Raw genomic sequence first — 144,179 nt, 5'->3', positions numbered from 1 at the left:
TAAAATCCTCATGTGGGTAAAGTATACCTAAAGTAAAAACCTTTTTCCACTTTGGATAGTAGGGAATGGTTACAGCCCGTCAGGTTTTTTTTTTTTTGCGATATGTGCCCCATCATTCCTGTTTTGGTGACAACTTTTTTGCAATGTTCTTTTGCATTCCTGTCAGTCCAGGCTGGTCACCAGGATAAACAGAGAGAGCTGGAAGGGATACAGTGAGAAACAGAATTATTTGAACACCCTGCAATTTTCCAAGTTCTCCCACTTAGGAATCATGGAGGGGTCTGAAGTTCACATTGTAGGTGCACTCCCACTCTGAGAGACAGAATAAAAAAAAAAATTCAGGAAATCACATTGTTTTGATTTTTAAAGAATTTATTTGTCTTGCACTGCTGAACATAAGTATTTGAACACATAAGAAACAGCAAGCATTCTGGCTCTCAAAGACCTGTTACTGTGCCTTTACAAAGTCCACTTCTACTCCACTTATTAATCTCACTTAGTAGCACCTGTCTGAGCTCTTTAAAGACACCTGTCCACCCCACAGTCAGTCAGATGCCAACTACTACCATGGGCAAGACTGAAGAGCTGTCAAAAGACACCAGAGACAAAATTGTGGACCTCCACAAGGCTGGAAAGGGCTATGGGGCAATTGGTGAAAATAGATCAACTGTTGGAGCAATTGTTAGAAAACGGAAGAGGCTAAAGACGACTGTCAGTCTCCCTCGGACTGGGGCTCCATGCAAGATCTCACCTAGTGGGGTATCACTGATGATAAGAAAGGTGAGGAATCAGCCCAGAACTACAAGGAGCTGGTCAATGACATGAAGAGAGCTGGGACCACAGTTTCAAAGGTCACTGTTGGTAGAACACTACGCCGTCATGGTTTCAAATCATGCATTGCACAGAAGGTTCCCCTGCTCAAGTCATCACATGTCCAGGCCCGTCTGAAGTTTGCCAATGACCGTCTGGATGCTCCAGAGGAGGCATGGGAGAAAGTCATGTGGTCAGATGAGACCACTGAAGATGGGTCGTGGCTGGGTCTTCCAACATGACAACGACCCGAAGCACACAGCCAGGATAACCAAGGAGTGGCTCCGTAAGAAGCATATCAAGGTTCTAGAGTGGCCTAGCCAGTCTCCAGACCTAAATCCAATAGAACATCTTTGGAGGGAGCTGAAACTCCGTGTTGCTCAGCGACAGCCCCAAAACCTGACAGATCTAGAGGAGATCTGTGTGGAGGAGTGGGCCAAAATCCCTGCTGCAGTGTATGCAAACCCGGTCAAGAACTACAGGAAACGTTTGACCTCTGTAATTGCAAACAAAGGCTTCTGTACCAAATATGAACACTGATTTTCTCAGGTGTTCAAATACTTATGTTCAGCAGTGCAAGACAAATTCTTTAAAAATCATACAATGTGATTTCCTGAATTTTTTTTTTAAATTCTGTCTCTCAGAGTGGGAATGCACCTACAATGTGAATTTCAGACCCCTCCATGATTTCTAAGTGGGAGAACTTGCAAAATCGCAGGGTGTTCAAATACTTCTGTTCCTCACTGTATATACAGTTGTGTTCAAAATAATAGCAGTGTGTTGAAAAAAGTGGATAAAGCTCAAAATCCTTCTAATAGCTTTTATTTCCATACACACAAATGCATTGGGAACACTACACATTCTATTCCAAATCAAAACATGAAGAAAAATATATCAAATTTGTGTTGTTCCTCTACAAAAAATTAAGAAAAGTGAATGTTAGACTGTTCAAAAAAATAGCAGTGTTTGTATTCTTCTTTACAAACTCAAACATTCACTGTATAAACTAAAAAATGTTTGAAGATTTTGCTTTCCTTTGAATCACTTAATGAATATTTAGTTGTATAAGCACTGTTTCTGAGAACTGCTGTACATCTGTGTTGCATGAAGTCAACCAACGTCTGGCACCTGTGAACAGGTATTCCAGCCCAGGATGATTGGACTACATTCCACAGTTCTTCTCTATTTCTTGGTTTTGCCTCAGAAACTGCATTTTTGATGTCACCCCACAAGTTTTCTATTGGATTAAGATCCGGGGATTGGGCTGGCCACTCCATAACGTCAATCTTGTTGGTCTGGAACCAAGATGTTGCACGTTTACTGGTGTGTTTGGGGTCGTCTTGTTGGAACACCCATTTCAAGGGCATTTCCTCTTCAGCATAAGGCAGCATGACCTCTTCAAGTATTCTGATGTATTCAAACTGATCCATGATCCCTGGTATGCAATAAATAGGCCCAACACCGTAGTATGAGAAACATCCCCATATCACGATGCTTGCGCAACCATGCTTCACTGTCTTCACAGTGTACTGTGGCTTGAATTCAGTGTTTGGGGGTCGTCTGACAAACTGTCTCCGGCCACTAGACCCAAAAAGAACAATCTTACTTTCATCAGTCCACACAATGTTGCACCATTTCTCTTTAGGCCAGTTAATGTGCTCTTTGGCAAATTGTAACCTCTTCAGCACATGTCTTTTTTTCAACAGTGGGACTTTGCGGGGGCTTCTTGCAGATAGCTTGGCTTCACATAGGCGTCTTCTAATTGTAACAGTACTCACAGGTAACTTTAGACCTTCTTTTATCTTCCTGGAGCTGATTGTTGGCTGAGTCCTTGCCATTTTGGCTATTCTTCTATCCATTTGAATGGTAGTTTTTCGCTTTCTTCCACATCTTTCAGGTTTTGGTTGCCATTTTAAAGCATTTGCGATCATTTTATCTGAGCAGCCTATCATTTTCTGCACTTCTTTATATGTTTTCACCTCTCCAATCAACTTTTTAATCAACGTACGCTGTTCTTCTGAACAATGTCTGGAACGACCCATTTTCCTCAGAATTTCAGAGAGAAATGCACTGTAACCAGCATGTACAATATTTGCTGCCTTCCTTCCTTAAATAAGGGCAATAATTGCCACCTGTTTTTCAAAGAATGAATGACCTCACTAATAGAACTCCACACTGCTATTATTTTGAACATGCCCCTTTCAATGAGTGATTCAATTACACAGAATCAGCAGCATGCATGTCATGACTGTTGGATTTCTATTACTCTACTACACCTGCTAGTAAATTATTTGCCATGTAGAGATAACATTTCTACCAAAAACAGTGATTGATCAGGTTAGTGATGTCTGACTGCTATTATTTTGAACACAACTGTACATCAATAAAAACTTGATAGAGGCTCTAACCCCTTAACACTTTATCCATAGCCACAAACAAGTTTTGAATTTAGATACACTATCATAGTGACAGAGGGTTATAAGTGGCTAGAGAGAAATGCAAATCCTTTGGCGGATACATTTGTTTACATATTTGTGTATTTAGTTTGTCTGGAGTTCACCTTTAGGATGGCTTCACACTGCCCGATGTGGTCCCACTACGTTGTGGGCAGGTTAGCTTCGCTTTCCCATAGACTTCTATGATGTCCTGTGTTTTTGGTGTGGGTTCATAAACTGCATCAAAGATGCAGCGTGCAGGCGTTTTGAAGTGCTTTCTGACTCTGCATTAAAACCGCAAGACCTTAAAGAAAGCTTTGGGAAAGCGTAGCTAAAGTGCATGAAAACCACAGGTTAGCTGCACTTTAGCAAAAACTCAGCAGGGCACTGTGATGTCACCCTTAAAAGAGTTGTGTGCATCTGCAGTTTTTTTTTTTGACATGGAAAGGATTGCCCCCTGAAAAGTTTCAGCCTTTGAGCCGCCATTGTTTTCATATACAGTACGAGGAGGCAAAACACATCTCCATGTACACGGGACACTTCTGAATGATGGAATCTGACTGCTGGAAAACGTAGGTTAAAAAACGTCTGTTTAGCCGTGTTTGCATACTGCGTTTATGCGCATTTGCGTTTAGAAGCATTTTTTAAAGATAACCTCAGGAGACCTTCCAAAATGCCCAGAATGCACTGAAAAACTGAAAAAATTAACTATTTCAGACATTTTGAGAGAAATAGAGCAGAAGCAGAGAGAGCAGTATTTGTTGAGATTAGCTGGGGTTTTTTTTTTGTGTGGTGTTTGGATGTGTCCCAGCTCATTTCTGTGCAGAAATTATTGCAGCAGTGTCTAACATATTTTCTTTCATGTGAAACCTCAAAGTATAGTATACCAGGTCCATTAAAGTTAGATAAACAAAATTTCCACACGCAAACGCTTATAAACGCAGTTAGCCACGTTTACAAGCATTTGAAACGCTGGTAAAATCTACTCCTGAACGCAAGTTTGGTGCGTTAAAAAAAACAACTGTAAACTCAACCGCCTGTAAACGAAGATGTGTACATGGACACATAGGAAAACATTAGGAAGAGTTCAGGGGCTGCTGAAAAAAATGCAGAAAAGCTCCTAAACGTGAGTTTATCAGCTGCAGTGTACATGGAACCTAAATGTCCATATAATACGCATCAAATCTCAAATGCGTTGGAGGGGGCCCACACACTGGAGAAGTGCCTTTCATCAAGACGCTGCCCCTTGTGCTCAAAGAAGATACGAATATGCACTCCTCTAAGGGGGAAGGGTGCAGTGCCAACAAATGTACGCATGCGCACCCTCGCATCTGTATGCAGAACCACCAAGGCCAGTGTGAATGAAGCTTCAGTTTTTCTTTTGAGGGAGAGAGCCCAGCTTATGATCTCTTACACAGGCCTCCACCATTCAGAGAACACCCCTAGGCATTCATGCATGTATGAACAGTTTTCTAAATGCAGTTATTAGTAACCATGATAAAAGCTTACAATGTTCAGATAAAAATATTCTATTCTGTACAATACGTTTACAATACAGCACACACATCTACAGTTTCTGCCCTGATTTCTTTTTCTGGCACCGTAAATCCATCTCCTTGTCCAACAGTCTCTATAAGCGTTGGCTCCTTGTCACACATGGGACAAAGTTTGTTACGTACTGATGAAGCTCTCATCCATAAAATAAGATTCCACCGTTCTCCTGAAGTAATCGGGAGGGCTCCATGAATCTGCTGCCCCCTGTGCAAAATTCCCTGACCAAGAAGATGCTCAACTTCTGTATATCTTCTTTCATTAACTGGAACCTGAATGGAAGACAAATGATTTTCACTGTAGTCAAGCTAGGGATTTAGCATTCAGAATTGGTAACCTAATATTGAAAGGAAGAATTGTATTATCTATGAATCAAACATCTTTTAGTAAAGTCGATCTCTATCTGCCTCTAATTAGCAGTACAAAAAACTTCTTTATCCGTTTACCAGGGTCATTAGATTGAAAACTGATATTTAATTATAAGCAGCCAACTATAATGTTTTATTCTTTTGTTCCCCTGCTGGGGATTTTCCCTCCTATCTTTTCCTGCTCTGAAATTAGCTTCAGCTGAAATACAGTAAAACTGGCCACACGTGTTACAATATAATGAAACAATTTAGAATGAATTGTACATAAATCTGGTGGAAGAATAAGTGTTCAAGCTAACATAAGACCAAAGTATTCCCCACATTTGGATGATGTATGCAGCTAGCACTGGGAAATTTAGTGTTAGACCTAAGCAGATTGGTAAGATTGACATACATTTTATGATTTGAATACAATATTGTTTATATACACATTAAAGCTGAACTCCGTGTATGATTTTTATTGCAAACTAACATTGGTCCAGCCAGGCACAAGGTGAGTATGCATATCTCACATCTAACGGGCTGCTAGGGAAGCCGATGATCACTTTAGTAGTCTGCACTACTATAGTGATTGGACGACTTGGGAACTTGGGAAGATCTCCACCTCATCCAATCAGAGAATGCCTTGCATTAATTGAAAAAAAAAGCAAGGTTTTCTATGAATGGTGGCAGTGCAGAGTGAGCAACCCTCTATGGTCAGTGTGCAGAGGGGAAGCCACTCAACACAGGACTCGAAAGTTTGCAGCTATTGTGCCAACCTACTACAGTAATTGTCAGCTTACCTAGTAGTCGCTCAGTTATTAGATATGTGATGGATATGGTAAAATGCCTATTTGGTTTCCTGTTGAATATATATATATTTTGAAATGTTTTGTATGAATATATATATATATATTGTGTGTATATCTTTTGCCTGCTGGGCTTTGTGGTACTTCAAAAAATCCTTGCTCAAGAAATGTCTGCTCAGCAACCCCTCCCATCGAGTGAACTTGAGAACAAAGGAATATTACTTTCTAGAGATAAGACCTCGGCCAAGATCACGCCTATATTCTGAGGAAGATTGTTTTCATGTGTAAATGACCAATCAAAGACTAATATAATGCTAATGCTATTCTCACGTGACTTTTGCATCATCTCGCATATATAAACTCACGTTTTCATTCCAATAAATTAGAAGTTTTCACAGACCGAACGTGTGTCAGTGTGAGTTTCTTTATGTGCGCGCACATTCCAGAGCCAGCAAGATTAATTAGGACAGGAGCAGATAATCACCGGACACTTAGTCCTCACTAAATCAGATATGCATACTTACATTGGTCCAAACTGGATTAATAAAAACCATACCTGGAGTTCAGCTGTATCAACTATGTAGTGTACTCTGTAGTGCAAGTCTAACTTATTAGAGAACGCCCTGTGGGTGGGGCGAAACGCGTTGCCGCACTTCCGGTCTGCCGTCATCTTGGTCTACGCCACTTCCGGTATTTGGAACGCACGCCGACTTTTGCGGTTCAAGCGGCCATTTTAGAGGTGGAAAGCTGGTCATCTTCTACAGTGATTCTTAAAGCGTGAGATCCCTATATTTACAATTTGGAAACTTGTTCCTTTGAAGCCTTTGAGGCTATTAAACAAGGCCTGTTATTTTATTGAAACATGTGAGTGTCCTTATTCTATGGATTTATATGGTATTGAGTGGCAGTATTACACTATGTAGCCTTTCTTTCCTTGCACACTATTGAGGATTCCATGGAGAAGTAGAGTGGAGCCGATTGCTGTATCTAAGCAGGGTGATGAAGGCGATTTGAGTTCCTCCTGAGGGGCTATAGGATCCCTTATATCCTATGAGGCCTATTACTCACCTCCATCTGGTGAGTGCGGTCAATATTATTTTTCATGTGGTGATTAGGTGGAAGCACATTTTGGAACATTGTCTTGAAAATCCTTTTGGGAAAATAAGGACTTACGTTTGAAATATTATATATATATATATATATTTTTTTTTTTTTTTTTTTTTTTTTTTTTTTGCACGGACATTTATTTATTTGTGATTATTTTTACTTATTTAATTTTTGCGCTGTTTTTTGTGTTATTCATAGTGTACTGAAGGTGATTGTATCCATAGCCAGAAAAATACTATGAAGAATGTTAGGTGGTATATACAGTCAGGTCCATAAATATTGGGACATCGACACAATTCTAACATTTTTGGCTCTATACACCACCACAATAGATTTAGAATGAAACCAACAAGATATGCTTTAACTGCAGACTGTCAGCTTTAATTTGAGGGTATTTACATCCAAATCAGGTGAACGGCATAGGAATTACAACAGTTCGCATATGTGCCTCCCACTTCTTAAGGGACCAAAAGTAATGGGACAATTGGCTTCTCAGCTGTTTCATGGCCAGGTGTGTGTTATTCCCTCATTATCCCAATTACAATGAGCAGATAAAAGGTCCAGAGATCATTTCAAGTGGGCTATTTGCATTTGAAATCTGTTGCTGTCAACTCTCAAGATGAGATCCAAAGAGCTGTCACTATCAGTGAAGCAAGCCTTCATTAGGCTGAAAAAACAAAACAAACCCATCAGAGAGATAGCAAAAACATTAGGCGTGGCCAAAACAACTGTTTGGAACATTCTTAAAAAGAAGGAACGCACCAGTAAGCTCAGCAACACCAAAAGACCCGAAAGACCACGGAAAACAACTGTGGTGGATGACCGAAGAATTCTTTTACCTGGTGAAGAAAACACCCTTCACAACAGTTGGCCAGATCAAGAACACTCTCCGGGAGGTAGGTGTATGTGTGAAAGTCAACAATCAAGAGAAGACTTCACCAGAGTGAATACAGAGGGTTCACCACAAGATGTAAACCATTGGTGAGCCTCAAAAACAGGAAGGCCAGATTAGAGTTTGCCAAACAACATCTAAAAAAGCCTTCACAGTTCTGGAACAACATCCTATGGACAGATGAGACCAAGATCAACTTGTACCAGAGTGATGGGAAGAGAAGAGTATGGAGAAGGAAAGGAACTGCTCATGATCCTAAGCATACCACCTCATCAGTGAAGCATGGTGGTGGTAGTGTCATGGCGTGGGCATGTATGGCTGCCAATGGAACTGGTTCTCTTGTATTTATTGATGATGTGACTGCTGACAAAAGCAGCAGGATGAATTCTGAAGTGTTTCGGGAATATTATCTGCTCATATCCAGCCAAATGCTTCAGAACTCATTGGACGCCGCTTCACAGTGCAGATGGACAATGACCCAAAGCATACTGCAAAAGTAACCAAAGAGTTTTTTAAGGGAAAGAAGTGGAATGTTATGCAATGGCCAAGTCAATCACCTGACCTGAATCCGATTGAGCATGCATTTCACTTGCTGAAGACAAAACTGAAGGGAAAATGCCCCAAGAACAAGCAGGAACTGAAGACAGTTGCAGTAGAGGCCTGGCAGAGCATCACCAGGGATGAAACCCAGCGTCTGGTGATGTCTATGCGTTCCAGACTTCAGGCTGTAATTGACTGCAAAGGATTTGTAACCAAGTATAAAAAAGTGAAAGTTTGATTTATGATTATTATTCTGTCCCATTACTTTTGGTCCCTTAACAAGTGGGAGGCACATATGCAAATTGTTGTAATTCCTACACCGTTCACCTGATTTGGATGTAAATACCCTCAAATTAAGGCTGACAGTCTGCAGTTAAAGCACATCTTGTTCGTTTCATTTTAAATCCATTGTGGTGGTGTATAGAGCCAAAAATGTTAGAATTGTGTCGATGTCCCAATATTTATGGACCTGACTGTATGGAAAATGTCCACAATTCTACAGGTAGGCAATGGAGGGGACTTTGTAAATTAGCTTGGATTAGTTTGTTCAATACTGGGTATACAATACCAGGTACAGCATACCTGATTATAGCTGTTTTCACAGCAGGCTTCAGGCATCTAAAATCAGATGGCAGTAGTAGTGCTGCAAAGATGTGACATAATTGATGAGTGTCATCCTAATGGAGAAGAACCAGTGCCAGTGCTGCTGTTTGCATAAGTCATCATACAGGCAGTGTAACACAACATGGCCCTGAGGGAAGGGAAGGGAAGACACATGGATTGATTTACTAAAACTGAAGCATGCTAAATCTGATTCAGCTCTGCATAGAAACCAATCAGCTTCCAGGTTTTATTGTCAAAGGTTAATTGAACAAGCTGAGGTTAAAGGCTGATTGGTTTCTATGCACAGCTGCACCAGATTTTGCACTTTCCACTTTTAGTAAATCAACACCACAGTGACCAAGAAAATGTCACTCACAGTGACATGTAAAGTCTATCTCTGCAACCACCCTGGTTGCACAGGCAGTCAGCTTTACCATACCTGAAGGATTAGGGCTGTACACTTTCTGAACTGTTCTGTATTAAAATTAGGAGCTGCAAAGGTAGTTGAGCTGAAGTTTTACCTCTCTCATTTCAGAAAAATAAAGGTTTCCATCAGTGAACTCTTTCCCCAGGGAAACATTCAGAGTAACTTCAGAGTTGTCATAGTGGCAGCTGAGATCCAAGTCTTTATCCAGAGAGTACTGTACTACAAAGGCTTTGTGGCTGTCCAGGCAGCTGCCTCCCCAGTCTGGATATAAGACAGAAACCAAAGGTCGGAGGTATTTCTCACGCAAGGGAGTGATGAACGAATCATCTAAGCCAAGTTCATTCAGAAGGACCTATGGGCAGAGAAAAAAAAACAATTAAATCCACTGCACATACAGTTTTAGGCCTTGTGCACAGACATATGAAAAAGCCAGAAGTTGTTGAAAAAAATGCCTTTAATGCTGCATTTTTATGCGTGTATATGTGTATATTGCATTTAGATCCATGAGTGTAAAAATATTATTATAGCTCTCTAGCAAAACAACTTTCTCCTTGCTGCATTGTCAAACAGCCATGCGCCGAGGGGGGGAAGCCCCCTGTCTGATATAACAACTACTGTTACAGGGCACCTGGAAAGATGGGACAAAGAACTACATGTACTTTGTTCCTTCCGAAACGGAATACTGTAAAAATAAAAAAAGTGATACTTCTTATTTAAAGTGTTAAGTGAACTTTGTTGTTGTTTGATCATTATTCCAACTACATATACAGATTTTTTTATTTCTCATTTAAATCATGCCCACTGAAGAATAATTGTTGTATGGATTTCTAATTAAAGGGATAACACCTTCTGTTTGAAAAAGGCATTGATGTACTTAAAGTGTTACTAAACCCAGGATCCTGCATTCACTCTATTTGGTCTCCCACAGTACACAGAACATGGAAATGCAATTATTTTAGTAAATGTAAACTGCTAAATAACTTTTCTCAGCAGCAGTTAGAGCAGTGCTGTGACTTTTATCAGTGTCCAGCAGAGCACTGGTTAAAGCATGGAGGAGTTTTCATTCTCCTCTCACTGTCCTATGAGGCTGCAGGACCCCTGACCCTCTGTCTGGACAGTGCTGATTGGCCCTGTGCTGATCACATGTACCCTCCCAAGAAAAAGAAAAAAACTCTCTAGCAATACACACTAAACTGAGCATGTGCGGCTTGCCCCCAAGAATCTGTTCTATCGGGAGATGAAATGGGGCCTGTGGAAGAAGGGGAGGATCAGAGAAGACAGGATCAAACATCCTTTTTTACACAATGCAGAGGATTAGCCCCTTAGGTTCCACTGTGAGTATAACAAGCATGCTGTACTGCATATACAGACTGATTTTACTGGACAATTTTAGATGCGGTTCAGGACAGCTTTAGATGAAGTTCAGTACAGCTTTAGATGCAGTTTAGGACAGGTTTAGATGCAGTTCAAGACAGCTTTAGATGCAGTTTAGGACAGGTTTAGATGCAGTTCAAGACAGCTTTAGAAACCTGTCCTGAACCTGATCTAACTTATTTTCGTCTAGGCTCCATCCACACTAGGGCATTTCAAATCTGCGATTCTACCTGTGATTTGAAAACGCGTTGTGAAAATGTGAAATCGAGCATTCACGTGTTCATTTGCCATTCATTTCAATGGGACCTGAAAACGGGGGGCATTTTTGCCATGATCGCAGCACATTTTTTTCCATGCGACAAACGTGCGATCATCATTAAAATGAATGGCACCTGAACACGCAAATGCGCGTTTTCATATTTTCACAGTGCATTTTCAAAACGCCCTAGTGTGAATGGAGCCTTAGTTTTTGTTTGTTGACAAAAGTTGGAATTGATTTTTAGCATAGTTTTCCTTACTGAAAACATATCACTGACAAAAATTAAGACGAAAATATTTTTGTTGGTGAAGTTAACACTGTTAGTACAGCACGTATATTATTTACGAGGGACACTACTCTTGAGGTCACGAGATTTCTGACCCCTATATGAAAGGCAGCTCAATGATGAGAGGTGGCAGGTGCTTGACAGGGCAGCACTCGCTCAATAGACTTCATAAATGATTCATCATGAAATATAAAACTAGAAGTACCCCATAATTATTCATAGTGTTTGGGCGTCCTTTTGCTAGTGGTGATCTTTCAAAATGTTCAAGCTCTTCCACAAAGTCCTTACAAAACTGTGGATCAAATACAGGAAGTCGATATATCCTTTTACCTATGAAAAATACAACAGTTTAATGTGGTAGGAAACATGTTTTCATTACAGAGCTTAAAGTGAAACACTGCAAGGTATTTACAAAACTTAAAGCGGTATTAACCTCTTGCCGTCCGCCTGCTGTTGATAAATAGCACCCACCTTTTCTAGCTGTGCGCGCTCCCTGGGAGCGCGCAGCACCGCGATCTGGTGCCCGCTGTGTCCTCCGGACACAGTGAAACACCGATCGTCGGACGGGACCTCTATACGAGGTCCCGATCATGTGATCACTGATTGGCGAATCAGTGATCACATGCAAAGTAGTAAGCAAGATGTCACTTGTGACATCATTGCTTACTACGTGTGAAATCTGTGAATGATCACAGAGGTCACATGGTACAAGGCTATTCACAACAGCCTTGTACCATGTGACAATCTGTGACCAATCACAGCTCACTCAGTACTTCTCAATAACTGCAAGCATGCAGACAGAGAGAAAGAGAAATGATTGCTTTTACATCCTATATGGGTGTAAAAGCAATCAGTGTAAAAAAAAAATAAATAAATCTTCATCACCCCCCACAAGTACTGCTAGGGTGACAGTATGTAAAAAAAAATAAATAAATAATAATATAAAAAAATAAAATAAAAATGTAAAAAAAAAATGTTTAAAAAGTATAATTTTTGGTTATAAACTAATTTGGATTTTTTTTTTTTTTTTACTAAAAAAATAACGGAATAAATTTTGGCCAAGATTTATGATGAAATATTATTTATTTGCAAAATTTTATTAAAAAAACACTTTCTTTCAAACTTTTTGAACATTTTCATTTACATAGTAAAAAAAATAAAAATCCCAGCGGTGAATAAATACCACCAAAATAAAGCTTTATCTGTCTCAAAAAAATGGTAAAAAATTCATATGGGTACAGTATTGCATGATCGCGCTATTGTCATTCAAAGTGAGATAGCGCTGAAAGCTGAAAATTGCCCTGGACAGGAAGGGGGTAAAAGTGTCCGGACAGGAAGTGGTTAAACCCAAAACTAAAAATGTAATATATTGCCGCTTACCAATCCATATATGTGGTGGCTGCATTCGTTTTCCTTTTTTCCCTGGTGATCTGGCAAGTGAAACACCTCCTGTATTAGGATGCCTACACTCTGAATGAAGGAGCAACAGAGACACCTTTGGACAGCAGCACTGTCAGTTTTGCGGGAGGGTAATGTTAGAGGCACTATCAGATTTAGATACACTAACAAATTCAAGATAAACTTCCACTGACACTTTTTAGGCCCTGTTCACACTGGTTTTCTGCACTAGAAAGTACCTTTCCAGTGCAACAAAAACACATGAAAAATACTCCCTTTTAAATCCTATGTAACTGTTCATTGCACTGCAGGTGTGCTGCATTTTAAAAAGTCCTGCATGCTGCATCTTTAGTGCCCTGTTTCAAAAGAGCACCAAAAACACACCTTCCATTGTAAGTCAATGGGAACGCCTCAAAAACACACCATGGTGCATTTTTTGAGTCACACGTCCAAGTTTTTCACAGGTGCATGCTGGGAGTCAGGAAACTAGAAAAAAACACCAAGAACACATTAAAAAAGCATACCATGTTTTTAAGCACACCACTATGAACACAGCCTTAGCCAATTACAGCAACAGTTTTATTCCTTTTGGGATAAAGGTTTTACATACTGTAAATAAGAGGAGTCTCAACCCACCAACTGCTACATCTGCAGGACAGCTTGTTCTGTTGAAAAACAACAGACTTACAAGTGAAAATAAAGGGGAAAAAGCCAACAAAAGAAAACTAATGCAGCCTGTTTACTACAGATCATCTCTTACTTCTGTTCTGCAGATACAGAGGTCATTCCAAGGCAGATAACATTTTTAAAATTAGCTCCAAATAAGACATTCTACCTTTACTTAAAAAAAAATAATCCCAGTATTGTAATGAGCAACAATGCTCCATGGCATTCCTTTTAGACATGCAGTATCTAGAATAATGTTACTAAACCCAGGACCCTGTATTCACTATGTCTGGTCTTCCACAGTACACACAACATGGAAATGTTAGTATTTTAGTAACTATAAACTGCAAAATAACTTTTCTCAACAGCAGTATACAGCAGTCTTGTGACTTCTATCAGTGTCCAGCAGAGCACTGGTTAAAACTTGTAGGAGGAGTTTTCATTCTCCTCTCACTGTCCTATGAGGCTGCATAACCTCTGGACAGTGCTGATTGGCCCTGTGTTGATCACATGTATCCTTCTAAGAAAAAGAAAAAACTCTCTAGCAATACACACTAAACTGAGCATGTGCGGCTTGCCCGCAAAGATCTGTTCTATCAGGAGGTGAAATGGGGACAGTGGAAGAAGGGGAGTATCAGAAAAGACAGGATCAAACATCCTTTTTTACACAATGCAGAGGATTAACCCCTTAGGTTCCACTGAGTATAGCAAGCATGCTTTACTGCATATACAGACTGATTTTACTGTTGTGGGTTTAGTAACACTTTAAAATAGAAGTCAACTGACTTGAGGTGAGACTGAAACATGAATGTTACCATCTTTAAAATATATGTATAGCCTTTTTTTATAGTTTTGGGCAGGGTTAATTAAAGTAGTGTTAACCATGCACCCTCCCAAATTAAAAAAAAAACTCTCTAGCAATACACACTAAACTGAGCATGTGCAGAGTGACTATCTGCACTATCAGCAGATGGATTGGGGTAGAAGAAGGGGAGGATCAGAAAAGATAGGATCAAAGATCCTTTTCAACACAATGCAGAGGATTATTTCCTTAGGTTCCACAGTGAGTATAACAAGCATGCTTTACTGCATATACAGACTGATTTTACTGTTGTGAGTTTAGTAATACTGAACTGTGAAATGCACAGTGCAATAGACTTAGGGACATTGCCAGTGATATTTTAATTCATGAATCGGTGTGTATAACTTGGCCTTATGTAGGCCACACACCGGTCGAATTCCAAAAATATTTTCTTTCGAAGATCTTTTCTAAGAATTTTTGTTCTAATTTCGCACCATTAGTGGGTCACAGAAATGGACGATTTGCGTGTGACCATCGAATTTGAGTGATTGGGCATGTTGGAAATTTTCTGAAAAACAAACAAATTTCGAATCAATGATGGGAGAATCATGCCAGAAATGTAATTGAAAAATAAAGGAGCGTGAGCGGTCTCACTCCTCCGGTTATCTTGGAGTTTCCTCATTTTTGAGGTTCTAGCTGACTGAGATTCCTATTGCCTTACGAGTCACTTATAGATCACTTATTCGTGGCTTTATTAGCCTAAGTTATTTGCTTAGTATTTTCTTGTCTTCAGTAAGTCGAGTTGTTCCCGTGGACTATTGTGTCCCCCTCCGAGCTGGCTAGTGGTCTAGATTGGTGTCCTGGCTGCTACCCAGCCTCTTTGTGGGTATATCACCCACAGTTGATTATTACCTTAGATAAATACCCTGCAGAGAATTCTAATTCTTCCGCATCAGCTAAATCCTTTACCCGTAAGTACCCATGACCTGGTAGATCTATGGCGTGAATTCCACCCCCGGGGGAAAGACTATACTTACTACTCTCACCCTCACCATTCTCATTCTAGAATTGACCATGCTTTTGTATTGCGCAAACATCTCCCTTTGGTCCGCTCCGTCTCTATCCTCACGGTTCCATGGTCTGATCATGACCCCATTTTGGTGGTTTGTCGATCTCTCCTCTGTAAGCCAGCCTACTCCTCTTGGATTATGAATGACTCTCTACTTTCGCTAAAGGAGATTCAGGCGGAACTACTGCGCAAATCCCAAGAATATTTTCAGCTAAACTCGGGTTCTGCCTCTTCTTCGGTGACGTTGTGGGAAGCTTACAAGGCTGTTCTTAGGGACCATATTATTCAGATAGCTTTGCGGCGGAAGAGGGATAAACAACATAAACAGTGTCAGCTGGAATCAAAGCTAGCTTCTGCGTCGGCTCAATTTAAGCAGGTACCTACCCCATCGAACCGTAGATTGCTAGATCAGGCCCGCCTGGAACTGGATCTCTGACGGATGAGGCTGAGCACTCTTTGCATTGGACGCGACAGAAGTGGTATAGTAAAGCAAATAAACCAGATTCCATGTTAGCATGTAGATTGCGCTCTTTTGCGCAACACCCCAAACCGATTTCTCTACACACTCGTCAGAATGCTCTCACAAGTAATCCTGTACCGATATTGGAGGAGTTACGGCATCGACTAGCCAGACTTTATATGGATCCTACACGGGCTGACCCTCAGTCTATTTCTGACTTTTTATCCCATCTGTCCTTGCCTACTTTGACTCGGGCTCATAAGGACCTGATGGACCATGATATTCAAATATCGGAAGTTCTGGAATGCATTGCAGATCTGAAGATGGGCAAACGCCCAGGTCCAGATGGATACACGGCTTTATATTACAAGAAATTGGCTGATGTGCTTGCCCCTCACCTTACCTCTATGTTCAATGCGGTGAAGGGAGGTTCGAACTTTTCCCCTGACTCTTTGACTGCTGATGTGGTTATGATCCCAAAACCGGATCAAGATCATTCCTCTTGGGCAAATTATAGGCCAATTTCTCTTATTAACATTGACATGAAAATCCTCACCAAGATCTTAGCCACTCGTTTGAATTCTTTCTTTTCTCATCTGATAAAAAAGGACCAGGTGGGTTTTGTCCCCCACAGACAAGCCAGAGATGCCATCAGACGCATTTTACAGTTACAACATTTGGCTCATGTTCGCAAAATTGATATGATGCTCCTATCTCTAGATATCAATAAGGCCTTTGACACTTTGTCCTGGCCTTATCTCATGTCGGTCCTTCACCATTTTGGCTTTGGTCCCTCGTTCTTGCTTTGGATCTCTTCGCTATATATGTCCCCTCAAGCAAAACTCAAATATTATGGTTTTGAGTCCTCAACGTTCCCAATTGGCAGGGGAACTAGACAAGGGTGCCCACTTTCTCCCATACTATTTACCTTGGCTTTGGAACCTTTGGCAGAAGCCATTTGTATGCATCCTGATATTAAGGGAATAGATGTAGCTGGTTCTCAGCATAAGTTATCTCTGTTCGCTGACGATATATTGTTGTCAGTCACGAATCCGGGGGTTACTTTGCCAAACTCACTTGCGGTTTTGGATTCCTTTGCAGTTCTTTCAGGCCTCCATGTAAACCCTGCCAAATCTAAGGCTATGTCAATTACCCTCTCACCATCACTTTTGGCGACTCTGAAACACTTGTTCCCTTTTCAATGGCTCTCGGCCTTGCCGTATTTAGGAATCAAGTTCACCCCAACTTACGAAGGACTTTACCGGGCTAATTTCCCCGCCGTCTTTAATGAATTGACAGAGCTGTTGTCCTCCTGGTCTCACTATCCGCTTTCGTAGTTCGGTAGAATCAATGCGATGCGTATGACTTTTTTTTTTTTTTTTTTAATTTAAATATTTATTAGTTTTTCATATTATTACAAAAAATTCCAAAAGAAGAGATAACAATACATATAAATATCCCATACATTTCTACCTTACCCCTTCTAATAAATCTTTTCTTTCCCTCCCCTCCCTGCCCTTTCCCGCCCCCCTTCCCCCTCCCTCCACTTAGCACGTTCTATACTCTCTCGAGGCCCAATAGTATCTTAATTTATAGTTTTCTATACTTCTCTTTCATTCCTGAGTTTTCCCATTTTTCCCATCTTGTATAGTATATTCCCATCCTATCTTCCTGCATATAGTAAGATCTTTCCATTCTACTTATCTGATTTACTCTGTTGATCCAATCCTCCTCCTTCGGCACCTCTGTTTTTTGCCAGAACTTGGGTATCAACCCCTTTGCAGCGTTTAGATAGTACCATATGCCTGATTCTTTATATTTATTTACTGAGATCCCAGCATTATGTAGAAGACACATCGTTGGGTCCAGCCCTATGTCATTTCCAGTTATTATTTCTATTGAGTTCACTATTGTCTTCCAGAAAGCCTGAATTTTCGGACATTGCCACCATATGTGAAACACCGTGCCCTCCTCCCCGCAACCTCTCCAACACATTTTAGAATTCTCCCTCCTCATCTTGTGCTCAATACTCGGTGTAATATGCCATCGTGTCAAACATTTATAATTAATCTCCACGTCTCTCATACAAACATTCTCGTGTATCAATCTATACATCTTGTTCTGTTGGTCCTCATCCAACACCACCTCCATATCTCTTTCCCATTTCGTTATAAAAATTAACTTTGTGTCTGTGTCTAATTCTGTGAGTATTCTATAAACTTTAGCAATACCGTGTTTCCCATCTCTACGTGTTTCTAACAACCTTTCAAACCTATTCCAATCCTTTTTTAATCTCAGGGGTTTTGGTAGTTTTCCAATAAAACATTTTAACTGATGATATTTCCACTCGTCTATTCCAATAAAACTTTCTCCCTTCTTCTCTTTTAATTCTTTAAATGGTCTCAATTCCCCCTCATCCAATACATCTCTCAGTTGGATATCTTCCCTTTTAAACCATCTACCTGATATCTCATCCTTTCCTGGGGGGAAATAATCGGAATTTACGAGAGGCATTAATATAGAATTGAATTCCCATTTCCTATTTTTGTGTAAATTATCCCATTCCCTTAAGACATTTAAAGTGTAAATACTTGTGCTTTCTTTAATTCTTCTAAAATGTGCTGGGACCCATATCATCTTACTCAGACTAATCCCACTCAATTCGTTTTCAATTTGTACCCAACTCTTCCCCTTGTGGTTGAATGTCCAATCATAAATTCTTGCTAAAATTACTGCTTTATAGTATCTCTTGACATCAGGTAATCCCATTCCCCCTTTCTCTTTAGTTCTACTCAATATTTCGTATGCTATTCTTGGTTTTTTATTCCTCCAAATATATCTTATTAACATTTTTTTCATTATCTTAAAAAAGGCCTCTGGGAGTTTAATTGGGACCATTTGGAATCTATACAGTATTTTAGGTATGATTACCATTTTAACTAGGTTTATACGTCCTATCCATGATGGGTTTCCTCCTTCTAATATTTTTAGTTCTTCCTTGGTCTCATTTAATAAAGAAATATAATTTAATCTATACAGCTGTTTATATGAGATAGCCAGTTTTATTCCTAGGTATTTTAAATCTTTTTCTCTCCATGTAAAGGGGAACTCTTTTTGTAGCTTTTCCTTTTCACTCTTTGGTACGTTAATGTTCAAGATCTCTGTTTTTGTTGGATTAATTTTTAAATTTGATAAATCGCCATATTCCTTCAAGATCTTTATTATATTAGGTAATGTTATTCGAGGGTTGTCTACATAAAACAATAGGTCGTCCGCGAAGGCCGCAACTTTATGTTCTATATTTTCTATCTGGATTCCCTTTACCGCTCCACTGTTTCTTATCGTAGACAGGAGGGGTTCCAATGACAGAACAAACAGCAAGGGGGACAGTGGGCAGCCCTGTCTTGTTCCATTGGACATTCCAATGGATTCCGACCTCTCCCCATTTACCGTGATAATTGCGGTGGGCTCTCTATATAGTTTACCTATCCACTCCCGCATTCTCTCTCCAATCCCCAACACTTCTAAGTTGTCCATCATGAAGGCCCAGTCCACTCTATCGAACGCCTTCTCGGCATCAATCGACAGTAGTACCACCGGGGCCTTCCCTTTTCTACTTTTCTGAATGAGCATCAGAGTTCTCAACCCATTGTCTCTACCCTCTCTCCCTGGGACAAAGCCCACCTGATCTCCGTGAATCCATTCAGGCATTAGATCTTTCAGCCTATTTGCTAGGACCTTTGCGTACAACTTAGTATCGATGTTCAATAGTGAAATTGGTCTATAACTAGAACACTGGGAAGGGTCTTTTCCCTCCTTTTGAATGAGTACAACATGGGCCTGAAGAGATTCTCCTCTACCCTCCATCCCTCCTCCCAGTTCATTCATATACTTCTTCAGCTTAGGTAACAATATTTCACTGTATTTTTTATAGTACTTAACTGTATACCCATCCGGGCCTGGACTTTTTCCACCCCCTGTACTTTTCAATGCTACTTTTATTTCATCCTGGGAAATTACCGCATCCAGGGCATTCAATTGTATTTCACTTAACTTTGGTAATCCTGCATTTTTTAAATATATCATCCTTTTTTCATTAATATCCTTTACATTTTCCTTTAAAGGGCCATGGGGGCTAATATTATACAGTTTTCTATAGTATTCCGTGAATACTTTAATAATCCCTTTGGTTGAATAAACCAATTCTCCTTTAGAATTTTTTATCCTTTCTATATAGTTTCTATTTTTCTTTTTATTCAGAGCTCTCATTAAATATTTTCCTGGTCTGTCGCCCCATCTATATCTTTCATTTAGTACTTTGTTATATACTCTTCTCCTCTCTTCGTCCATCAATCTCTCTAATTCATCTTTTTTATCCATTAACTTCTGTCTTATTTCTCTTGTTATTTTCTTCTTTTGTATCTGCTCTAGATCCAGGATTTCTTTTAGGAGCCCACTAACCCTCTCTCTTCTTTCTCTTTTCTTCCTTGCTCCCATCGCAATCAGGATACCTCTTATATATGCCTTGTGACTTTCCCAAACTGTGGCTGTTGATACTTCCTCTGTCTCATTCTCCTTAAAATATAGCTTGATCTCTTCCCCAATCTTCTGAGCTATGTCCTCATCCAAAAGAAGGGCCTCATTTAACCTCCATCCTAAACCTCCCGTCCACCGTCTTCCCCATCCCATTTTCATTGTGACAGGGGCATGATCCGAGAACGTACTCATCTCTATTTCTATTTTAACCAATAGCTCTATGAGTTGATGATCTATCAAAATATAATCCAACCTCGAATATATCTCATGTGCCTTAGAGAAGAAGGTGTAGTCTCTGTCTCTCATATGCATTATTCTCCAAGTGTCCACCAGCTGGTACTCGTGGATCGCCTTCTTCAAAGCTCTCAGAGACCCACCCCCCTCTCTCCGCACAGGGGAGGTTGCATCCTTTTGGGGATCCATGCAGAGATTTAAGTCTCCTGCTACTATCAAATGCCCTTTTTTAAAGTCCATCAGTTTTTTCAACAGCCCCTTCAAGTAGATCTCCGGCTTTTTGTTGGGGCAATATATATTGGCTAAAGTACACTCGATTCCCTGTAATTTACCTTTCAAAAATAGGAATCTCCCCTCCGGATCAGTTCTTCTATCCTCCAGCTCGAATCTCATGTTCTTTGCCAACCCTATTGCCACCCCTTTTGCTCTTTTAATTGGGGAGTCAGCATAATACCATGTTGGATAATATTTTGATTTTAATTTCACATTTGACTCTATCTCAAAATGTGTTTCCTGTAAAAATACAACTGACGATGCCCTGTGGTGTAGCTCTTTAAACAACTTAAATCTTTTCCCAGGACAGTTCAACCCATTCACATTATATGTTATAACCTGTATTTCTTCCATCCTTCTTAAATCTGTCTATCTTTCTTCTAATAAACCTCTTTCTATTAGGCCCTTCTATCGTGCAACATTTTAACCCCACCTCCCCTCCCCCCTCATCCTCCCACCCGACCCCCATCTCCCACTCCCCCTCCCTCCCCCCCTCTCTTTTTTTTCCCCTACCCGTTTTTAGGCTTATAAACTGCCTACAAATCATTTGTGGATCTATTTCCACCTTTGATTTAAGACTTAGGGCGTAAGCTCCGCCCATGGACGGCTCTCCTCTCCTCCGACCCCCCCAGATCTCTTCTCTCTAACGTCCAGGCTCAAGAAGAATCTTAACTTCCCTCCCTTCACCAGAATGTTCTGAGGGACCTCAACATCCGGAGGGGAGAGATCAGGGGCGAGAGACGGAAGCAGGAGAGAGAGAAAAAAAAAAAAAAAAAAAAAAAACACATAATTTCTACTTAATTCTCCCTCCCTTCCCTCCCCAACCCCAAAATCTCCCTCCCCCTCCCCCCGACCCGCTGCCAGTCCTCTTTCCTCGTAACATCTGTATCTCCTTTATCTTCTTCTTCTTCTTCCCACCCCGCCATCTCAATTCTTTGCAAATCCAGTCTCTCGCAAAAGACCCTTAGTTCCTCCGGAAATCTCAAGTAGGCTGTGACCCCGTTTTTCCAGCCAATCAGAGATGCTGAGATACCCCATCTATACTGCACATTCTGTTTCCTCATTTGCTCCAACAGGGGTCTCAGGGATCTCCTTCTCCATAGGGTCTCTGCTGTTAAGTCTGCATAAATTTGGATAGTCAAATCTCTATACTTAATTAATGATCTTCCTTTGGTCTTCTTCCAAATCTCATCTTTGACCCCAAATTTTTGGAACTGTACAATTATGTCTCTCGGTCTTTCCTTCTCATTAGCCTGTTTGAGCTTTCCTATTCTAAACACTCCGTCTAACTTGATCCCGTCTGTTTCAGGTCTATCTCTTATGGAGTTAAAGATTTTTTTCACTAGTTCATATAGTGTTTCGCCTTTTGCAGTCTCTGGAATTCCTCGTACCCTAAGGTTACACCTTCTTTCTTTATTTTCTTGGGCTTCCATCCTATAGATCAATTTTTTCTGAATGTTTTCCAGTTGGTTTATTTTTTTCCTTAAGTTATCAAAGTTTTGGGCTTGAATTTTAACTTTCTCCTCTGTTTCTTCTATTCTTGAAAGCAGGTGCCCTAGGTCATTGCGAATAGCTGTCATTTCATGTTTTATCATTTTTTCCAGGTTCTGAAACATTTCTATCATCTCCTTCTTGTTTGGTGCTTGTAGTTCCCCATCTGATTTTCTTTTTCCCGAACCGTCCTCTATTTGTTGGCTGCAGCTGCTATTCATGCCCAATGATAACCTCGGACTATTACCTGAACTAATGTCCATTTCCCCTTTTGTGCTTGTGCCCTGGGCCCTTTCTGGCGTAATATTTCCATATGATGTAAATTTCTTTATTGTTCCTGTTTGAGACCCTTTGGGCCCTGCTGCCTTGGGACCCTTATTCTTCATATCCTCTGTGAAATTTCTGTTATTAAAATTTTTTTTTTTTTTTTTTTTCCTTCTATATCTTCAAGATGGGATTGTACCTCTCCTTTATAATTTCTGTACCAGACAAACTTGCAATTTTTTATGTTTTATTTTCCTAGGACACCTGAGCCTCCTCTCTTCTTCTCTTCTAACCCCTGGAAATCCTCCCCTCCCCTTTCACCTCCTGGTCTCCTATGTCACTCTGGGATCCACAACACAGCAACACAATAAGTCTCCAGTAGTTCTCACTCACCCTTCCCTTCTCAAGACGGTAGCTCCATGCTTGTACGGGGGGCCATCGCTACTGCTCAATCCTGGGAGGGGGGATTTCTCAGGGTTTCCGATGATGTGTTATTTTTCTTTCCCTCTTATTTTCCTTTCCTTTTTCCTCTCTTCTTCTTTTCCTCCTTAGGGTTCGTCCCAAGGAGGCAGGATGGGAATCCTGGTATTCCTGGCTCCACCAGGTCCAGGTGCGGACATCCAGATAGGTAGGGGGGTATAGGCAGCAGTGAGCGTCTCCCTATCACATCGGGGAGACAGCCGGCTTCCAATTTCCCACGCCTCTCCTTCCCCCTGTCCGCCTTAGGCCGGCCGGCGTCCCTGCTTCCCAGGGATGCACCGCGGCTGGTCACGTGCCCCGGTCGCGCCTCCTCGTCTCCCGGAAACCAGGCTCAGCGTCCCAGTCTCTCTCCACTACTCTCCGGCTTCAACCGCGCACCGCTGCCCATTGAAGAAAGCCCCCCAGGCCGAGGTATTTCTTTGCCAACTAGGGCTCCATACCGCTGGGGGGAATTAAGACCGAATAGAGGGGGGGTCGGTCAGAGAGGGCTCGTGCGAGAGCTCCTAGCTCGAGCTCTCCGCCGCCGCCATCGTCAGGCTCCACCCACCAGCCCGATGCGTATGACTTATCCTCCCAAATTATTGTATGTGTTTCAAGTTTTACCTGTCCCTGTTCCCTCGCATATATTGCGTATTCATCAGCAAAAACTCTGCAGGGCAGCATAGTGGCTAAATGGCTAGCATGTCTGCCTGGCAGTACTAGGATCATTGGTTCAAATCCAACCACGGCACCACCTGCCTGGAGTTTGCATGTTCTCCGTGTGCCTTTGTGGGTTTCCTCTGGGTACTCCGGGTTCCTCCCACACATCAAAGACATGCTGGTAGGTGAATTGGCTCCTGTCTAAATTGGCCCTAGTGTGTGTGTGTGTATGTATGAATGTAAGATAGGGACCTTAGATTGTACACCCCTTACTGGTTAGGGACTGATGTGAATGTACAATATATATATATGTAAAGTGCTGCATAAATTGATAGCACTATACAAGTACCTGAAATAAATAACATAGAGGTGCTTCTACGGGCTGAAAAAAAAATGCTAAACACCTGAAAAAGTGTCCTTTTTTAAGCCTAGTGTGCATGAGGCCTAATTCAGTTTTAAAGAGTATGTAAACTCAACCTTTCATATTCATGCTAAACACCACCTGCTGTACCATGTACCTGTATGAAAAAGTAACCTGTTCTGTTTGTATTGATTCCTTTGTGTAAAATCCCTGGTGTTCCTGCCAGTCCCTTTGCTTTCCTATTAAAAACTGACCACACTAGGCAGGAGAACATGCCATGGTCAGTTCCCTAGCTGTGCTGGGAACTAAGCCAGCTCTCCTCCAATGATCAAACATGTTCTGGCATATGCCGCTGCAGAGCCTTTCACTGTTGCTGTTTCTCCTCCCCCAGTTTTTATGAAGTTGAGAACAGATGGAAAGTGATCACTTTTTAAAAAAAAGGGGGAAAAGTGTTTATATATTTTTTTTATATATATCATTTCTATTTTAACCACTTGCCCTCCTGAGGATTTACCCCCCTTCCTGACCAGGCCATTTTTTGCGTTACGCAGCTGTATTACTTTAACTGACAATTGCGCAGTCATGCAACACTGCACGCAAATGAAATTTACGTCCTTTTTTTTCCCCATGGATTGAGCTTTCTTATGGTGGTATTTGATTGCCTGTGCGTTTTTTAATTGTTTGCGCTAAAAAAAAAAGACCAACAATTTTGAGTAAAAAAACAGTATTTTTGACTTTTTGCTAATAAACATGTTCAGTAAAAAAATTTTAAAAATCAAATTTCGCCATAAATTAGGCCAAAATGTATTCTGCTACGTGTTTACTAAAAAAAAAATCCTAATACATGTAAATGAATTAGTTTACATGAAAGTTATAGCGTTTACAAATGGCGGTATATATACTGGGCTTTTTTTTTTACTAGTAATGGCGGCGATCAGCGACTTATAGCAGGACTGTGGGACTGTGGCAGGCATTCTGACACTGGGGGGAACTGACTTGGTGTCACTGACATCCCCAGTGATACCAATACAGTGATCAGTGCTAATAAAAAGCACTGACACTATACTAATGGCACTGGCCAGGAAGGGTTAACATGTGGGGCGATCAAAGGGTTAACTGTGTGCGGTTATACTAAGTGTGCTGTGTGTGTGCTTCACTGTAAGCACACTGCTTCGCATGGCTGTGCTATGCACAGCCATGCAAAGCAGTGTGCAGGAGCTGACAGGGGAGAGAACTCTTTTGTTTACAAACCATGTGCTTTCAGGAAATGAATGCTTTGGGGGGTCTTTAATGAACTCTAGCAGCTGTTTCTGAGCTCTTTTATCTAGGATTTACTATCTCCGGATTAATTACTTATCCATGCACTGGAGCTGATACATCTGCCTTAGAGGGATCTCTATATAGAGCCCAGCCGCACTGGATATTTGGCCATCTATTCCTGCAGTGGAAAGGTTACATCTTTTGAAGGGATTTCTATACAGAGCCTAGTTGCCTCTTACTTCTGGTGAGTGCATAGTGGTGGAGGATTGTCACAGATGCACTCTTCACAGGTGTCACTGGTCATGACTGATTTCTACAACACCATTGGACACTGCACTTTGTGGACTTTATTTATGATTTAAGTTAATCTTATATATTTTTTTGTATAATTACTTCCTATATAAGTTCACACAGGAATAATTTTGTGTTCTTCATATGCTTTGGACATAAATGCTGCGCTTTCTGTATATGTTTCTGTTTTTAGTGGACTAGGAGGGTTCACCACTTTGCACTAGCTGCTCATTCACTAGTTCTTTTTCTTTGCACTAACTACATATTTTTGACACTGAGCTGTATATTCCAGGGAATATCCGATTGCCTCTCGGGGGATCAGGAAGGATTTTTTTTCCCTGCAGGAGCAAAATGGATCATGCTTTGCTGGGGTTTTTTTTTGCCTTCCTCTGGATCAACTGTGGGTATAGGATTATAACTTTTCTTTTTTAATGGTAGAACTGGATGGACTTTTGTCTTTTTTCAGTCAGACTAATGCAGGCCATAGATGGGTCGAAAATCGGCCGATTTTTCAGCCGAAAATAAAATCGGCCGATTTTCGGATCGTTAGTGGGCTAAATGTTCGGCCGTTTTTCGGTATTTTGGCAGATTTTTTTATCGGTAAAGTTGGAAAAAAATCGGCCGATTTTCACGGCAATGATGGGCAAATCGGCCGATCTTTTACCGATAAAAAAAATCTGCGCATGAGCAGTGACCTGCAAGAGGAAGACAAAAAGAAGAAGAAAAAAGAAGAAGAGGATGAAGAGGAAGAGAATGAAGAAGAGGATGAAGAAGAAGAGGAAGAAGGAGAAGGGGAAGAGAAGGAGAGGATGAAGAAGAAGAAGAGGATGGAGAAGAAGAGGATGAAGAAGAAGAGGATGAAGAAGAAGAGGAAGAAGAAGAAGACGAGGATGAAGAAGAAGAGGATGAAGAAGAGGATGAAGAAGAAGAAGAAGACGAGGATGAAGAAGAAGAAGAGGATGAAGAAGAAGAATAGGATGAAGAAGAATATGCTGAAGAAGAGGATGAAGAAGAAGAGGAAGATGAAGAAGAGGAAGATGAAGAGGATGAAGAAGAGGAAGATGAAGAGGATGAAGAAGAGGAAGATGAAGAGGATGAAGAAGAAAAAGAGGATGAAGAAGAAGAAGAGGAAGAAGAAGAAGAGGATGAAGAAGAAGAGGAATTCCAGTCCGGCAAAAAGTGTCCCTGCAGAGAGCTCCGCTATTTCTTTGATAGTTCCTTGACATTTATAGCGGTTGCAACAATGTATCTATTTGTTTCCGAATAAAAACATTTGTATCCTAAATGGATACAAATAGATACATTGTTGCAACCGCTATAAATGTCAAGGAACTGTCCAAGAAATAGCGGAGCTCTCTGCAGGGACACTTTTTGCCGGCTGTAGACGGGATGAAAATCGGCCGATTTTTTTTACCGTTGCTGGTAACGTCGGCCGCTTGAACGACCGATTTTTAGTTTTTTTTAAAGAAAAATCGGCCGATTTTCAACCCGTCTATGGCCTGCATAAGTATGTAACTATGTATATGTGCTTATAGTCTGAGGATCATTGTGATCAGGCTTGTAGGGGTTGTTAATTGCAGAAGAGACATTGCATATCTCTTCTGCAATAAAAAACCTGCCTGTTCACAGTGAGTTGCAGTGAGAGTTTAGTTCTGCTTTACGGCAGCAAGGCCAGGAACATGTCTTTCATCTTCACTCTGTTTCTCAGCATTGTGTCTTTCCTAGCACTTTTGCAAACTTCCAGGGGTACAACATCTTCTGCCCATATGCCCGTTGTATCCCTACTACATGAATTCATTTTTTGGAGACTTAGATTAACAATACCTGGAATGGAATCAAGGAGCTTTAACAGACCATCCAGACTAGCATGGGGAGACTGGCAAAAATGGACAGCTTCCAAAAAGTCTGCAGCCAGAAAGGACTCCTTAAAAAAACAAAAGTGAGAAAGAGATAATTAAGCACTGTTCACAAAAGTGCATTTGCTGTTAACAATTTATGAGCCCTTTTTACTATGTCATTTATTGAGATGCAAAGATGTGTCTTCTCTCTCTCCACCCCTGTTCATTATTGGATTTACTGGATATACACTTGAGTGTGTTTATGTGATTTTCAAGCATTTTTTGTGCATTTACTAGGAGGCACAGATGTTTGTTAGACAGGAAATTGCCCATTTTTTTTACACACTCCCATTGCAGTCTGTGGGGGCCAAAAAATGTGCAATCATGCCCAAAAGAAGCTCCTGGACGTTTCTGGGCAATCAGCAACAGCATGAAATAATGTGAAAATCAGGTGTCATGCATTGAAGCACTCCTGGAAACACTACAAATCTCTCAGGTGCGAATGGGAGCCAAATGTATCTTTAGTTACCTGTAAGACATACAACTCTGGATGCATTGGTTTATAATGGAGTGAAATTTCTGATTTTCTTTGCATAGACTCCTCAGCTAATTTCTTTCTTCTTTCCACTTCTTTCTTTACCTGGGGAAATAGTAACACAATCAAGGTGATCTGTCAAAAAGGCAAAACATCTGCCTGAAAAGCCTCAGGGTTTGTTTTTCTTTGACTCCCAGGCTACATACCAGTTCCTGGGCAGTAAACCTGAACCTATTCAGTGATGGATATGACTGCACTAGAACTGCAAATATACAGACAACTTATACTATAATTCAGATATCCGACTTAATACCAGATTGGACTTATGATGGGACGAGTGTAAAAACATTTACAAAGGGGCTAATCTAACAGTGGTTTAATAGAAAATGCAGGCATTCTGTCACTATATATTACTTTATGGCAATTAGAACAGTAATTTTTAAAATCTTTTTTGCTTGAATTATATTTTGAGTCACATTCCTGACAAAAATACAATGGAAATTCCTGCGGTACTAAGAATCATTGCTTTGCAATGTTATTGCCTTTTAAACATTCTCCCAGTACTACAACCTTCAAACTGCTTTTCACTGGCCTGGAGCTCCTCCTGATGGTGAGATTTAATATTGCGGCTCCTCCAGGCAGCAATAACAATGATGCCTAAACACACCCTATCTAGGAAGTCTGACTTAGCCCTCCAAGTGATTGTAAGTGACAGTTGAGGGTCATGCTCTTTCTCACAAAGTGGGTGGGGAAGGGGGATTCCTTCCTTGAGACAAAGGTCCAAAGCTTTGGCAGCATTTCATTTTCCATGGTAGTGACCTAGGCAATGCATAATATGTAATGAGAGAATTCTAGAGCCAGCCATTGCACACTTTTTTATGAAAACACTAGCTGCCTGGCTTTCTTTGTCTTCAATATTTTTTAAGTAACTGACCAGAACAAGCATGCAGTTAATGAAGTCAGAAGAGTCAGAACTCCTGACCGGCACATGTTTTCCAGATCACTGACAAAAGCAATGAAGTCTTTGAATCCACATAGCCAGGCAACTAGCATTTTTAGAGAGTACAGTAATAGCAGTCTGCCCCTCTGAATGCCATAACTCCTAAGGCTCCATGTACACTGCAGCTGATAAATTCATGTTTAGAAGCTTTTCTGCATTTTTTTCAGCAGCCCCTGAACTCACCCTAATGTTTTCCTATGTGTCCATGTACACTATGTCGTTTACAGTCGTTTACAGGTAGTTGAGTTTACAGTCGTTTTTTTAAACGCACCAAACTTCCGTTCAGGAGTGGATTTTATCAGCGAATAAATGCCAATCAAATGCCAAACGCTTGTAAACGTGGATAACCGCGTTTATAAGCATTTGGAACATTTTTTTTAACTCTTCCATTTCCAGATGCTGTCCAGAGACTTTTTTCATCATGAAAAATGCATGCAAAGCGTTTTCCTGGTACTCAAATGGACCTAGTACACCATACTTTGAAGTTTCGCATGAAAGAAAATATGTTAGACACTGCTGCAATAATTTCTGCACAGAAATGAGCTGGGACACATCCAAACACCACACAAAAAAAGACAGCTAATCTCAACAAATACTGCTCTCTGCTTCTGCTCTCTCTATTTCTCTCAAAATGACTGAAATTATTTTTTACTGTTTTTCAGTGCATTCTGGGCATTCTGGAAGGTCTCCTGAGGTTATCTTTAAAAAACGATTCTAAATGCAAACGCTCATAAACGTGGTATGCAAACGCGGCTAAACAGATGTTTTTTAACCTACGTTTTCCAGCAGTCAGTTTCCATCGTTCAGAAGTGTTTTCCATATGTCCCATGTACATGGCGCTTAACTCCTGGTAGGAAAAAGCTGCATATAAAAATGCGGTAAAAGCCGCCTATTGCACATGTACACGCATTTAGCCGTGTCTAATGAACATTAATGCATTCAAATGGCCAGAATATTAATTAATTCTGGCCATTGGAATGCATTAATCCTCAAACACTATCATTTATGCAGGTTTAGATGCTTTCTGCAATTTTTCTACTCTTCGGCTCCTCTCCTGAAAGTGCCTTTGGTGATTTTTCTAAAGACTGTAAACTCTCCTCTTCTAATATGCCTGTATACGCCTAAGTATGCAGGGACACATAGGTTTACATAAAGGTGCTTTTACAGGCTGGAAAAAGTTACCCACAGTTAATCCAGAGGAAGGCAAAAAACCCAGCAAAGCATGATCCACTTTACTCCTGCTGGGAAAAAAAATTCCTTCCTGATCCCCCGAGAGACAATCGGATATTCTCTGGATCAACTTTACCTATAAATGTTAGTATCCAGTTATATTCTGTGTATCCAAGAAAGAATCCAGGACTTTTTTAAAGCAATCCACTGAGTTGGCCAGAACCAACTCTTGAGGGAGTCTATTCCACATTTTCACAGCTCTCACTGTGAAGAAACCTTTCCGTGTTTAGAGATTACATTTCTAGACTGTGAGACATTCTACTTGTTACAATCTCCAGATTGATACATATAAATAAGATCCACCAGATCATTTCTTTTATTTTGTAACTATTGTGTCAGCAAAAGTCCTGGGAGTATTTGGTGTATGTGAGCCACTGCAAAAAGCTTTCCTCAGTGTGCACTGCAATCAGCTTAGTAATGGGCAGTTTTTTTTTTTTTTTTGTGTGTGTATATTTTTTTTTAATTAAGAGGACAGTCACTTTTGGACTACATCTTAGAGCTGCATACTTGAAAAAGCAGTGCAATCTGGTCTCTGTTTGTTATTGCAGTGGTTATCCAATGCTGCAATCTTCCAGTGAAAAGTTAGAGAAAGAAAAAGTGGAAACGCGAGTAAAGTTGTTCTTAGACTACCACAACACCAGTGTGTAAGGCCCCATTCACACCTGAGCATATTGGAATTGCGGGTAGAATTGTGAGATTCTGCCTGCTATCCTATAATTACAACAAAACATGCAACATGCCCGATTCAGTGCCAAAATTCCAAATAAATGGTGCCGCTCCAAAAACGCACCACAAAAACACAGAAAAAAGCAACACGGCAATGTCGATCAGGTGTGATCAGGGCCTATTATACCCCCTTCCTGTTTTTTAGTGCGGTGATAGTTTCACTGACAATTACTTGGTAATGAAACTGTATTCAAATTAGTTTTATATAATTTTTTTGTTTTTAGGATACAGCTTTCTTTTGGTGGATTTGATAACCCCTAACCAATAACCAAATTTTGCAAAGTGTTCTCTGATTGGATGAGGTGGAGAGCGTTACAGCACTGTCCTGCCTCTGCACTGTGTCTAGTCAGGCAGCGCTGCCAACCTCCTGTGCTCACAATCCATTAGGCCAGCCACACAACACAGGACCCAGCAGCAAGTGGAGATCACTGGAGTAGTAGTGAGTATCTACTACAATGATTTCCAACCTCCAGGAGCATTGGCCAGATATGGTATATACAAAGTTACATTGGTCCAAGCTGGACCAATGCCAAAGTAACTATGTAAAATGTACCATGCCTGGAATTCTTCTTTAAAGTAGAAGTATGGGATAGTACAAATAGATAGTATTAAAGTGGAGTTCCAGCTGTTTTTGTGTTTATTAAAAGTCAGCAGATACAAAAACTGTAGCTGCTGACTTTTAATAAACACACACTTACCTGTCCCAGAGTCTAGTGATGTTCTCACCCTTCCCTCCTCCATGGCGCCAGCATCTCAACTGTGGGTACCAGGCTGTGAAAGCTTGTGGCTTCACAGCCTGGTGCCCACTGCGCATGCGGGAGTCACGCTGCGCCTCCTGATTAGTCCAGCGGTCTTCTGGGACCTGTGAAAGTTCCCAGGAGACTGCAGGAGGGAGAAGGGGGTTGAACCTTCTCCCTCAAAACCAGGTACCCGCTCCGCCCTCCCCCACCAAAAGGTGCCAAATATGGCAGTGGAGAGGGGGGGAGGAGGTAAATGAGTGGAGCTTCCACTTTTGAGTGGAACTCCGCTTTAACTACCCTTACCACAGAACAGGTTTTCTTTCTTTCCTATGTTGCTCCATTTTTGCTGTATCCCCATTCCAAGCCCTGGTTAGGGCTGAGTAACGGCCCTCTTCAGATTTGAAAGTTTGGAGTGGGTGGTTACATCCGGAGTGAGCTGCCCCCCTCATCCTCTCCTCCTTTAGCTCTCAGCTGTGACTGCGCTTTCCTCACAGAGACAGAAGCTGGAACGGGCCTGCCTGCCATATGCCTCTGTTTCCATGACTTTACACTGTCAGCAAGAAACAGAGGCACAAACCAGTATGCTGAGGGATTTGCAACTCCGGGAGACTGTACTATACAAGAAAAGAATGAAGAAATGTTCTTCAGCTTCTTCCCTGCTTCACTCTGCAGAGAGAGTGAACTGAGAAAGTTTAGCAGTGAGAGCTCAGCCTGGATAGGAAAGGGAAGGAGAAAGCAGCTGCATGTCAGAACGACCTTGATGGGAGGGGGGAGTAGGGGGAGAGAAGCTGCCTGTGTGTGAAGAACCTCAACAAACTGGATGGGAGGGATGAGGAGGGGGGAGTGTGAGAAGAGCTGAAGCTCTGCTGATGTCTTGGAAGTGTGCAGACTGTCAGGAGCCGATGTCAGTCATAAGAGGGGGGTGGATACTGACTTCAATGTCGGCATGACGCTGCATAAGAGGCTTTAGCCCCTCCCACAGGTTTTTTTTTTATTTCAGAAGAAAGGGTGTACATTTCAGAGGGCAGAAAATCGTTTTTCATAGTAGCAGCTCACCAGGATTAAGATTATACAAAAAAAAAAATGTAACCCATATTTCTCTTTTAACCTAAACTGAAATTATATTGTACTTCCCTCTGAAAGAGCTAGGACCTATTCACACCAGAGGTAATTCCATGCAGATTGCTGTGTTCTAATCTGCATTCATACTGTACGGTAAAAATCTATTCATGTCAATGGGGACTGCTGTTACCAGAGCTCCAGTTTAGAATAGCACTGACCTATGGATTTCTATTCAAGTCACATAAATGGAAAAATCTTATTAACAAATTAAAAAAAAAAACATGTCAAGTCAAGCAAAGTTGCATGCAATACTACCCGTGTTTTAATAACATCTCTAAGATATACATGTAGTATATACATAGGCGATAGATAGATAGATAGATAGATAGATAGATAGATAGATAGATAGATAGATAGAGTTTTTGTTTTGTCATACCGTTTCCAGAACTTGTGCAAGCTTCTCAGGAGTACCACATCCCCGGCTCTGCAATGCCTAAATGACACAGTGGTGTATTAATAGGAATCGCTAACCCACTTTGCCATAATAACATTACTCACTCTTTATACAGAGCATTCTTCAAAAAGAAATACATTTTCACCAACTGTATAAAACTGTTAATTGGATAGCAGACCATAAGTTCATGGTGGGGAGAATCCTGTCATTCCTCCGACTCCCCTGTTCTTCATTCACAGATCGTGTAAATGCAGTGTGTGATCACTACACAGGTTTTTTTCAATGGAGGAAGGAGGTGGCAGGTCCCTATTGAGAACTTCTATTGAGGTCAGACCAAGACCCAAAGCTATTAACTCCCTCAGAAATTGCAGTTCAGCAACAGGAAGAGGACCTGTCATCACTGCACTGAAGATTTCTACACACTTCAGCTGCTTGCATAACATGAGACATACGTCCTTACAGAAGTTAGGTCGCTAAAGCTGTAGGGAAAAAAATTTGTTTTTTAGCTCACTCGGTCTAGAGGAGGTTAAAGGGACTGCACTACTTACCTTAAAGGATAAGTTCGCCTTTCATAACATGTTACTATCTGACTGGCCCCCGCACCCCCCCCCCATGCCCGCTGTGACAGCAAGCAGATATACCGACAGGTCAGGGGGAGACCTGCATGGCACCAGCGATCTGCTGACCGCACGGTGCACGGGTGTCAAACTGATGGCACTCCAGCTGTTGCCAAACTACAAGTCCCATCATGAGGCATTGCAAGGCTGAGAGTTACAAGCATGACTCCCAAAGACAGAGGCATGATGGGATTTGTAATTTCACAACCGCTGGAGGGCCACCAGTTTGACACCCTGCTTTAGAGGCTCCATAAACAAAAATAATAAATGCACATTTTTTTTTACCTGCAAAAAAATGTGCATTTATTATTTTTTGGTAAAATGTGAACTTATCCTTTAACAAAGCTCTGGCCAGCTCTGGCCAGTTCCAGCACTTCTGTCTGTAGGTGGTCCTTCAACATCATCATGTGCAATGCAGGGCTCTTAACCATGCATTGTACAAGGAGGAGGCAGGTGTTTGACCATGGCTTGGAGAGCCTTATGCTCTATAAGAATATTGTACGAACATTTTAGTACGAGGACCGATTCTCCGATAATCGGATTGTTAGTACATAGCTTTCGAGAGCCGATCACAACAATTTGTGCAACAATATCCAAAGAGACAAGCACAAACATTTTTCTCGTACGATACCAGATCGTACAATTTTTGTTTAATCAGTACAGTAGTCCTCCGAAAATACAATACAAATACAATACATGACATCACTTTCAAAATTCTTTTCTTTCATAGCATTTTCCTATCTTTAACAACCTTTTCACTTTCGATGTGAGACTAGGAGACGAAAAAAAATGGGCGATAGTTCGTCCGATATTCTCATCGTGTGTACGGGGCTTTAGAGGGGAGGCTTTGCAGGATCAGTCACACTGCTGGAGGGATATAAGGTAAGTATATCTCCTAATTCCTGTACACCCCCCCACCCCAGACTTAACAATGCTGCAAGGGTATATTTTCAACCCTGGAGTTGGACTTTAATATGTTGCTAAACTCACAACAGTAAAATCAGTCTGTATATGCAGTAAAGCATGCTTGGTATACTCACCGTGGAACCTAAGGGGTTAATCCTCTGCACTGTGTAAAAAGGCTGTTTGATCCTGTCTTCTCTGCCCCTTCTCTTGTTGAAATAGCCACCTGATACAGACTGAACCCGTGGTTACATGCACATGCTCAGTTTGGTGTGTATTGCTAGAGAGGTTTGTTTTTTTTCCTTGGGAGGGTGCATGTGATCACAGGGCCAATCAGCACAGGGCCAATCGGCACTGCCCAGACAGAGGGTCAGAGGTTTCACATCCTCCTACAGCAGAAAGAAAACTCCTACAAGCTTTAACCAGTGCTTTGCTGAAGTCACAAGACTGCTCTAACTGCTGATGAGAAAAGGTATTTAGCAGTTTATATTTAGTAAAATAATTGCATTTCCATGTTGTGTGTACTGTGGGGGACCAGATATAGTGAATGCAGGGTCCGGGGTTTAGTAACACTTTAAAGTAAACTTTTACTAAGGCTGGCCATACACTATACAATCTGATTATACAATCTCTCTGCAATCTTTTTAGTTTGCCCGTAAATCAGAAAGGCCCTTGTACTACATAGTTGATTGGTAGATATAACTGAGAATGAGACTGTACAATCAGAACATATAGTGTTTGACCAGCTTAAGAAAAATATGAGGGTTTCACAGCTGACCTCCTTCCTAGAATGTTATTGTTGTTACACTGACCTTCTGACTCCAGTAATTAAATCCCTGACCTGGGAATAAACGCAGACCAGGAAAATGGGAGTAACCTCACAATTCCTGTATTTGTATACTTGTTCTGGATTATAGTGACCTGAAGTATGGAAGAAAGGGGATCAACATGAAAGCCAGAGACCTAGCATTTACAGAGTGAGACATCTGCAATGTTCTTCCTTTAAGGGCTCATTTACACCATGCCCTGCATAGATCAACACAGGCTCAACATAACGGGGCAGCACAGTGGCTAAATGGTTAGCACATCCGCTTGGCAGTACTAGGGTCGTTGGTTTGAACCCCAACCACTGCACCACCTGCCTGGAATTTGCATTTTCTCCTTTAGCCTGCATGGGTTTCTTCCGAGTACTCCGGTTTCCTCCCACACTCCAAAGACATCTGGTAGGTTAACCACTTAAGGACCACCCTATAGCAGATATATTGCTACAGGGTGGCACCTGTGAGCAGAATCACGTGTATATATATACGTGATTTTGCATTTCCAGGTAGGGGGCGTGTGCGAGTCGCGCACACGGCCGCAGATGTCAAGCACTGGGTCCCGGCCGGTAATTACCCGCTGATGCCCGGTGATTACCGAGCATCTCCGACGGGGAGGAAGATTGTTTTGTTTAAAGGAGGGTCAGCCATGCTCCCTGTAAGGGACAGAGAGGTATTGAATCCACAGATTCCAGGTTCTGACGTATTGTTATTAAGAATGAAGGTGAATTTGTCATTAACCGTGGTCCAATTCAGTTTATTTTTAATGTAATAAAGTGGTATCACCGATTGCTTCTGATATTTAGCAACTGCGATTCTTTCAGCCAAGATAATGTAAAGGATCAATTTGGTCAATTTCTTGGAGATTCCTGAAAGTAATTTTTGAAAAATGGCTATCTCTGGGGACCTACTTGTAGCAATTGTGCACACAGAGATGGACGCGGTCATCCATCTTGCTAAGGATCCTCCATCTTGTATCTCTCTCCCTCCTCCAATCCCCCCTCCCTCTCTATTGAGTGACACGTGGTCCCTGTGCTCTAGGGTTCAGAAGTGCACAGGCAATCAGGCACAGCAGGACAGCTTCATGGTTATAAATCCCAAACTAGCTCGTGCCCAGGTTTCTGTTAGCTTCTCAATCTGAGATATCGTAAAGCCATAAACCATTCCTTCACTGAGCTTCAAAGACATTCCAGCTAGCTGTAAAACAGACTTACATTTAAAAACCCACTTTTACATATAATTTTATATCTGGAGCTGGGAAATAATTACATAAAAACCAAGCATATATTCGGTTAGCTCAGTTTAATGCAAGTCGTCTGATATCTTACACCCCCTAGTTGAAATCTACAGGAGAGTAGAAAACGATATCTCCTTAACCGTCCCAAGCAGGTATGTCATGTTTAATATCTAGACGTTCAGCAGATGATTCTGCATATTAATCTACTAGTGGCTAGGCTGCTACATGCACCGAGGGTAGGTTATTGATCATGATATAAACTGGGAGGGATTTTGGTTCTAGCTTGGGTCTCTGCCTCCAACACCCTCCCCAAATTAGCCGATTGGTTCTCTGCTTCAAGGAGATACCCTGCTGAGTTCCTAGAAAAGGCTGTTATGCTTGGAGCAGAGAGTTAAGTTGAAGTTGATAAATTCTCCTTTTTAACATCGGAACCAACTTTGGGAGAGCGGTACCCTTTTGCTCTGACACTTGAACTCTGCTTAAACCAAGGCTGACGGCAAGTACTCTACCTCTCTAAACTTCTTTCTGTTATCTCTTTGCTGTGTTATTGGTCTCTGTATTTCTATACAGTTGCAAGAAAAAGTGTGCGAACCCTTTGGGATTACGTGGAGTTTTGCATGAATTGGGCATAAAATGTGCTCTGAACGTCATCTAAGTCACAACAATAGGAGAACACAGTCTGCTGAACATAATACTACACAAACATTAGATGTTGCCATTGTTTAATTGCACATAACATGTAAACATTCACAGTGCAGGGAGGAAAAAGTATGTGAACCTTTGGACTTAATAATTTTTTGACACTCCTTTGGCAGCAATAACCTCAACCAAACGTTTCCTGTAGTTACAGATCAGACCTGCACAACGATCTGGAGTCATTTTGGACCACTCCTCTTCACAAAACTGTTTCAGTGTAGCAATATTCTTGGGATGTCTGGTGTGAATCGCTCTCTTACGGTCATGCCACAGCATTTCAATCGGGTTGAGGTCAGGACTCTGACTGGGCCACTCCAGAAGGCGTATTCTGTGCTGTTGCAGCCATTGTTTTGTTGAATTACTTGTATGCTTTGGGTCATTGTCCTGTTACATCACCCATCCTCTGCAGAGCTTCAGTTGGCGGACAGATGGTCGTACGTTTTCCTGCAAAATGTCTTGATAAACTCTGGAATTCATTTTCCCATCAATGACAACAATCCGTCCAGGCCCTGAGGCAGCAAAGCAGCCCCAAACCATGATGCTCCCTCCGCCATGTTTTACAGTGGGGATGAAGTTTTGATGTTGGTGTGCTGTGCCTTTTTTTCTCCCACATAGTGTTGTGTGTTCTTCCCAAACAACTCAATCTTGGTTTCATCTGTCCACAGTATATTTTGCCAGTAGTGCTGTGGAACATCCAGGTGCTCTTTTGCAAACTTCAAACGTGCTGCAATATTCTTTTTGGACAGAAATGGCTTCCTCCGTGGTGTCCTCCCATGTACTCCATTCTTGTTTAATGTTTTCCTTATTGTAGATGTGTCAACAAAAATGTTAGCATGTGCCAGAGATTTCTGTAGGTCTTTAGCTGACACTCTGGGATTCTTCTTTACCTCATGCAGCATTCTGCGCTGTGCTCTTGCAGTCATTTTTACAGGACGACCGCGCCTAGGGAGAGTAGCAACAGTGCTAAACTTTCTCCATTTGTAGACAGTCTGTCTTACCGTGGACACATGAACATCAAGGCTTTTGGAGATACTTTTGTAACCCTTTCCAGCTTCATGCAAATCAATAATTCTTGATCGTAGGTCTTCTGAGAGCTCTTTTCTGCGAGGCATGGTTCACATCAGACAGTGCTTCTTGAAACCAGTAAACCCAAAACAGATGTGTGTTTTTTAAGGGCAGGACAGCTGTCAGAAACACATCCAATATCATCACACTGATTGGAGTCAAGGTTGGCTCACTCCTGGCTCCAATTAGCTCTGGGAGAAGTCATTAAGCTAGGGCCTCACATACTTTTTCCTCCTTGCACTGTGAATGTTTACATGTTATGTGCAATTAAACCATGGCAACATCTAATGTTTGAGTAGTATTATGTTCAGCAGACTGTGTTCTTCTATTGTTGTGACTTAGATGACGTTCAGAGCACATTTTATGCCCAATTCATGCAAAACTCCACATAATCCCAAGGGGTTCACATACTTTTTCTTGCAACTGTATATATATATTGGCTACATCTTTTTCTGTAAATATTGTTATTGCAGCCTTTTGACCTTTTTAGTAATAAATCCTATTATCTGAAAAGCGTTGAACTGTTTCTAAAGCTCTTTTATGCAAACTAAGAATACCTGTCTCTGAAGAGCGCTACTGTGTGTTTTTAAAACCTCTATATATCTCTGCCTGCGGTGACAGTGGTATACAGATGATTATTTAACCATCATAGTGTTATTGCTAATATTGCCGAGTTTCCTTTTTCTCTGTACAAAAAAAAAGGAGGTGGTGGCAGTGTGAAGGGTAAATTGCGTAATTAACCCGACCCAGTAACAATCGCTTTCAGGCTGCAGGTACATCGATTGTGGTCCATTAGCTGGAAAATCTTTGTGCAGGGTTCAGCTGGGCGTGGCATTGTTACGCACGTGACAGCATGGTTTTAGATTGGCTAGTCCTTCGGTCGCGACTTTGGTGAGAAGGGCTGGGGTTTGACGCCGCAATCGTCACACTACTTACCCCTGGTTCACATCTGTGAGGGTGGTGCCACTGCGGATCCCCATGAAAATCCGTGCAGCCGCACCACCCGCACAGAGGAATGCAGACCCGCGGGCGGGTGCCATTAATTCTAATGGCATGTCACTTGCACTGGAAATCGCAACCATACTGGGAACCGAGGTTCCCGTGCGGGCTGCTTTTTCCGAAGAAGTGCAGGGACTTCTTCCCTGCATGTCCCAGGGTAAATGAATGGGCTCTTGTGCCTGTGCAAGATGCAGCCCGCAGGAATGCGGAGATGTGAACCTAGCCTTAGCCTCTGTTTGATCTGCAACTGCCATGGTGCTGCACATGTGATCAGTCATGACACCAGCCATCTGATGGTTTGACAGTTTGATTAACAGCACAAGCAAATGTGACAGTTACATTCCTGGAATAGAACAGTTTTTTTTATTTATTTAAAACCGTTAAATTGTTGGGTTTAGTACTTAAATATTGCTGCTTACACCAGAGTGAGATGAATAACTCTAGGCCAATGATTCATGGGGAACACTAAACTGATGAGCTGTAGGGGATTTTAACCACTTGCCAACTGGCCTATAGTCAAATGACGGCAGGGCGAACACCTCGTCCCTCTGGGAGGGTGTCATAGGACGTTCTTCCCGGATCGTGCTTTGCGCGTGCCCGCAGGGCCGTGCTGTGGCGAGATCTGTCACCGACCCTGTACCTCGGACACGGCCGATAACAGATCTGTGTACTGGCCCTGTTGCCAGTACCATGTGACCAATCACAGCAGGTCACATGACAGTTGTATACAATGGATGGCTTCCTTTCATGCCATCCATTGTATACAAGTGTGTCTAGCTGTAAATGGTCACAGAGGTCACATGCACAGGCTGGGCCAATCACAGCCCATCTGTGTCATGTGACTAGCTGTGGCCAATCACAGCTATTCACAACAAAAAAACCTGAATGAATGGATTTCATTCAGTTAAATGCTTGCTTACTATAAGCACTCAAATTGTGTTAAAAAAATACTAATCACTTCCCCAAAGTAGTACAATGTTACTATGGTAACATTATACTACTTTGGTCATAGTGTAATATGAAAAAAAAAGAGTAAAAAAAAGAGTAAAAAAAAAAAAAGGAATAAACATTTTTTAAAAAAAGAATTAAAAAAAATTATCAATTTTTTTTTTATACTGTCACCAGTCAGTGTCCATGATCACTGCCACACCAGTTAAATGTTGATGCTGTACTGCACTGGTGACAGTATGTAAAAAAAAAAAAAATTGTGAAAATAATTTTTTTAATTTCTTCATTTTCCGAAAAATAAGGACAAAAAAATTACAACTTCAAAAAACTCACCATGCCTCTTATGAAGTACGTTGGACTGTCTTCTTAGGAAAAAGGGGTCATTTGGAGGATGTCTGTACTGTTCTGACATTTTTGGGCCTCAAGAAATTAGATTGGCTGTCAGTACTTTTCAATTTTCAGATATATCCCATAGGTTGTGAACTATATGACTTTCTACAGACTAAATAATAAATACTGATTTTGGTTATTTTCACCAAAGACATGTAGCAGAATACATCTTGGCCTAAATTTCTGAAGAACAATTATTTATTTGCAAACTTTTATAACAGAAACAAAGAAAAACGTGGGTTTTTTTTTTTAATTTTCGGTCTTTTTTTGTTAACTTATCAAAAAATAAAAACCCCAGTGGGGATTAAATACCACCAAAAGAAAGCTCTAGTTGTGTGAACAAAATGATAAAATTTTAATTTGGGTACAATGTTGTATGACCGCGCAATTATCATTCAAAGTGTGAGAGCGCTGAAACCTGAAAATTGGCCTGCGCAGGAAGGGGGTAAAAATGCCTGATATTGAAATGGTTAAAGCACCGCCTATGGAAACTTCCGGGTACTGAGTTTTGTCGCTATTTCACCAGCTCATGGAATTGTACGGTTTGACATGTCGGGTTATCTATTTACTCACCTTTTATATTTTACTAAAACTACTAGTACTAGGTCATATATTGCATTTGTGTGTCCTAAAGTTAACCTGGGGGTATTTTTTGTATTGAAATGTTGTTCTTGATGGACCATTGCGCTGATATTATTGGACTTAAACCATTGCCGCTACCACCACCACCATTTTCCTCTCCAGGGTGTCTGCTTTCAGAAGATAGGGTAAAATCAGTGGCAGCACAGTGGCTAAATGGTTAGCACTTCCGCCTGGCAGTACTATGGTCGTTGGTTCGAATCCCAACCAGAGCACCACCTGCCTAGAGTTTGCATGTTCTCCCTGTGCCTGCGTGGGTTCCCTCCAGGTACTGCAGTTTCCTCTCACACTCCAAAGACATGTTGGTAGGTTAATTGGCTCCTGTCTAAATTGTCCCTAGTATGTGTATGTATGAATGTGAGTTAGGGACCTTAGATTGTACATCCCTTGAGGGTTAGGGACTGATGTGAATGTACAATATATATGTAAAGTGCTGCATAAATTGACGGCACTATATACAGGAGAAACTCGAAAAATTAGAATATCGTGCAAAAGTTCATTTATTTCAGTAATGTAACTTAAAAGGTGAAACTAATATATGAGATAGACTCATTACATGCAAAGCAAGATAGTTCAAGCCGTGATTTGTCATAATTGTGATGATTATGGCTTACAGCTCATGAAAACCCCAAATTTACAATCTCAGAAAATGAGATTACATGCAATCAATAAAACAAGGATTGTACATAGAACAATATCGGACCTCTGAAAAGTATAAGCATGCATATGTACTCAGTACTTGGTTTGGGCCCCTTTTGCAGCATTAACTGCATCAATGTGGCGTGGCATGGAAGCTATCAGCCTGTGGCACTGTTGAGGTGTTATGGAAGACCAGGATGCTTCAATAGCGGCCTTCAGCTCTTCTGCATTGTTCGCTCTCATGTCTCTCATCTTTCTCTTGGCAATGCCCCATAGATTCTCTATAGGGTTCAGGTCAGACGAGTTTGCTGGCCAATCAAGCACAGTAATCACACGGTCATTGAACCAGGTTTTGGTGCTTTTGGCAGTGTGGGCAGGTGCCAAGTCCTGCTGGAAAATGAAGTCAGCATCCCCATAAAGCTTGTCTGCGGAAGGAAGCATGAAGTGCTCCAAAATCTCCTGGTAGACGGCTGCATTGACCCTGGACTTAATGAAGCACAGTGGACCAACACCAGCAGATGACATGGCTCTCCAAATCAACACAGACTGTGGAAACTTCACACTGGACTTCAACCATCTTGCAGTGTGTGCCTCTCCATTCTTCCTCCATACTCTGGTCCTTGGTTTCCAAATGAGATGCAAAAGTTGCTGTCATTAGAAAAGAGGACTTTGTACCACTGAGCAACAGACCAGGTCTGTTTTTCTTTAGCCCAGGTAAGACGCTTCTGACACTGTTTGTTATTCAGGAGCGGCTTGACAAGAGGAATACGACATTTGAAGCCCATGTCCAGGATCCGTCTGTGTGTGTTGGCTCTTGATGCACTGACTCCAGCCTCAGTCCACTCCTTGTGAAAGTCCCCAACACTTTTGAATGGCCTTTTCCTGACAATCCTCTCCAGGCTGCGGTCATCCCTGCTGCTTGTGCACCTATTTCTTCCACACTTTTCCCTTCCACATAACTTTCTATTAATGTGCTTTGATACAGCACTTTGGGATCATCCAACTTCTTTTTCAATTACCTTTTGAGGCTTTCCCTCCTTATGGAGGGTGTCAATGATGGTTTTCTGCACAACTGTCAGGTCAGCAGTCTTTCCCATGATTGTGATTCCTACTGAACCAAACTGAGAGACCATTTAAAGGCTCAGGAACCCTTTGCAGGTGTTATGGCTTAATTAGCTGATTAGAGTGGGACACTTTGAGCCGAGAATATTGCACCTTTTCACAATATTCTCATTTTCTGAGATTGTGGATTTGGGGTTTTCATGAGCTGTAAGCCATAATCATCACAATTATGACAAATCACGGCTTGAACTATCTTGCTTTGCATGTAATGAGTCTCATATACTAGTTTCACCTTTTAAGTTGCATTACTGAAATAAATGAACTTTTGCACAATATTCAAATTTTTGGAGTTTCACCTGTAAGTACCTGAAATAAATAAATAGTAATTGGAGAATACCTTGTGATATTCCTGGGCAAACTGCTCCTCATCTGTGAAGCTGACATGCATTTGGTATTCATGTATGAATATATTGTCAGTGTAGAAGCAGGCACATGAATAGGAGCCTCTGCTAGAGCCGTGTGCCATGGCACAGAGCTGTCACTGCCCGGAACCCGCACAGCTGCCCATCATCACAGCTCCTCCAGGCACACAGCTGTGCTCCCAGCTACTTCTACTTCCGGACACGTGATAGACGCGCCCCCTACCATCCAGGGATCGTCTATCAATACACCAGCTGTCCTGCCGGCAGCAGTGCACTGTGCTGATGTGTTCGCTGTACTGAGGTTAAGAAGTGGGATACGCACCCTTAGCCGGTGTCACAATTAATGAGGTCCCCGGGAAACTGTTCACACTGTGTGGATCAGGGCTGGCTGGGAAGGACTATGGAGCCTGTCAGTTGATCCATTTTCTCTCCTTCCAGGTATTGGTTTCCTGAGGCTGGCAGTATGGAGGATCAGAGGGCACTCTAGCAGGCAGGCGGCCATCCCCAGGTTCTCATGCTGCACCAGGCTGACCATGGAGCCCCTACAGGTGGCAGAGGAGGTGGTGGAGTCCAGTCCCAATAAGCTGGAAGATATTTACAGGCTGCTGGCTGAGGGCTCCTTCCCATCTTCCTTCTGCTCCATCAAGAAGAAAAACCTGAAGAGATATGCCCGCAAGTTTCTCCTAGAAGGTGAGGCGGTAATGTTTCTATGGATACAAAGGGCGCACCTCCCGAGTACATTACCTTAACCACTTGCCCTCCTGAGGATTTACCCCCCTTCCTGACCAGGCCATTTTTTGCGTTGCGGCGCTGCGTTACTTTAACTGTCAGTTGCGCAGTCATGCAATGCTGCACCCAAATTAAATGCACATCCTTTTTTTTACACCGAATTGAGCTTTCTTTTGGTGGTATTTGATCGCCTGTGCGTTTTTTATTTTTTGCGCTATTAAAAAAGAAAAAGACTGACAATTTTGAGAAAAAAAACAATATTTTGCACTTTTTGCTATTAAACATGTCTAGTAAATAAATAAAAAAAATCAGATTTCATCATAAATTTAGACCAAAATATATTCTGCGACATGTCTTTGCTAAAATAAATCTCAATACGTGTAAATGAATTGGTTTACGTGAAAGTTATAGAATCTACAAATGGCAGTATAGCTACTGGGCTTTTTTTTTCTACTAGTAATGGTGGCGATCAGCGACTTATAGCGGGACTGCGGCAGGCATTCTGGCACTGGGGGGAACTGACTTGGTGTCACTGACATCTCCAGTGACACCAATACAAAGAAAATAAAAACAGGACAGGTGGTCTGCAATGACAGTCTAATTCAATACTGTGCCCTACGTCCTTCCCGTCAGAGATGCTTGGTAATCACAGGGTACCAGTGGGTAATCACCAGCCGGGACCCGGTGATTGACAGCCACAGACGCAATTAGCTTTGTGGGTGGGGTTTGCACACGGCTCGTGCGCACCCCCTACCTGGAGATCCAAAATCACGTATATGTACGTGATTTCGCAAATCTGTGCCGCCCTGTAGCAGTATTTCTGCTATAAAGCGGTCGGGAAGCGGTTAAAACACATTTTTATTGATATAAAGATAAGTAATATACTCACAAAGGACGAGTACGTCAACAGCTCATCATAAAAAGAACAGCACTGTCCAGTCCACATTGCATTGCTTCTCAGGAACCTTGGACGTCCAACAGGCTAATGCGTTTGAGAACTTGCCTCTTCCTCAGAGCCAATCAAGTCCTCAAAACGCGTTAGAGTATATTGCTTATCATCTTTATATCAATAAAAATGTGTTTTACGGTAATGCACTAGGCTGGTGCTCCTTCTGTTTGTTTTCTTTGTATCCAGCATTTTTGGACTTCTCCGGTCTTCTGAGGGCAACAAGGCGTGCACCATCCAGGACAGCCAGGATGGAGTTGTAGCCTTTGTCAAGTTCACCCCCAAGCGCAGGAATATTTGTGTTTTGGCATTTTGGTTATATTTCTACGTCTGGGAGTAATGCCACCCAAAGTAGATATACTCCTGATCACCAACATCTCATACAGGCTTTAACATCTTCATTTCATGTGAAAAGTTTGAATTCTGCAGCTTTTGTTGAAGGAATCACTGTCATGAGGTCCTTGTTCAGGCACTTCCTGTTATAGGGTGACAACTGTTTCAGTTCTACAGTTGTGTTGTCATTAGGGATGAGCTCAGACATGTTTGGATCCTAGCCCAAGCCCACCTGAGTTATCCTGCCAGCAAGCTGTCACTGTACAAAGACAATTAGATGGAGCTGGCCCATTTCCCACAGCCAGATGTATACACGCCCCTTCTATAAAGCTAAGCACGCATATTCAATAAACAAAACTTTGACTGGCGGGTGAGCGTGTTGAGGAAGTTTTACAGTAGACAAGGTCAGGTATGGCTGGAGTACATACCTGTGTTATTGGTTTCTCCTATATGAGAAAGTTACTATATTGGGTCCCCAAAAAATTATTTAGACACCACATTTCATTTGCACAAGATAAACTACATAGTAGATACAGAGTTTGAGGAGCTGTTTACTGACGCATTTTGAGGCTCTGAGGAAGAGGCACAGGCATCTAGAGGTCTACAGTCCCCCACCAGACATCCCTCAGGGTGACTGGACCACACTGCATTTCTTGTAACATGCCCTTCATTTGATTTTTATTCCTTTTGTGAGTATTTTACTTTTTATCAATAAATCTCATTTTTAAAGGTAATGCACTAGGCCCGTGAACAATTTTTTTTGTTCATATACTCCAAGCATATACCCCAGACCATCACATGGTCCTCACTGAGCCAGAACACCTAGATAGTGCTCTTTCCACTTTTGAACCCCATCAGCTTAGGCCTGGTGATTTTGGCATGCTAAGTACCCCAGAAGTGCCTTCAGAAGGTTTTTAACAGCCTGGTCCTCTTTCAGTTCATTACATACTTCAGTTGGTGTGGTTATAGCTGTAATTGTTCAGTGCAGGTTATTGATTGAAAGACCGTATAATACTGGCTCCTATAGACACAATGATTTTACAAACCACATCCTATATAGGTGTGAAGATATTTTTAAATTGCATTATAAAGTGGAACTACTAGAAAACTGGTAAATGCCTATAGTAGGAAATGCATACATGTTTAAATTGCAAAAGTATTCCGGACTTGTATTTGTATTCTTGCGATTTGGTCAAACTTTCTTTTTTTTTTTTTTTTTTTTTCCTTTTTGGTTCAGGTGGCTGTTTGTACTATGTTGGTCCAAAAAATGAAGAAAAGAGAGAAGTAGTTGTGGATCCAGAAAAAAGACATAATATCTTCCTAGAAAGCCATCTAACAGAGTCTGGCCATCACTTAGGCCAAAAGAAAACTGTGAACAGGATTCAAAGCCGATATTACTGGCTTGGTGTGGTGAAGGATGTAATAGATTGGGTACGTATGTGTTTTGAATTCGAAGTGGTTATACACAGACAAGCCATTTCATCTGTCAAAAGTTGTTTTTTTTTTAAAGAGTTAAAGTGGAACTAAACCCCTCAATTTAAAGGTTGCCCAAAACCGTTACATTCCTGGCAAGCTGGAAATGCTAACTGTTACAGTTGCTTGTGCTGTCAAACAAACTGTCAAGCCATCCAATTGCTGTCGTGACTGATCACATGTGCAGCACCATGGCAGCTGCAGATCTAACAGAAACTAACATGGCAGCTTCTTTGGCTGTAAAGTGTAGGAGGTTTTGATTTCACTTTAAAAAATTGATAATGAGAATAGTCACATTATCTTTAATGAGTTCATATACATACATATATATGAGTTGTGTGCGTCACCAAGCACCAGTTCTGTCATGTAGTCGGAAGAGCAGTGAGTGACATGCTCCCCATACCCACAAGTAGCAGGCATTTTCTGATATTTATGATGAGGGAGTGAAGGAAAGGAAGGAGAGGATATGTTACTTCTAAAGTAACCCTGTTGCTTTGCCATGCCTAGAGTAAAGTACAGGTTCACTTTAATAATTATATTTCTACAAATGATCAAATTTCTGTCCTCTCTGGGGGAATAAACTCCGCAAATATTCACATGCCTGTAAGTTTTTACATCCCTTGGAAAAAAGGAAGGGGGGGGGATGTAAGTGGGCAGCTCATCCAGAAGATGAGAATGCCAGCAATGATACAGATTTAGTGAACAGAGCAGCCAGATGCATACGATGAATGACAGGCTGGGAAATTAGAATAGTACAGCAGGTGGGTGTATCCACTGAATCGATTTGAATACAAAACATGTTTGTCTGAAGTCTACTTTTGGAAATCCAAGAATTGGAGTGCATTGTTAATTTATATGCATTTCTGTGTTTCCTGGTGCAGATCAAAGTATGTGAAACTTGTCAGAATGCCGAATATCACAAGTATCCCTGTAAAAAAATCAAACCCGTGAAAGTGGATTATCCATGGGAAGTCCTGGGAGTAACATTCCATGGTATGAATTTCTCCTGGCCTCTGAAATTGCATGGAAGCAATTTTTGATTTTTTTTTTTTTTTTTTTTTAATTTACAAAAATTACGACTTCTGTCAATTGAAAAGGCGAAGTCGTTGCTTATACCTTTTTTAAACTGCAAAATGGTTTGTGTAGAAATAATTTGTATGTTTCCGCACTTTCTGTAAGCGCTCATTCACTCATAAACATGTGGCGTTAATGCACCCGCGTTAATGTGTGTTGTGTTAGGGCAGTTCGTTCATTATGAAAAGGCTAACAAAACACCACATTAGGTGAAACATGTGCTTGACCCTTTTTTAACAAAGTAGCCCACCACAACACACGGTATAGGTATTGTTTGTTGGGCTCTGTAGTGAAATGCTTTGGGATACCATATACAATGAAAGGTGTTGGACATAGGTGTGTTGCTAGAGAGAAAACAGGTGGCGCACACACCTAGTGCATTATCCAAGGTTTATTGAAAGGAGTGAAAAATAAAAACATACTCACAGGCTAAGCATGTATCTAAAAAGAATTTGCATAATGACGATGGCCACAACGGCGAGCAAGGTGTTCCAACTGTCAGCGCAGTCAAATGGTTGACGCGTTTTGGGGACAAATCCCTTTCCTCAGAGCTACTGACCAGCCTCTGATGCAGAGTTGTAATGAATGGATGATGGGAGCCTTGCTGGTGATGTATCACCAGATACATGCTTCGTCTGTGAGTGTGTTTTTATTTTTCACTCCTTTCAATAAACCTTGGATAATGCACTAGGTGTGTGCGCCACCTGTTTTCTCTCTATCTAGTAGCTGATCTCCCCATCTGAGGAGGGCTGCACCCCTGAAGCATTTCCTTTAGTTGTCGTTGTCCTGATTCCCTTGGCTTCCCTTTTAGCTGTGCATATCCCCAGGCGCTGGAGAGTACATACGACAGGTGTGTTGCTATATATAGTGCCAGTACATGTTTGAGCCCGTGTTGCCACAGTGCACCCCACAATGCCAAATGGTCCCTTACATATTTACAAAGTGTTTAGCCCTTGACTGCATATCTGTATGTCTTTGCCCAGTACACAAACTGACCACGCAGTTTCCAAAGGCGTATAACGGGAGTTGAGTTTTCCTGATTCTGACCTACTCAACTGAAGGAACACAAGAAGTGAGCACACATGGATTCTGTTTATTTTTTATTTATCTGTCTGCATATTCATCACAGTGTGAGGACCCCTAAATGTTGCGATTTTTCTTTCCACACAAAGAATGTTTTTTAAGAAGCTACTTTTGGGCTTCTGTGGTCAATTAACGATACAAATAATGCCCAGTGTTCTTGGTGATTCAAATGAAATCTACACTTTGTTTTATAGGGAATATGTGGATGATGTAGATATTATGTACATTATACTGCATCTCCTAGATTGTAAGCTCCAAGGAGCAGGGACCTCCTATCCCTCTTGTATTGAATTGTATTGTTGCTGTATTGTCTCCCATTATATTGTAAAGCGCTGAGCAAACTATTGGCGCAAAATAAATCCTGTATAATAATAATACTGCGATATATATTTTTCTCTTTTGCTTTTTATAGGGCCATTTCCTCCAAGCACTCAGGACAGTATTTATATAATAATGGTAACTGACTTTTTTACAAAGTGGACAGAAGCCATGGCAGTGTCTAGAAATGACGCAGCATCTGTAGCCAAACTACTTGCCTCTGTTTATTACAGGTGTGTATGTAAATTTTACAGAATGCTGTAATCCAGTGTTCTTTCCTGCACCTCAAGCAAATGTGCAGGGAAATTAATCACATGAGTTATGCAAATATGTGTCTCTGTATAGAACCAGGACTGGTCATGCTCTTAAAGAAAGTCTGTCATTAGACAAGAATCAGCAGATTTCTGCGTCTTGGCTGACAAGTGTATGCAAACAGCAGTGGCCACTCAGCCTTTACAAAGTAATGGCAGACTGAGAGGAGTCATAGCTGTTCGCATGTAGACGCACAACTAGTGGTTACATGTGGTTAGGGACAGATGTCGAAGCCTGGATGCAATATTCTGCATCCAGAGCCACTCATCTGTCCCTAACAGCATGTAACTGCTGAGTTGCTTTCAGCCTGTCATTACTTTGCACATGCTGAGCGGCTGACACTGTTCTCCTAAACCCGACATTCCAGCAGTAAGAATCCGATGATCCTTGCTTCTGGACTCCACTACATGCAGTTAATCACTTGTATCAAGGAGGCCTTAGAGTGTGTGTAAAGAAAAAATACTATGCACCTTGTATTTGTAATATTTACAACATGTTTTGTGTTGTTTACACCTGTGTTTTTTGTTTTTTTTTTTCAATAGTGTAATAATTCATTATTATATGCCTTCTTTTCAAAACAGATTTGGGGCTTCAAAAACCATTTACTGCAATCAGTCCTGGAACTTCTGTGAGGAGGTATATAAAACAAGAACACAAAAAGAACACACACACACACTTAGGACTTTATTCCTTTTGCTATATTAAACATAGCTTACTTCGCTTGTTAAAGCCCAAGCTTAGTTGATTTTTTTTCTCTTTTAAATCCTCACAAGGGATCTATATTTAGTCAGCAGGAAGTGTCCCTTGCTAGTGCTGGTGGTTGCTGTCTTAGTTTAAATCTTCCATCCTCTGCTTCCTCCCCCCACCCAAACCCCTGCAGCAGTAATGTTTTGGTACTGCAGGGGTTAATACAGCCATTGGACCTGTCATGAGTGCCAAGAGTGACCACTATTTTGACCCCTTCTCTATTAATGGAAGCTGTACTATATCTTCTATCAATAAAAAGCACTCAATGAATGGAGGATGGGCAGATGAATGAAAGCTCCCCTTCCTCCATTCATAGGGTGTTTTTCATTGATGGAAGCTATACTACAGCTTCTAAAAGTGGTGGGCATGGTTTACACTGGAATATTGCAGTTGAAGGGGTGGTGGGGGTGCAGGGGGTGCAGGGGGATGTGGAAGATGTAATCTAAGATAGCAGCCAGCAGCACAAGGGACGCTTCTGTTTGAATGTAAGTACCATTTCTTGTGTTTGTGCTGAAAAGCACCTAGAGAAACAACAAGCACCAAATTTTGGGTTTAAGGTCAGCTGACTGAAATGTGGGGGGTGGGGTGGTCTACTAAGATCTATTCTAGGGAGCCATTTGTGGGTTCAGCCACATTTATTATGAAATTCTGTGTATTAACTTTGTACTGTTGCTTTTTTCCAAAAAAGTTCACAAACTGGTATGATAGAATATTGTTTGCCTAATACTCATGTTTAAATTATGGGAAACCCCTGCATGACTGGTGAAGCTTGATGAAGTCATCTTCTAATTCCAGGTCAGCAGACTACTGTGTGAAAGGTGGAATATACCACAAACTGTGACTGTGACAGATTCCTGTGAACACACCGGATTAGATGACCAATCCTATGATGTTCTGAAATCCTCAATCAGGAGAGCGGTAAATGATCATACAGTGGACTGGGATAAATACTTGGATCCCATTTTATTTCAGTTTCGGACAACTATTAACCCAGTCACAAAATACACACCATTTTTTCTGATGTTTAATAGGAATGCCCGACCCTTTAGTACGGTAAGTATCGTAGACATTAAAATTTTATTAATGATATAATTTTATTCTTTCTGGTTATTGAAATTTAGAGCATTAAATATATGTTGTCCATTGGATTAGCTGGCAAAATAAACTGGCGTTGATCCATTTTAATCATGGTTTAGAAGCCATCTAGAGTTGAGCTAGATCTGATATTATGGTCTAAGTATAATATATGTGTGATATAAAGTAGACTAAAGCATTGTGTATTCATAGAATGACATGGAAGAATCCAATAGACACATAGCAGAGTACCCCATGAATGGAGACCTAGCACAGTACCTTTCTGAGGATCAGGAGCAAAGGGAGAGTGTGCGACAAATGGTGGGTATTGCCTTTACAACAAGGGTGAAGTGTATCCAAAGAAATAGTGTTTTAAAAGGGTACAAGTGGCACAAGAGGCTTTTAAGGTGAAATGTGCCACATTTTTCCTTATGATCTTTACCATACAGTATAGCTATATTGTATTATATTACCTTGGCGATCCAAAATAATACTACAGAATAAAACTGCTATATAAATAGTCCAGGCTTTTAAAGTGTTATTAAAACCAAAAATGTAATATATTGTAGCTTACCAATCATTAGCTGTGGTGGCTGCTGTATTTTTCTTTTTTAGTTCTTTCTCCTCTGTTTTTCACTTGGTGATCTGGCCACTACCACACCTCCTATATTAGAGTTCCCCCACTCTGGGTGAATAGCAAATATAAATACAGTAACAAATAAAGCTGAACTCCAGCTAACACTTTATAATCAGTTTTTTTTCCTTTCGGGACAAAAGAATACACATTTACATAAATAAAAACTAATTTTAAGCAGCACTGTCAGCTTTAACGGTTTGTCTCATCCCTGTAACTGTACGAGAGCTTGTTCTCTTGGAAAACAACAGACTTACGGGCTAGATAACCGCAAGAAAATAGAAGAAAGAAAGTTTCCTTTGTTGCTGCAATATGATAAATGTTTGCTTTTGGGTTTTATACTGCTTTAATAATAGCAGTTAAGAAAGTGGAAAATGTGCTCCAAATTCTAGTTCTTTTACTATAACAAATCCCATTGCTGTCATCTTCATTTCTTATGTAGGTTCTTTCCAACTTATCTGAAACTGAAAAGTCGGTGAGGAAAACTGTTCAGAAGTGCCAGAAAAGCCCTCTGCCTGCAGACTTTCAAAGGGAAGAAGAGGTGTTTGGAGGGGTTACAGAGCAGTCTTTCAAAAAGTTAAAGCAAAACCATGCTGTGTCCTTTAAATTCCAAACTATCTTTGTGCCAGATGTGGCAGTGGTGGAACAAGACAACTGAACTGACATTTCCTTTACAAGAATGAAGCCATTTTATATACTGTCATATTTTCCAACTTGTAAATTCATCCTCTTGTGTACGGCTGACGATGTACAAGTGTTTATTACTTATCTTTTCATGTATGTTTAATTATTCATGTTTTTTTCAAAGAGAGATCAAGCCAATGCTTGTGATAGACTTTGCTTCTGTTTTAGGGAGCACTAGTAAGTCATGTTTATCAGCATGTCCTTAATTAGAACTGTCTGTATTGTACAATCGCAAGCAGATTAGACATTTCTCATAGCCAGATTGTAATGATAGGTTAGAATCTGTCAATGAATATACAGTGGTACCCACAGGCTTATATATTCCTAGCAGAATCTGTAAAATGTTAGCTATTTTTGCTGCACCACAAAACAGTTTAGTTACAATACACCAAATGGCACCTAGAGAAGTAGCAAAACTTCTGGAACAAAAATTTTGGAATAACAAGACTAGAATTAAACTTTCTTCACAACCATGACTGCTATTCTTGGAAAGGATACGGATTCAACAAAGCCTAGGGCGAGAAGCACACCATCTTTACTGTGAAGCATGGAGGTGGATCGTTGTGGTTTTGGGGCATGTGGGCTACAGCAGCACAAGAAATTTAATCAGAATTGATGGTAAAATCAATATAGCATATATAGCTAAAGAAAAAAAACTAGAAAAAAGGGAAGGTTCTGACTTCAAAATCAATGACTCATGGGGGGGAATCTCAAACATGCAGTTTATGCTAAACAACCAAAGACAGGACTTTTTGGCAAGACAAATGGCCATCTTGCCCAAATGAGAAAAAATACCTTTTGCACAACTATCACTAAATATTGCAAGTCATCTTTGTAACGATTTGTGCGCAATAGGGACATGGAACCTGTACATGACAGCCATTTTTGTTTTTCATGAGCAATAATCTTCCTCCTCTCCTCCCTCCTCCTGAAAACTGGATTTTGTATCTGTAAGTTTTAACAAACTTCAAAAGAGCCTCTTTTTTTAATTAAAATGCAATAGATGCCAGACCCTAGGCCTGGATGCCAGCTGTAAACAGCTAATTAGTCTTGACATGATGTCTGTTTCTGTGAGCCATGGAAAACCCTTTTCTCTGCCCTATTGTAAAACAAAAATAACTCAGTCAAGCAGTCACACATGACCTGTAAGGCCATTGAAGTTCTAGGAATGCAGAGCGTGCGATAAAACGTCTATTCCACATGTAACCATTCCACATAGAATTCAAAGAATTAAACAGGAACGGGGCACGTTAATATTAGGTATATATTTGAATAGGGAATATCATACCGAACAAATCAAGGTCATACATGACTATGTTAGCACATAGGAAAGGGGAGAAAGCAGTCTCTTTCCTCCTGGGTGACAAAGGTACTCTGTGTTTGGTATCTCCAGGTTCAAAATATAATTCTGAATATTAATCTGCCAGTTGCTAGAATACCACCTGCATGTATTGGAAGTTGTTAATATTAGTATGAAACTGTAGTTGAGACTTGGTCATAAATTTGGTGACCTCCAAGCACCCAACCCCTAAACCGAATGATTGGTCAGTTGTTTTCGGGCGACAAACCTTTGATATCATAGAAAGGAATTGACCAAATCTAGTAATGGAGCTCTCGTTTAACATCAACCAAAAAAACATCTTAACGGACTTGAGAGCCAAGGCAACGTTTTTAATTGGACTCTGCTAAAAGCAAGGACTTTTCAAGTATTCTGCCTTCTTAACTCATTTCTTTATTTCTCTGTTGCATTATTGTTCTGTTTATTTCCTTGTAACATCCCATTCTGTAAATATTTTAATTGCACAATTTTGACCTTTTTAGTAATAAACCCTATTTTGAAAAGTGTTGAAACTGTCTCTAAAGCTTTTAATGCAAACTAAAGAATCCCTGTCTCTTGAAGAGTACTACTGTATGTAATAATCTGCTGCATATACCTGTCTGTGGTGACAATGTGTGTTACAGACCTTTATTGTTCACATTTGTTTTTACTAAGGTTGTGAAGGGTTGATGGGCCCAAAGTTATATGGTGGCAGTTTGGAGTTTGAAGGGTTAATTGTATAATTAATTAACCCAGTGACAATTGCTCTCAGGCTGCTGGCACATAGATTGTGATCCGACGAGCTGGAAAATCTTTGTGCAGTGTGCAGCTGAGAGTCGCATTGTTACACAAGTGACAGCGCAGTGTGACATCGGCTGGTCCTTTGTCACGAGTTGGTGAGAAGGGCAGGGGTCGGGGACCGCGTTCATCATACTCATTGATGCTAAAAGGGAGCGTACACAATATTAACCACTTCCAGTCAGAGCCAGTTCTGACATTCCTCTCCAACATGTGAAAACATTTTTTTTTTGCTAGAAAACTATTTAGAACCCCAGATGTTGCATATACAGTCAGGTCCATAAATATTGGGACATCGGCACAATTCTAACATTTTTGGCTCTATACACCACCACAATGGATTTGAAATGAAACAAACAAGATGTGCTTTAACCGCAGACTGTCAGCTTTAATTTGAGGGTATTTACATCCAAATCAGGTGAACGGTGTAGGAATTATAACAGTTTGCATATGTGCCTCCCACTTGTTAAGGGGCCAAAAGTAATGGGACAATTGGCTTCTCAGCTGTTCCATGGCCAGGTTTGTGTTATTCCCTCATTATCCCAATTACAATGAGCAGATAAAAGGTCCAGAGTTCATTTCAAGTGTGCTATTTGCATTTGGAATCTGTTGCTGTCAACTCTCAAGATGAGATCCAAAGAGCTGTCACTATCAGTGAAGCAAGCCATCATTAGGCTGAAAAAAACAAACCCATCAGAGAGATAGCAAAAACATTAGGCGTGGCCAAAACAACTGTTTGGAACATTCTTAAAAAAAGGAACGCACCGGTGAGCTCAGCAACACCAAAAGACCCGGAAGACCGTGGAAAACAGCTGTGGTGGATGACCGAAGAATTCTTTCCCTGGTGAAGAAAACACCCTTCACAACAGTTGGCCAGATCAAGAACACTCTCCAGGAGGTAGGTGTATGTGTGTCAAAGTCAACAATCAAGAGAAGACTTCACCAGAGTGAATACAGAGGGTTCACCACAAGATGTAAACCATTGGTGAGCCTCAAAAACAGGAAGGCCAGATTAGAGTTTGCCAAACGACATCTAAAAAAGCCTTCACAGTTTTGGAACAACATCCTATGGACAGATGAGACCAAGATCAACTTGTACCAGAGTGATGGGAAGAGAAGAGTATGGAGAAGGAAAGGAATTACTCATGATCCTAAGCATACCACCTCATCAGTGAAGCATGGTGGTGGTAGTGTCATGGTGTGGGCATGTATGGCTGCCAATGGAACTGGTTCTCTTGTATTTATTGATGATGTGACTGCTGACAAAAGCAGCAGGATGAATTCTGAAGTGTTTCGGGCAATATTATCTGCTCATATTCAGCCAAATGCTTCAGAACTCATTGGACGCCGCTTCACAGTGCAGATGGACAATGACCCAAAGCATACTGCAAAAGCAACCAATGAGTTTTTAAGGGAAAGAAGTGGAATGTTATGCAATGGCCAAGTCAATCACCTGACCTGAATCCGATTGAGCATGCATTTCACTTGCTGAAGACAAAACTGAAGGGAAAATGCCCCAAGAACAAGCAGGAACTGAAGACAGTTGTAGTAGAGGCCTGGCAGAGCATCATCAGGGATGAAACCCAGCGTCTAGTGATGTCTATGCGTTCCAGACTTCAGGCTGTAATTGACTGCAAAGGATTTACAACCAAGTTTTAAAAAGTGAAAGTTTGATTTATGATTATTATTCTGTCCCATTACTTTTGGTCCCTTAAAAAGTGGGAGGCACATATGCAATCTGTTGTAATTCCTACACCGTTCACCTGATTTGGATGTAAATACCCTCAAATTAAAGCTGACAGTGTGCAGTTAAAGCACATCTTGTTCTTTTCATTTCAAATTTTTAAAAATGTTAGAATTGTGTCGATGTCCCAATATTTATGGACCTGACTGTATTTATGTCACATGGTATTTGCAAAAACACAAGCATCAGAGAGAGAGTGCAAGCCAACCTAGTGCAATTAATCCTTTTAATATATACGTTGAAATCACAATATATTATGCACTCACAAAAACAGATACTTAAGGTGGAGTTCACTCGAAAGGGGAAGTTCCACTTTAAAGATTGGTCCCCCACTCCCCATAAAGGATTGGCACCTTTGGGGAGCGTAGCAGGTGGGAGCAGGTACCCGAAATTGACAGGTGGTACTCACTCCCACTTCTGCTGCAATGGCCTAGGCGTTCGGAAGCGGAAGTTGTCCTCCTACCCTCCCTCCCCGTAGTCTTCTGGGACATGTGACAGGTCCCAGAAGACTACGGGGCCATTCAGGAAGCGCAGCGCTACTCGCATATGCACAGTGGGCACCCGGCTGTGAAGCCGCAAGTTGTCACACCCGGGTGTCCACATCAAAGATGTCGGCACCTGGAAAACAGGGCAGCCGGCGAAACGGCCTGCGGGGAGGACACCGTGGGATTGTGGGACAGGTAAGTGGCTGTTTTTTAAAAGTCAACAGCTACAGTTCCTGTAGATGCTGGCTTTTATTTTTTTACAGTGTGAGTGGAACTCCGCTTTAAAGGCTCATCAAACCCACATCCCAGTCTTTAATGTCCACCTGGATGGAGATCCCTTTAAGGCTAGGTTCACATCTATGCAGGTTGCATTTGAGCCGTTTCTGCATTGTGTTGCGTTTTTGCCACGTTTTTTATGTGTTTCGCAGGGGGTTTTTTTTGGGGGGGCGTTAATTATTCTTGTTGCTAGGCAGATTTAAAACACAGCAAAAATGCAATATATGCTTTTCTGCAGTGTTTCCATTAAACCAAAAATGCAACTTTTTGCCTTCAAAAAAGTCCCTGACCTTTTCCAAAACACGCGTCGGGTGAAAACGCAGCAATGTGAAAGGGTCCCATAGGTAATCATGTTAAATGCACTGTATTACGTTGCTGCAAAATGCTGCAGAGAATGCTAGGTGTAAACCTAGTGTTAGGATGTGATGATTCCTCTTCACAGTGAAGAAAGCCTGACAAGGGAAAGCAGCAACAGTAGTTGTCACCGCTATATCACACAGACCAGCTGCTAGATGGATCAGGTATTCACAGCTTCAACACAAGCCCACACTGCTCACTGTGATTTTAACTTATTTATTCAAAGGATTAATGTCACTAGGGTGGTTTGACCTCTCTTGCTCTGTTGAATGTGTTTTTGCAGTGTGTGGTGTCCTTCTGGTATTGAAAGAGCTGCATCCTACCCAAAGTGAATTTTTAACCCATTGTGACCGAACTGTGTGTATCTCCGGTAGACTCAATGGACTGAATCATCAGCAGGTTTTCGATCCTGCTAGCGCAGTTACTATTTGATACGGTATAATGTTTTTAATTTACAGGGTATTTGGACAGCGTTTTTTCAAATACAAATTTTTTGGAAAAGATAAACTTTAATGAATTTTAAGCAATATAATCCTGAATTTTTGGATAAAATATCAAAGATGATGTTACGCCAGGTAAATAGATACCGAACATGTCATGCTTTAAAATTCTGTACACTCGTGGGACAGCACCAAACAACGGTACCTAAAAATCTCCATGGGTGAAGCTTTAAAAGCCTTTTATAGATTACAAGTTTAGAGTTACAGAGGAGGCCTGAGGCTAGAATTATTGCTCTCACTCTGACGTTCGCGGCAATACCTCACACCATGGTGCCATAGCCGTTTACGTATACTTGTAGGATCGACACATGAGTTTGCCTTTGCACGCAAGCACGGTGGGTCGGGGGGCACTTTAAACATTTTTTTTTTATTTTATTATACTTCTATTTTTATTATTTGTTGTATTTTATTAGATGTTTTTACACTGTAACTTTATTCTTTTTAATCACTTTTATTGCTATCACATGGAATGTAAACATCCCTTGTGATAACAATAAAGCATGAGAGGTCCTCTTTTTGGAGAGATTTGAGTTATCTATCCATTCAGTTGTATCTAACCCTTGGTGATTGCATGGACTGTCACTCGTAAGCGACTTTTTCCATGAATTCTCTTAGCACTTATTTTACAGGGTAGGTTGCCAGGTCTTTCCCCAACCTCTACCATACAGGAAATCCCATGTGGCTAGGGATGAAACTAGGACAGTTTAGACAAGAGCCAATTAACCTACCAGCATGTCTTTGGAGTGTGGGAGGAAACCAGAGTACCTGGAGAAAACCAACGCAGGCACAGGGAGAACATGCAAACTCCATGCAGGAGGCGCCATGGTTGGGAATCGAACCCATGACCCAATTACTGCAAGGCAGAAGTGCTAACCACTAAGCCACTGTGCCGCCTGATTTGAGTTTTATTAGACCCCAGATCTCTGTTTGGCCTCCAAAGCATCAGATCCCACCAAGATTGGTAGGATCTGATGCTTATTGAAGCCAGTAGTGGCTTGTTTAATTGAGTCTGAAACTGGAAGTGACAAAATCCTTGTTATTTCTGACGTCACACAGTAGGAGGAACAACATCTTCCTTCCACTGTGTCCCGGGAATATTATGCCTCCAGACATGCCCTTACCGGGCTCCCCAATCGCACAGGAGAACCCGTTAAAGGCAGGGGCGTCCCCCTTCTGCCACCTGTAAAAGTAATCCAGGGGCTCTTGGATTACTTTTACAAGACACAGAATCACCGGCACTAAAAAGTGATATCTTGGCCATTGCTGCAGTTGCAACGATGACTGAGATTCACCTTCCCATCCAAGGACATTCAGGTACATCCTATGGATAGGAAGTGGTTAAGAACTAAACATTGTATATTTGGGTTCGGTGCTTTACTAAATAATAAATTTGGACCAATCACATGCCTCCCTGATGGTATGACATGATTAATAAGTATCTTCCTGTATTTCTCAGCATTGAGGACACCATTGATCCTGACCAAATCTCCAACTGCATTTACAGAAATGCAGCCCCACACTTGCAAGGAACCTTCACTATGCTTCACTGTTGCCTGCAGACAATCAATATTTTACTGCTCTCCAACCCTTTGGTGAACATACTGCCCCCTGCTACAGCCAAATATTTCACATTTTGACTCATCAGTGCAGATCACCTGCTGCCATTTTTCTGCACCCCAGTTATGTTTTTGTGCATAGCTAAGTTGCTCAGCCTTGTTTCCAAGTCAGAGGTATGGCTTTTTGGCTTCTATGAAGACCACTTCTGGCCTGATGTCTCCAGACAATAGATGGGTGTACCTGGGTCTCACTGGTTTCCACCAGTTCTGTGCTGATGGTAGTGATGAACATCTTCCAATGTCAAAGGGAAGTAAGTATGATATGTATTTTATTTGCTGCTTTCAGTTTCCTTGGCCGACCACTGCGTCTACAGTCTTCATGCTTGTTTGTATCTTTTGCTTCTTCAAAAGAGCTTGAACAGAACATCTTAGTCTGCTTTGAAATATTTGCTTGGGAGAGACCTTGCTGATGTAGTATGACTACCTTGTTGTTGTGCTCAGTCTTGCCATGGTTTATGGTCTGTGACATGAAACTGTCTTTCGTAACCTCATCTTATTAGCAGAGTTTGACTGTTCCTCACCCAGTTTTAAGCCTTTTACATAGCTGTTTCAGTTAATGGTTGTGTTTCAACCTACATATGAAACTGATGATCATGAGCTGCTGCTTGGTTTATTTGGTTAATCATGCACCTGACTCTAATCCTAAAACATCCCTGACTTTGTGCAGCGTAGAAAGTGTTCAAGTGTAAGGCCCCTTTCACACGAGTGGACCAATTGGATCTCCAGTACATTTTTTAGACGGACTTGATTGGACACTCCATTGCTTTCTATGGAGCAGCTGAAGTAAACGGACATGTTTCTGCTTACACCTGCCTGCATCCGATCCAATCCTGTCCACTAAAAACATACGAGTGGGGATTCCTTCCCCATCCATCTGGCTGATCGGATCAGATGACAGTCAGATGGAAACAAGCAAGCAGTCCTTTTCCATACAACGACCCATAGAGGACAGCAGGCTCTGTATAAGTGGAGCAGATACAGAGCTGTCATCCACTTGCTCAGTGGGCAGATCCCCCTCTCAGCAAGCTGATCCGCTGACAAGTCTACCCTATGTGAAAGGGGCCTAAGAACTGATGCTGGTTTGAAGCCAAACGGTAGTCACACCAAATATTGATCTGATTTAGATTTTACTTATGTTCACTCAGTTTACATTTTGTAAATTGATAAAAATAAACAATTATATTTTTGAAAGCATTCTTACTTTACAGAATTTCTTCACACCTGCCTAAAACGTTACGGAGCCACTCCTTGGTTATCCTGGCTGTGTGCTTTGGGTCGTTGTCATGTTGGAAGACCCAGCCACGACCCATCTTCAATGCTCTGACTGAGGGAAGGAGGTTGTTGCTCAAAATCTCACAATAAATGGCCCCATTCATCCTCTCCTTAATACAGTGCAGTCGTCCTGTCCCCTTCGCAGAAAAGCACCCCCAAAGCATGATGTTACCACCCCCATGCTTCACAGTAGGGATGGTGTTCTTGGGATGCAACTCATCCTTTGTCCTCCAAACACGAGTGAAGTTTAGACCAAAAAGTTTTACTTTAGTCTCATCTGACCACATGACTTTCTCCCATGCCTCCTCTGAATCATCCAGATGGTCATTGGCAAACTTCAGACGGGCCTGGACATGTGATGACTTGACCAGGGGAACCTTCCGTGCAATGCATGATTTGAAACCATGACGGCGTAGTGTTCTACCGACAGTGACCTTTGAAACTGTGGTCCCAGCTCTCTTCATGTCATTGACCAGCTCCTCCCTTGTAGTTCTGGGCTGATTCCTCACCTTTCTTATCAGTGATACCCCACGAGGTGAGATCTTGCATGGAGCCCCAGTCTGAGGGAGACTGACAGTCGTCTTTAGCCTCTTCCATTTTCTAACAATTGCTCCAATTGATCTATTTTCACCTAGCTGCTTGGCAATTGCCCCGTAGCCCTTTCCAGCCTTGTGGAGGTCCACAATTTTGTCTCTGGTGTCTTTTGACAGCTCTTTGATCTTGCCCATGGTAGTAGTTGGTGTCTGACTGACTGTGGGGTGGACAGGTATCTTTAAAGAGCTCAGACAGGTGCTACTAAGTTAGATTAATGAGTGGAGCAGAGGTGGACTTTTTAAAGGCACAGTAACAGGTCTTTGAGAGCCAGAATTCTTGCTGTTTCTTAGGTGTTCAAATACTTATGTTCAGCAGTGCAAGACAAATAAATTCTTTAAAAATCATACAATGTGATTTCCTGAATTTTTTTTTTAATTCTGTCTCTCAGAGTGGGAATGCACCTACAATGTGAATTTCAGACCCCTCCATGATTTCTAAGTGGGAGAACTTGCAAAATCGCAGGGTGTTCAAATAATACTGTTCCTCACTCTAAATGCGGACCCGTGGGGGCTGCGTTTTCAGAAGAAGTGCATGGACTTCTCTGCGTGTCACGGGGCACGAGAGTCCATTCAAATGAATGGGCTCTCGTGTCCATGCAAAACGTGGCTCGCACGGCCACATATATGTGAACCAGGGCTTAATGAATACGAAAGCTACATTATACAATTTTCTTAATCAATTTCCTTTAGATTTACGTTCAACTATGTAGTGCAAGGGCCTGCCTGATGGCATACAAATTTAAAGTGTTAAAGTGTGACCTTATATTATATGGTTTTGGTAAATCTAAAGAAAAATTGTACAGGAGGATTGTATAATGTATGGCCAGCCTTAGACTCATCTGTAGTTGAATACTTGTTAATTAGGATGTTTTTGTCTAAATTTTAGCTTTGCTCCTAAGACTTTCATTGGGCTGTATTAATTTTTGTAGCATAGTCTTGGAGGAATTTGTTAGGAAAAATACTTTTTTGTGTGTGCAAATTAACAAATCTTGTTTGCAATCAATGGCCTGCATTTGTGGGAGTATTTTGCAGTATAAAATGTTGATTCTGAAAGTGAAGTAATGGTTTTCTGACAAATCTGTTGAGGTGTACTCATTTTATGCTGAGCACTGTACATTTCACCAGTTTATATTGAGCATATTTCCAGTGTATAATAGGTGTGAAAGATTATGTTTATGATCAGTTAACATTGCCATTCAACCTGCAGAAAATGTACCCGGAGTTTAAAGTGACAATAAACAACATCCTTAGGGCTCATGTACACGGGGCATTTTAAAAACTTTTCTGACCGCTGGAAACTGACTGCTAGAAAACATAGGTTAAAAAATGTCAGTTTAGCCGCGTTTGCATACCGCGTTTATGCATGTTTGCTTTTAGAAGCTTTTTTTAAAAGATACCTCAGGAGACCCTCCCAAATGCCCAGAATGCACTGAAAAATAGTAAGTAATTAACAATTTCAGACATTTTGAGAGAAGTAGAGAGAGCATAAGGAGAGGGAGCAGTATGTGTTGAGATGACCTGTCTTTTCTGGTTGTATTCACTATGGATACCATCATGAGCATAATGTGGCACATTCTACCATTTTTTCCTTCACGTAAAACCTGGAACTGACTGCACTGGTGTACCGGGTCCATTTGAATACATGGAAAACGCTTTGCATGCATCTTTGATGAAGAAAAAAGGCTCTGGACAGCATCTGGATATGGACCTGTCAAAAAACGCATCTAAACGCAAACGCTTGTAAACGCGGTTAACTGCGTTTACAAGTGTTTGGCATTTGAAACGCCAGTAAAATCTACTCTTGAACGCAATTTTGGTGCGCTCAAAAAAACAACTGTAAACACAACTGCCTGTAAATGACTGTAAACGACTATGTGTACATGGACACAGAGGAAAACATTAGGGAGAGTTCAGGGGCTGCTGAAAAAAACGCTCAACAGCTCCTGAACGTCAGTTTAGCAGCTGCAGTGTACATGAGCCCTTATTCTCCAAAAAGATTCCATACACAATCACCACATAATGGCCTCTCTAATCTATTCATTTTTCAGCAGTGAAAAGTGATTTGGAGGGAGCAGAGAGCAATAAAAGGTACATTTTTGAGTTAGGGATATTCACTGTTGTAGATTTTTTGAAAACCAGAGTTTAGTGTCACTTTAAGAACGCTGATAGATCTTCGGACAGTTTTCAAATAAAAAAACGATTGAACTGGTGAGATGTCTGTCCCATGGAATCCGCCATGTGGCTCTTATTTTTAAGTATTTCAGATTTCATTAGGAAAAAGGATGTTTGTAGCATTTCCACAAATTAAGCATCTTTCTGCTGTGGGTGCATAAAAATGAGCATGTGTTATATTGAATGCTGAATGCAAATTATACCGTTTTGCTCCAAATTTTGTACACTCTGGCAGAAATCGTGAAATTTTGGCATTTATATTGAAAGTATGACTGATAATGCCAGAAACTGTACTTTATTTAAGGATAGTGATCATATGAAGAAATTTATTATCACACAGTTGTTTGGCTCCTTTTTAAATCATAATAATAACAGAAATCATCCAAATGGCGATGATCAAAAATTGACATACCCTGGAATGCTTGGCCTTGGAACGGACACACAAGGTGAGATACACAGGTTTAAATGGCGATTGAAGGTTAATTTCCCACATCTGTGGCTTTTTAAATTACAATTAGTGTCTGTGTATGATTAGTCAATGAGTCTGTTAGCTCTCATATGAATGCACTGAGCAGGATAGATACTGAGCCATGGGGAGCAGAAAGTAACTGTCAAAAGACCTGCATAACAAGTTAATGGAACTTCATATAGATGGAAAATGATATACAAAGATATCCAATGTCTTGAATATGCTAGTCAGTACTGTTCAATCACTTATCAACCACTTGCCTACCAGGCACTTTTACCCCCTTCCTGCCCAAGCCAATTTTCAGTTTTCAGTGCTCTCACACTTTGAATGACAATTGTGCGGTCATGCAACACTGTACCCATATGAAATTTTATCATTTTGTTTCAAACAAATAGAGCTTTCTTTTGGTGGTAATCACCTTTGGGTGTTTTATTTTTTGCACTATAAACAGAAAAAAAGCAAAAAAAGAAAAAAGAAAAAGGGTTATCTTTGTTTCTATTATAAAATGTTGCAAGCACTGGTGGACATTGATGAGGAGGCACTGATGATGCTGCACTGATATGCAGTGATGGGCACTGCATATGGCGGCACTGATGGGCACTGATAGGCAGTACTGATGGCACTGATAGACACTGATGGGCGGCGCTGACTGGCAGCACTGACAGCATTGACTGGCGGCACTGACTGGTGGCACTGCTGGGTGGTACTGATGGGTGGCACTGCTGGGCACTGATAGGCGCAACTGCTGGGTGGCACTTCTGGGCAGCACTGATGGGGGGCACTGCTGGGCACTGATGATCAGTGCCCTGATGATCAGTGCCAATCTGCTCTGTGACATTTGCCGGTTATCGGCAGTACTTTCCTCATGCTGTGAGATCATGAGGAAAGAGCTTTCGATAACCGGCAACTGTATTTACTCAGTGATCTGCTGTGTCATTGGACACAGCTGATCACGTGGTAAAAGGCTGCTGTGATTGGCCTTTTACCTCATCATGTGACCATCTTGTCCATAGGTTGCAGGAGGGCACGTTTTGGGAGGACGTCATATAACGCCCTCCCAGAACTGGACAACTGTGCTGTAGCTGCCATTCAGCTATAGCGCGGTTGTGAAGTGGTTAAGAAGTGGAGAATTCGGGCATCTCTTGATACCAAGCCAAGGTCAGGAAGACCAAGAAAGATTGCAGCCACAACTGACAGAAGAATTGTTCGGGATACAAAGAAAAACCCACAGGTAACTTCAGGAGAAATACGGGCTGCTCTGGAAAAGGATGGTGTGATTGTTTCAAGGAGCACAATACGTTTGGTCTCCTGTACATATCAGCTTTCATAAATGGGAAGAGTTGAGGTCCACAGTTTGGAAGTGTCACCCAGCAAATCCACTGCTTCTTGTAGGGTACCTGCTGATGTCCACATTTGGCACAGAGTCAGTATACTACCCATGGGACAGGGGGCCAATGATCCATCCGCAAGCTCTGTGTAACTTCCGTGGAACCTGTCTGCAACTGCAAATATAAAACTTTACATTTAAGAAGTATGGCAGGTCTGCTCACATTCCAATCCCCAGCAGCACTGTGCCTCAGAAAGGGAATGACTAGGCGGGAAAGCCCAGCACGTGGCGACTATATCATGGAACAAATATGCATTGTGCAGACTACCCGGGCCTCAGTCCTGGGGTGGGTGAGCTCACCATCCATGGTGACTGAAGTGTTCCCCTTCCCTACCTTCTCTCTCCTGTCTCTGAGTACACTAATGTAAGGGGGACTCAGTTGTGCCCGAGAGCAGTGGATCTCTCGGGTCTCTCTCTCCTCACTAGACATGGAGGCAGCAGCTATTGGCTCCCACGGCTGTTAATCACAGAGGCAGCTCAAGAGCGAGCCTGCACAAGTGTCCCCATAGCAAGCAGCTTGGAATGGTGGGCACTCGGCGCAGAGGAGGAGCCAGGAGCACTGGCTGGGGACCCGATAGGATGAGAATCGGGGCTGTGCTGTGCAAAACCATTGCACAGAGCAGGTAAGGAGAACATGTTTGTTATTTTTAAAAAATTAAGGGACTACAATCACAAGCTGGACACACACTAATCAAGATTCAGATGGTTGAACAGCAACCAGCTTTCGAAGGGACCAGCTGGAAAACGTTTCTTGATTGGCTGCAGCGCCTGAACAGTGTATTCTGACAGTAGTGAGTCCCACTATCAGAATACAGTGTCCCAGCAATAAGGAATCCTCTATCCATCTTGTTTATTCATCCACTGTCTCAATGAAAAAAAAAACTAAGGCAGTTCATCGATGAGTCATTTTTTTTTTGTTATCAACCACACCGCTGTGGTTCATTTCCCCATCCACACACTTGAGGTGGATGGGGATATCCTCCCCACTGAGTTATTGTATTCTAACGGGGGGGGGGGATTTCCCCACTGTCAGAATACACTGATAATTATTATATTATTATACAGGATTTATATAGCGCCAACAGTTTGCACAGCACTTTACAATATAAGGGAGATAGTACAATTACAATACATTTCAGTACAGAAGGAATATGAGGGCCCTGCCCATGGAGCTTACAATCTAAAGCACTGACATCTGTAGCCAGCAACAGTGATCGAGTGGGGAAAATCCGACAGAGTGGTTGTACAAACGTCAGGAGGTAGATCAACTTCTGTACAATCAGCCAGTTCAGCAGGGACTGGCTGAATTTCAATCCATACATGGCCAGCTTAAAGAATAAATTCACCTTTGGGAATATGTTACATGTTCCACCCCACCACCTGTCTTTAGGGCGGAACATTCAACATCCCCGATCTCTGCACTCCCTGTGACAGTAGGTAGGGGTTGTTCTCCCTGTATCTGCTATCACTCTTTGAAAAGCTTGCTATAGGAGATCTGTAAATGAATGAACTACAAGTACCTACAGCCTTTGCGGCTGTCGGCTTGTAGTTCTCAATAAACTACCATGGCGCTGGTGAACTCTCTAGGTAGTTGATACTGGTACGAGCAGACAGCTTACACTGACAGTCTGCAAGAGCCCTGCATTGCACTCGCGATCCACTGATACCGGGTGCAATGCTTTCCAGGTTCCTAACTAAAAAAAAAAATTAAAATTGCTAATTTTTTTACCTGTTTTTTTTGTTTTGTTTTTTAGGCAAACTTATCCTTTAACCCCCCTGGCAGTATTCCAAGGTGTAGCTCAGGATAAAGCTTCAGCACCAAAAGCGGTAACTCCAAGCTAAACTCGGGAATACTCTGCTGCATTGCTCCGGGATCCCTTCTGCACTTACCTTGTCCTTTGCTGACAACTCATGGGGCCCCCCGGGCAATAGGGGATCATGGGGCCCCTGTGTCCTTGCCCAAACTCAAAAAAACCTATGAAAAAGGTACCAGGGGCATCTCATGGGGCCCCCTACTGACCCTGGGCCCTCAGGCAATGCCCAAATGGTCAGTCCGCCCCTGCTCCCGCGATGTCCCCCCTGCAGCGTCCCCGGCCATCTCCTCCGGCCGATGCCGGCATCCGTTTTCCGGGTTCTGTTTCCTGTGACGTTGGGACATACGGGGACAGAACCAGGGGGAAATTTGAAAAAGGTTAAATAGTAACATTCATTCAATACACTAAAATCACATAGTATAACATTACTGTATCAAACCATTTCACATACATTTTGTCCCTAGTGCTCTGTCCTGTGCCCTGCCTGCATTTTTACTGTTCTTTCTGCCTGGAAACTGAGAAACGTCCATGGCGTCCAAAAAGCGTCCCTTTAGGTCAAAAGCGGTTTTAGACCGGCTAGAGAACAGCGATAGTAAATTAGAACTACTTGCAGAATTGAGTGATAATGATTCGTGGGGAAATTCATCATCAGACACTGAAAACGATTTTGCGGCTAAGATCAGTGATGTGTGAACTTGGCACTATATTTCAAATTTCAGTGTTTTTGGTTTGATTACATTATTGAATTATATTTATTATTATTTTTTATGATTATTTATTAAATTATAATTTATGATTTCGTGTTTCAAATTTTAACATACCCGGGATGTTTACTAGACTCTTGTTCAGACAGATTTCAGTGAGTTATTCCTAAAAATTACAGGCCTACAATAAAAAAATAACATATTTCCATGCAAAAAAAAGTACCACTTTAAGCACAGAAATACTGACATAATCATACCGCTAGGGAGGTTACCAGTGTATGATGTGACCAGGGGCGGACTGACAACTCATGGGGCCCCCGGGCAATAGGGGATCATAGGGCCCCTGTGTTCTTGCCCAAACTCAAAAAAGCCTATGAAAAAGGTGCAAGGGGTATCTCATGGGGCCCCCTACTGACCCGGGCTCTCGGGCAGTGCCCAAGTTTCCAAATGGTCAGTCCGCCCCTGGATATGAAGACAAACCTAAATAGTTGCATTTGTACCAGGCAGGCTCCTGCACTACATAGTTATTGGACGATCTAAAAGAGTTTGTACAATCAGATTGATTAGTGTATGGTTACCTGTTTTTCAAACCACCTCCCATGGGAAAAGCATGCCATGTTTCCTATGTTTACTTATTCTCTGTTTTATCCTAGTGCAGACTGATTTAATTATAAACCATGTCTGGACTGTATCATTTTTCAAAGAGATATCAAAGTGCAGACTACTGAGCAGGGGCGGACTGACCATTTGGAAACTCGGGCATTGCCCGAGGGCCCAGGGTCAGTAGGGGGCCCCATGAGATGCCCCTGGTACCATTTTCATAGGCTTTTGTGAGTTTGGGCAAAGACACAGGGGCCCCATAATCCCCTATTGCCCAGGGGCCCCATGAGTTGTCATTCCGCCCCTGCTGCTGAGTTTCATTTGCACCTTGTGCCTGTCTTCCTCGGACACCCCCTGCGATCGCTCGGTGCTGTCCCTTTAACCAGAGCCTAGGAAGAGCATCATCCAGGGCAGCCTGTGCTGCACGGCTGTGGGCGTGGCTCAGCTGTCATGAGATGGGCGGGCCTTTGTGTCCTGACAGCTGCCTCTGCAGGTTGCTGAAGCTGAGCTGTGTGCGCAGAGCGGAGGTAAGGATCGCACACTCACCCACCGATGCCCTATAGATCGCAGGTCACACGGGAGGACATCCTCACTCATGCCGGCTGGGACATCCCGCTGTTATCTTTGACAGATGCATTGCACCCTACGCTGTACTATCTCTGCTGCAGGTTCAGGCTGGGCCACATAAAGTGCACTCCTCCGATCACACAGGAGAGCAGGTCCATACACTCTACAATCTGATTGTATGATCTTTACCAAAACCATTTAATATGAGGATAGACTTAAACAATCCATTCAATTTGTATCGAACTAGGCAGGTCATTGCACCACATAGTTGACCTAAAGAAGATTGTACAATTAGATTGTATAGTGTATGGCTGGCTTTGGATTCAAGGTGGAAGCTCACATTGATATGAATTTCATTAAGTTAAGGCTAATTTATTGAAGTCATTGAATTTGAAACTAGCCTTGGTCATGGTAATGAGTGTTAGGACGCATTGCACAGGCATTCAAACGATGTTCCCCAAACAACCTGTGATTTTTTTTTTTGTTAGCTGTTTCAGCCACCTTTCTGGCCTGGGGTCAAAAAGACATCTTCTGTGCTGTAATGGCTCCTGGGATGTGCACATCTCATATCCCAGGATGCTTCAAGCCAGGGGCGGACTGTCCATTCGAACACTCGGGCACTGCCCAAGGGCCCGGGGTCAGTAGGGGGCCCCATGAAATGCCCCTGGTAGCTTTTATAGGCTTTTTTGGGTGTGCTTTGAGTGTGGGAAAGGAGATAGGGGCCCCATGATCCCCTATTTCCCAGGGGCCCCATGAGTTGTCAGTCCACTCCTGCTTCAAGCTTTATTCATACAGCTGGAGGTGGGGGGACCCCAGAATACATCAGTAACCAAGTTTGTGACAGCGGTGCAGCGGATCACGGCAGGACAATGCTGGATTCGCTGGATGGGTTAGTATGGAAATTCTGCATTATACAAAAAAAAAAAAGAAATTGAAAAAAAACCCCCATGGTGGATGAGGGAGGGATATTCCTGGTGCCTGTTCTGTCCTACTTTATTTTATCTTTTGTTCTTGTACCAGAGAGTGCCCTTTCCTGTTGCATCTTGGGTCTTCTTAGGAAGCAGAATTTATTCTGCCTATTAAAAATGTATGTTCCTGTAGGTAATGTGATCATGGAAGAGAACTTTAGTCTCATAGTTTGTTATCAGCATATGGCATGCTGCTACACCATAACTCATTGGCCACAGAATTACACAGAGGAAAATGGTTTATTCAACAGGGACTGCTATACGAAGGCCGTTTACTTAAAGTGTCCCTAAACCCAGGACCCTGCATTCACTATATCTGGTCTCCCACAGTACACAGAGCACAGAAATGCAATTATTGTAGTAAATGTAAACTGCTAAATACCTTTTCTCATCAGCAGTTAGAGCAGTCTTGTGACTTCAGCAGAGCACTGGCTAAAGCTTGTGGGAGGAGTTTTATTTCTTATCTAGGAGGATGTGAAACATCTGAGCTCTGTCTGGACAGTGCTGATTGGCCCTGTGCTGATCACATGCTCTCTCCCAAGAGAAAAAAAAAAATCTCTCTAGCAATACACACCAAACTGAGCATGTGTGGTTCAGTCTATTAGGTGGTCATTTCAACAAGAAGAGGGGCAGAGAAGTCAGGATCAAACAGCCTTTTTACACAATGCAGAGGATTAACCCCTTAGGTTCTACAGTGAGTATAACAAGCATGCTTTGCTGCATATACAGACTGATTTTACTGTTGTGGGTTTAGTAACACTTTAAATTCAGTACAGCATGGAAAATAGAATTCCAAGGTACACCTCCTGTATTTGATATCTGAAAAATTGGGCAAAATGTAAAACCAGAAAGTGGTCTGTAGCATGTGAGGGCATTTAGTCCAAAAGAAATCTACTGGAAGTGCATTAATAGTTAAAGATCAGTGTTAACCATTTCCAGTCTGGGCCAATTCTGCCATTCATCTTCTACATGTAAAAATTGGCGCTTTTTTGCTAGAAAATTACTTAGAACCCCCAAACATATATATTTTCAAGCAGAGGCCCTAAAGAATAAAATGGTGGGTGTTGTATATTTTTATGTCACAGGATATTTTTATTTTAATGCACAAAAACACAATATAATACCCATTTTTTTGTAAAATATAAAAGATAATGTTATGCCAAATAAATAGATACCTAATACGTCATGTTTTAAACTTGCGTTTGCCTTCCGCTGCTTGGAAAAGCAATCCAGTGGTTGTATAGCTTGTAAGGAATCGTCCACTGAAAAAAACGATACAGGATCATGGTTGTAGCCTCATGGTTGGAGTCAGTAGGGAAGGTGAACTTAAGAAGATTTTGTTGGTTGTAAGCCTACAATGGGCTTTAAATGGGTCACAAGGCCTGGGGAAGTTACTGGACCTATTCTTGTGCCAAAAAATAGCCTCTTATTAGCTTCATTATCTATCTATATTTTAGAGCAGAGGTCTCCAAACTTTCTTTAAAAAGGGCCAGTTTACCATCCTGTGGACTTTAGGGGGACCGGACCTTGGCCATTGGGAGTAGAAAAGGTGCTGATCTCAGTTGGAAAAAACAATGCCCCATTGTTGGTGTCATTGGAAGAGATTGTGCCTTATTGGTGTCACTGGGCCTCATTGTTAGTGTTACTGGGAGAAACTGGGCCACATCATTTTTGTCAATGGAAGGAATTGTTTCCTATCGTTGATGTTATTGGCAGGAATTGTGCCCTTTCTTTGGTGTCAGTGGGGGCAATTATGCCTCATTGTTGGCATCATTGGATGAAATAGTGCTCCAAGGGCCGAATACAAGCAAGCAAAGGGCCGCATCTGGCCCCCGGGAAACAGTTTGGAGACCACTGTTTTAGAGCAAATTTCACCTAACTTTGTTGGTAGTCAGCAATTATACAGCTGAATAATTTTGGCCCCCACTCCCTAGTGATAAATATGGCCATTTTACATGCCACGTGTACCTACCTGTCCTAATCGGAAACTGATTGTAAATGAGATTAGAGAATGCATGCTTGTCACGCGTGATGTGCGGCATTATTCTTAAACCACATTAGCAGACATCAGTGAAGTGAGCTTTTCATGAAGAGCAATGATACAAAGTAATTCTTACCTCCAGTCATATGTGAAAGGTTCAGAACTTTGAACTTCTTCCAATCCTAAATGAAAGAGCTGTCATGTATTCAACTTGTTATAGCACAGCTAGCATTAGCTTTTTGAGTTAAAGCAGAGTTCCTCCCAAAAGTGGAAGCTGCGCTTGTTTGCCTCCTCCTCCCGCCCCCCCTCCACTGCCATATTTGTAACCCTTTGGGGGGGAGGGGGTAGCAGGTACCTGTTTTTGACAGGTACCCGCTCCCACTTCCAGCTCAGTTCACTACGGCAAAGTGAGCCAGAAGTTAAGCCCCCTCCTTCCTCCCGCAGTCTCCTGGGAACTTTCACAGGTCCCAGAAGACTTCTGGACCAATCAGGATGTGCAGCACAACTTGCGCATGCGCAGTGGGCACCTGGCTGTGAAGCTGCAAGCTGTCACAGCTTGGTGCCCACAGTTGAGATGCCGGAGAGAGAAGAAGGAGAGAAGGGCGGGTGAGCACGCCGCTGGATCCTGGGACAGGTATGTGTGTGTTTATTAAAAGTCAGCAAATATAGTTTTTGTAGCTGCTGACTTTTAATAAACACAAAAATGGCTGGAAATCCACTGTAAGAGCATGCATGTTATGTAATATGTGATGCTTACACAGTACTCCCCATGACAAAGCAGGCATCATCTGATTCTGGCTTCCAAGGTCAGCATATGCTTCTGGGACTTTAGCCCCAAAAGGCTGAACAAGAGAAAGCTATAGATTCCCCCATCCATATTGAATAGTGTGGACGGAGGAACCTGCACTTCTGGCCATTGTACTGTGACACAGCAGCTTATTTACCAGAAGGCAAACAAGGCATTTGCCTAGGATGGCTATATAAGTACCTGAAATAAATAAATAATTTTCAGGGGGGGGGGCATGTCGCCCCCCGGAAGAAAAGACACATGGCAGGGATGGGGAGCTGGAGAGGCTCCGGCATGGAATACGGGGAGGCTGCCTGCTGAAGGGTGTAAGCTTCCTGCACAAGGAAGGAAGACACTGGGCTCGGCTCTGGGGATGGCCAGCAGATTTCCAAAAAGGTTAAGGTTAGTGCTTGACTAACTCTCTCTCTCTCTGCGGGTGGGACGTGTTTAGCAGAGAGTGGTGGCAGGGGTTGGGGGTTTTGGGGTTGGCAGAGAGTGGCAGGGGCTGGGAGGGGTTTTGGTGCTGGTGGTGGTAGGGGGCGCACAATTATAGTATTGGCATCAGTGGTGGTTAAAATTCCAGAATAGTGGCTGCATCTGATTGCATGCAGTCACTGTTCTGCAAACAATTTTCTACATGGCTCCTATGATTTTCAGATCAAAGAAAGTCTAGCAGTAGGGTGCCAACAGGGCCACTTATGTCTTGAATTTTGGTTGTTTCATCAAGAATCTGATAATATTCACTCCATGTATGACATGCTTTAGATACTAATCAATGAATAATATAGTTATGTAATTTCTTACCTGTATAGTCACCCTAATATTCTTGGTGTGTTAACATTTTATGCAGCTCACTCCCTTGCTGCCATAATCCATGGCATTATACAGCTCTTTTCCCTTTCACTCTATGACCTAACTGAACACTACAGGGTAATCAGTGCAGGAAGGAGGGCCGAGGAAATGCTTCCACCTGCCCACAGCAGACTACTGATAGCATTCTCTTGGCATTTAGATTTTGAGAGGCTGGCTAGGCTCAGACAATTAGAGCTCAATTGATAGACAGCACAGCTTTTTTGAAAACTATATAGTGTTGATTTATATTGTAATATGTAAGGAATGTTTTCATCAAGACTTGTAAGGATACTGACTTGGATGATTTAATATTCTTGTATCTTTTTAACATCAGATATCCATTGGTATCATTTACAGGGATATCATTGAAGATGTGTCTTACCTGGTTCTAAAGTCACCTAGGCGGTAAAGATGAAGCCTCGCAATGTTATGCTTTGCACTCTGACATTTACACTCTGTGACCTGACTATATCCACTGTTCTGTATACATACAGTTGTAAAAAGGCAAGTATCTTTGAAGATGTGATGCACTTTAATATATTTCACTCTATGCTGGATGTCTGGGGGACTACTCTGCTGAGAACCTGTATATGTGTTGGAGCTGTCATAGGTGTTGCCTGGAACAGGGCGAATGGTCCCCAACGACTGCAGGCATCTATAACACCAATGACTCTGCTGTGCTACCTCATTGCTTCATATGCCATGATAAAATTGCTGCTGTTTTCTGAAGAGGAAAAGCCTGTACAGGACGCCTGGTTCTGGAGTCTTCTGTCATGGACTTGGCTGTCATCAGCTATGACCCTCTTCGCATGGAAACAGATGGGAGAGTTCACACCTTGCATACAGGAGACAACAATGTATTCTGGCCTACCAGATGACCAGGAGGTAGCACGGGTGGGCTCACAAAGACCAGAGGTGGAAAGTGACACATCGGGGGCTACCATAGGAAGACTTCTTTCGTATTCTAAACAGGATTTTGGTTATCTCTTCATAGCTTTTTTTTTCCTTATTCTATGCACATTGGGTAAGTGATAATTGTTCTCTAAAGACATCTACTTAGCAGATCGGTTATATGTTCAGTAGTGTACAACAAAATGATTGGGGTGCAGTAAAATGACAATACATTTCAATACAAGAGGAATCAGAGGGTCCTACAATCTAAAAGTTTATTCCTAATTTACTGGCTTGCTGCAATGGAAAGATGCTTCACTCCAGTCAGCTGATGTGAACACATGAGATGACTGGAGTGTGGCGTTATTCCATCGCAGTATTACTTTTTGGGCTTGGATGGGATGAGTGGATGCCAGCACCCGGATTTCAGTAGATCACCAGAGTACTGCAATTGGCACTTGGAGCAGCTATTTTATGGGGTCACACTAATTTTCTGCCTGTCATGGTATTACATCACTATGGGGTGTATTTATAAAATAATTGCATAACTGTTCATCCATCATTACATTTACATTTATTCTGTGCAAATGGGGCAAAATTTAATGTTTTCAGGGTATATTCTATGCAGATTAAATGTGTGACTGTCAATGCGGAAAATACCACATTATAGCCACTAGATGAAGCTGAGGAGCTTACCTGTTTGCTATTATATTCAGCCTCATCAAGTGAAAAGTATACCTTATGGTGCTGCTCCAAGCTATGGGTGGAAGGAAAAGGATCACCCCACTGGCAAGCCAATACATGAAGGGATGGACACTGATCAACCCCAGGAGCCCAATATTAAGGAATGGCCTCAGCCGTCATACTGACCACGCCCTCTGATGCATGTTGCCCCACCTACTGGGGGGCTTGGTCATAGAGGTCACTGTGACCAAGCCCCCCAGGTGGGCGGGGCAAAATACGTCAGAGGGCATGACCAGTATGGTGACTGAAGCCGATCCTCAATATTGGACTCCTGGGGTCAGTTGAGCCTCATCTAGTGGCCACATTGCAGTATTTTCCCATTCACACATTCTTGATCTGCAAACAATATAGCCTGAGAATATTCAATTTTACCCCATTAGCACAGAATGCATTTACATGCTTCGATGGTTAAACAGCTATGCAAACGTTTTATAAATACACCCCTGATAAGTAAAGTCCTGACAAGGAACAAATATGTCGATGGGATTTTGACTTCGCTGGCTGTATGTTTGATCCAGGTCACTGATTCACTAAGTAGCCACACAGTGTGCATGACAGCCAGGGAAGTAGCATAAAGTCAGGTTCCCATGACTATACCATGGCAGGTCTACTATAAGAAGATTAGTAAACCTAAAGGCTCATTAAGAAACTACAGTTTGTCCTGTAGGATGACTGCCTTGCCTTTATGGTATAAATCTGAGTATTCGTCCACCTGGTGACATATTCTGGTGACCCCGACCTCTCTGTCACTTTTTATTTTTGTTAATTGTTCACATTTTCCCAATAAGATTTTCCTACTGAAGTCGGTATTGTAAAGGCAGTTCAAATTCATATTCCCAGTGTATTACTGTCTAAAACAGTCACCTTTGACAAGGTAGAGAGAGCAAGTGGGAATAAGTGAGTGTGGAAGATAGTCCCTATCCTGGATCAAAATAAAATCATCATCAATGTTGAAAATTTTGCTCAACAGATATTGAGATTTTCGTTAAGAGGTACATGCTTATTGTTTACCGTGAATATTTTTTTAGAAATTAGAACTATGCAAATATATTGTCTTGGTTGATTTTATGAAGTAAGGTTAATAAATGGGGTCTTCCATAAATTGGGTCACACAATTCTGGGATAAAATTTGCCCTCCTGTCACATTTCATCAGATAAGAAGCCTTCAAAATGATATCACAAGCATATCACCCTACCCTTACCTTCAAAGCCACAAACCAATCTAATGTTTTAGCCATATGCCTTGTAATAAAATAATTCCAATTGTACATACAGTTCTGAAAGACTGGGGTTTATATACTAAAGCTGGTTCACTCAGAATCTTGTGCACTTCTGCATAAAAACCAATCAGCTTCCAGGTTTTATTGCTAAAGCTAAAGTGAAGAAGCTGAGGTTGGAAGCTGATTGGCTACCATGCACAGCTGCACCAGATTCTGAGTGAACCAGCTTTAGTAAAAAAAAAACAAAACAAAAAACACTTTTTTATTTCCATCTTATTTAAGACTTACCATATTGTTTACAAGACCTTAATGCAAGTAATTGCTGGAGCATAGAATAAGGGCTGCTTTTATTAAAAAAACAAACAAAAAAAAACCTCACAGATATATCCATTCTGTGAAATTTCATGTACATTCATTCTGTGCGACTTGGGGCAAAAATGAATGTTAATAGGCTAATTTGTTTCCAGGTTGAATGTTTTTCATATATACAAAATAGATTTAATGAGATAACTTTGCATTATGGCCACTAGATGGAGCAGATGATCATAATAAATAGGTACATACTGTATTTCCTTTGCTCCTCAGCCCCATCTAATGACCATAATGGAGTATTTTCCAAATTTCTTACAAATAAATCCCTAAGTGCTGGTCCATCAGGACAGCAATTGTTTTAAAAAGGGTTACATAGCTATATAGAAATGTGTTAACATATTCCTGTATTCTTTTATTGGTTTCATTCAAAATTCTAGTTGTGAAACCCTGCTAATCATCTGTTTGCAAGCATCTAGTGAACCTGATTACCAAATCTATTATATTATCTCATTTTGTTAATTGTCACTTTTAGGCATTTAGTAAGAGTGTCACCTGTTTTATAATTCAGATCATATATATTAGTTGTACCTCATGGAGGTGATTTAATGCATATTTTTGCAATTAAAAATGTGGATGATATATATACATCAGAAGACTGGCAAACTCCCTGATGTTAGATGTAGCAGCAGAGGGTTTTAGGAACCCTTAGCTATCACAGGTTTTAGTAGATCATCCTAGCACAAAGATACATTGGCCTAAGACTGGAACTAGTCTATATATTGTAAGACACAGCTAAATCCACCTTAGAGGTCAGACTCTGTGCAAGCCTCGCCTGACCTCAGTAAACCAAAGCTAGATCTAAGTGTTGTGTTCTCAACAGGGGCAGACTGACCATTTCAGCACTCGGGCACTGCCCGAGGGCCCAGGGTCAGTAGGGGGCCCCATGAGGTGCCCCTGGTACCTTTCATTGGCTTTTTCATAGGCTTTTTTGGGTGTGGGCAAGGATACAGGGGTCCCATAATCCCCTATTGTCCGGGGGCCCCATGACTTGTCAGTCCACCCCTGGTTCTCAATAACAGCTGGGCAACACAACAAGTTATGTTTGGTCCAGGCTTAAAGTTAGTTCAGTGTCTAGACTGAGTGGTAAAATATAAAAGTGATATTCATTAACTACCCTTCTCTTAAACGTAGTTTTTCACAAACCTCTCAAACATCCCTGAGCATGAAAAAACTCATGGACAACCCCACTGCGGTGGGGTTTTTTTTAATTCTCATTAGTTTTTTGGGGGGGATTTCATTTGTTTTTGTATTTTTTTTAATAGCATAGCATATACACCCTGTTGTCATGTACAGTTCCATGTGTTTGGTGCCTTCACATTTTTCTTCACAGTCTAAACAGGTCATGGAAGTTCCTTCTAGTACAGTTAAAGCATAGCTGAACCCAAAAACAAAATTGGATATATTATAGCCTACCAATCCAATGTGTTGGCTGCATTAGTTTTCTTCTTTTAGGCATTTTTCTTTGATTTGTATCTGATGATCCATCCAGTAGCACATGTCCTATCTTAGGGTGGTTACACTTCTTTGGAGGACCAATGGAGTCACCCTGAAATATTAGCATTGTCAGCCTCTGGAGAGGGTAGTATTAGATACATTAGCAAATTTAGATGGACTTGACTAACAAATTTAGGCTGAACGCAATTTAACATTTTTTTTTTTTTCTTCTAATCAATTCTTTATTTATAAACTCAACCTCTCACATACATAGAACCAGAGATGAAAGAACAGCATCTGGTCAGAAAACAATTGATAATCCAGTATCTAAAGCTAAGGAAGGCAAAGTATAGTGTGCAGTAAATTGTTTTACCATACATATTGGTTGGATTAGATGAGATTAGGATCATGGTAATTTCACTCAAATATCAGAAAAATGAAGAGATCTAGAATGATCTTTTTGGAGAAAATGATTGAAGTTAAGTGTGCATGTCTAAAGTCGAGAGTAGTTTTGTATTAGAAGGGGACAATTCAAGAAAGGAAATACCGGTCAAAACATGACCTATGAAGAACATTAGGAGAGATGTAGCGTTGGAGCAGGTAGAAGAAAGAATATTAGAGGGGGAGAAATAGATGCCAGGAAGGGTATAATAAAAAGGGGAAAAAAGAGGGGGAGTGAGAAGGTGGATGTTGGGGGTTTCTGGTATATATAAACTCTTTGGGTACACGATTCTGGGCAAGAGAAGAGTCATTCAGCAATGAAGCTCTGCCAGCAGAGAATTGCACACTTCAGAAAAAATAAATGCATGCTAGTAAAACCAGGTTGGTGGGGAAAAGCTGCAGCATCGGACCAGTGCTGCAGCCATATAGGTGAGTATAAATGTTTGTTTTTTTCCTATCCCACACTTTAGGTTGCCTTAGCTGACAGAATTTGCAGATCCAAGCTCATCTATTTGATCTGCAGATGAATAAAACAGGATAGATACAAAAGTAACAATGTTCCTTTGTATTTCTCTGTTTTGCATCTGAATACTTGTGATATTCCATGGGGCTTTGCTCAAGATGTAGTGCTATCCAGTGAGTTCAGTCCAACTAAAAAATACTGTTTTAGAGGTTGCTGGCCATCATTTCAAACACAAAGAAAAGTGACATTAATCCTTCTGACTTCCTCTCGCAGTGTCACTGCCCAGGCCTCAAGCCTAGGCCTTTGGTCTGGACCCTGAGCATCTCCCAGAACCACTGTGCTTTCATTCAGCTCTGTACCTCTCTCTCTCTCTGCTCTCATGGCTCTTTCTCTTGCAGTTCTCTGCTGCTCTTACCCATGCCCTGGCTTTGGGCAAGGGACCTCCTGTCTTTTGGGTGGATCCCTGAACTGCAGACAGCCCTTTGATTATAAAGGCTGCGTGTGCCTGCATACACAGACTATTGGCCTCCAGTAAAACCTGGACACAGGGTTAGATGTTTCATCCCTCCCAAGACTCTTCGAAGCCTCTGAACTCCAGAACCCAATACGGCAATTGCCAATCCCAGAGAAGACTGAAAACCCAATGTTCTCGGTTCATTTTAGCCACTCTGGAGCCCTTCAATTTGCATTCTTGAGACTCCTGGGTGCCATTTACCTCTTCGTACACAGTGCAAGAGCCCAGCACTGTCACAACAGTGTTGATAACAAGTTGCTGCATAGAAGCAGTAGCTCCCTTCATCCCCCCAAGGAAGCCTCTGGTGCAATACACAACTGTTAACTGATGCCAGAGCCTTCTTATCAGACCATGACAGATACAGGCCCTCTCATTTCCAGTCTAGAAACCCTAATAAAACTGTCACACTTGCAAGCTTGAGCAATCCAGAAAACTAACAGATGCACCTTAGGGGAAGCCTGTGGAATACACATTTTTGATAGACTGCTTATCAGCTGAGACTCTAAAACTTCAGCATGTTTCATAACTTCTAAAATTATGACAGTATAGTTAGAATAAAGTCATATTCACCTTCATCAGTTATTGAGTAGCATTTTGAACCCAAACACCCCTATGCTAGGAGGTATCAGAGTGGATTAGGCCTCCACACCCCTCCTATGGGAAATAGATCTCTGAGACCTGTCATATCTATATCTATATTGAAGCTAATTTCATGCTGGACAATAATCTGCAAGGTAGCAGACTGTAAATGGTATGTATTCAGAAATATGAGTACTTATAAAAAACTGTAATTGGAACTTGGTCATAAATGTGGTGACTTTCCAGCACCCACCCCTTAAACCGGATGATTGGTCAGATGGTCTCTGTCAACACCCCCCTTGATGTCAGATAAAAAAAAGAGATTGCAAGCAGATTTGAAAGCTCTTGTTTTAACATCAACCAAGGAAAACCTAACTGGACTTGAGAGAGACACTGTACTGTTTTTGCTTGATCAAGGACTTTGCAAGTATTCCTAATTTTCAACTCATCTGTATTTCTCTGTTGCTTTATTTCTATCTTTATTTCTTTGTAAAAACTTTTTCTGTAAATATTTTATTTGCACCATTTTGACCTTTTCATCATTAAACCCTATTTTGATGTGTTAAACTGTCCCTAATGCTTTAATTGCAAACTAAAGAATCCCTGCATCTTGAAGAGTGCTACTGTATATAATAAATCTCTGAATATACCTGTCTGTAGTGACAGTGTGTGTACAGATGTTTATTTTTCATATTTGATCTTGCTAAGATTCTGAGTTTCCACCTTCTCAGTCAAAGGTGGTGGTGGTAGCTTAAGGAGTTCATTGCTTAACCACTTGCCAATTGCACTATAGCCAAATGACGGCTACAGTGCGGTTGTCCAGTTCAAGGAGGGCGTCATATGACGTCTCCCCAGACCGTGCCTTCCTGCGTGCTCCCAGCGGCGCGCACCCGGCACTCTCCGTGATCACTGGGTCCTATGCACACAGTTGATCACGTGATGTGGTAAAAGGCCAATCACAGCAGCCTTTTACCATGTGATCAGCTGTGTCCAATGACACAGCAGATCACCGGGTAAATGCAGTTGCCGGCTATCGGCTACACTTTCCTCACGCTGTCACAGTGTGAGGAAAGTACTGCCGATAACTGACAATTGTCAGAGAACAGATCGGCACTGATCATCAGGGTACTGATGGTCAGTGCCCTAAACATCAGCACCCATCAGTGCCACCTACCTCTGCCCATCAGTGCCACCCACCTGTGCCCAGCAGTGCCTAGCAGTTCCACCCACCTGTACCCAGAAGTGCCCCCCATCAGTGCCACTCATCAGTGTTGCCCAGCAGTGCTGCCAGTCAGTGCCCAGCAGTGCCGCCCGTCAGTGCCACCTATCAGTGCCCATCATTGCTGCATATCAGTTCAGTATCATACGTGCCAGCTCATCAGTGATGCCTATCCGTGCCACCTCATCAGTGCTGCCTATCCATGCCACCTCATCAATGCTGCCTATCAGTGCCCATCGGTGCTGCCCATCAGTGCAGCCTCATCAATGCACATCAGTGAACGAGAAAAATTACCTGTTTGCAAAATTTTATAATAGAAACAAAGAAAAACTTTTATTGTTTTTTTATTTTTTGTTTTTTTTTGTTTATAGCGCAAAAAATAAAACACCCAGCAGCTATTAAATACCACCAAAAGAAAGCTCTATTTGCGTGAAAAAAAATTATAAAAATTTCATATGGGTACAATGCTGCATGACCGTCATTTTCACTCAAAATGCGACAGTGCTGAAAGCTGAAAATTGGCCTGGGCAGCAAAGGGGGTATAAGTCCCCAATAGGCTAGTGTTAATTAATTTAACCCAGTGACAATTGCTCTCAGGCTGCTGGCACCTAAATTGTGGTCCTGCAAGCTGGAAAGTCTTTGTGTAGCTGAAAGTGGCATTGTTATGGAAGCGACAGCACGGTGGGAGATTGGCCAGTCCTTTGTCTCGAGTTGGTGAGAAGGGCAGGGGTTGGGCACTACCACCATATCTATAATTGGTAAGATGCAATGAATGCATTTTTGTTTTTGGGTTTAGATATCCTTTAAGAAACTCTAAGGCAGTGGAAAAGGCTGACTGTGAGATCAAGTAGTTACTAAAGTAATAGCTATGGCATTGTTCCCAATTTATTACATACCACATATCAGATTGTTAATGTAAATACACAAGCTGAACGCTTGGATAATTCTTTCCTAAACCAAACACCATTAGAATCTCCATAATGAAAACACTTCATTCTTTTAAATAAATTACTTAGCCAAGCAATTCTCAGACTCTTATAGTAACTGCCAGTTACAGATTTAAGGACACCTTACACCTATCTTATATTTTAATGTGAAGCTGACATTTTTTAAAGCGGTTATAAAGGCTAAAGTTTTTTTTACCTTTGTGCATTCTGTGCATGAAGTTAAAAAACCTTCTATGTTCAGCAGTGTCCCCAGACCCTTCAATACTTACCTGAGCCTCATCAAGATCCAGCAATGTGCATGATAGCCTCAAATGTCCTGGGTTTTTGCCTCCTCTTTTCCTGAGATAGCAAGCAGGAGCCATTGGCTTCCGCTGCAGTCAATCACAGCCAGTCAGCCAATGAGAGGGAGGGGGCAGGGCAAAGCCCTTATACCGCCAGCTGTCCCCCTTATATCACCAGACCGCCGGCTGTCCAAGACATCTCCCCGTACTATCTGTCACGGAGGGGGGGGGGGGGGGAGCAGCAGGCGCAGCTTCGGCAATGGGAGCATACCCCCTTATACCGCCAGCTGTCCCCCTTATACCACCAGACCGCTGGCTGTGCAAGACGTCTCCCCGTACTATCTGTCATGGGGGGGCAACAGGAGTGGATGGAGCGTGTAACCCTAAAAAACAGGTGGAACATATAACATGTTCCAAAGGTGAACTTATCCTTTAATAAAAGGACACTTACCTGTCCAGGGATCCAGCGCCATTCTCACCCAGGCCAGTCCTATGTTGGGCTTCAGGTCCCTGTCACCGGCATGTTTATTTTGGGAAGCTGGCAGTGAGAGCTTGCAGCTTCACAGCTGGCTTCCCACTGCACATGCACGAGCACTTTTTGAATGGTCCCGAAGCCTTCTGGTACCTGTGACATGTCCCACAAGGCTGCATGCAAAGAAGGGGAGGTGAACTTTGGGGCCAAGTGGGAACAGGTACCTGCCGAAACTAGATACCTGATCCCACCTCAAATGTGTCACCCTTTTGGGAGAAGTTCCGCTGTAACATTCTACATTCGAGTAACATTCGAGTGTGTACAGCCCCTTTTCTACAGCAGAACATTTATAGATCTAGTTCCCAGATCATTAGTTGCCACTGCTGAAAGTTCTCTGCTATGTATAGCACACTCATGATTGAGGCTCATTTATCATACATTTAGAGGCAGTGCAATGCCTTGTTACCACAACGTGGTGAATTGCACTGCTTAAAAACGCATGCATGCCACATATCTACACAGCACACTCCACTGCACATGTACAATGTGAAAAAGGCACATACAAATTCTTTTCTGCAGATCAAGGTAGATCAATGGACATCCCTTATTCTGAATTATATAAGGGAGGTCACAATAGACTCGTGCTGTTAGGTAGACAGAGAAGGAAAGGGAGAATTCTTTTAGAGGACATTTCCCAAGAACTTAATTGCCTGTATGTACCTACATAAGAACAATGGGGCCTTCTAAACACCCTGAAAAAGTGAAGTCAGTCCCATTTCTCATTCTTCCTGTTGGGTTCATAACCTGATAGGCAGCTTTGGTGTTCAATAAAGAGTTGAAGTATGAGGAAGGGTACAGGCCACTCTTTTTAAAGTTGACATGTACTTATCAAAGTGTCCTAGGTTTCATGAGTTCCGGGACCCTTGTAAAGTTGAAGATCCCTGCCTACACTTCATTTACCGCATTACGCTAAGACAAAATTGATGTCATGGTCCTGGATTGACACCAATGGTTTTTCATTGCCGGGTTGTAAATATTTTTGGATCCTATTGACAATAACCTTCACTGGTGATGCAATGGATGTAATTAGGTTTATGTTGAGTATTTATCACATTGAATTACTCAGTGATAAAATATGTAGCACATTGTTTTTGTGTATAATAAATGAATGGGTTCAATATATAAAAAATCCAAAAAAAATAAATCTTTCACAGCCACAAAATGAACATGAATCAGATGATACTATTATTAAACCTAAATCTCACACAAGGCCCCTTTACCCAATCTTTAATTTGTGCCTATTCCATAAAGCTAGTTTTCAACCTGAACCCAAACCCTTAAAATCATTCTTACCCTCTTATACAACCCTGAAGCCACCTCTAAACCTAATCCCTAAAATTAACTCTGAAGCCAAGTATTAGTCTGACTAAAATGATCACATTGATATTACATTTGGTCGTTACAGAGGACAAGGGGGCACTCTTTACATCTGGAGGAAAAGAGATTTATTCCCCAAATACAGAAAGGCTTCTTCGCGGTAAGAGCAGTGAAAATGTGGAATAAGCTCCTTCAAGAGCTGGTTCTGGCCAGCTCAGTAGATTATATTAAAAAAGGCCTGGATTCTTTCCTATATGTACATAATGTAACTGGATACTAATATTTATGGGTAAATTTGATCCAGGGAATATCCAATTGCCTCTTGGGGAGATCAGGAAGGATTTTTTCCCTGGCTGGAGCAAATTGGATCAAGCTTTATTGGGGGGTTTTATTGCCTTCCTCTAAATCAACTGTGGGTATAGGATTGTGTGTGTGTATGTGTATGTATGTATGTATGTATGTGTGCGTGTGTGTATATATATATGTATATAATTCCCCCCCTCCCCTTTTAATGGTTGAACTAGATGGACACGTGTCTTCTTTTTTCAGCCAGATAAACTATGTAACTATGCAACAGTTATCAGATTAAAAAAAACTGATCTCTGCAGGTCAGGAAAACCAGAGTGATATCATTATTAGATATATAGTCAAGTGAGACAATGACTGAACCTGCTGATATCAACTCACAGCTATGGTACCACTTTCTACTAGGCATTGCTTTTTATGTATTTCAGTGTGGCATAGTACAGTCTATGCACTACAAAGCAGAAGTTTATTTTTGAATAACAGCAAATTCTTCAGTTAGGGCTACTATTTGTAGCCTCCTTCTTTGTACAGGGGCTGGTTATCAGTTTACAAATGCAGTTTTCCTTTATCACAGGGGAAATATTCAGCCCATATTACACAGGGCTGGTCATAGATGGTATTGTCGTCCAAAGAAGTTTGAAGCAGTTTTCCAGCGCGGTTGTAATACTAGCAGTTCTGGCTGTGGGGAGGTAACATTCTGGCTCATTACTCTTTTTTTCTGGTGTGATAATATCTAATCTAATCTTTGCCATGCATGTATGTCCTAGCAGGCTGTGATAAGGATTCATTCATAAGGTATATTACTAGAATTTGGACATTGAAAAGTGATGTGAACCAATAGAGGGTGGTTGGACATGCAGGCATATTCTGACTGCATTCAGGCACCCTTCTCTAAATATGAATCGTCACCTGAAAAGATTATCAGTTCTTTATCTGGTATGGCTACTTTTAATAGACCTTGTCACCAACTTGCAAATTGCAGGTAAAAGTACTGAGAAATCAGCTATTTTAACAATCTGTGTGCAGATGCATTGTTCCTTTAAGCTTGCATAGGAATTTGAGCACTCCAGGAATAGTCAATACACTAGCACAGTCCGAGTTTCACCTTCATCATGCCACATCATAGCCCTCTCCTCTTCTGAGAGTGTCTAATTACTGTATGTGCTGGCCCGGCTCCCCTGCCCCTCCCCTCACCTATCTACATAACCTTTAATGTAGCTGTGAGTGTCACTGTCAGGCACTGTGATTCAAGGGACAGAGTCTGACATCACATCAAAGGTGGTGGGCCAAATTAGCAGTCCACAGGCTTTTGTATGTCTACACATGTAAGACTTTCCCAAGTTACTAACATGAATAAAATATGTTAAATGCACATATAATCTTCCAGGTTGATTGTTGTTGAGGTGAGTGGCCTGGCAACAGGTTCTTTTTAAGGTCATTGTTCCCAGCCTTGCTTTTGATGCTCCAATGTTTGTTCATTCACCCGTCAGCTGAATGAAGTTTTGAAATTAAGTATAGTCACACAGTTGGACTTGGGAAGATATTATTATTCTGACCACACCACTTCTTACAGCCCCGGATCTGTCTGGATTTTGTCGGAACACGGGGTTCCAACGTTGAAGTTCCGATGACGGGCCTTGGTGTCGGAAATGGGAGTTATGATGACAGAACACGGGACTCCAGAGTTGGAACTTGGAGTTCCAAAGTTGGAACTGTCAGGGTTCCAAAGCTGCAGCTCACAGTTCCAGAGTCAAACCATGGGGCTCCAGAGACGGACCATGGGGCTCCAGAGTCGGAACTCCGAGTTCCAAAGTCGGAATTTGGGGCTCCAGAGTCACACCATGGGGCTCCAGAGTTGGAATTCAGGGCTCCAGATTCGGAACTTGGAGTTCCAAAGTCGAACCACGGGAGTTCCAGAGTCGGACCATGGGGGTTTCAGAGTCAGAACTCAGCACGGGGTTCCAGAGTCAGAACGTGGAGTTCCAAAGTTGGAACTGTTGACGTTCCAAAGTTGCAGCTCGCATTTCGAAAGTTGGAACTGTTGGCGTTCCAAAGCTGCAGCTCTCAGTTCCAGTATCGAAACTCAGGTCTCCAGAGTCGGAACTCGGAGTTCCAAAGTCAGAATTCAGGTTTCCAAAGCTGGAGCTCGCAGGTCCAAAGTTGGACCATGGGGCTGCAGAGTCAGAACTCGGGGCTGGAGCTCGCAGTTTGAGAGGCAGACCACGGAGCTCCAGAGGCGAACCTCTTGGAGTTCCAAAGTCGGAATTTGAGTTTCCAAAGTTGGACTATGGGGTTCCAGAGTCGTAACTCGGGAGTCCAGAGTCGTAACTCGGGGCTCCAGAGACAAAATTCGGGTTTTCAAAGTTGGAGCTCGCAGTTCCAAAGTCGAACCATGGTGGTCGGACCATGGGGGCTCCAGAGTAAGAACTTGGAGTTCCCAAGTCAGAATTCGGGTTTTGAAAGCTGGAGCTTGCAGTTCCAGAGTCGGACAATGGGGGCTCCAGAGTTGGACCATGGGGGCTCCAGAGTCGAAACTCAGAGTTCCAAAGCTGGGGCTCGCAGTTTCAAAGTTGGACCATGGGGTTCCAAAGTCAGAACTCGGCATGGGGCTCCAGAGTCGGAACTTGGAGTTCCAAAGTTGGAACTGTTGGAGTTTCAAAGCTGCAGCTTGCAGCTCCAGAGTCTGAACTTGGGGCTCCAGAGTCAGAACTTGTGGCTCCAGAGTCGGAACTTGGAGTTCCAAAGTCAGAATTCGGATTGCCAAAGCTGGAGCTCGCAGTTCCAAAGTTGGACCGTGGGGTTCCAAAATTGGACCATGGGGTTCCAAAGTTGGACCATGGGACTCCAGAGTCAGAACACGGGGCTCCATAGTCAGAACTTGGAGTTCCAAAGTTGGAATTCGGTTTCCAAAACTGAAGCTCGCAGTTCCAAAGTCTGAAATCTTGGAGTTCCAAGGTTGGACCATGGGGGTTCCAAAGTCAGATCATGGGGTTCCAAATTTGGAACTCGGCACGGGGCTCTAGAGTCAGAACTTGGAGTTCAAAAGTTGGAACTCTTGAACTCTTGGAGTTCCAAAGCTGCAGCTCGTGGTTTCAAACTCCGACCATGGGGCTCCAGAGTCGAAACTCGGGGCTCCAGAGTCGGAACTCGGGGCTCCAAAAGTCAGAATTCGGGTTTCCTAAGCTGGAGCTTGCGGTTCCAGAGTCAGACCACGGGGGCTCCAGAGTCGGACCACGGGGGCTCCAGAGTCGGACCAAGGGAGCTCCAGAGTCGAACCACAGGGACTCCAAAGTCGGAATTCGGCATGGGGCTCCAGAATCGTAACATAGCGTTCCAAAGCTGGAACTGTTGGAGTCGGAACTTGGGGCTCCAGAGTAGGAATTCGGGGCTTCAGAGTCGGAACTTGGAGTTCCAAAGTAAGAATTTGGGTTTCCAAAGCTGGAGCTTGCAGTTTCAGAGTCGGACCACAGGAGCTCCTGAGTCAAACCACAGGGGCTCCAGAGTCGGACCACAGCACGGGGGCTCCAGAGTCGGACCACGGCACGAGGGCTCCAGAGTTGGACCACGGCACGGGGGCTCCAAAGCCGGACTACGGGGGGCTCCAAAGTCAGAACTCAGCACGGGGCTCCAGAGTCGGAACACGGAGTTTCAAAGTTGGAACTGTTGGAGTTCCATAGCTGGAGCTTGCAGTTCCAGAGTCGGACTACGGGGGCTCCAGAGTCGGACCACGGGGCTCCAGAGTCAGAACTCTTGGAGTTCCAAAGTCGGACCATGGGGGTTCTAAAGTCAGACCTTTGCACGGGACTCCTGAGTTGGAACCCGGGGGTCCAGAGTTGGAACCCGGGGCTCCAGAGTCGGAATTCGGACTTCCGAAGCTGGAACTCGCAGCTCCAGAGTCGGACCATGGGGCTTCAGAGTCGGAACTCGGGGCTCCAGAGTCGGAACTCGGGGCTTCAGACTCAGAATTTGTCTTCAAAGCTGGAGCTCGCAGTTCCAAAGTCGGACCATGGGGGTTTCAAGTCGGACCATGGGGGTTTCAAAGTCGGACCTCGGGGGCTCCAGAGTCGGAACTTGGAGTTCCAAAGTCACAATTCGGGTTTTCAAAGCTGGGGCTCTCAGTTCTAAAGTCGGACCATGGGGTTCCACAGGTGGAAAACAGAGTTCCAAAGTCGATCCTCGAGGTTCCAAAGTCTTACTTCATGAGTGCATACTGTAGCCTTACTGTAAAGGACACATTTATTTTGTTCTTTAATTTTTGTAATTTGTACTTTCGAGTGGCACCACACTTGGTATAGTGTGAATTTTTTATTATTGCTATTATTGAAATCTTAATACATTTTAATGTTAAACATCTTTAGTATTCCAACATCTAAATTTGGTTTTTACCTTAATGCATTTTACACAATTAAAAAAACAACCTCCAGTAAACTGTTAAAAATCTTACACAAGCACTTACTTTTAGGACTAGTTCACACCAGATAATGTCCAGTGCGTTTTTTTATGCATCAAAAATGCATGCACAGCGTTTTCCATGTACAATGGCTCTAGTTCACACCAGTGCAGTCAGTTCCAGTCAGTTTCCGGTGCAGAAAAAAAAGTAGAATATGCTGCATTTTTTCTGCACAGAACTGTACTGGACCACAGCATCTGCATCAAAACTTCCCCTGGAACGGAGTGTGGTGTGAACTGCAAGCAAAAACGTATCCATAATGCTTTTTGGGTACATTTCTTGTGGTGTGACCTGGCCCTGAATGCTGTTGGCTCCTGCTTTCTAAGTGCTACTTCCCTGAACTGTCTGTCTTCCAGGAAAGAGTTAACAGTGGACAATGCAGTCTACTGGCTTGGAGAAAAAAAGGGAGGGGGGAGGAAGGTGGAGCAGGGAAGTTCCTTGTCATCCTAGCTTATGGGGCTGTGTGTTTTTATTGATGCACACAGTGTAGGGAGACACAATTCTAGTCCCTTATACAACGTACAAAGATGACTCCGTGCTGCAGATGCTGCAGGAGAAAGGAGCCACCCTGGATCAAAAACCTGGGGCAGTTATCATGGCACCAGCTTAAACAGGAACATAGAACTAAAATAAAAAGAAACTGCATACTCACTAAGTGATAAATTCAGTTGCTGAAAGTTTCTTCCACTTCATGACTAGTGGGTACCTGATTTAGATCCCTCTGACTCATACTGTATGTGTTTCAGCATAAGTAAAAATAAATTTTATCTGTGAGAATAGACATTCATGCTAGCATTTAAAAATATAATGTTACTGTTCGTTTTCCATTATTTTTTCCAGCTCTTTTTCTGCAGGGGTACGGGGTGGTCTTTTCACCTTCACATTCGCCAGACTGAATATCAGGATCCGAAACCTGTTATTCCGTTCTTTGATATCGCAAGAAATTGGTTTCTTTGATGAAAATCACACAGGTCAGAATCCTTCACCAGAGACACTGCAAACAATGAATGGGGACTGTTAGATTCTTCAGAGGAAATGAACAATTGTGTGTATATGTATATATAAATACATTCCCTGCTATATATATATTTTTGTTTCTTTTCATAATTGTTATTTTAAAGTGATTGTAAAGTTTTGTTTTTTCTAATAAGAAACTTGTCATACTTACCTCCTCTGTGCAATGGTTTTGCACAGAGCAGCCCAAATCTTCCCCTTCTGGGGTTCCCCGCCAGTGCTCTAGGCTCTTCCTCTTCTCCATGTGCCACCATAGGAAGGTGCTTCCTATAATGGCACACGCAGGGGCTCGATCCTGGGTCATGCTTTGTGTGTCCATTGACACACACACACACATAGTGCGGCTCAGCCCTGCCCCTGCTATTTTGTCGCTGGATTGATTGACAGAAGAGGTATAGAGAGAGCAGCACCTCTGCTTTCTGGCACAGCGCTCAATCGAGATCAGGCTCAGGTAAGTATTTAGGGGCAGCTGGGGGGAGAGCTGACAATTAGGTTGTTTTACCTTAATGCAGAGAATGCATTAACAAATATGTAAACCCAACATTTCATATTGCTAATATGTGGCTGCTGTACCATGCATTTGTATGAAAAAGTATCCTGTTCTCTTTGTATTGCTTCCTTTGTATGAAATCCCTGGTGTTCCTGTCAGTCCCTCTGCTTTTGAAAACTGAACACACTAGGCAGGAGAGCATAGCGTGGTCAGTTCTCTAGCTGTGCTGGGAACTCAGTGGGCTCTCCTCCAATGATCAGACTTCTGTTGACATGCTCCCCTGCACAGCCATTCACCGGAAAGGTTAGTGTTCTGCTGTTTCTCATCCCCTAGCTCTTATGCAGAACAGTGGGACTATAATCTCTTATTAAAAAAAGAGGGGAAAAAAAGGTGTACGTATTTTTTTTTATATGTATACACAAATGTTTTGCTTTTCATTTCTATTTTAAACTGAATGGGTTGTTTTACAAGGTGGGGGTTTACAATCACTTTAAGGTAAAAGCCTTCAGCCTTTACAACCACTTTAAATGAAATAAAGTAAATTCATAAACTTGCATATACTATGGTGTGACATCTTATAATATTGAACTAATCCCATGTTACCGTGGATGCCCTTTGGAAAATAGAACTGATCTTGATGGTTTTCACCCTAAAATGCATTCCATGTGTATTTATCCATTGTAACAGAATAATCCAGGCTAGACCAGTAGAACTATGTAAAAATTCCCATACCTTAAGTTCAACTTTAATTCATTAACCCTGGGTTCACACTGATACTGTGTGGCATTCGCAGCGCATCACAATCACAGCATGTTCATGCGCACCGCTGCGGGCATGTAAGTTAACAACACCCTGAAATCCGTCCGCAAAATGCAGTGCGATGTGCAGAATCGAATCGCATGGGTGTGAATACTTATGCGATCCGATTCTAGTGCGGACCAAAAAAAGGGTCCTGCAGCTTTTTAGTGCAGATGCGGCGCGATTTGAGCCATACAAAATGGCTCAAATTGCACCGCACAGAATTCGCATGTGATTTGCACAGGAATACGTTGCGGTTCTTGTACGAATCACATGCGGTATGCCGCACCGCACAAGTGTGAACACAGGCTTAGATGGATCATTTTGTTTTTATGCCACTGCTTATTTTATCTAATGATCATTTGTATCTAAATTGTAAAATCTTATCAGTAATTTTTCTCATAAAGAGTTATCACCACTGCTTCTTTTCCTGCTCTCCTCTGTAGACAGATATTGAAGGTCCACGTTTTCAGCTGCCTGAAGCTAATGATGGATATTGGAGTGATAACCTGTGTGATTTAACTTTTACATTGACTTGTTTGCAAGGACTGATGAAATAACATTGACAGGGTTAGAACAGTATTAGTAATAGTAAAACAGCAGTACTTACAGGGCAGGCCAAATAGATTGAGTTATGCTGTGAATTGAGATCCAGTGGTATCTGAGATCTGGCACTCTGCTCTCCCTCCACCTCTTTATCCCAAAATGTTGGTGGATTTTCATATTCCTCACATCCAATGCATTGACATCAGTGAGGTAGCACATGTCAGGAAAAGGGTGGCTATGAGGACAAGTTGCCCAAGAGGAAGAGTGTGTGGGACCTTGGAGTAAGGCTGGCCATACATTATACAATTTTCTTGAGATTTTTGGTTTAGATTTGCCAAAAACCGTATAATAGGAGGTCAAACCTAATAACACTTTCAGCTGTATCCAATTAGGCAGGCTCTTGCACTACATAGTTGAAGGTAAATCTAAAGGAAATTGTATAGTGTATGGCCAGCCTTAGGCAGTTATTGCACTCATTAGTGCTGAGCAGAAGATCCTGTGGGAGAGGAAGGAGGAAAGGCTTTGGGATGTCATTTTATATTTACAGCTGGAATAAAGTTTGACTTTAAGGCTCCATTTTCAATTACTTAAAGCGGAGCTTCAGTCCCCATAGCAAATTTATTTTAAAAGCTGACCCAGTATTGTTTATTCTTTAACATTAATAAATGGATAATGTTATTTAGTATAGCCTTCTAATTAATTTAAATAAATAAAAGTTTACCTTGATCTCGGAAGCAGTCAGGCGCCATGATGGATGTGGGCATCTGAAGTCTATATTTCCTGGAGTTGGTGCTGCTGGCTATCCCAGCATGCACCACTCGATCTCACACCTGCGCAGTAATGACACTGCTCAGCGCAATTTGTATACAACAGGTTGCCATAACAATGGTATAAATTACATTCACAGATCACGCAGTACACACACTCTGAATGTACAGCTTACATAGCTCAGCAAAGTCTGCAGCACAGCTGTTACACATCCTCCCCACAGATAGGACTCTGGTAAAATGCTGCCAAACTCCTCCCATTCGCTTCATTTCCAATTTTGAATTAACGTGATAGTCAGCGACTAGGAACCCAAAGGACTTCTGGGATACAGGACCCGACATCCCAGGAGACTTTGCGAATTGCCTTCATACGTCATCGCCTAGGTGGCCGGGATTGGAAGTGCAGTCTTTGCACCAGATTTAAAGGTATTTACAATATTAAAAAATATATATGATTATCCTAATTGTTTAGGACAACACAGGAACAGTGTTAACAGAGCGACATTAACCAGTTCCCAACCGCGCTATAGCCGAAGGACAGCTACAGCGCGGTTGTCTAGTTTTGGGACGACGTCCATGAATGTCATTCCAGAACACACACCCCTGCGAGCCCCCAGCAGCACGCACCCGGCACCGCCAGTGATCACTGTGTCCTACGGACACAGCTGATCACGTGATACGGTAAACGGCCAATCACAGTGGCATTTTACCACGTGATCAGCTGTGTCCAATGACACAGCATATCACCGGGTAAATACAGTTGCTGGTTATCGGCTGCACTTTCCTCACACTGTCACAGCGTGAGGAAAGTACTGCCGAGAACCGGCAATTGTCAGCGAAGGGATCGGCACAGATGATCAGTGCCCAGCAGTGCCACCCACCTGTGCCCTGCAGTGGCACCCACCTGTGCCCATCAGTGCCACCCACCTGTGCCCTGCAGTGCCACTCACATGTGTCCATCAGTGCCACCCACCTGTACCCTGCAGTACCACCCACCTGTGCCCTTCAGTGCTGCCCATCAGTGCTGCACATCAATGCCACCCATCAGTGCCACCCATCAGTGCCGCCCATCAGTGCTGCCCATCAGTGCTGCCCATTAGTGCCACCCATCAGTGACCATCAGTGCTGCCCATCAATGCCACCCATCAGTGCCCAACAGTGCCGCCCATAAGTGCTGCCCATCAGTGCTGCCTATCAGTGCAGCATCATCAGTGCCAGTTCATCAGTGCTGCCTACCAATGCCACCTATCAGTCCCTCCTATTAGTGCCCATTAGTGCTGCCTATCTGTGCCACCTCATCAGTGCTACCTATCAGTGCCCATCAGTGCAGCCTCATCAACACACATCAGTGATGGAGAAAAATTACCTGTTTGCAAAATTTTATAATAGAAACAAAGAAAAACTTTTTTTTTTAATTTTTTTGCTCTTTTTTTGTTTATAGCGCAAAAAATAAAACACCCAGCGGCAATTAAATACCACCAAATGAAAGCTCTATTTGTGTAAAAAAAATTATAAATATTTCATATGGGTACAATGTTGCATGACTGCGCAATTGTCATTCAAAGTGCAACAACTGAAAATTGGCCTGGGCAGGAAGGGGGTAGAAGTAGGCAAGTGGTTAAAAAAGGGTGGCACTCCACTTTAAAGTGTTACTAAACCCAAGACCCTGCATTCATTATATCTGGTCTCCCACAGTACACAGAACATGGTAATGCAATTGTTTTAGTAAATACAAACTGCTAAATACCTTTTCTCATCAGCAGTATATGGCAGTCTTGTGACTTCTATCAGTGTCCAGCAGAGCACTGGTTAAAGCTTGTTGGAGGAGTTTTCATTCTGTTCTGACTGTCAATTGAGGCTGCATGACCCCTGACCCTCTGTCTGAACTGCACTAATTGGCCCTGTGCTGATCACATGCACCCTCTTAAAGAAAAAAAAAACTCTCTGGCAATGCACACTAAACTGACCATATGCAGCTTGCCCCCAAGGCTCTGTTCAGTGCTGATTGGCCCTGTGATGATCACATGCACCCTCCCAAATTAAAAAAACCCTCTGGCCATAAACACTAAACAAAACATGTACAGAGTGACTCCTAGAGCTCTGTACTATCAGCAAATGTATTGGGGACAGTAGAAGAAGAGGAGGATCAGAGAAGACAGGATCAAACAGCCTTTTTACACAATGTAAAGGATCAACCTCTTAGGTTCTGGTGTGAGTATAACAAGCATGCTGTACTGCATATACAGACTGATTTTACTCTTGTGGGTTTAGTAACACTTTAAATTATAACTAAAGGCAATGCTTTTTTAGTTTTGTATAGAGTGGAGAGGCATTGGAACTCCTATGAGGTTTTTATTGCTACCTGTGTCCCCATTATGCAGATTCACCCTCCCTATTTGTCTTGTTTACAGATATTACCGAGAGTAAAAGTGAAAGAAAATCCCAAATTTGGTGTTGTCACCAGAACAGTAATAGAGGGGAAATCTTCAGACGGGGATACTAGTTCTGGTGACAACAAGGGATTCCCTTACTTTGGAGGGATTTGCTTTCACTTTCTCTTTTGGCTATGAAACAGGAAGTGAAGGGAAATTTCTCCAGATGGAAGTGGTTATATTCCTTTTATACTCCATCCAAAATTAAAAAAATTACAAAACTGCTTTAAGAGGACAATTGCAGATCTGTACTCAAACAATGCAGCAGTCATGATTCATATTGAGTGCATTATAGTAAAGCCTGGTGAAAACAAGTTCATTCCAAAATAAATAGTGAAAAAAAAGTTCTCAAACAAAAACTTAGTCAATGGATCTTTTTTTCTTTTTTTTTTTTCTTTTTCACTAGATGGTAGCAGAGAGGTACATACGAGTGCACTGTATTGTAGGTGATGGTCACCCAATTGAAGAAGAGTCAAGCCTGTTCTCAGTTTGTCAAAGTTTTAGGTCACAGTAATAGACTACTATATTAGTGCCCCTTTATAACAGATATCCGGGGCATCCCTGAGATTGATTTTTAAAGGAAACATGCAAAGAGGAATTTGTCAGCTGTCATTTCTCACTTTCTTCTATACTTGTGTTCTGGTTTTAATATCTATTGAGCCATTGGAGTTGATTTACGGGCTGTTCACTTGGCAAGGGAATTTTTTCCCTGTAAAGCAAATGTGGTGAAGTTCTGCTGACTTCTATCATTCAAACGTGTGCAAGCTAAAATATTGTGTTTTTCGTTTGTTTTTTTTTATTATTGCACATAATGGAGGATTTTTTTGCAAAATGAATTTCCACTACATTCACTAAGCTAAGAAAAAAATTCCACTGGAGAATGTAAATTCCATTTCAAAATCAACAGTCCATTTGCCTTTAGTGACTCAACCCCATAGACAGAAAATTGGGGTCAGAGATGATTTGTGTGTCGTACATTTTACAGGCTTGCAGGTGCTATAGTAAATTTATGGATGTTGTCACTGATAACTAGCTCAGAAGTCGCCTCACTTTGCCTTGATGGAGGGATCCTGTATGGTGCTGAAATGTCAGATATGATGCCATTTTTGTTTGTCAGTGAACTCTGATCTTCTGAATGGCCCTCTTGTTCAGATCAGTGACATAAAGTATTAGGCTTCATTATTATTATTATTATAATACAGTATTTATATAGCGCCAACAGTTTGCTCAGCGCTGTACATTACAATGGGATACAATACATGAGACAATACAGTAACAATACAATAAAATACGCGAGGGGTTCGAGGGCCCTGTTCCTTGGAGCTTACAATCTAGGAGGGAGGGGAGAGTGGTACAGGAGGAAAAAGCTGTGGGGGATGGAGTGGTAGGAAGAGTGGAGGAGATCGGCAATTAGCTTCATGCACTCAGCCCCATTAAAAAAGTCAGATGTACACTGGATCTTTCTGCAAGGAGCTGGCAGAAAAATCTAGTCTAAAAAAATGTTTGTTTTGGCATGCAATTACGTGCATATGTGTAAACTTATTCTATTGGATAAAATATTGATTTAATGTTGGGAATGCTCCTAACAGCTTTTTTCTAGCTTTTTTTTCCCTAGATGTACTGTAAAAACACTAATAAACCACTAACCCTCCTAAAAGCTACTAAAACGCTACTAAAACACTACTAAAAAACACAATTATCAACGTTTGATATCTAGCGTTTTTTTAAGCCTAAAATAAATGCTAGTGTGCATGGAGCCTTAAACTGGTTGATTACAATGCGAACAGGCAACCAGGAGAGTTCAGTAATGCTAGCCTACACATGTAAGGTCCTGTAACTGCTTCCCAACTGTTCAATAGCTGAAAGACGGCTACAGTGCGGTTGTCCTGTTCTGGGAGGGCATCCATGGATGTCCTCCCAGAATGCGCCCCCTGCGTGCCCCCAGCGGTGCACACCCAGGGCTGTCGGTGATTAGGTAAAAGGCCAATCACAGCTGCCTTTTACCACGTGATCAGCTGTGTCCAATGACTAGCAAGTCACAAATGAAAAACAGTTGCCGGTTATCAGCTGCACTTTCTTCACGCTGCCACAGCGCGAGGAAAGTACTGCCAATCACCGGCAAATGTGACATGGGAGATTTGCACTGATTATCTGTGGTGCCCAGCAGTGTCACCCATCAGTGCCCAGCAGTGTCACCAATCAGTGCCACCCATCAGTGCCTCCAATCAGTGTTATCAGTCAGTGCTGCCCATGAGTACTACCCATCAGTGCCGCCTATCAGTGCTCACCACTACTGCCTATCAGTGACCATCAGTGCTGCCTACCAGTGCCCATTATTGCTGCTTATCAGTGCATCATCAGTGCCTCCTCATCATTGCCCACCAGTGCTGCCTCATCAGTGCTACCTATCAGTGCTGCCTCATCAGTGCCCATCAGTGCTGCCTATCAGTGCCACCTATGAGTGCAGCCTCATCATTGCACATCAATGAAAGAGAAAAATTACCTGTTTGCAAAATTTTATAATAGAAACAAAGAAAATCTTTTTTTTTTTTTTTTTCAAATGTTTTGCTTTATAGTGCAAAAAATAAAAACCCCAGTGATGAGTAAATGCCACCAAAAGAAAGCTCTGTTTGTGTGAAAAAAATGATAAATATTTCATATGGGTACATGACCGTGCAATTGTCATTCAAAGTGCAACAGCACTGAAAGATGAAAATTGTCCTGGGGTGAAAGTGCCCGGCAGGGAAGTGGTTAATAAAAGGACATTTTTGCAGTCCTGTTTCTGGGCATTATATAGTAGGAATAGGTCCCCAACCATCATGTCCATTGGCTAAGCTTTATATTTGCTGTCTTGCTGCATAGCTGAAACCCCCCCCCCCTGTGATCTGTCATTACAAAGGCAGTGTAATAACTCGTGAACTTTTTGTTCCTGACTTGCAGGTGACATCATCTCTCGTCTGACCTCTGACACAACAATCGTTAGTGATGTGGTCTCTGAAAATGTTAATGTCTTCCTGCGCAGTGTGGTGAAATCGGTGGGCGTCATCGTCTTCATGTTCAGCCTGTCATGGCAGCTCTCATTGTTGACCTTTCTGGGATTCCCTATCATCATGCTGGTTTCCAGGGTTTATGGGAAATATTACAAGGTTTGGAGACTCCCTTGTGCAATTTTTAGCAAATAGCTCACAATTTCCACTCGTGCTTGCCAAAGGAACAAATGTCTTTTCTTTTAAACTGTTCAGTGTTGTAGATGTGTGGTCATATTTACAGACTGAGGAGTAATAGTAGTACTGATTTATGAAGGAAACTATGAAACTGAATGTGTTCACAATGCAAAAAAGGTTAAATTTGCTTTTAAAGTGTAGGCAAACGGCTAAATACACATTAGAAACGCATATGTGTGAACTGTCCTTGTTTACAAAAGCGTTGCCCTCTGACAAGAGATCCATGGTGGATCGCTTTCCAGAAGGTATTTGAGAGGTGGTGAGGATGCAGTATGTCACCTCCTTACTGCCTAATTTAACCCCTAAAAGCCCACACCACCATACCATAACTGAGCACCATGCTCGTGGTTGCAGAGTGGTTCTAATATGACCCTCTTTTACTTGTATTAGTCACGTTTGATGGCCGGCACTGCCCATGGAACAGGACATTTGCCACTCCAACTGAAGGTGTAAATTTAGCCTTGAGTACTATATCAAAATTGCTGCACTAATCATATAGTGACACAAATGTGATACAAGAAAATATGCCATGTGCAAATCATCCAAGTGTAAAAAAAAAAAATCACATTTCCATTAAAAATATTCAAATCAATTACATACAATAACACAATGTTAAATTAATAAATTACCATAAATATAAAATGTGCCAAACAAAAAAATGGAAAAACCTGCACATGTGAAAAATAAAAATAAATGAAAAACTATACTAAAGCCCAAATAATAAACAAAACTTTCTTGTGTGCATGCCACTCGAAGGGCTCATGTACACTGCAGCTCCTAAACTGACGTTCAGAAGCTGTTCAGCGTTTTTTTCAGCAGCCCCTGAACTCTCCTTTATGTTTTCCTATGTGTCCATGTACACTATGTTGTTTACAGTCGTTTACAGGCAGTTGAATTTACAGTCGTTTTTTTGAATGCACCAAACTTGTGTTCAGGAGTAGATTTTACCGACGTTTCAAACACCAAATGCTTGTAAATGCGGTTAACCGCGTTTATAAGTGTTTGCATTTAGAAGCGTTTTTTTATTAACTATTCCATGTCCAGATGCTGTCCAGAGCCTTTTTTTCATCATCAGAAATGCATGCAAAGCGTTTTCCATGTATTCAAATGGACCTAGCACACCAGTGCAGTCAGTTCCAGGCTTCTCGTGAAGGAAAAAATGGTAGAACGTGCTGCATTTTGCTCATGATGGGATCCATAGTAAATACAAACAGAAAAGACAGCTAATCTCAACAAATACTGCTCTCTCTGCTTCTGCTCTCTCTATTCCTCTCAAAATATCTGAAATAGTTAATTTTTTACTATTTTTCAGTGCATTCTGGGCATTTGGGAAGGTCTCCTGAGGTTATCTTTTAAAAACGCTTCTAAACGCAAACGCTCATAAACGTGGTATGCAAACGCAGCTAAACTGACGATTGTTAACCTACGTTTTCCAGCAGTCAGTTTCCATTATTCAGAAGAGTTTTCCAAAAGCCCCGTGTACATGAGCCCTAAATAAACCTCCACCATCGTTCTCCACACCAAGAGGCTTACCGGACATGATGATCAGTGCCCTGATGATCAGTGCCCAGCAGTGCCGCCCACCAGTGCCACCCACCAGTGCCCAGCAGTGCCACCCACCTGTTCCCATCAGTGCCCAGCAATGACACCCAACAGTGCCACCCACCAGTGCCCATCAGTGCCACCCATCCATGCTGCCCATCAGTGCCACCAGTCAGTGCTGTTAGTCAGTGCCGCCTATCAGTGCCCATCATTGCTGCATATCAGTGCAGCAGCATCAGTGCTGCCTATCAGTGTCCTTCAGTGCTGCCTATCCGTGCCACCTCATCAGTGCCCATCAGTGCTGCCTATCTGTGCCACCTCATCAGTGTTGCCTATCAGTGGCCATCAGTGCTGCCTATAAGTGCAGCCTCATCAACACACATCAGTGAAGGAGACGAATTACCTGTTTGCAAAATTTTATAATAGAAACAAAGAAAAACTTTTTTTTTTTCAAATTTTTTGCTCTTTTTTTTTATAGCGCAAAAAATAAAACACCCAGTAGCGATTAAATGCCACCAAAAGAAAGCTCTATTTGTGTGGGAAAAAATGATAAAAATTTCATATGGGTACAATATTGTATGACCGCACAATTGTCAATCAAAGTGCGACAGCGCTGAAAATTGACCTGGGCAGGAAGGGGGTATAAGTGCAAAGTAGGCAAGTGGTCACACTACCTGCAAAGTTGCACATCTCTACAATGTATAGAACCTGCTGCAGCAGGACTGACATTTAAAAAAAAAATGACATTATTATTTAAAAAAAAAAAAAAAAAAAATAGCATGGGACCCTTTAGGTCTGGCAGGAAGGTTAGGAGGGACCCCACAGTAATTTTGTATTTATTTATTTAGAGGTGGGGTTCCCCTAAAAGTCATACCAGGCTCTTTAGGCCTAGTAGGACTTTTAAGGGTAACCCCAGCTTCCAAAAATGGGGGGGGAGTGCGTGGGGTTCCCGATAAAAGTCATACCAGGCCCCCCTCCCTCGAACTATACCAGACCATGTGCCCTCAACATGGGGGGGTGCTTTGGGGTAGGGGGGTTTCCCCCCCAAAGCACCTTGTCCCCATGTTTATGGGGACAAGGGCCTCTTCCCCACAACCCTGGGCTCTGGTTATGGGGGTTTGTGATGGGTGATTTATCGGAATCTGGAAGCCCCCTTTAACAAGGGGCCCCCCAGAGTCCACCCTTCCCCCCTTGTGAATGAGTACAGGTGAATAGCTTTGGCCAATCACAATGCATTGTCAGAGCGCAGTGGGGCGTGGTGGGCAAACAGCTCACCGAACGCTCTTACTGTTAATGTGCTCACTGAACACACGAACGACTGATGTTCGAACATCAAGCCTATCTCTGCTGATGACACAAGATGATTTGTTGCTAGAGATCTTGTCACAATTTACAAAACCATAAGCGGCAGGATCAGTGACCCTGGTTCACATCTATATGGCCATGCGGGCTGCATAGATGTGAACTCTCATTTGAATGGACTCCTGTGCCCGTGACACACGGAAGAAGTCCCTGCACTTCTTTGGAAAACGCAGCCCACATGGGAACCTTGGTTCCCAGTACGGTTGAGTTTTCCACTGCGGGCGGCATGTCATTAGAGTTAATGACACCCACCCGCGGGTCCGCATTTCTCTGTGCGGGTGGTGCGGCTGCACGGATTTTCATGCGAATACGCAGTGGCACCACCCGCACAGATATGATTCTAGCGTCAGAAGCTGCCTGTTTCTCCCTATGGAACTGTTCCCTTCTTAGTTGAGGCAGTAAGATGTCACTCCCAGATCTCACATTTGAGATTGTGAAGCGTTCAGGCCAGTGACATCTTGCTGACTCTGGCTACAGAGGGAGCTATTCCATACGGACACACAGGCAGCCTTTTTAGTGGCCCAGCTGCTGGCAATTTGTTGCTAGCGACAGAATCGCCTGTATGTCATCAGCCTACGTTTACCACATCTGTGTGTACAAAGCAGTGGACGGTCTGTAGCAGAATGTCAAGCCTGTTAAGGAATTTCCATATAGACCTCTAAAAAAAAATACATTGTGCTTTAATTTTTTTTATGTGGCTTTTTAGGTCATCAGAAGAGCAGAAGAATATTGAGGAACTTTCAGGTGTACACATGTACATGTCATTGGTTACATTTGCTTAATAACTACCTGAAAGCCCTGGCCCTCTTCCTGTTATTAGTCAGTATCTATATATAGGCCGTGTCACGCTGTGTAACATGAGCCACACGCACCACACCTTGGGCTATGATTCCCTGACATGTACACATGCTGCAGGTCCAACTACAAGCTATGCCGTCTTGTCATTGTTCCTTCTATCTATGTCATTAATTAATAAGTGTCCGCACAACACATCTTCTCTTCTGGAGGTTTCTGCTGACCGATTACACTACTGCCTTAAAATGAAAAGTCGAAAAGTCCTGTCATTAACCTGACTCATACTATTCTAGAAAACGCTGTCTCCTTCTGCTCTACACCAGTGTTTTTCAACCTTTTTTCCATCAAGACACCCTTTCAAATTATGGACAATGTCAAGGCACCCTCTAAAATGATGGGCAGTCTTATGGCACCCCTAAGATTATGAGCAGTCTTGAGGCACCCCATTCTTAAATGTAAAAAACTATTCTAAGGGCTCTTATACACTGCAGCTGATAAACTCACGTTTAGGAGCTGTTCTGCGTTTTTTTCAGCAGCCCCTGAACTCACCCTAATGTTTTCCTATGCGTCCATGTACACATCTTCGTTTACAGTCGTTTACAGTCATTTTTTTAACGCAGAAAACTTGCGTTCAGCAGTCGATTTTATCAGCGTTTCAAACGCTAAACGCGGCAAATCGTGTTTATAAGCATTTGCATTTGAAATTTTTTTAACTCTTCCAGTTCCCGATGCTGTCCAGAGCCTTTTTTCATCATGAAAAATGCATGCAAAGCATTTACAAGGTACTCAAATGGACCAAACACTGAACACAGGATGTTCCTACCAAGCTTGTCACACATTGTAATGACTAATTCACACCTCAGACCTCTCCTACCCTTGGAAACAAAAGATATGTTAATGACCATTCACACCTCAATTTCCTCATGAAGACCCCCTGCCAGGTGACCTTAATGACTCACTCCACCAGACATCTTTCCCACCCTTGGAAACAAAAGAAATGTTAACGAGCAACTCACACCTAAGCTAATCGCAACACATACTGCTGTCTCTGCTTCTACTCTCTGCATTACTCTGAAACAGTCTGTAATAGTTAATAATTTACCACTTTTTTGGAGGTTCTCCTGTGCTTATCTTTAAAAAACGCTTCTAAATACAAACGAACATAAACACGCGTAAACGCATTATGCAAACGTGGCTAAACAGACGTTTTTTTACCTACGTTTTCCAGCATTCAATTTCCATCATTCAAAAGTGTCCCGTGTACATGGGGCCTAATAGTTTTATACAACACAGCAACATCCACACATGTAGGACACCCAGCATTAGAGGTGATTTATTCTTCCAAAGCAAATACATATTTGCACACTGGTACTGACTAGTATTCCATTGTTTCTCTTCTTCCTCAGTTTTTCTCCATCACTGAGCTAATGTTACCCCAGCACTGATGAAGAGGGGCAGGGGAGGGTCAAACAAGCATGCTGTACAGGCAATCAGCATCCTCCCTATCAACTGATGATGTCATTGGTTGTCAGGATGCCAGCGGCTAGAAGGTCGTAATGGTGCACAATTAAAACCTATGGCTTTGTGTAACTAAAAGGCTGGCTTCTTCTATTCGCTGGCCTGTATACAAGTTTTGGGCAACTTTTAGACATTTTACTAAGGCACCCCTGAAGAAACCTCAAGGCACCCTGGTTGAGAAAGGCTGCTCTACACTATCCTGAGCTCAAGGCATGTGCACACTTCAATGGGCCTTTGTTTTTGGTAGTGCCATGTTAGGTAAAAATGCTCATACACTAGTAGATTTTTGAACGAACGCTCATGCAAACATTCGTACATAAAAATTCTGAACATTCGATGACTTCACTAATGTCATTCGAATGTACTTCAAAATGTAATTTTTATGATCGAATATTCATAAAATGAACATTTTTCTTTTTCAATTATTTTTTTTATTAGGGGTTTTAAAGGATACAAAGTACCGCATACAGACATAAGCAAGATTGGTATATCAGTAAATTCCAGTACAGTATCCATCAAGCATCAAAGGAAGAAAAAGAAATATAAGTACAGGCGTACCTCGATTTACGAATTTTATGCGTTCTTCGGGATGTTTTGTATTGTGAAAAATTTGTAAACCGAAACCCAGTTTCCCATAGGAATGCATTGAAACCAACTGATCCTTTCCGGAGGTCAGAGAAGAGTAAAAAAAAGTCTTTTATCTGTTCAAAACTCTTTATAAAGGGCAGTTTAAAGGCCTAAATACTGTACAGGGACATGTTAAAAAATTTCCAGAATGGCTACAAAACTCGATGCAAAAACCACTCTAACACCTCCACACTCGAAGCCACGTGCTACCCACATATACCAGTATGCACGGTGCTAGCATTATAAACCTCCCAAGTGCAATTCATCCTGGGGAAACTTGCTTCGTATTGCGAAAAAAAATCATAAATGCATTGAAAACCAATGAATCCGTTCCTGAGGTCAGAAAAAAGTAAAAAAAAGCATTATCTGTTCAAAACTCTTTTTTAAGTGCACTTTAAAGGCATAGGGTCGGTGCTATAAACCTCCCAGGCGCAATGCATCCTGTGGAAACTTGCATCATATTGCGAAAAAAAATTTCAATGGATTTTCATTTGTAAACCGAAAATTACATTCACCGAGGCGTTCGTAAACCGAGGTATGCCTGTATACTGAATTACATTGTAATAATACAGTAGCGATTTAGCAACATATACAAAAGCATGGGCTGGGCGCTAATAATGAAGTAGGGGCACTCATGGGTGTGGTGTGGATGTTGGTCTGCCAGGGGGGAATGTTGAGAAGAAAGGGAAAATCAGAAGAGAGAAAGGACGTCAGGGACACTCCAGCTGGCGTCCTAGGGCCTCAGTGCCTATGATTGCGCATGACTTGCTGTGAGCATAGAAGAGTGGGCCTATTAGATCCACCAGGTCCATATTTTTAAAAATTCTGGTGCATGTCAAGGAGAATGCTGGTGAGTTTTTCATTGAGAACAAATAAAACTAAGAGGTGGTGGACGTCTGTAAAGAAAATAAACTCTTGTTTCCAGGCTCTTGCTATGGTTTTTTTGCTGCCTGTAATACTGAATGTCGCCAATTTAAATTGAGATCCTATGAGGCCCGGGGCCTTTAAGTGTAACAGGACATACCGCGGGTCTCTAGGGAAGGGAGAAGTCATCAATGATTGTAAAAGTTGAAGAACTTTTGGCCAGAACATATGGCATGTGCACCACGTATGGAGAACATGTCCTGGAGCTGAGCAACCTCAGAAACAGGTGCCAGGAGAGGACAATTGAGGTGTGCCAAACGATAGGGGACCATGTACCTTCTGGAGAAGGTTACAGGCTGATTGAACTGTAAGTGTATTGATGGAGCAGGAAGCCATTGTGGACCAGATTTGTGTATAAAATGAATATTTTGTAACAAACATATGGCCAACTGCATCTAGTTAGAAATGCATCCATTACCAAAAATGCATTCAGACTGGACATGTTAAGCACTGTGCAAACTGTTGGTGCTATATAAATCCTGTATTCTACTACTACTACTACTGCTACTACTACTACTACTACTACTACTGCTGCTGCTGCTGCTGCTGCTGCTGCTGCTGCTGCTGCTGCTGCTGCTACTACTACTACTACTAACTGTCACTGTTTGAAAAACCACAGTATACAAATGCTGTACTGAAATGCAGAATGTGTATACAACCTTACAAATATAGACTATACATTTACATTTTTTTTTTAAATATTGACCTGAACATATGCATATATATTTAACTAATCTAAGGAGAAGTATTGAATCACGTGTGTAGGGATTTTGAGAGATCAACACAAGCACAAGAAGAACATACAAGCTCCATGCAGGTGGTGTCATGGTTGGGAATTAAAGTGGTTGTAAATCTCGCACATGAAATATGTCTCAATTAAGAGGGGGGATTTACTAAAACTGGAGTACTCAGAATCTGGTGCAGCTGTGCATGGAAGCCAATCAGCTTTTAACTTCAGCTTGTTCAATTAAGCTTTGGTAGTAAAACCTGGTTGCTTTCTGTGCACCAGATTTTAGTAAATAAACCCATAAGTGTCATTTCTGTCTGCTGTTCATTCCTCTGCTATCAGCATGAGTCACTTCTTTTTTTTTTTTTTTAATTTAAATATTTATAAATTTTTCATATTATTACAAATACCCATGAAGGGAAACAATTCACATATAAACATTTATAACATTTCTACATTTCCCCTTCTAAAAACTCTTTTCTTTCCCGACCCACCCCCTCCCATACCAGCCCCCCCCTTCCCCCTCCTCCCCCTCTGCAGGCTCTAACCCATTCTAGTCTCTCGAGGCTTATTAACTTTAAATAACATCCTAGTTTATAGTTTTCTATATTTCTCTTTCAATCCTGCTTTTTCCCACTTTTCCCATCTCTTATGATATACTCCCGTTCTATCTTCCTGCATATGGTACGTTTTTTCCATTCTACCAATCTGATTTACTCTATTAATCCAGTCTTCCTCCTTCGGTACCTCAGTTTTCTGCCAAAACTTGGGTATCAAACCTTTTGCCGCATTTAAGTAGTACCATACGCCTGACTCTTTGTATTTATTTACTGATGTCTCAACATTATGTAGGAGGCACGTCGTTGGGTCTAACCCTATGTCGTTTCCAGTTATTTCTTCAATCAATTTGACTATTATCTTCCAGAAAGCTTGGATTTTCGGACATTCCCACCAAATGTGAAACACCGTGCCTATCTCTCCACATCCTCTCCAACACATTTTTGAATTTTCCCCATTCATCTTATGCTCAACACTCGGTGTAATGTGCCATCGTGTCACACACTTATAATTAATCTCAACCTCTCTCATACTAACGTTCTCGTGTATCAGTCTAAATATCTTTCTCTGTTTATCCTCATCAAACACTACTTCCATATCCCTTTCCCATTTTGTTATAAAAGTTAACTTTGTGTTTGTGTCTAATTCTGTGAGTATTCTATAGATTTTCGCAATACCGTGCTTCCCATCCCCCCGTGTTTCTAACAGCCTTTCAAACATATTCCACTCCTGTTTTAATCTCAGGGGTTTCGGGAGATTTCCAATAAAACATTTCAATTGATGGTATTTCCACTCATCTATTCTAGTGAAGATATCTCCCTTCTTCTCTGTTAATTCTTTAAATGGTCTCAATTCCCCCTCCACCAAAACATCTCTCAGTTGGGTATCTTCCTTTCTAAACCATCTCCCTGATATCTTATCCTTTCCCGGAGGGAAGTACTCAGTATTTGTAAGAGGCATTAATATAGAATTAAAATCCCATTTCATATTTTTGTGTAAGTTGTCCCATACCCTTAAAACATTTAAAGTGTAAATACTTGTGCTTTCTTTAATTCCTCTAAACTGTGCTGGAACCCATATCATCTTACTCAATCTAATCCCACTAAGATCATTTTCAATCTTTACCCAACTTTTCCCCTTATGGTCGTATAAGGTCCAGTCGTATATTCTTGCTAAGACCACTGCTTTATAGTATCTCTTGACATCTGGCAGACCCATTCCCCCTTTCTCTTTAATCCTACTTAATATTTCATATGATATTCTTGGTTTTTTATTCTTCCATATATATCTTGTTAACATTTTTTTTATTATCTTAAAGAAGGCCTCTGGAATTTTAATTGGTACCATTTGAAATCTATACAATATTTTAGGTATAATCACCATTTTGACTAGGTTTATACGTCCTATCCAGGATGGGTTTCCTCCTTCTAATGTTTTTAATTCTTCCCTAATCTCGTTTATCAAAGAAATATAGTTTAATCTATATAAATGCTTAGATGAGACAGTGAGTTTTATTCCTAGGTATTTTATATCTTTTTCTCTCCATATAAAGGGGAATTCTTTTTGTAGCTTTTCTTTTTCGTTCTTTGGCATATTAATATTCAAAATCTCTGTTTTTGTTGGGTTAATTTTTAGATTTGATAATTCACCATACTCCTTCAGGATCTTCATTATATTTGCGAGTGTTATTCGGGGATTCCCCACATAGAACAATAAGTCGTCCGCAAAGGCCGCTACTTTATGTTCTATAGTTTCTATCTGAATTCCCTTTACCGCTCCACTATTCCTGATTGTTGACAACAGAGGTTCCAGTGACAAAACATATAGTAAAGGGGACAGTGGACAGCCCTGTCTTGTTCCATTAGACATCCCAATGGGGTCTGATCTCTCCCCATTTACCGTAATGATTGCGGTAGGCTCCCTATATAATTTACTTATCCACTCACGCATTCTATCTCCTATCCCCAGCGCTTTTAAGTTGTCCATCATAAAGCCCCAGTCCACTCTATCAAATGCCTTCTCTGCATCAATTGACAAGAGCACCACCGGGGCTTTCCCTTTTCTACTTTTCTGAATAAGCATCAGGGTTCTCAAGCCGTTATCTCTACCCTCTCTCCCTGGTACAAAGCCCACCTGATCTCCATGGATCCAATCAGACATTAGATCTTTCAACCTGTTTGCTAGAACCTTTGCATACAGTTTGGTATCCGTGTTCAACAATGAAATTGGTCTATAACTGGAGCACTGAGAGGGTCTTTTCCCTCCTTGTGAATAAGTACTACATGGGCCTGTAAAGATTCTCTCCTCACCTCCATCCCACCTCCCAAAGCATTCATATACTTCTTCAGCTTGGGTAACAGTAATTCACTGTATTTCTTATAATACTTAACTGTGTAACCATCCGGGCCTGGGCTTTTTCCTCCCCCTGTACTTCTTAATGCTGCTTTAATTTCTTCCTGGAAAATTTCCACGTCCAAGGAGTTCAACTGAGCTTCACTTAGTTTTGGTAGTCCCGCATTTTTTAAATATATCATCCTTTTTTCATTAATTCCCTCTCGGGTTTCTTTTGGAGAGCCTTGGGGACTAATATTATATAACTTTCTATAATAATCCGTGAACACTTTAATAATCTCTTTAGTTGAATGGACCAACTCCCCCTTGGGACTTTTTATCTTTTCTATATAGTTCCTATTTTTCTTTTTATTCAAAGCTCTCATTAAGTATTTTCCTGGTCTATCTCCCCATCTATATCTCTCACTTAAGACTTTGTTATAAACTCTTCTCTTCTCCTCATCCATCAACATCTCTAGCTCATCTTTTTTATCCATTAACTTCTGTCTTGTATCTTTTGTTATTTTCTTCTTGTGGATCTGCTCCAGGTCCAGTATTTCTTTTAAAAGCCCACTGACCCTCTCTCTTCTTTCTTTTTTCTTCCTTGCTCCTGCCGCAATCAAGATTCCTCTTATAAATACCTTATGACTCTCCCAAACTGTAGCTATCGATACTTCCTCTGTTTCATTCTCCTTAAAATATACCTTAATCTCTTTCTCGATCTTCTGAGTTATATCCTCATCCAGAAGAAGGGCCTCATTTAACCTCCACCCTAAACCTCCAGTCCACCTTCTTCCCCATCCCATTTTCATTACGACAGGGGCATGGTCAGAGAACGTTCTTGTCTCTACTTCTATTTTAACCAAAAGTTCAATGAGTTGATGATCTATTAGAATATAATCTAATCTCGAGTATGTCTCATGTGCATTAGAGAAGAAGGTATAGTCTCTGTCTTTCATATGCATTATTCTCCAAGTGTCCACTAGTTGATACTCATGAATCACTTTTTTCAAAGCTCTCAGAGATCTACCCCCCTCTCTTTGGACAGAAGAAGTAGCGTCCTTTTGTGGATCCATACAGAAATTTAAATTTCCTGCTACTATCAATCGCCCTTTTTTGAATTCTATCAATTTTTTCAACAGACCCTTCATATACATCTCCGGTTTCTTATTGGGGCAGTATATATTGGCTAATGTACACTCAATCCCCTGAAGTTTACCTTTCAAGAATAAAAATCTCCCCTCAGGATCGGTCCTTCTATCCTCCAACTCAAATCTCATATTCTTTGCCAATCCTATTGCAACCCCTTTTGCTCTTTTAATTGGAGAATCTGCGTAGTACCATGTTGGATAATATTTAGATTTCAATTTCACATTTGCCTCTATCTCAAAGTGTGTCTCCTGTAAGAATACCACTGACGTTGCCCTGTGATGTAACTCCTTAAGCAACTTAAATCTTTTCCCTGGACAACTCAGCCCATTCACATTATAGGTTATAAACTGTATTTCTTCCATCCTTCTTAGTTCGCTCTATCTCTCTTCCAAATTGCCTCTTCCTCTTTATCCCTACTATCATGCAGAGTTTTAACCCAGTAGCCCCTCCCCTCCCTCCCTCCGACCCAACTCCCATCCCCCCCCCCTCCCATCCCCTCATCCCTCATTCTTTTTTTCCCCCTACCCGTTTTTAGGCTTAGATACTGCCTATAAATCATTTGTGGCTCTATTCCCACCATTGATTTGGTACTTTGGGCATAAGCTCCACCCATGGTCGGCTAGCCTCTCCTCTGACCTCCCCAGGTCCCCTCTCTCTATCCACAGGACTCAGGGAAATACTAAAATCTTCACTTCCCCCCTCAACCAAAGCTCCAGAGGGACTACTATTTCAACAAAGGTGGGGCCTGGGGGGTCGAGATAGAAAGAAGAGGAAAAAGAGAAAAAAAAAAAAAAAAGCATTTTTACTTAATTCTCCATCCCCTCTCTCCCCACCCCCGGGCCCCCCCTCCCCCCGACCCGCTGCCAGTCCTCTTTTCGTGTATCTTCTGTATCTCTTTTTTCTTCTTCTTCTTCCCACCTCGCTATCACCATTCTTTGCAGTTTCAGTCTGTCACAAAAATCTCTCAATTCCTCCGGGTATCTCAAGTACAGTGGGGATCAAAAGTTTGGGCACCCCAGCTAAAAATTTGTATTAATGTGCATAAAGAAGCCAAGGAAAGATGGAAAAATCTCCAAAAGGCATCAAATTACAGATTAGACATTCTTATAATATGTCAACAAAAGTTAGATTTTATTTCCATCATTTACACTTTCAAAATAACAGAAAACAAAAAAATGGCATCTGCAAAAGTTTGGGCACCCTGCAGAATTTATAGCATGCGCTGCCCCCTTTGCCAAGCTGAGACCTGCCAGTGTCATGGATTGTTCTCAATCATCATCTGGGAAGACCAGGTGATGTCAATCTCAAAGGTTTTAAATGCCCAGACTCATCTGACCTTGCCCCAACAATCAGCACCATGGGTTCTTCTAAGCAGTTGTCTAGAAAACTGAAACTGAAAATAGTTGACGCTCACAAAGCTGGAGAAGGCTGTAAGAAGATAGCAAAGCGTTTTCAGATGTCAATATCCTCTGTTCGGAATGTAATTAAGAAATGGCAGTCATCAGGAACAGTGGAAGTTAAAGCAAGATCTGGAAGACCAAGAAAAATATCAGACAGAACAGCTCGCAGGATTGTGAGAAAAACAATTCAAAACTCACGTTTGACTGCACGATCCCTCCAGAAAGATCTGGCAGACACTGGAGTTGTGGTACACTATTCCACTATAAAGAGATACTTGTACAAATATGGTCTTCATGGAAGAGTCATCAGAAGAAAACCTCTTCTACGTCCTCACCACAAAAATCATCGTTTGAACTTTGCAAATGAATATATAGACAAGCCTGATGCATTTTGGAAACAAGTTCTGTGGACCGATGAGGTTAAAATTGAACTTTTTGGCCGGAATGAGCAAAGGTACATTTGGAGAAGAAGGGGCACAGAATTTAATGAAAAGAACCTCTGTCCAACTGTTAAGCATGGGGTTGGATCAATCATGCTTTGGGGTTGTGTTGCAGCCAGTGGCACAGGGAACATCTCACGAGTAGAAGGAAAAATGGATTCAATAAAATTTCAGCAAATTTTGGATGGTAAGTGGATGCCATCTGTGAAAAAGCTGAAGTTAAAGAGAGGATGGCTTCTACAAATGGATAATGATCCTAAACACTCCTCGAAATCCACAGGGGATTACATCAAGAGGCGTAAACTGAAGGTTTTGCCATGGCCTTCACAATCTCCTGACCTCAACATAATTGAAACTCTATGGATAGACCTTAAAAGAGCAGTGTGTGACAGACAGCCCAGAAATCTCAAAGAACTGGAAGACTTTTGTAAGGAAGAATGGGCAAAGATACCTCAAACAAGAATTGAAAGGCTCTTGGCTGGCTGCAAAAAGCGTTTACAAGCTGTGATACTTGCCAAAGGGGGCAGTACAAGATATTAACTCTGCAGGGTGCCCAAACTTTTGCAGACTCAATTTTTTTGTTTTCTGTTATTTTGAAAGTGTAAATGATGGAAATAAAATCTAACTTTTGTTGACATATTATAAGAATGTCTAATCTGTAATTTGATGCCCTTTGGAGACTTTTCCATCTTTCCTTGGCTTCTTTATGTACATTAATACAAATTTTTAGCTGGGGTGCCCAAACTTTCGATCCCCACTGTATGCTGTAACACCATTTTTCCAGCCAATTAAACAAGCTGGAGTACCCCATCTATACTGCACATTCTGTTTTCTCATTTGATCCAACAAGGGTCTCAGGGATCTCCTTCTCCATAGGGTCTCCGATGTTAAGTCCGCAAAATTTTGGATATTTAAGTCTCCATACTTAATTAATGATCTTCCTTTAATCTTCCTCCATATCTCATCTTTGACCCCAAATTTTTGGAACTGGACCACTGAATCTCTTGGTCTTTCTTTCTCAGCAGCTTGATGGAACTTTCCTATTCTAAACACTCCGTCCAGTTTAATCCCGTCTGTTTCAGGTCTGCCTCTTATGGAGTTTAGAATTTTTACAACTAGATCAAATAGTAATTCCCCTTTTACATGCTCTGGAATTCCTCGTACTCTAAGGTTACGCCTTCTTTCTTTATTTTCTTGAACTTCCATCCTATAGAGCAATTTTTTCTGGGTATTCTCCAAATAGGTTATTTTTTTCTCTAGATTATCTATGGTTTGGGCCTGGTTTTTAACTTTCTCCTCTGTTTCTTCCACTCTCGATAACAGGTGTCCTAAATCATTCCGCATAGCTGTCATTTCATGTTTTATCGTTTTTTCTAGATTTTGGAACATTTCTATCATCTCCTTTTTATTTGGTACTTGTAGTTCACCGTCTGATTCTTTTTTTTCCAAGCCATCTGTTGTTAGGTGGCTACAGCTACTATTCATGCCCATTGATAATCTAGGACTATTTCCCAAGCTACTGTCCATTTCCCCTTTTGCGCTTGCGCCTTGGGCCCTTTCTGGCGTAATATTTCCGTGTGATGTAAATTTCTTTATCGTGCCTGTTTGAGACCCTTTGAGCCCTGCTCCCTTAGGACCTTTATTCTTCATGTCCTCAAAATATCTGATTTCTTCTCTTATTCTCAAGAGGGTGTTATACCAGTCCTTTAATTTGTGAACCAGACAAGCCTGCTGTTTTTCCTTATGATTTTTACTCTCCTAGGACACCTGGAGCTCTTCTCATCTTCTCATTCTTAACCCTGGGAATCCTCCTCTCCTCTCCTTCACCCCTTGGTCTCCTATGTCTCTCGGGGGACCCCACACAATAAGCCCCCAGCAGCTCTCACTCACCCTTCTTCTTCTCCAAACGGTGGCTCCGAGCTTTTAGATGTAGGGCTTTCGCAGCAGCTCAGTCCTAGGGGGGATTCCACTGGGTTTCCACTTTTCTCCACCTATTTTTTGTTGGAGATCGTCCCAGGGAAGCAGGGTGGGTCTCTTAATTCTCCTGGGTTGCCCAGACCCAGGATCGATCAGCTGGCCGGGGGGTTTGAGCAAATGTAAGCTGGCGGCTCCCTCTTACATCGGGACGCCGGCCGGTTTTCTCCTTCTCCCAGAGATCCTCCGGGGCTGGTCACGTGCTCTCACCACGTCACCTTGCCTCTCAGCCTCCCGGATCTCTCCCTTGTGAGGCGCCGGGTGGACCAGCGCATCACTGCCACCTCCGCCCTGGTCCCATCTCCGGCTCTCTCGTTTCTCCTCCGCTGTTTAGCAGACTCCGGTGAGTCGGATCCCAAATCCCTGCTCCAGAGGGTCACTGGGGAGGTCGGGTAGCGGAGCTTAGCAGGGAGCTATTGCCGCACGCTCCCTACAGTTGCCATGTTCAGGCTCCTCCCCCCGAGCATGAGTCACTTCTGACAGGTTTTCCTGACACCAATAGAAAAATGGTGACAGGGGAGGGACCTACAGCAGATTGACAGCCTTAGCTCTGATCCTGTGTGCTGTTTGGAGGTGTGTGTGTGTGTGTGGGGGGGGTGAATATGATGTCCTTTCCATCCTCTCCTCACTGTGCTCTGCAGTGTGTAATTTTAACTCTCTGCCCACTCCTGTTTTCTGAACCCTCATACAAGAATTACAAACTCTGGACTTTGAACGGATGTAGAGAATGCTACAGATAGACAGGTGCAACCAGGGGCGGACTGACAACTCATGGGGCCCCCGGGCAATAGGGGATCATGGGGCCCCTGTGTCCTTGCCCAAACTCAAAAAAGCCTATGAAAAAGGTACCAAGGGCATCTCATGGGGCCCCCTACTGACCACGGACCCTCGGGCAGTGCCCGAGTTTCCAAATGGTCAGTCCGCCCCTGGGTGCAACGTATGTAGGAGGATTTTTTCCATCTCTGTGTATCACCTGAGGCCAGTCACTTCACTTCACTTTAAACCAATGATCTCAGTGCTGCAAGGCAGAAGTGTTAACCACTTCACCATTGTATTCAGTGGGAGGAACCACTAAGCGCTAATGGGGACCCAGGAAGCCAACAATTCTGGAAGTGTTGGTTCTCCTGCCTGTTTCAGGGTAGGGGGCAATTCCTATGTATTGCAGCAGTGTTTGTTTGTGCAGGCAAGAGGAAAGGTAAGTAGTTATACTCCTCCTTTTAGGTACCTCTTTATTTTCAATTTTATATTGGGGAGAGGGTCACTTTAAATGTTTCCTAAAAGTGAAGGTTCAGAATAGCAGGGTACGTGAAACTAACTCTGGCCAGGCAGATAAATACTCAGTTGACATATATGTGAACTGTTTTAGCAGCCAAAATATTTGTGATTCACTTAGCCACTTTCCCTGACTCACACAAACATACAGTGACCATTGTCTTTTTAAATAAACGTTAATTACAAAATGTTGTCACATCCCAGTCCCCTAATTTTCTGGTCAGCCATTAAAGGAGCAGCTCATGAGTGAGGTCATTTATGTGCTTGCCTTCCTGCAAGTATATTCACTGTGTTAGACTGTGATTGATTATCTGACACTTCTGGCCCTCTCTCTGTCTGAGTTGTAATATGAACAGGTTTACATTAAGCTGTTGTAAGGGGGAATTTGAGGTGTTTCTAGTAGATTTAAATACACATTTAATATTTTTATTTGCTTGCAGTTCCATGTTCCAAATATATCTAAAGTCCGAAGCTTTAAAGCTTTTTGAATAGAAGGGGAAAGAATTAGAAAATTTCACTCTCTCTCTTTGTTCTGGTGACCATTGTCACTGGGATGGAAAGTGATTGGAAATCCAAAATTTTGAGTTGTCTCCAGAAAAGGAATAAAGGAGAAATCTTCCAATGGGGCAAATATTCTGGTGGCACTTGAATGGAATTTTCCTCACTTTGGAGAGATTTCATCTTACTCCCTGTGGTATCTACAGGACAGGAAATGAAGGGGAATCTCCCCAATGGCATAAAGATGAACAAAATTGACATGGGGTTTAAAGTGATTAGAAACCCTCACCTTGTAAAACAACCAGTTCAGTTTAAAATACAAATGAAAGGCAAAACATTTGTGTATAGCAATAAAAATATTAATACCTGTTTTCCCCCTTTTTATATAAGTGATCACATTCTCTCTGTTCTCAGCCACATGAGAGCTAGGGGAGGAGAAACTGCACCACACTGATCTTCCCAGTGAAAGGCGTGTCAGCAGAAATCTGATCATTGGAGGAGAGCAAGCTGAGTTTCCAGCACAGCTAGAGAACTGACTAAGGTGTGTTCTCATGCTTAGAGTGGTCAGTTTTCAATAGGAAAGCAGAAGGACGGGCAGGAACACCAGGAATTTCACGCAATACAAAGAAAACAGGATAATTTTTTATACATGTACATGGTACAGCAGGTACATATTAGGAATATGAAATGTTGGGTTTACATATTTTAATTAATCCTTGCTCTAACCAAAATGAAAAAAAAGCTGTGGCTTTAGATATAATTTAAGTAATCTTAAATTATAACAAAGTACCCCAAAACATTTTAAAAAAAGGTAATGCATTATAGAATTATGTGAAGTTGTATAATTTTGATTATATATGGGCACTTAAGTCCTAAAAAATACTTAAAGTGTTACTAAATCCAGGACTTTGTATTCATTCTATCTGGTCTCCCACAGTACACAGAACATGGAAGGGCAATTATTTTAGTAAATATAAACTGTTAAATACCTTTTCTCATCAGCAGTTACAGCAGTCTTGTGACATCTGCTGAGCACTGGTTAAAGCTTGGAGGAGTTTTCTTTCTGCTCTATTAGGATGCAAACCCCCTGACCTCTGTCTTGACAGTGCTGATTGGCCCTGTGTTGATCACATGCACTCTCCCAAGAAAAAAAACCTCTAGCAATACACACTAAATTGAGCATGTGCAGAAGGGCTACGGGTTCAGTCTGTCTTATCAGCGTGGACATTTGAACAAGAGGAGGGGCAGAGAAGTCAGGATCAAACAGCCTTTTTACACAATGCAAAGGATTAACCCCTTAGTTTCCACTGTGAGTATAGCAAGCATGCTTTACTGCATATACAGACTGATTTTACTGTTATGGGTTTAGTAACACTTTAACATGAGTGACTGCCTAGTCAGAATCCAACTATGTGAAGCATGTCAGAGCAACACCCTGCTGTCTGTTAAACAGATCTAGAAACAAATCCATCCAGCACCTAACCCTCCTTGTTGCAGCCTGGGAGTGAACTGTTAATGGTGATACCGTTTTGTAGCTCTGAACAAAAAGAGCCAGCACGTAACCTCCCCAGCGGTCTGATTATGTCCATATTTCTGTGCTCAAAGTGGTAAATTTTTTTGTATGGAAATATGTATTTTTTTTTATTGTAGGCCTGTAATTTTTAGGAAAAACTCACTGAAATCTGTCCGAACAAGAGTCTAGTAAACATCCCGGGTAGGATAAAACTTGAAACACGAAATCATAAATTATAATTTAATAAATAATCATAAAAAATAATAATATAATAATAATAAATTTAATTCAATAATATAATCAAACCAAAAACACTGAAATTTGAAATAGAGCGCCAAGTTCGCACATCACTGAGCAAAGTCGCAAAATCTTTTTCAGTGTCTGATGACAAATTTCCCCAAGAATCATTATCACTCAATTCTTGAAGTGGTTCGGATTTACTATCGCTGTTCTCTGGCTGGTCTAAGACCGCTTTTGACCTAAAGGGATGCTTTTTGGACGCCATGGACTTTTCTCAGTTTCCAGGCAGAAAGAACAGTAAAAATGCAGGCAGGGCACAGGACAAAGCACTCGGGACAAAATGTATGTGAAATGGTTTGATACAGTAATGTTTTACTATGTGATTTTAGTGATTTTAGTGAATGTCACTTTTTGTCATTTTCAAATTTCCCGCCGTTCCGTCCCCCGTACGTCCCGACGCTCGCAGAGGACGGAACCCAGTGGACAGATGCCGGTATCCGCCGGATTACATTGCCAGGGACACTGCAGGCGGGACATCGCGGGAGCGCAGGACAAGGTAAGTGACCGAGGGATCGCGGTGCAGCGCCGCATGGTAAGCCCGAGTGTAGCTCGGGGTTACCGCTTGTGGTACTGAAACTTTACCCCGAGCTACACTCGGGAATACCGTCAGGAAGGTTAAAGCGGAGTTCCAGCGGTTTTTGTGTTTATTAAAAGTCAGCAGCTACAAAAACTGTAGCTGCTGACTTTTAATAAACACACACTTACCTGTCCCGGAATCCAGCGATGTACTCAGCCGCAGCGTCCCTTCTCCCCTTCTCTCCTCCACAGCGCCAGCATCTCTTCTGTGGGCACCAGGCTGTGACAGCTTGTGGCTTCATGGCCTAGTGCCCACTGCACATGCGTGAGTCGGGCTGCGCTTCCTAATTGGTCCAGCAGTCTTCTGGGACCTGTGGAAGTTCCCAGGAGACTGCAGGAGGGAGGAGGGGGCCGAATTTCCAGCTCACTTTGCCGTGGCGAACTGAGCCAGAAGTGGGAGCTGGTTTCTGTCAAAAACAGGTATCCGCTCCCCCCTCCCCCCAAAAGGTGCCAAATATGGCAGTGGGGGGGGGGGGGGGGGAAGAGGCAAATAAGTGGAGCTTCCGCTTTTGAGTGGAACTCCGCTTTAACTGATGAACCTCACTATTTTAATGAAGTCACATGCAATGGTGACCGTAAGACATGTTCTAAGGCTTTATTGGGTTAAAGGTTTATTTATTGAGTGTTGGCCTCTTGTTCTGTTAAACAAAACTGTTAGGGAGTCATCTGTTAAAATATGTTTGCTTGGTTTTTTATTTCAAATTATGTTAAACACTGCATTATAAAGAACATTATAAAAACTGAAAAGGAAGCCACTCACCGTATAAAAGACTTCAGTCCAGTTTAGACTCTCCTTAGTACAGACTTTTTATGATGTTACAGATTAGAATCCAGAGAGTTGATCTTACAGCTCATGCACACAGAGCCTAAAGAACGCCACTTTTACAGGTGTTTGACTTTTTTTTTTCTGCTTGTAAATGCACCTCTGTGTTAATCTATATGTCCATGCACACATGGGCATTTATAGGCGTTTTAGAAGAGGAACGGTTACAGGCAGAGAAAAAAGAGAAAACCATCACCAGTGCACTCATGAGTGGAGCTTTTGGGCCAGAATTATTATTATTCTAATACAGGATTCAGTTACACAGCACTTTACAACATGAGGGCAGACAGTACAAATACAATCAATTTAATGCAGTAAGAATCGGAGGGCCCTGCCCATGAGAACTTACAATCTGAGAGGGAGGGTCAAGAAATACAAAAGGTAATAACTGTGGGGGATGAGCTGATGGAGAAAGTGGAGATACAGTTGTTAGGTGGGGGCAGGATAGACCTCTCTGAAGTGAAGGTTTTTTTAGGGAACATCTAAAAGTGGACAGAGTAGGAGATAGTCGGACAGATTGGGGTAGGGAGTTGCATAGGATGGGAGAGGCAAGTATGGTAGGAAGTAACCAGGGAGCTAGCGAGCAGAAGGTCTTGGGAGGAATGAAGAGAATTATTAGGTTGGTATTTTGAGACTAGGTTGGTGATGTAGCTGGGGGCTGAGTTGTGGATTGCTTTGTAAGTTGTTAGTAGTATTTTGAACTTAATTAGTTGGGTGAGTGGATGCCAGTGAAGAGATAGCTAGAGAGGGGTAACAGACACTGACCAGTTGTAAGGTGGATGAGTCTGGCAGCAGCATTCATGATGGACTGAAGAGGGGATAGCCTATGTAAAGGTAAGCCAGTGAGAAGGGAGTTGCAGTAGTCAAGGCAATAGATAACCAGGGAGTAAATTAGAAGCTATGTGGTGTCATTGGTTAGGAAGGGCCGTATTTTTTAGATGTTGCATAGCTTGAGGTGGCAAGCTTTGGACAGCAATCGGATGTGGGTTCAAAAGGATAGTTCAGCGTCCAGGATTACACTTAGCACCTTGGCATGCTGGGATAAGTTGATAATTGTGCCAACAATCTTCAAAGAGAAATCAGGGGAATGGGCAGGGTTTTGGTTAGATTGAGTTTGAGGAAGTGGTCTGACATTCAGACTGATATATCTGTAAGTAAATAAGTGATGTGTGTGGAGTGAGCTGAGGGGCAGAGAGATAGATTTGGGTATCATCAGCATAGAAATGGTATTGGAAGCCGTGGAAGGCTGTCAACTGACCCAGGGAGGAAGTGTAGATCGAGAATAGGAGAAGTCCAAGAACAGAACCGTGGGGGACCCCGACAGAGAAAGGAACAGGAGAGGAGGAAGTAAAATTGTTCTAACAAAAGTGAATGCTGACGAAACAGTGGGACAGGATGAGAACCAGAGTACAGTCACGGAGACCAAAGGAGTGGAGTTTTTTTGAGGTGGAGGGGGAGGTCCACTGTGTCAAATGCAGCAGAGAAGTCCAGGAGTAGGTGTACAGAATAGTATCCATTGGCTTTAGTTGTTTGTAGATCATTTGTGAGTTTTAGGAGAGCACTTTCTGTGGAGTGTTGAGGGCAAAATCCAGACTGAAGAGGATCAAGAAGGTTGTTCTCAGTGAGATGGTCGCTCATTTGGTTGTAGACCAGACTTTCAAGGATTTTGGAGGAAAAGGGGAGCAAGGAGATGGGGTGTAGGTTGGTGAGGTTCAGTGAAGGTTTTTTTAAGTATGGAGGTGACTAGTGCATGTTTTAGAGGGTTGGAAAGATGCCAGAAGAGAGCGAGAGATTAAAGATAGTGAGTTAGAGAGTGTAGGATAGAGCCAGAAACAATTATTATTCAGGCCAATGGTATCCATTAACGCTGAAATGCTTGACGTGCCTAAACATACATAAATGCGTGTGAAAAATGTGGCTTTAGGTGCATTCTTTGAAGTATTTTAAAATATTCAGTGTGCAGGAACCCTTAAAAATACTTTGTGGTGTCCCTTGATTTAGAAAAGGCTCTTTTTATTCACAAACAATTTTACAAAGTCTGCAACATCTAGGGAGTTATGGCAACAATGTGTTTGTGCTAAATCTGATGAATAAGCCTTTTTCTAATATACAGTATTGGTCAATTGCATGGACCCTGTTCACATCTGTGGATTTGGGATTGCAGTCAGGATTGACAAGATTCTGCCCGTGAATCTAAATTGCAGTGCAACTATGGCAAAATGCTCCACACGTTTGGGTGATATTCATTTTTAATGGAACCTCAAATGAGTAGCAAACAACAGGAGTAGGAGCTTCTTTTGGGTGACACGCTTTGTGCAACGCAGTTTGCTGCACGACAATCACAGCAAAATTGCAGCACGTTTGAGGTGCCATTAAAAATTAATGGCACCCATACACATGTGGTGCGTTTTGCCACAATTGCAGTGGGATTTGGAAGTGTGGGCAGAATTACAGCGATTCTGCCAGATGTGAACGGGGCCTAAATTAACTAAATTGAAGGCTTTTACATGGTGGGCTGCTTCCTTTTCTTTTGTAAAGTTAAAATTTTGAAGAGAAGCCAACTTCCCGAGTCAGGCAATTTATTAAGGAGCAGTGGAATTTTGTTTCTTGTTTCTCAATATAAAAGCCGAGCCTTCCAACATCTTTCAAACACAAGGGGATAAGGCACACAGCTACAATAATGTGCTCTTCTTCTGTGTTTGTATTTGGGTCAACCAGGACGTCTTTTGCTAAGTCTTGCTAAATCTATGCCAAATATCATGATGGTTCACCACACCCCATCCCATGAAAAAATAGAAGTAACTGAAAGTCAAACAGAAAAATAACACAAGTAAGTTCTTTTGTGAAGACATTTGGGTCAATTTATTAGTGGTTCCACCCAAGATTCAGACTTCATCCAACTCATCCAAGCATTTTTCTAATTATTCTGTGAAAATATGTAAAACTTAGTTTAAAGTTTTGGGAATCATATGTGGAAACATTGATAAATAGACAATATAATTTACATTTTGTATGTTTATGTTCGATATAAAGCAGACTCAACAAAAATAGCAATTTTGTCACCATGATGATTGGTCAAAAGTGATTGGGCTGTGAATTCAATCACAAGTAGGACTCCTTGTAGCAAGCTGTCAAAGTTCCATCATCATGCTGGTCATTCTTTGTTCTCATCACATCACTAACTTCAAATTTTTTTGGAGAGTGGGTTTTGCATTCCTGCCATTACTGATATGGAACAATTAGCGCAATACCATATTGGTGGCTGCCATTGGTACTCTAAATTTTATCATATTCTTTTGAAAGCTGGCAGTGAACAAATATGACAAATAACTTTCAGACAGCAAAATCAAAAGAAACATATTTGTGCCAAATGAGAATTTTTTTAAACATTTTGCCTTTCAGCCTTATTGTCTATGGTCTGTTGGTATGGTAGGAGAGTAAATGGGTACATGAGGTTTCATTCCCTGGTCTGCACTGGGGAAATAATTGACTAACTGGTTGCTATGGGGAAAATCTCCAGTATTTTTTCCCCATCTCATAAATGATACCTAATATACCTGGCTCTTTAGCTGATGTGGGTTTAAAGTCCCAGTAGGCACCTATGGCTATTTAACAACACCTGGAGAGTCATATATTAGGCTCCATGTACACTATCATTTTTTTTTAGCTCAAAAAACGCTGGATAAAAAACACTGGCAATAGAGTTTTTTAGTAGCATTTTAGGTGCGTTAGCGGTTTGCTAGCGTTTTTACAGTACCTGTAGGAAAATAAAAAGCTAGAAAAAAACTGTTAGGAGTGATTTATGAGCATTCAGAATTTTTCTGCTGGCAAATCACTCCCAAAAATGCAAAAAAGGTGTTTTTTTGGGGGGTCTTTTTGCTGCTAGAAGCTGAAGCTTGAGAAACGTAGTGTACATGATCACATAGACCTGTGATCTCTCCATAAAGAGGACCTGATGTTGTTCATCCCTTATGATAGCAATAAAGTTCAATTAAAAAAAAATGAAATGAAATAAAAAAAAGTTAAGAATTAGAGTAAATAATACATTTAAATTAAATAATAAAAAAATTAAAGTGCCCTTGAACCCTCCCTATGCTCAAACACAAATGCAAAGGTGAACATAGGTCCCTCAAATATGGTGATTGCACCACACATGTGAGGTATCAATGCAAAAATCAGAGTGAGAGAAGTGATTGTAGCCACGGTCCTCTTGTTTAGCTCTAAACTGGTAACGTGAAGGCTTTTGAATGGATGGTTTAATGTACCATAGTTTGTCCCCATTAGAGGAATGTGCAGTTTTAAAGCATAATATGTTGGGTAGCTTATTACTCGGTGTAATATCAGCTTTTATGTTTTGCAAAAAAATAGGGTATTACCATTATGTTTATATGCACTAAAATTCATTATTTGTATGTTTTCCCAAAAATTTGCATTTGATAAACTGCTGCCCAAATATTGTGCTCCAAAAAAAATTGTAACAACAACCATTTTATTCTCCAGGGCCTCTGTCTAAAAAAAAAAAAATTAAATTATACATTGCTAGGGAACATACTCTAATTTTTCTCACCCCTACTATTGTCAGCTATGACATGCAGGGGAGAAAGTGTGCTCATGCATTGTACCTATGTGTTGTTTCTTCTACATGTAGTAGAAGCATGGGACACAACAGACAAGTGGTGTTTTCATGGCAAGAGTTGTTGATCATTTTAGATGAAAGCTAAATTCATACAAGAATGATTTATTAATTGTTGGTTATCAGAGTTATGCTGTCCTACTAGTGGTTAGCTGACAGCTTGCTAACAAAACTGACTGAAGCAGCGTTGTGCTTCATTACAAAACTGAATAGTATACTGTATACAGTTGCAAGAAAAAGTATGTGAACCCCTTGGGATTACGTGGAGTTTTGCATGAATTGGGCATAAAATGTGCTCTGAACGTCATCTAAGTCACACCAATAGAAGAACACAGTCTGCTGAACATAATACTACACAAACATTAGATGTTGCCATGGTTTAATTGCACATAACATGTACACATTCACAGTGCAGGGAGGAAAAAGTATGTGAGGCCCTAGCTTAATGACTTCTCCCAGAGCTAATTGGAGCCAGGAGTGAGCCAACCTTGACTCCAATCAGTGTGATGATATTGGATGTGTTGCTGACAGCTGTCCTGCCCTTAAAAAACACACACCTGTTTTGGGTTTACTGGTTTCAAGAAGCACTGTCTGATGTGAACCATGCCTCGCAGAAAAGAGCTCTCAGAAGACCTACGATCAAAAATTGTTGACTTGCATGAAGCTGGAAAGGGTTACAAAAGTATCTCCAAAAGCCTTGATGTTCATGTGTCCACGGTAAGACAGACTGTCTACAAATGGAGAAAGTTTAGCACTGTTGCTACTCTCCCTAGGCGTGGTCGTCCTGTAAAAATGACTGCAAGAGCACAGCGCAGAATGCTGCATGAGGTAAAGAAGAATCCCAGAGTGTCAGCTAAAGACCTACAGAAATCTCTGGCACATGCTAACATTTTTGTTGACACATCTACAATAAGGAAAACATTAAACAAGAATGGAGTACATGGGAGGACACCACGGAAGAAGCCATTGCTGTCCAAAAAGAAGACTGCAGCACGTTTGAAGTTTGCAAAAGAGCACCTGGATGTTCCACAGCACTACTGGCAAAATATACTGTGGACAGATGAAACCAAGATTGAGTTGTTTGGGAAGAACACACAACACTATGTGTGGAGAAAAAAAGGCACAGCACACCAACATCAAAACCTCATCCCCACTGTGAAACATGGCGGAGGGAGCATCATGGTTTGGGGCTGCTTTGCTGCCTCAGGGCCTGGACGGATTGTTATCATTGATGGGAAAATTAATTCCAGAGTTTATCAAGACATTTAGCAGGAAAACGTACGACTATCTGACCAACTGAAGCTCCGCAGAGGATGGGTGATGCAACAGGACAATGACCCAAAGCATACAAGTCATTCAACAAAACAATGGCTGCAACAGCACAGAATACGCCTTCTGGAGTGGCCCAGTCAGAGTCCTGACCTCAACCCGATTGAAATGCTGTGGCACGACCTTAAGAGAGCGATTCACACCAGACATCCCAAGAATATTGCTACACTGAAACAGTTTTGTGAAGAGGAGTGGTCCAAAATGACTCCAGATCGTTGTGCAGGTCTGATCTGCAACTACAGGAAACGTTTGGTTGAGGTTATTGCTGCCAAAGGAGGGTCAAGCAGTTATTAAGTCCAAAGGTTCACATACTTTTTCCTCCCTGCACTGTGAATGTTTACATGTTATGTGCAATTAAACCATGGCAACATCTAATGTTTGTGTAGTATTATGTTCAGCAGACTGTGTTCTTCTATTGTTGTGACTTAGATGACGTTCAGAGCACATTTTATGCCCAATTCATGCAAAACTCCACGTAATCCCAAGGGGTTCACATACTTTTTCTTGCAACTGTAGGTTGCAAGCCGACGATCCCCGCAAGATGGATCGGATCTGCGGATTGGGGAGCATAATGGATCGGACTCCGATCCATTATGCTCAATCCCCAGATCCGATCCATCCAGCAGGGATCGTCGGAGGGGTGACACCAAGTGTTACCGCACAGGGTAACACCAACCCTAGGGACGCCCCTGCTCTGGACACCACCAGATCTGTCCTTCCAGTGGTGTATTTAGATTCTAGAGCGAAGTTTTCAGTGTTATTTTCTTTGTGGTGGAGAGGCCTCTAGATCGCCTAGAATCCTGCTTGGATATAGATGGCCCACAGTGTTTGGCAAACATTAATGTGTGTCTTTCTGGATGGCTTCTGTTTCAGATTGTGAAATATTCCAGATGTATTCAGTGTTTGTTCTTCTGTTGTCTTTCTCATAGAAACTTGCCAAAGAGGTCCAGACAGCATTAGCAAAGGCTAACAGCACTGCAGAAGAAACTATTTCTGCAATTAAAACTGTCCGGAGTTTTGCTAATGAGGAGACTGAGGCCAATGTGTATTGTGATAAGCTACAGCAACTCTACTCTCTGTATAAAAAGGAAGCTTTTGCCTATACTTACTATATCTGGTCTACTGGAGTAAGTATAACTTTTCTGTTACCTGTGTGTAATATTTTTTTTAAATCTTGAATAGAGAAGGTAATGATGAAAACCCCTGACAGTTTTTTGCTCTAAGAAAGTTAAGATTAGAATATTTACCCTTACCTCTTTTTATTTTTTATGTAAACTTTTATTTGATTTTTTAGCACAAAAAAAACATATTTGCAAAAATATTTCACATATACATATTTTAATTTCCCCCAATATTACCCTCGCCCTCCCCCCAACCTGATTTCCCCATCCACCTCCTCTTTCCTAAACTATATCTTCTCTCATATTTATCTATCTATCTCTGATGCTGCTCCTCTTGGATTCTCAGTTAAGGCTCTCTCCTGACTTCTAAGCTTCCCCCTCAATTCCGACCAGTTCCATATATCTTTCAGATGTTTTACATTTCAGCCAACTACACCATGTTTTCCTGAATTTTTCTATTTTATCCTCCTCCATGTGACATAGCTCCTCCATCCTTTAGATATTTTCAGCTCTATTTATCCATTCATTAATTCTTGGTGCTTCAGGAACCTGCCAGAACTTAGGAATTAAACCCTTAGCTGCACTAATTAAGTGATAAAGTACCCTATTTTTATATAATTTCATTGAGGGCTCAAAGTTATAACATAAACTCCCGCAGATCTCTCTGTACAGTTATCCCACATATTTCCTGAATGTATTGAATTATTTCCCTCCAGTAATCCTGTATTTTCGGGAAACCCCACCATATATGTGTCATTTTAACCCTTTTTCTACATCCTCTCCAGCACAGAGGTGAAGTATCTACTTGTTGCCTGTGAGCTACGTTTGGTGTAGTATACCATCTAGTTAAAGCGGAGTTCCACCCAAAAGGGAAAGTTCCGCTTTAAAGATTGGTCCCCTGTTCCCCATTAAGGATTGGCACCTTTGGGAAGCGAGGGGGGAACAGGTACCCGAATTTGACAGGTACCCGCTCCCAATTCAGCTGTGATCGCCTAGGCGATCGGAAACAGAAGTAAATCTACTAGTGCATGGCCAACGTAAAGTGTTACTAAACTCAGGACCCTGCATTCACTATATCTGGTCTCCCACAGTACACAGAACATGGAAATTCAATTATTTTAGTAAATATAAACTTCTAAATATCTTTTCTCATCAGCAGTTAGAGCAGTCTTGTTACTTCTATCAGTGTCCAGCCCAGCACTAGATAAAGCTTGTAGGAGGAGTTTTCTTTCTGCTCTAGGAGACTGCAGGACCCCTGACCCTCTGTTGGGACAGTGCTGATTGGTCCTATGCTGATCACTTGCACTCTCCCAAGAAAAAAAAAACTCTAGCAATACACACCAAACTGAGCATGCGCAGCTTGCCTCCAAACCTCTGTTCTATCAGGAGATATATTGGGGACAGTAGAAAAGTGGAGGATCAGAGAAGAGAGAATCAAACATCCTTTTTACACAATGCAGATGAATAACCCCATTAGGTTCCACAGTGAGCATAACAAGCATGCTTTACTGCATATACAGACTGATTTTACTGTCATGAGTTTAGTAACACTTTAAGGTTTTACCACATCCTGATCCTATCCATAATGAAAATAAAAGTTTTTGATTTAGCACCTCGATTGAATAAAGATAAACATCCATTTCATTATAGGTATTTAACACACCTAGGGTATATTTCTTCTTTACACACTGTTAGAAGTTCACATACGTGTGCCTTATATGGCATGATTTACTATGCAATTGATATATAGTAATACTGCTTTTCCACATAAGGACATAATGGTGTTTTTATCAGAAACTATTTTCCTTTTAGTTTACAGAACTGGCACTACAAATTAGTATACTTTACTATGGTGGACACCTCGTAATATCTGGGCAAATGACCAGTGGTAATTTGATTTCCTTCGTCATCTATGAATTTCTTCTAGGTGACTGCATGGAGGTGAGAATAATACGTCAGTTGTAATATAATCAACATCGTTACAGTATATTTTTTTCTCTTTAATTTACAAGTGATCTTTCTATTCTCTTCTCTATATTTGTGGCTCTAGCTTGGTTAGTTCTTCACTTCTGAAAATTCTAGTTTTCTGGCTGTCATGCAAACCCTCTAGCTTCAATGCTTTCTGACATATTATGCAGCATAGAAAGTCACAAACTCTTGTTCTTCTTTTAACCTCTGTTATTGTGTACTATTATGAAAAAAAAAGTCCAGCTCCAGATAAAAAAAATTTTATTTTTGAAAAGAGTGGAGAAAGGTTAAAACTACTTTCGACTTACTGCTATTGGGTCCTTATTCGGGTCCCTACAGTAAGTGAGGGGAAAGCTCTCAGCTCTTCCCCAGCACTCATCAGGCACCATGGGAATCATATGGTGCAAGACTGAAAGGGATTCTATACCAGCATGTGAGTAAGTTGTAACCCACTTCTTGATATGTGTTACTTATCAGTTTATCAATTTGTTCAGGGGAGATTTATTTTCCAGATCCCTCTCAAATTTTCAGAAAAAGGCATGGAATGGTTTTGGATCTGGGTTCAAGAGCAGAGGGTAAAGCATAGATAGGGTTTGTCTCATTGGGCCCTCTCTCATGCAAAAAGTTTGAATGGCTGTCAAATGTCTGTTGGACAGGCCTGAAAAAACCCAGTGCCGCATAGGGGGAGTCTACTTGTATGTCATGTAAAGTGGGCCATGAGATGGCCAGAAGGAAGTGGCCAATTCGAGAGCTTTCAACATACATGGGCTGAAAACTGCTATCAGACATGTCTGGTGGGAATTGCGGGTTGTCCCGGTCCAGAAACAGCAGTGAAGGATCTATGCATCTGACCCTTAAGGGGGCATAAGTGTAAAAAACATTTCTGGTGCCTAGGATGTGTAGGATGCTCCCAAAGTGGGCCGCTTTGGTTTCCCTGTAAAAAGATGCAAGGGTCAGGATCAGAAGGGCCCAGAATAGATATAGGATCCAAGGGAGAATATTCAAGGAGTTGGGTATACATTTTACAAATTGCATGATTCCAAGCTACTGGATTGTAATTCTGTTCTTTTTAACAGATTGATATAATTTTTTTTATGTGTTATGTATATTGGATTGTAGTCCATTGGATCGGTATATGGAGGCCTGATGCAAGGTGTTGGTGCTGCAGAGAAAGTGTTTGAATTCATAGACCGCAAACCAAAGATGGTCAATGATGGCACCTTGGCCCCTGAGCATTTAGAAGGCAAAGTGGAGTTCCAAAACATCACCTTCTCATACCCTACCAGGCCCAGGGCACAAGTGTTAAAGGTATGTACAGCTAAATACCTGTTTTTATACTGTATATAACTACGTAAAACATGTACAGGACAGAAAGTAGCATTCTCTGGTCAACTAACAGTCCATGCCTTCAGTTCCATGAAGGACCACAGGCGTATTAGAGTAACAGTTTAAGAGATCTATTATGTTGTTGCCATCTCTAATGTTTTAAACAAGGCTGGAAAATATGAATAAATCATTGTCTGAATTTTCCTGTAATGTTAGTCTCTGTGTTCCTGGCAAAAAGGATTTAAATCAAATCAAGGATCAGACAGAAGGCATTTAAAAGGACAGCATGCTAATAGATGGTAATTCAGTGTCTGGTAGATTTTGGAGAGATAAACCACCTAACAAAGTCTTATAGCTCTTCCTGGGTTCCTGGGTCTGCATACCTGCTGTGTTCATTATAGAGGGTTTTCAATCTATCTGCTGGATTTTGTAATTGTTTTATATTATCAAGAATGGAGCAGAAGCAGCAGCAGGAACACAAGCACAGGAAGAACAATCAAAAGAAACAGGTGGCCAGTTATAGTTGGTAATTATTGCAGAGATCTACTTGTTCCAGTAAAGATATACTATATATATATATACTGTGTGTATGTATGTATGTATGTATGTATGTATATAGATTTAGATCATTTGCAATAGATTTTGGAAAGATACTATGCACGTTTTAGATGTTCTAGATTCAGTACAATGGCAAGCTATGCTGCCATTTACCCATATTTTGTTTAAAATTGAACACAACCTTCTTTCTTTGTAATGTTTTGCAGTATCTTATTACATACTGAGATATTAGTTAACGTGCTGATTCATTCATCATTATTTAATGTTCTTTGGTATCAGTTGTAGCCCAGCCCATACTGATCATCAAATTTTTTTCTTGAGAAGAATAACAGCGCTCTTTCAGTTACCTAGTCTCTGTCTGCAGCCAGACAGTCACTTCATTCATTTCCAGCCTCATCTAAATATCCTTTTGTGTGACAGAGTTCAGTGCTGAGCTTCAATAGCTTTCTGAGTCATAAAATACATGTTTCCACAATAGACAGTTCTTGTGTTTCAGATCTTTGGACAGTGAATAAAAAAACAGTTTCACACAACTTGAATTACCATAGGATTGTATCTACAACTTTTCCTTTTATCAACAGTTCCACTTATATTTAATTATTAATTTACTCTTGGCAGCAGTGATTTACAGGTTCTGCAACTCCTCTTCTGTTCCCTGACTATTTCCATCTACCTCGTCATCAGTCAGACATTTGAGGTTGTGACTTGATTTTAAAGAACCAATGAGCTAATGTTTTGTCAGAGTCACAGTGCTAAAGGATTGGTGTAACCAAAATTTGGGCTGAATGACCCACTGAATTTTATACGTCCCAGTGATTCCAGATGATCTGCCTCCTACACATCTCTGGCCCTGCTTGCTGTAACATATTGTGGCCAAGAGAGTGTTTTAGTGATTTGAGAAGCTGGTGAGTGACTGATCTTCTGAGCAGCCACCCAAAACATGAAAATATGTGAACTATTAAAGTGGATCCACCAGAGAGAAAAATAGGTAGGCATTGTTGGCATCTCCTTTTGAAAATTCTACTTTCCTGGATACCATGCTGATGCATAGGCTTTAGTATTATTAAAGCCCAACTCCTGAATACTTCCAGCGTAGGGCAGTCACTGCACACTGGCCAAAAATGATGAAATGATGAAGTGACATTTCAATAAAGTTTGTTTAAAATTTTTTAAAAAAAGTAAACAGTATAATGCACCAGGATTGGCGCATTAGCACTGTTGGCACCACAATGTACACCAGCTGGTGTATTGTAATGCAGAGGCTGGTGTGAATGGACCCTTAGGGGTTTATTTACTAAAGCTGGAGAGTCCAAAATCAGACTCCCTTCTGCATAGAAACCAATCAGCTTCTAACCTCAGCTTGTTCAATGAAGCTTTGGCAATGAAACCTGGAAGCTGATTGGTTTCTATGCAGAAGGGAGTCTGATTTTGGACTCTCCAGCTTTAGTAAATAAACCCCTTAGTGTTTTCCAGCCACGTGTTTAATTCACCCACTTCACTACTTCACCTGCAGTGAAATTTGTTATATAAAAAAAGTTAAAAATGTAAACTATAATAGTAGTGGAAATACACTGTCATCATTCTTCAATATTTTTCTATGTGCTATACATATATATACAATATAATGTGTGTATGTGTATATATATATATATATATATATATATATATATAGTGTGTGTGTATGTATATATGTGTGTGTATATATATATATAGATAGAGAGAGAGAGAGAGAGAGGGAGAGAGAGAGAGAGAGAGAGAGAGAGAGAGAGAGAGAGAGAGAGAGAGAGAGAGAAGTGCTGACTTTTTGGAAATTGTAGTTCAGAAGATCATTGCTGGTATGAAGTAGATTTGTAAAAAAATAGAATAATTGTCCCAGGATTCGTGGTACATGAAGAAGTCTGCTTTCAGTGCACATTAAATGATTTAATCCTTTTGTTGGCATTCCTCAGTTGTGTTTATTTATCATTTTCTTTCTCCCAAAATTCCGACATTTATCCAATACTAACCAATTATTCCAACTGAATCTTGGGTAAAATGTGTGAATCTTGGATGAAAACAGTGATAAATAGACCCCTATGTATTACCTGACTTGTGTGAAGTTATATAAACACAAGGGTAACAGTAACCATAGGTGTCCACCCATTAAATTAGAAGTCTGAGTGACCGTCATGTGTCTTGTTTTGCTGTTCTGTAGAACTTGTCTTTCACACTGTATCCTGGAAAAGTCACCGCACTGGTGGGACCATCGGGAAGTGGGAAGAGCTCCTGTGTGAATATCTTAGAGAATTTTTATCCTGTGCAGGAAGGAGAGGTCCTCCTGGATAGTCACCCCATCACAATGTATGACCATAAATATCTGCACGCAAAGGTATGTGTCAAAAGCATGTATAAATCAGTGAATGCCCCACTCATGATTCATGATCCATGTCCTTCAAATATATGTAAAGTACATAACTATGAATAAGAATGTAAGTATTCTTTTCTATTCCTGTATAGAAAAAGGGCATGTGATTTTTTTTTACAGTGTATCTATTGTCAAAATGTAAACTATTAATTTCCGCATTGTATTTCAATAATATCTAGCCTACTCCTATTTTTCTGAATGATCTTGAAGTTTGTAAACGTACATAGAGAAGATCCCCACGTATTTACTTTATTGAACTTAGTGACATGTATTTACTATGCTCCATGAGTAGGCACTGCTGTATCACACATTTCACAGAGCCTGCCTTCTGAACTACAGAGGTGCAGAGAGGAGGAGCTTTAGGAGGCGGAGTCAGCACAGGAATCACTGAATGCAGTCAGCAAGGCACTATGGGATATGTAGTCCTTAGAAATGGAACGTAAGCTGAAAAGCATGCAGGGAACACAGGAAGATGAGAAAAGAGACGACCTGCAGACAGGCAGCACTCACAACATGAAAGGAGATTTTCCATCTAAGCTTATATTGGATTGTCAGATTTAACTGTTGTTTACAGTACTGATTTTTTAAAATGATAAGTGTGCTGTGACCATAGATTTCCTTTAAGGATAAGGATCGAACATTTTAGATCGAATTTTGTAGAATTTTATATCGTGTTATATAGCGCTGCACTTTACTTATTTATTTATATCAGAGGTGGTTGTGATCACCTTCAGTGCTTTTAGCTGCTTACTTGCCATTTCATTAGTAGCGCTCACTTTGTTTTATATTATCTTCCTTTAAGGATAAGTTCACTTTCAAAAATAACCCCTTACACGAGCCCTATGTACCAAAAAAAATCTCTGCCTTAAAGAAATTCTCCAATTAACCATCCAGTCAACCCTGTGGTTATCATCTCTAGCTCTCATTCATCACCGAGCTGACGATGGTCATAGAAATATGGGTAAAGACAGGAGGTGGGCAAATGATATCAGTAACACAGCCAGCTAGACATGCTAACATGAATAGCATTTTAAAAAAGGAGGTCAGCAATGGCAACTCACATATATGGTTTCATATCTTCTTCTTTAGAAGAACTATTCTTTTATTTATTGCAAAGAGCCCTATTCTATTTTTTTTAAAGGGCCCAGTTTATAAAACCTAGAGAAGAAATAGGTAAATCAAAAGTTGTTTAATTCTGCTTAAGAGTTGTTCCATACAGTGACCAGCCAGGTTAATTTTATATTCTTTGAGAAATAAAAAAAGGAGTTTGATTAGTTGCAACTGTTCCCCACTCTCCACACTATGATTTATATTTAAAGCTGGAAAAAAGGAAAAGTGAATTCACCTACAGCAAATTATGTTGTCTGAACTTTCCGACTGACTGCTTCTTGTGTAAAAAAGGGTTTCCCCTCTGTCTTTATACCTTGTGGTTAGTTCATTTTTTGCTATAAACAGTAAGACCCACCAGCCAGATTGCCATGGTAAATGTATTAAGCAGTTGTCAGTGTGGCTGCTCAAATGATGCTTTTTTGCATACTTTCAAATACAGTAATGACTCACACAGGCCTTACTGAATCCCGATACCCACAATCTGACCATACAGACTGAATTTAATTTACGTAAATAAAGCTTTGGATTTTATACTTATATATCACAACACTTAAACCTATAATATCCCAGAAAAGTGATCTACCTTCACCCTTGAAGGCCAGCTAAACAATATATATATGACTTTTCTATGAGCAAATGCATCAATTCTTATATAAAAATTATAAAAATACAAGTATTATGTCCAAAATCCCACCGTGTCCAAAAATAAAATAAAAATAAAAAATAAAAATAAAATTAAAAATAAAAATAAAATCAAAAGTCCCAAAAATAATCCTCACAAGTGTAATACAAACACTTAAACTTTTTCTTCTTCTTTCATCACTAAAACCTTCTTAATACCCGCAAATCCTGATATCCATGCACCTCAAAAAAAAAAAGAAAAACTCGACATAGTGTCATACCTTAAATAATGTAAAACACACGTGCCACTCACTGTGCAGCATGCAAAATAAAATAAAATAAATGTGTATACTCTAACCAAGTGTCAAAACACATACAAATTAGTGAAATGACAGTAAGAGTGAAAACACATTCACATAGAATATGCCATGCAGTGTGTGAAAAACCACTCCACAGATAACACTGCCAGTGTATCACACCACACCCTATATATATATATAAATGGTGATAGCCAAACCACCACTCTCCAACTCTAATATGGATGGGTAATTACCCTATAGCAGAAACAGCAGGGCAGATTAACCACTCTGGGTTACAATCTCCTCTCATAGATTTCCTCCAACGATTATGATTTTCTCCTCCACTTTCCTCCAGAAAACCAGTCACAATATAAAAGGTATTCTTCTTTATTAAAACTCACATAAATTTCACACATAAAGTGCGATCGCGGCCATCTTGGAAGTGGGAACATGCGGTTTATGTTTCCCTGAACCTGTCCATGTGCATACTGCTTATGAGGAGGAGCTGTTACCACGAAATTTATGTGAGTTTTAATAAAGAAGAAGAAGAAGAAGAATACCTTTTATATTGTGACTGGTTTTCTGGAGGAAAGTGTTTTGACACTTGGTTAGAGTATACACATTTATTTTATTTTATTTTGCATGCTGCACAGTGAGTGGCACGTGTGTTTTACATTATTTAAGGTATGACACTATGTCGAGTTTTTCTTTTTTTTTTTGAGGTGCATGGATATCAGGATTTGCGGGTATTAAGAAGGTTTTGGTGATGAAAGAAGAAGAAAAAGTTTAAGTGTTTGTATTACACTTGTGAGGATTATTTTTGGGACTTTTGATTTTATTTTTATTTTTAATTTTATTTTTATTTTTTATTTTTATTTTATTTTTGGACACGGTGGGATTTTGGACATAATACTTGTATTTTTATAATTTTTATATAAGATTTGATGCATTTGCTCATAGAAAAGTCATATATATATTGTTTAAGCTTTGGATTTTGTATTAATAGGTTTTACTATTTCTTGTATATACAACTGGGTGCCTAAAATATCATATAAAGTACAGTTAGGTCCATATATATTTGGACACAGGCACAATTTTAGTTTTTTTTCAGGTATTTACCAAAACATATTCAAGCTATAGTAATCCCAGTAATGTCCATGGGTCCCAGACTTCAGGCAGTCATTGCAAGTAAAGGATTCTCAACAAAATATTAAAAATGAACATTTTATTTATGATTATATTCAATTTTCCAATTACTTTTGGTTCCTTGAAAAGGGGGGATGGCTACTCTTAAGAGATGTAATTCCTAAACCCTTCCTCCAATGTGGATGTACATACCCTCATATTAAACCTCAGAGTGTGCACTTTCAGCCCATATCCATTATATAACTAAAGCTTGAATACTTTTTGGTATGTACCTGAAAAAAACTAAAATTGTGCCTGTGTCCAAATATATATGGACCTAACTGTATATCTTTATAAGCTTGGCGAGTACCGTGTCAGGTGACATTAAAGTGATACTAAACCTTTTTTTTTTTAATAATTAACAAACACGTCATACTTAATGCTCTGTGCAGTGGTTTTGCACACAGCTGCCCCAATCCTCTTCTTTTCGGGTCTCCCTGCTCCTTCCCTTCAAGCAGTGCTCCGAGAGAAAGCTGCTTGCCCTGGGGGCACCACTGCGTGCACGCTCCTGAGCTGCTGCTATATGCATCCCACCTCCCTCTCTTCTTATTGGCTTACTGGCTGTGATTGACAGCAGTCAATGGGCTCCTGCTGCTGTCTCAGCCAGTGAGGAGGCAGAGTCTCCATACAGCTGAGGCTATTGTGAATATCACTGGATCGGAGGGGGAAAAGAGTGGTGTGGCTGGGGGCAGAAGGTATGAAGGTAGAATGCATGAAGGTAAAAAATCTTGAGCCTTTAGAACAACTTTTATATAAATTCTAGGAACGCTGCAGAAAACCAAATGCATTACATTGACTGTGCTCGTGCCTGAGCATCCAGTAGTCAGACCCAAACACCATCACATGGGGAGGGGCAAAGACCTCACCAGTGTGCACTTCAACACCGTGCAACATGAGAACTTGCCCAGGATAGAATTCTGCAGCAGGAAAGTGGCGAGGGAATGCAGATTGAGAAATAAACCTACTGGGCAGGGTGGCCTATCAACAGACACTGAGGTGGATTTACGAACGGCTCTTTGGAAGTTCAGTTGTACTCTGCAAGTGCAGTTGCTCCAGAGCTTAGTAAATGAGGTGAAGCTCTGCTGACTTTCATTATTCAATCATGAGCAAGCAAAAATCCTGTTTTTTTTTTTTTTTTTTTATATTTTCCTTGCATGCGATTGGGTATTCTTGGCAAAGTGAAGCTTAACCTTATTTACTAAGCTCAGCGCAACTGCACTTGCAAAGTGCACAGTCTATTTGCCTTTATTTAATTCACACCTCTATCTCTTCGCCATGAATGTGCAAAGTGTTATTGTTTCTTCTAACTAATAAAAATGTGAACTTTTGCTCAGCTAGGACATGTGTTTGTTATGACTGCCTGCTTTCTCTATCCTGTTTCTGCCTGCTAGGTTTCAATGGTGAGTCAAGAGCCTGTGCTGTTTGCCCGTTCGATCGAGAGTAATATTTCTTATGGACTGAGCTCTGTGCCCCTGGAGATTGTTATTGGTGCAGCCAAAAGAGCCAGTGCCCATAGCTTTATCACGGAACTTCAGGATGGATATGACACAGGTATTGTGTAATCTGTCACATAGAGAAATACACATGATTAAATCTGAATGAGAATTGGTAACAAAGGGACAATGGCCGTTTGCTCCTTTTAACATAATTTAGCTTGCTTCAAATACACAATATAACATTGTTATATGAGGTGGTTGGGGGCATTGCTGCCATGATGTTGAATAATTGAGGGTACTTACTGAACAATAGGCATTATACATTTTTAAAATTGTACATTGTAATTTTGGCACATTTTCTTTCCTACCATAAGAAACTGGAGAAAAGGGTGCACAGCTTTCTGGGGGTCAGAAGCAGAGAGTGGCTATTGCTAGATCCTTGATCCGGAATCCTAGAGTTCTGATACTGGATGAAGCCACCAGTGCTCTGGATGCAGAGAATGAGCATGCTGTAAGTTGCAAGTTTGCTTTAATACTTATTTGGTCTCTTTTCCCATGTGATACATTATCCAAAAATCAAGATGATAGATGAAATAACTAAAGTCAAGGGCCCTACATACACTCACCAGCAGGGGCGGACTGACCATTTGGAAACTCGGGCACTGCCCGAGGGCCAGGGGTCAGTAGGGGGCCCCATGAGATGCCCCTGGTACCTTTTTCATAGGCTTTTTTGAGTTTGGGCAAGGACATAGGGACCCCATGATCCCCTATTGCCCAGGGGCCCCATGAGTTGTCAGTCCGCCCCTGCTCACCAGCCACTTTATTAGGTACACCTTGCCAGTGCAATGCCAAGGAAATATCCCCCACACCATTACACCACCACCATCGGCCTGAACCAATAAAAGGCAGGTTGGATCCATGCTTTCAATTTGTTCATTCCAAATTCTGACCCTACCATCTAAATGTGGCAGCAATTAGTCTGCCCATTCTCCTCTGACATAAACATAGTATTTTCATCCACACAACTGGCGCTCACTGGATATTTTCTCTTTTTCGGACCATTCTCTGTAAACCCTAGAGATAGTTATGCCTGAAAATCCCAGTAGGTCAACAGTGATTGAAATACTCAGACCAGCCCATCTGGCACCAACAACCATGCCACGTTCAAAGTCACTTAAATCCCCTTTCTTCCCCATTCTGATGCTTGCTTTGAACGTCATCAAGTTGTCTTCACTGCATCTACATACCTAAACGCATTGCATTGCTGATTAGCAATTTGAGTTACCAAGCAATTGAACAAGTGTACCTAATAAAGTGGCTGGTGAGTGTACATAACTATTTTATCTGATATAGATTTCTTTGGCTGTGCTGTCTTTTAATGAATTCTCACTTTTATTTAATTCTTCTTAAATTGCCTGTGAGTTGTGAGAAACATGAGGGAAATAAAAAAAAACATTCTATAGAGCTAATAGCTGTAGAAAACTAGCAGTTACAATGGGAGTTGTACCACCTGCACCCCCGATAGAGATTTCTTAAGACTTCTAGTCCCAACATTGCTAATACTGAATAAACATGAGATGTGGTGGTTTGGTGGAGTTTCACACATGTGAACTGCAAATTAATAAAAAAAAAAACTGTTGATGATTCACTCTTCACAGATCCAGCAAGCAATGAATAATGATCTTCAGGGTCGTACAGTACTAATTATAGCACACAGACTGAGCACTGTGGAGAAAGCACACAATATCATTGTTTTAGACAAAGGCACAGTGGTTCAGCAAGGGAGTCACAAAGAGCTGATGGAGGAAGGCGGACTTTATTCCCAGCTCGTTCAACGCCAAGTCTCTGGCCTCGGATCAGAGGAAAAAGATCGCATAAGGTCAACACATCACCAAGAAGAGGGCACAGAAAAATGATGCTGACACAGATCTGGGACTACAGTACTTGAAGGCTTACCTCGACATTAAAAACAAAATAGGTCTGTGCATGAGTCTACTGGAGATACAAATACCTCAATGAGACCGAATTTATTTCAACACTACAATAGTAGGCATCTTTAGAGATAAACAACTTGTCTATATTGTAGTAGCCGTGCACTGCATTACAGGCGGACCTCGGTTTACGAATTTAATTCCTTCTGAGGGACTTTTCGTATTGCGAAAAATTCGTAAACCGAAATGCGGTTTCCCATAGAAATGCATTGAAAACCAATTAATCTGTTCCAGGGGTCAGATAAAAGTCTATCTATTCAAAACTCTTTATAAAGTACACTTTAAAGGCATAAATACTGTACAGGGACATGATAAAAAATGAATTTGTAAATCCATTGAAAACCAATTAATCCGTTCCAGAAGTCAGATAAAAGTCTATCTATTCCAAACTCTTTATAAAGTGCACTTTAAAAGCATAAATACTGTACAGGGACATGATAAAAAATGAATTCATAAATCCATTGAAAACCAATTAATCTGTTCCAGAGGTCAGCTAAAAGTGTATCTATTCAAAACTCTTTATAAAGTGCACTTTAAAGGCATAAATACTGTACAGGGACATGATAAAAAATGAATTTGTAAATCCATTGAAAACCAATTAATCCGTTCCAGAGGTCAGATAAAAGTCTATCTATTCAAAACTCTTTATAAAGTGCACTTTAAAGGCATAAATACTGTACAGGGACATGATAAAAAATGAATTCGTAAATCCATTGAAAACCAATTAATCCATTCCAGAGGTCAGATAAAAGTCTATCTATTCAAAACTCTTTATAAAGTGCACTTTAAAGGCATAAATACTGTACAGGGACATGATAAAAAATGAATTCGTAAATCCATTGAAAACCAATAACTCCGTTCCGGAGGTCAGAAAAAAGTAAAAAAAAGTCTATCTGTTCAAAACTCTTTATAAGGTTCACTTTAAAGGGATAAAAACTGTACATGGACATGATAAAAAATTAATTTGTAAATGCTTTGAAAACCAATCCATGCCGGAGGTCAGAAAAAAGTAAAAAAAAAGTCTATCTGTTCAAAACTCTTTATAAAGGTGCACTTTAAAGGCATAAATACTGTACAGGGACATGATTAAAAAAATTGTAAATGCATTGAAAACCAATTAATCTGTTCGTATTGCGAAAAAAATGTGTAAACCGAGCCATTATTTTCAATGGATTTTCACTTGTAAACCGAAAATTACGTTAACCGAGGCATTTGTAAACCAAGGTGTGCCTGTATATTACTAATAGATTCAAAATATAATGTTTCATACATATTTTTACTATAAGACCCTAAATAGCAAGAGAAGGCTGCTAAAGTGCATAAAAGTTACATGAAAGTCCGATTACCTGTTCTTGAGTTATTCAGTCTCCCAATTAGTGCTGCTGGCTGTACGCTATGCAGACCTTTTGTTTAATCTATATTTTCATTCAAGGGGAGGAGGAAGGAGAGGGAAGGAGCTGGAGGGGTTGGAAGGATAGTGGCACCATCATGGACTAGATAGGCCATCAAGGCTTAATATTCAGGAGTGCAAGTAAAGTCAATCTAACAGAACCAGGTTTTACGAAATTATTCCCCTCTGTGGTTTGAGGAAGCTATAACATCCTCCATGATTTTGATCTCCTTTACTTTACTGAGCTAAACACTGATTGGAGGGGGAGTAGTCTGTTTTGAATATTGGAGGATGCAGTCTTTCACCTCATTTAGAAGCTGAATCAAGAGTGAATGCAAACAGGGTTGCAAGGTGGAGGTGGAAAGCCAAGGGGTCATTACCCAGGTGGACATCTGTCAATTTGAATGGGATTTCCCTCACTTGGTTCTGAAGGTTCTATAGGAGCAGACAGATTTACAATACATGTAAAATACACCCTTCTTGTTGTTGGCATCTCCAGCCGAAGGAATGAGCACTGTGGACAGATTTGAAGTAGGGTCTTTGGAACTCTATACTATTGTGACACTATCTTAACGTGTTATTAAACCCACAACAGTCTGTATAAGCAGTAAAGAATGCTTGTTATACTCACTGTGGAACCTAAGGGGTTAATCACCTGCAATTTGTAAAAAAGATGTTTGATCCTGTCTTCTCTGATCCTCCCCTTCCTCCACGCTCCCCAATCCATCTGCTGATATAACAAAGCCTTGAAGGCAATGTTTAGTGTGTATTGCTAGAGTGTTTTTTTTTACTTTGGGAGGGTGCATGTGATCAGCACAGAGCCAATCAGCGCAGTCCAGACAGAGGGTCAGGGGTCCTGCAGCCTCATAGGACAGTGATAGGAGAACGAAAACTCCTCCTACAAGCTGTAACCAGTGCTCTGCTGGACACTGATAGAAGTCACAAGACTGCTATATACTGCTGATGAGAAAAGGTATTTAGCAGTTTACATTTACTGAAATAGTTGTATTTCCATGTTGTGTGTACTGTGGGAGACCAGATATAGTGAATGCAGGGTCCTGGGTTTGGTAACACTTTAAATCCAGTTTGCACAAATGCCTTTTGGCTTTGATATATGCTGTATGCTTTACTGGAATTGGATAGTGCAGAATGATGGACCGATAATTTTTGTAGTTAGTTTATATTAAAAATATTATTTTGTATCAATAGCTTTTGTGCTGGATTCATGTGGGCTGCTTTACCATGTACGCAAAATGATGGCTATGTGGTTAGGCTGGGTTCGATTTGCACTAAAGGCACTTTTGCATGGAGTTTGTATTTTCTTGTAGATCTGAATGGGTTTTCCCCGGGTGGCCTGGTTCCTCCCATAATCCAAACACATAAAGGTTTATTGGCATCCATACAAAATTGCTATTAGGTGTCTGTGTACGAAAGGGACTGACGTGAATGGTTCAATGTTCTTTAAAGTGCTTTGGAAAAAAAATGAGTAAATAACAGAACAATAGCTTTAGTTCTGAGGCAATGTCCGGCAATAAGTAAACAAGGCCTTGTCACTTTACATTTGTTTTATAATATATCTATCTATCTATATTTTTATAGCCCTTGGGAAAATAATTCCACACATTATCACAACTTACTGTGGATACCTTTTAGGTTGCATTATTTAGATGTCCAAAGCAGCAAAGTAATGCATTAAAACTGAAGTATAAATATAATAGACTAAAGTAATCTCAGCACAAGGCGCATCACTAATGAACGACCTATAAAATGCTTTGTTGTGATTATTAATAGTCATGTGACTAGAGTCGCACATAGGCTGAAGGACCACAAAGACTCGAAAACCATTCATAGACCGGGGAATGAATTGCTGGCTTTGTGCCTGAAGGCCTCTATGCAAAGTGATAATGGTACTGGAATAAATGTAAAAAGAAGCTGCTACAGATGGAGAATACATGATACTGAAGCACTTTAGTAACCGTGCTGCTAGGCAACATGCTGCCCTTTGCTGAGGCTGAATTCACACTCCTTGTTCCTGTGTGTTGCATTAAGACATGTCGTATCTAGACATGTGCGGTTCATTTTGTCCTGAATTGAATTTCGGACAAATTTGCGTTATTCAGAGATTCGTCTGTATCAGAATTTTGAATTACCAAAATTTATGTATCAGAATTACGAATTTAAACAAATCCGAAATAACAAAATGAAATTTGGCCAAAATTTGATTCGAAAACAAAATCGAACAAGCATTTGAAAACCTATTTAAAGCATAGCTCCACCCAAAAGCTCCCCGTTAAGGATTGGCACCTTTGGGGAGTGGGGGGGAGCAGTTACCCCAAATTGACAGGTACCTACTCCCACTTCCTCTGCGATCGTCAAGGCAATTGGAAGCAGAAGTTGTCCTCCCCTCCTTGTTCCTGTGTGTTGCATTAAGACATGTCGTATCTAGACATGTGCGGTTCATTTCCTTCCAAATTGAATTTCGGACAAATTTTTTCATTATTCGGATGTATCAGAATTCTGAATTACAAAAATGTATGTATAAGAATTACGAATTTAAATGAATCTGAAATAATGAAACAAAATTTGTCCAAAATTCGATTCTGCAACAAATTCGAAAACAAAATCGGTCAAGCATTTGAAAACCAATTTAAAGCGGAGCTCCACCCAAAAGCTCCCCATTAAGGGGGGAGTGGGGGGAAACAGTTACCCGAATTTGACAGGTATCCGCTCCCACTTCCTCTGCGATCGATCTCCCTCCCCATAGTCTTCTGGGACACGTGACAGGTCCTAGAAGACTATGGGACCATTCACAAAGCCCAGCGCTACTAACGCATGCGCAGTGAGCAGTGAGGCCACAGGCTGTCACAGCCGGGTGCCCACACTGAAGATGCCAGTGCTGTGAAACATAGGGCGGCTGGTGAAATGGGCTGCGGGGGGGGGGGGGGGGGCACACACCATGGGATCAAGGCACTGGTAAGTGTCCATTTTTTAAAAGTCAGCAGCTACAGTTTTTGTAGCTGCCGACTTTTATTTATTTATTTATTTATTTATTTATTTTCTTTCAAATCTACACATGTATGGCCAGCTTAACCCTTCCAATTCTGTCTAATTTTTTTGAGTTCAGTTGAAATCTTTTCAACTTCG

The 144,179-nt window shown here is 41.5% G+C and overlaps 2 protein-coding genes across 2 annotated transcripts; one reads left to right on the top strand and one right to left on the bottom strand.

The window, feature by feature from the left end:
• Window positions 1–4,758: 4,758 nt before the first annotated feature.
• On the bottom strand, window positions 4,759–43,885 carry OGFOD2 (2-oxoglutarate and iron dependent oxygenase domain containing 2). Its single transcript, XM_089661985.1, has 7 exons — window positions 43,660–43,885; window positions 33,232–33,288; window positions 28,032–28,142; window positions 27,489–27,588; window positions 11,646–11,770; window positions 9,616–9,873; window positions 4,759–5,068 (listed from the first exon to the last, which is right to left on the bottom strand). Exons 1-7 carry the CDS (start codon window positions 43,786–43,788, stop codon window positions 4,793–4,795), a joined length of 1,056 nt encoding a protein of 351 aa, XP_089518111.1. The 5' UTR covers window positions 43,789–43,885; the 3' UTR covers window positions 4,759–4,792.
• A 25,767-nt stretch (window positions 43,886–69,652) lies between these two features.
• On the top strand, window positions 69,653–142,243 carry ABCB9 (ATP binding cassette subfamily B member 9). Its single transcript, XM_089661984.1, has 12 exons — window positions 69,653–69,723; window positions 74,709–75,375; window positions 86,186–86,300; window positions 90,902–91,032; window positions 99,049–99,254; window positions 126,556–126,753; window positions 128,560–128,688; window positions 129,835–130,023; window positions 132,794–132,967; window positions 137,610–137,769; window positions 138,029–138,165; window positions 139,313–142,243. The coding sequence occupies exons 2-12, from the start codon at window positions 74,763–74,765 to the stop codon at window positions 139,568–139,570; spliced, it is 2,310 nt and encodes a 769-aa protein (XP_089518110.1). The 5' UTR covers window positions 69,653–69,723; window positions 74,709–74,762; the 3' UTR covers window positions 139,571–142,243.
• The last annotated feature ends 1,936 nt before the right edge of the window (window positions 142,244–144,179 follow it).

Source organism: Staurois parvus, unplaced genomic scaffold, assembly GCF_062004578.1.
Source record: "Staurois parvus isolate SC_StPar_1 unplaced genomic scaffold, SC_StPar_1.0 ptg001418l, whole genome shotgun sequence".
NCBI classification, from domain to species: domain Eukaryota; kingdom Metazoa; phylum Chordata; class Amphibia; order Anura; family Ranidae; genus Staurois; species Staurois parvus.
This window is presented reverse-complemented; position numbering and strand designations above follow the sequence as displayed.

Coding starts and splice junctions, on each gene's coding strand:
- OGFOD2 (XM_089661985.1), bottom strand. CDS start 43,788: ATGGCACACGGCTCTAGCAGAGGCTCCTATTCATGTGCCTGCTTCTAC. Junction 28,143..33,231: donor TTGCACAAGTTCTGGAAACG/GTATGACAAAAC, acceptor CTATTTCCCCAG/GTAAAGAAAGAAGTGGAAAG. Junction 5,069..9,615: donor ATTTTTCTGAAATGAGAGAG/GTAAAACTTCAG, acceptor TCTTCCATTCAG/GTTCCAGTTAATGAAAGAAG.
- ABCB9 (XM_089661984.1), top strand. CDS start 74,763: ATGAAGCCTCGCAATGTTATGCTTTGCACTCTGACATTTACACTCTGT. Junction 75,376..86,185: donor CCTTATTCTATGCACATTGG/GTAAGTGATAAT, acceptor CCTTTATCACAG/GGGAAATATTCAGCCCATAT. Junction 126,754..128,559: donor ACTATATCTGGTCTACTGGA/GTAAGTATAACT, acceptor TTTTCCTTTTAG/TTTACAGAACTGGCACTACA.